This window comes from Cydia strobilella, chromosome Z (assembly GCF_947568885.1).
Source record: "Cydia strobilella chromosome Z, ilCydStro3.1, whole genome shotgun sequence".
Lineage (NCBI taxonomy): Eukaryota > Metazoa > Arthropoda > Insecta > Lepidoptera > Tortricidae > Cydia > Cydia strobilella.
In genome coordinates, this window is record NC_086068.1 from 13,096,121 (window position 1) to 13,225,533 (window position 129,413).

The following is a 129,413-nucleotide window of genomic DNA, read 5'->3' on the forward strand; positions in this document are numbered from 1 at the left end:
GTTTTGAAAAAATAATGATATCTAAGAAGTATTAGATTTAATGTTGGTCAGATTTAGAATAATATAATAGATACCCACTGTCATCGACGTTCGTCTCCTTTGTTATTCGTTTATTTATTTCTCTGTCATATTCTTCGTTTTTTATTCGTCTTCTTCGCTATAGGTACCTACCTAATTCTTAGGTCAAAAGTGTGATTAAGAAAATCCGTTTTACAATGGGATTAAAAAGTCTTCTTCTTCTTCCTGCCCTTATCCCACGTTATGTTAGGTCGGCACAACATGTTGTTCTCTTCCATTCTCCTCTATCTTTCGTCACCTCAGCACTCACTCCTTTCTTTCTCATATCCTCTTTCACACAATCCATCCATCGCTTTTTGGGTCTACCATACGCTCTCCGTCCATCAACATTCATCCCTAACATTCTTTTGCCTATATGGCATTCATCCCTCCTCATCACATACCCATGCCACGCTAACCTACTACTTCTTATCTTCTCCGTTACTGGTGCTACTTTCAAACTTCCCCTAATATACTCATTCTTAATCCGATCCTTTCTCGTCACTCCACACATCCATCTCAACATTCTCATTTCCGCTGCGTGCACTCTTCTTTCATCCGTCACTTTCGTCGCCCAGCATTCTGATCCATACATTACTATTTAATGGGATTAAAAAGTATTTGAACAATTTTTTTGGTTAAATGAAAGACTAAGAACTCCGTTAGAGGCTAAGAAGGCTAAGAAGGCGTTACAATAGGTAGGTAGGTACTTAAATTACCTATTAAAATTCAAGCGAACAAAGTTGCGGACAACAGCTGATTATTTATTGTGCCTAGCGATATGTTTGCTAGATGTTGGCTAGATGTGATATCACAAATAACACTATGGCATGGCAAATAATATGAAATGAAATTTACAGTTTTCCTTTTCGTTTAGTATTATAATATTTTGTTACGGCGATATTGAGGTACTCACATGGGCGTAAAGTCCTGATCCTCTTGATCCCCTTCGAAACAGGACTGTTCGTGATATTCCGCTGTCTAAAAAAATAAAATAGATTTAAGTTTGCAGTGCTCCCATCGAGTCGAGCAAAACAAAGCATTTGTCATATAGGCTATTTTCAACCTCCTGTAATTTAAAGCTAGAAAACCTACAATTTTAACTTGGTTTCATAATTAATTTTTACCACACCAACTCGAGGAAAATACTAACTGTAAAGCATCAAACCAAATCAAACCAATTTAAATCCAATTGAACGTTTTTCTCAAACATGCTTGGAAATGGTCGCCTTTTGTTCGTAAATCGAAAACGCAGTGCCTAATTTTTATCCCAGCGATGACAACGCACGGCCGTCGCGCGCCCGGCGGCGCGGACGCAGCGGGCAAAAATGAAATTCGTGTGATTAATTTTACTCCTAGGACTTGCATCTAGGTACCTCGTCAGAAAATGCTTCTTTTTTTTTATTATTATAAACTGATCGGCGATTGGCCCTAGTCACACCTGATGGAGTGAAGACAGCAGAGGCGTATTTACATATTTGGCGCCCCGGGCCATTGGGCCTCTGCCGCCCCCCATGACCCACGAAACAAACACAAAAGCATAATTTTTTCGCAGTGCCTTTCTGCAGAGCTTGGAATCGAACCTATAGCCATTTGTAAGCGATGCCGACGGCCGAGCTCTGCATAAGGCCGGAGACCCGGAGCGTCCGATAGCGATATGCTGCTGCTGATCAGATAGTGATATGCAAGGTCGAAGACCGAGCTGGAGGCTCTCCTATGCTATGCTATGAGAGCTATTGGAATTGGCTTAGAACTTGGAACCAATGTGATCTCGGCTCTCCTGCTACTCGACCTTTGGCGTTCGCTCAAATTAAAACGAGGCGCGACCAGGGGGGTGTCACTTCGCAGTTTAGGTACATTGGGCCGGCGCGCCTCCCGGGCAGGCGTATGGCAATGGGCTGCCGCTCGACTCGCGCAAAATTAAAAATACATAATGCCTTCGAAACCTAAATCTATAGATATTGTATGTTTACGGATGTCTGAATAAACGGAAGAACAAGGAAGCAGAAATATATTTTTTTAATTCCGGACTATATTGACTATATTTTCAAAGGATGTACTTCTGTGGCATACCTACTTCTGTGAGAATCAGACATACTATCTCCGGATAAAAAAATTATGTTTACAGAATCAACGTTCGTAATTCCTACATATTTATCTTAAAAATAATAAATCAGTAGGTAAAACTTGTCAAGTGACAACCCCGTGCCGACACTCGCAGCTCGGTCATAAAACTGCGGCGCGCAAAGAAGATTCACGGTTCGTGCGCGGTTATAAGTTTCATTTTGCTTGCAGGCGGCGAGTATAGGTATAATTTTATACCTAAATCTGACTTTTATGAAGGAGTGAATTTTCTGTACGGTAATACTATTACCGCGGCGCGACTTGCTGGAAACACAGAATAACTAATAGTGCTGGAAATTCAGGAATGCTTCGGGTCTTCTGGAAAGCGCGACTTTTCAGGGCTCGCAACCTGACCTTTTAGTAAATTCAGGAATGCTTCGGGTCCTCTGGAAAGCGCGACTTTTAAGCTTTTCAGGGCTCGCAACCTGACCTTTTAGTAAATTCAGGAATGCTTCGGGTCTTCTGGAAAGCGCGACTTTTAAGTTTTTCAGGGCTCGCAACCTGACCTTTTAGTAAATTCAGGAATGCTTCGGGTTTTCTGGAAAGCGCGACTTTTAAGCTTTTCAGGGCTCGCAACCTGACCTTTTAGTAAATTCAGGAATGCTTCGGGTCTTCTGGAAAGCGCGACTTTTAAGCTTTTCAGGGCTCGCAACCTGACCTTTTAGTCCGCCATAATTTTTATGAAGGTCTTCGTTTTAAGGCTAGGTCGCAATTCTGATTCTCGTAAAATTTTGTGACCAGATTCTGATTCAGATGTTTTATTGGTAAAAGGCAGTCATTTTACAAGTCAATAAATTACATAATATCTATGCTTAAATAATTTTACATTTTAGGTAGGTACTAATTATTGTTACATATTTATAAATTCTATGATTAAATAGATTTTTTTGTCGATCTAGTTTTAGGAAATTTTTCAAAATGCGGAAATTGGCATAAAGGATTTAAAAGCGCCAAAAGCGTCTATCTATATGGCGCTTAAGACCACTGTGAGTTGACCGTGATAACGACTCAACGAACGAAGTATTTTTCACTTTTACATTTTCTAAGCTTAACGCGAGGTCTGCAGCTCACAGAGCCACTAGTAATAACATTGTAAATTGGGTCGTACCTATAATAGCGGCTCTGCAGCATCTCGGCTTTACGTGGTGCGCTCCCTTCGGCATCTTAGGGTCTTTAGTTCAATACCCTGCTTGCGGTCCGTCTGTTTATTTTTTAACTATACACCTTACGTTTCCCTTCGGGCTCTGCTGTCCAGAATCTCAGACTCCTGCCTTGCGGTTCACCTTTGAAAAAACTAACCATGTCGTGTCGTGTCTGAACTCTAATTTTATTCAATACCACTTGGTAATATAAGTTCTCTTTCAATATGATTTTTGCGTATCAGTGTTTTGTTGAGTAATTAACCACTAAATGAATGATGCGAAATTTAGTACCCACTAAAAGAACGCGCTTTGTTTTTTGTGCTAGGCTCCGACTGACCCGTTCGCCAACTCCCTGGTCGCCTCTGAATTCTATACTCAATAATTACAGTGTTAATAGTGTACGGTTTTCGGTTGACGTCGGCGTCAGCATCTGGACGCCGTGCGCCACAGAGGTACGGACGTCGTACACGATGCCTTTATTTACCGTAGGAAGTATAGCGACTGCTGACGCAATGGCCGGTGTCTAGACGTCGCTCACGGCCTTAATGCCGACGTCAAGCATGCAGCGTTAGGCCCTGCAACAAACGCCGTACGCCGCTGCGGCGTCTGGCGTGTGAGAGAGACCGCTATAGTGCATTTCCATAGTAAGCATTCGTACGTCGCGTACAGCGTCACGCCGGACGCGACCTACGGCGTTTGTTGCAGACCAGGGCCAAAAAGCATTAACGGAAGCCCGCGGCCTTAGGGCGATGTGAAGAGCGACGTCACAGGGCGACATTATGAGAACTCGTCGACAATCCGACGTGGAGGTAGAAGGAAAAGGGGCGCAAACGCGCTGTAAAAGTTTTGATGTGACTACTGGCAATAGACAACGAATAGTTACTTACTTTAAATTAAATTATGTCTAGTACCAGTAACACTACAAAAAAAAAATATTGGGGCGCCACTGAGGCACCCGAAACTGAAAGCCAGCGGCGGCCTGCGCCGCCCCCCGCAGCCTGCCGCCCCGGGCCATGGCCCCCTTGGCCCTAGGGTAAATACGCCCCTGGAAGACAGGGCCTAAGATGGAGCTCACCGGTTCAGTAACAGCCTATTCACTCTTGTTTTAAAGAGACCGAGGTCATATTGATCAGGGAATACAGATGGCGGGAGCGCATTCCATTCCTTAGCCGTCCGTACCAAAAAGGAGGAGGCATTTCCATCCCTCGGCAACAATCTCAACAATGTACTATTAAAAGTCAATGGTACCAGCCGAATTTTCTCGACATATTAAAAAATATCCTAATGTAACAATCCATACTAATATTATAAATGCGAAAGTCTGTGTGTTCCCTCTTCACGCTTAAACCGCTGAATCGATTTAGATGAAATTTGGCATAGAGATAGGTTGAGTCCCTGAGAAGGACATAGGATAGTTTTTATCCCGAAAATCATCCCTTAAGAAAGTATAAAGCGGGGTGGAATTGAGATAATTAATGAAGTGTCTGCTAATTTGTGTGCATAATATGCTCAAATTGAATAATTGCTATAAGACTTTCTCCAGGCGCTATTCTTACTCTAGCTGGGGTTACTAAGTCCACGCAGACGAAGTCGCGGGCAAAACGTCGGCTGCACGCGTCGCATATGTACCTACTGAGGTTGAGTAAGTGCTGATGCAGCACTTGGGGTGGGGTATGTAAGCGACGCGAATTTGGTTTTGTATTTTTTTTCTATATTTTATTAAAAAGAGGGTGCTTGGAAGTCTGAGTAGTATGTGCCGGTTCTAGGACACCGAGGGGAGCGTGCAGGGGAGGGGGGACAAACGGAGGTTTGTCTGTCATTGGCTCCCAGCGGTCAGTCGATCTATACGAGCGCGCGGTATGGTACACGTTTCTCGCTGTCAAAACACCCTTACGTTATTTTGCTTTAAAACTGCATATTATTTCACCACGTCCCTTACAGCTAATAAATATATAGAGGTTGGATTTTTAGTGGCGATAATCGACACGAATCATTGCGCAGCATTTTGGCCGATCTAAAGGCTAAGTAGCTTTTGATAATTTCTCTTATATAGGTACATATACACGGGAACTACTTATATTACGCCCCAGGCGTAAGAGAAGCACAGGTTAGGTACAGCCGAATCGGTGGAAAGTCAGATATGACAAATTGTTTCCCATAATGCATCAAATGTGTTAAATACACTTTTCCTTGCTATAATTTAAAAAAAAATGTCTGTAACAAAAAGGCACTTATAGACCCTTGGTACATGTACACAATGTTAATGTTAATAAAACAATAATGCTCTTACCTCCCTCTCTCCGAACACGGGCACCTGCACATTTGGCATGGAGCCACCAAATAGTGGCCCCAACAAACGATGCACCCGCTGTTCATTGGCCGTCAACCTCAGTTTGGTTGCCGGACCTCCGCCCGTCCCCGTCGCCAAGATTTTAATGTTTCTTATTTTGCTTCTGATGCGATTTTTATACTTGGACCAATGCTAGAAAGTGTAAAAATTAATATTATTATAATGGATATTGTATTCAAGATATATGTAAACGATTGGCAATTATTTAAGTATACATACAGCCCTGTGGACTTTTATGGACACCAGGGAGGCCGTTGAGGAAGGGCGCTACGCGAGACCACCCGTCCATGGTCGACGAGCGACCCGCAAGCCCCGTTGTCACGAACCCCACCGCCAGCTCCCGGTTCGCCTCCGGGAAATCCAAAAGGGTGGTTAATTGGTCGTCCGTCACGTACCGGCCGGTACCTTCCGAACTTTTTGGGGAACGACTGTAATATAATATATATTAACATTTTTACTTATGAAATACTTACTTATAAAATAAATATATGACAAATATAGTAACAATTACTTACGATCCACTCATTGTTACGATGTTGTTACGCGTTGTCGTGTCGTGACGTTGTCAATATTTGAAAACATGCAATTTTTTTGTTTTAGAATAACAGTAACTGAGTATTTATAGACAAAAAAGTTTCTAAGCCCAAATAGTGTAGGAAATGAAGCAAGTTATTGTATGGAGACCCATGCATTAATTTCTCAGTCGATGAAATTTTGCTTGGTTATTGTATACCTAGTATGAGCCGTAACTAACATATAAATATCAAAAAAAACACTCCTAAGTTAGGTATTTATACGTAAAAATACAAATCTGTTTATATATTGAACCGAGTAATTCCTACGTCCAAAATTATTTTACCAAATAGGTTATTTGTATCAATATGTGATATATTAAATATATTAATAACGGGTCACTCACGTGTTTTAAGTCGAAAACGCTCGACATGTTTCACTCCGTACCGAGGAGCGTCATCAGGAGCTTGCGTCGACGGTGACGGACCGGCGCAGACTGCGGGCCCAACACCAAATGTCATGTTGTGTGCAACCCATCATTTGACAATAATGCCGTAAACGAGGGTAGTTTCTCGCCCCCCCTGCCGCCACCGGCGCCCGCGCCGAGTCATCGGGCGCGGAGGGCTGCGGCCCGCAGTCTGCACCGGTCCGTCACCGTCGACGCAAGCTCCTGATGACGCTCCTCGGTACGGAGTGAAACATGTCGAGCGTTTTCGACTTAAAACACGTGAGTGACCCGTTATTAATATATTTAATATGTCTGTGTCTCACGGAAGTTTTGTCAATATGTGATACTAGAAAAAAATCTAAAACTTTTGTCAAACATGAGAATATTTTTCTTATGATAATTCCTTTTTTAGACTCTCATTTTCATTGGAAAATTGCTCTGTCATTATTTTCTTCTTATATGATCTTAGAATATAATTTGGCGTAGTGGATAAGAAAATCCAAAAAAAATGCATACCCAAATTTATGTATTTTAGAACTATTAAAAACTGAGAGTGTAAAATTTCTCAGCCTGATTTCTTTTTAAATATATACTAAGTAGTCACGTATACACTTTAATCGAAAATATCCAAAAGATGTATCACCCAGAACACCGAAATTGTGTAAGCGAACATAATAGTCATACTTGTTATGAACAAAATGCTGCACTTTATGATAAAAGCAAGCCGCTTTGCACAGTGATAGTAGAGACGAAAACTGAGCGATTTGACCCGCAGCAGCGGCAGTTTCACCCCTTAGGAACAGAGATGGCGCCACTTCTTTAAAAAAAATTACAAAAAATTCTACAAGCTAAACCAATGAACCGATTTAAATCATAAACGTGGGGATACCATATTGGTAAAAATTACCCCAATATTTGATATCACGTTGGGGCGATTACCCTGGAGGCAAAGTTAGCTTGTTTGACGGTATTAAAAAATTGTTAAATAAAATGTCAATGGGCCGTTCTTTTTAGGTGTATAAACAATGAAATACCTCCTATAATTCGCGCAGGTGGTACAAAACTAAACATGTTTAGTAAATAAAACGTAAAATAAAATGTATTATGGGTTTTAATTTAAAGAAATCACAAATCGCAATCACACCAATTAATGTACACCACATTTAATCTTCACAACATTTGTTTATTTATTTTTTGGAATTAGAAGTACGAAAAAACTTCGAGGTCAAAATTACCCATAAAATTATGATATTTTCATCTGGTATCCCTAACATGATTGTTATGCAGCTAAATTAAGAAGAAGTTTAAAAATGGCTGACCTCAGACTCCTACCTACCTACGTAATTTGGGCGGATAATTTTACAAATAATGTTTTGTTAATTTGCATAAATAATTGTGATATTTTTATTGAAATCGTTTGATTCTACATTGCTTTGAGTGTAACGTAATTTTACGATGTTATTCTCACATATTGCGTTAAGAGGAAGGTGTAAAATACCGTACTTACGTGTGAAAGGTTATGATCTCATATTTTTGCTCAGAGCGGCTATTACAGCCGATTACAGAACAATTCACCAGTATTTTATCAAAGTTCAAGCATTCAAAACGCTAACCATCACTATATTTCATAAGAGAAAGCACAATTTCATACAAAACAACGATAATTAAACAAGCAACGAACAAACATGACATGTCACGTACTTATTTGTTTGCCACAACCTTGGTTGTGGCAGCGGTGGAAAAGTGAAACTATGACAAGGACAAACAATAACAGCGCTTTCTCTGCTACTCCTACTGAAAGATACATAAGACTATCCCGTTCGGTCATTTTCCCCCACCCCTCATGACCGATCCAGTTATACTAGATTCATGGACTGTACTCATCAATTAAAATGAGACAGTCCTGGGCCAAACTATATAACAAGATCAAAAAAAAAAAAAAAAAGAAATCTGTAAATGTCGATAGGTTATTGATCTGAGGTCGATACATCACTATGCCAAAAATATAACCTTTCATACTTAGCAGAAAAGTTCGAAAATTTATGCAAAAATCTATATAGACCTGAATGCAAGTAATAATTACATAAACAATATATCGATTTCTATGTTTAGGGTCAGGTCCTGTAAATTAATTTCTTCAAAATTGAACAAAACTCGCCGATTAAAGGTTATCGGTTCGTGCGTATTTTCTTTTCTTCCTGTATGCGATTTACAGCCCTCGATCACACAAGACATTATCACAAAGGGAACTTCAAACCATTACAAATAAAAACTCAACACGTTTTCCAACAATCTTTCAGGAATAGCAAGAATATAATTAAAATAAACCAAGATGACCGCTGAAACATCCCGAAATATTTCAACTAAAATAATACGACTATGTCAAGTTGTTACAGTTGACACCTACCTGTGAAATAACGAACTTATATTTTATTTGGCTGGATTATATTATAGAACCACATAGGACCATTTGACATTTCCCTCAGTTCATCTTATGACAATACTGAAAACGACGAAAGAACTTGCGGATTGTTGTCTCACTCACTCATAGACAAAAAGTAATAACGTGTTGTGAATACGATATCTTTTACCAAGCTTTTATTTTTGCCCGGCTTCTTTGCTTTAGTCATTATTCTGAGGATCTAAACTATTATCTGACAAAGTGTCAAGCGGGAGGCGATGACAATTTTTATTTTGCGTGTTTCGCTGGCTGCCATTTCTTACCCACCAACGGAGCGGCAGCTGACGTCCACGAGGGTTCATCATACATAGCCGTTAACCACTATATCGGAGTTATTATGTCAAAAAAATAAATAACTGCAGAGCGCTGATTTGGTTGTGGCGCGCTTGTAATATAATGATATGATATTTCCCACGTAATGTTTGAGAAAACTTCGAACTTCGAAAAATAATACTAGTGTAACACTAATAGGTAGGTAACAATTCCCAAAATTTTATATGTTGGTAGACTAGGTAGTATGTACTTAATTTTATAAGTTAACTATTAATGGCATTATTTATATTTAATTATTACGGATAAAAAAATGACTATAAAATAAACACACTGCACGCCTCAGTTTAGTACATACTAAGCTCTAGCTATAAATCTTAATCTGTCGAATTGACTTGCAGGCAAACCTGCACAGGTAACCTGTGCGGTAGACCGTAACGTGTATGGCCGCCTTTACAGCCATGCCATACGCGTGCTGCTGCTGAACCATAGACATAGTATATAGAAGTAGTTATAGACATGAAACCTATGGATATGAAACCGAGCGACCAGGGGTAAGAGAAAGACATATTCATGTATGGCAGCACCATAGACATAGTATAGTAGTTATAGACATGAAACCGAGCGACCAGTGGAGCGAAATGAAGCGCGAAGCTCAAGACCGAACGGGATGGCGGAGCACTGTGGATGCCCTCTGCCCTCTGCCCCATCTAGGGGATATAGGACCTTAAGTCAAGTAAGTCAAGATGCATCGAAAATTTATAATGCGTTGGCAACGCATAAACATTGGATTAGATATCTTATGTGTATGAGAGGAAGTATTATAACCATGCAAATACAGTTGTTTAATCGAGATGGCCAATTTATAAATGTTTTCCTAGTGTAGTTATGAGTCCTAAGTTTTCGCTAAGAGAATATGCAGAGTAAATAATTAATCTACGAGCAGCGATAAAACTCCCATTCTATTGTTTTTATAAAAGAAGCAAATTTATCATACTTATTGTGTGACAATTTGGGAAAAAAAATTACGTATAATATTAAAATACAGAAATAAATGATTGCGAGGCATGGGAGTTTGAGACAATACTGTACTCACGTCAGGGGTAAGAGAAAGACATATTCATGTATTGACAGGTTAATGTATGGCAGCATAATCCTTTTTCTCTTTCACTCTTATAAATTACGGTATTTCGCCATCGCCTCCTACCTATGCTGCCATAACCCGACCATGAAAAAAAACTCGGTCGGTGATAAGGACAAAGCATGGCACTATTTTCTCTTTCCTTTTATAGGAATCGCAATAAGACTATCTTTCTCTGGCAGCATAATCCTTTTTCTCTTTTACTCTTATAAATTTCGGTATTTCGCCATCGCTTCCTTGCTATGATGTCATAACCCGACCATGAAAAAATGCCCGGTCGGTGATAAAGACAAAGCATAGCACTATTTTCTCTTTCCTCTTATAGGAATCGCAATAAGACTATCTTTCTCTATTAAAGAGTGTCAGGCCCTTCTCTTTTACCCTTTAACTTTTTCGCTATCTCTGACTCCTATTTGGAAAATTAAGCTCTTTTGTAGATTTTATCTACGTTCAGTATAACTTACAGGTGTAAAATTTAATTGTTATTTATATTTTTTGTTGTTGCAAAAAAAAATTATTTCTTTCTCAAACTGTCCCCATAATAATAATGTCATTATTTTAATAATACGCTTTTAATGAAATAACAACAAACAACGTTAATAACAGGGAAGCCAAATTAACGTTTGCGTCAGCTGTATAATAATCTGACACGCTCGAGTATTTCATGATGGCGGTTTTTTTTGCAAATTCGTGACTGCCATTTGGTTACGGATCGCTAAAATCGTCAGATTATTAAAATAGACACTTTTGTAGGGTGCATTTAACAACCCCTTTGAATATCTGACGCGCCCGAGTAAATTATTTTTGTTCCAAATTTTCTACCCTTCGGCATGATCACTAGACCCCGTTATCTTGTCGCACTGATATTACGGGGTCTAAATTGACCACCCTGCCTATGTAAACCGGCAGATTAACATACCCTTGTTATCAGAGACATGTTTGACACTACTTATATCTGACGCGCTCAAGTAACTCCACACGGTGTTCTGTTTACATTTAAAAAAATCTGTAGACGCTTTCCTGCTCGCTACATAAGAAAATACTATGTAACATTTTTTTTTTCTTATCATCTAATCTTTCGATTCCAATAGGTCTCTACGACGCTCGAGTTACTACACATTTAGCATCGTCGCCTCCCCTGCTACTAGGAATTGACAGGACAAGCTATGCTGGCGCCATGTGTAAAACACTTCGACCGGCCAACCCTATTGTATTATTAATATTTCATTTATTCCTTTTATATCTTGGGTTAGGTTATAATATGAATATAAAAGTCATAAGTCATAAGTCAACACATCATAAAAAACCTAACCTAGAGTGCCGCCGGCAGCGGGGCATTAATATTATTATATTTGTACGTTTGACAACATCGTGCAGAAATGTGAAATCCGCAATTATTTTAAAATAAAAAAAATTGTAACGATAGGTATTACAGTTTAAAAATGGCTGCGACATACGGACACAGACACATGATGAAACTATGAGGGTTGCATTTTGTTTGTTATTCGTTGTTAATACAAAAAATACCTTGTAATTAAGTGATAGAAAAAAAAGCAGTCAACATTATTAAAGTAAAAATTAAACATCAATATTATGGTAAGGTATCTTTATTACAAATATTTAAACGATACCTAATATTTACAGATAACAAAAGTGTTACAAATCTGAATCTTTCCTGTCGTTTACTATACCTAATTATTTTTGCCTAAATTAATTAGGGTCTCTATGAATCGCAATCATCAAACATGCAACGCACATAAAAATTAAAAAAACACAATAGGACATTAATTATTAAATTATTCTTTAAACTTTCGTTCGAACTAGTCATTAATTTAAAAAATCTTATTATAAATAATAAATATTTTACCACGCACCTCCGATACTACACAGAGTAATGTTAAATAATTAGGAATGCGTAATCATGAATACAATCACTCAATCAATGGTCTTCACCTTTTCCGAGCCACATCTAGAGACTATAAACTATAATAATATATATTTAAATCCTAGACATTGGGTTGGGTGATCAAACAATTACTTTAATCAAAAACATTCAGAACCAAGCCACTGAGGAATCACTTAAGGTATTTCTAACTGGTAGCCCGCAATGCTAAAGTAAAATTCCGTATTCATATACGGTAGATATGGGATTCATACGTTTATTACTCTTCAAGTTTAATTTGTAAATTACGACGTAGTCCCTTAATATGGCAGGGGGCATATATTTGCCATCATGATTTAGGCTTTATTTAAAAATGATATAGTTAAATTTTGAGTAATTTCTGACTTCTTTCTGCCTTATTAAGGGTTAGTAATATATATTATATACTGTTCTGAGTCACACCAACAAAATAACCAGGAAATCAAATAAAAATAAATATATGATATGCATGAATATATTACCTATTATATTCTTGAGCACTTAAATGCATTCTAAGATGCAAAGAAAACTTATAATGCGTTGGCAACGCATAAACATTGGATTAGATATCTAATGTGTATGAGAGGAAGTTTATTGCTGTACGGATGTGAGACGTGGAAGGTCACTAACAACATCTCGCGTCAGCTCCAAGTCTTCATCAACCGCTGTCTTCGCCGTATCCTCGGTGTATACTGGCCCGAGAGAATATCCAACGTAGATCTGGTAGTAGGTCGATCGGAATCTCACCGCAACGTTCCCAACGTTGCGGTGAGACTCCGATCGACCAGCAGATCAAACGCCGCAAGTGGAACTGGATCGGCCACACGCTCCGAAGGGACCCGGATCACATCCCGAGGCAAGCCCTAGACTGGAATCCCCAAGGAAAGCGGAAACGTGGTCGCCCTAAGCAATCCTGGCGTCGGACGATCATCGCAGAGGCGGCGACCATTGGCAAGACGTGGGCATCCGAGTTAGTGTCAATAAATAAATATGTCAGATTTCTGCAGCAGTTGAATAAGAATTGTCAAAAAGTGCGCTTACAGTGCATACTAAAGCCTTTCTGGGCCAGGCTTCACGTTTTCAAGCAAGCCTGTCGTATTTTTGTCGCCGTTACATAAACACAAATCAATAATTTTTTAATTCGGACAACCAAATTTATAATTTTTGTATAATCATACATTGTACATGAAAAAAATCCTGTAGAAATCATTTGTGAAGAGCAATCTTATTAAAAATGCACTACTTATACTTGGTTATGGATAACCAAGACGTGACAATAGAACATTTATTTTTACCCTCTAGAGTATAATAATAATTATTATTAAAAATCATGGACTGGTACTATACTCTGTATCTTTAGGTAGTTAAATAAATGTAAACAATGTGTTTTTACATTTTCGGATATTCATTCATTTAGTTGTGTAATGTTTTCTTTTTCCCTCAAATAGATAAACATTCGGTCTCGTTTTAGGTTCTTTACTAGGGCGAAGTAATGGCAAATATTACAATACTAAATTACTATTGATTAATCAAATACCGAGATATTCCTATAAACAAAATAGCACGATTATAGCAGCTTCATTGTTACGTTGAGTAAGTAGTTTATCGTAGTCAAACTTATGTAAATTTTGAGACATCCATAAATTTATGCCCAATAATAGTACATTATTGTCGAGGCTCGGAAGTAGCTACTTACTGGCTGAGGATTCGTTTTAAACGGACGACCTTGGGAGTCCGTTTAATTGAATTCGAAGCCAGCAAGTAGCCTTCCAGCCGAGTCATATATAGTGCTTTTCTCAAAAATGGCGCAATAAATGCAAATATAATAGAAATATTTTACAGAAGCAACGTTCTTCACAACAACTACTACAACGTATTTTCACAGAAAAAACTAAAAAGATTTGCTTTGCCGCCGTTTTATTTTTAAATTAAAAATGGAAGTGTATTTTTCTGCTGAAAATACGCCAACCTATTTGAGACACCTAAATAGTCGCGGTACCAACATTAAAACAATAAGTACTGATCATCTGTTTGGCTGTTTAATGGACCTATGCCTTCATTTGATATGACCACTTCAACTTTTAAAAAATTTGGAACTCGACAAATAATGGAATTTGTATGCAACATTGCAGTCCCGAAATCGAGACTGCAATGTTTTTAACTTTTTAATTTTTTGACTGACCATAAACTACGGCACTACGCACTTCGCGACCTACTTTTTAACCGGCAACGTCGACTTTTCCGTCCATTTTTGAGAAAAAGACCTTATTGTGGTTTGTTCACATTTATTTAAATACCTAAAGATACAGACTATATATGTTGAAATATTGTTGTAAAATTTGTTATTATAGTACCTACAACCAAGAAACATGAGTAAGTAGTAACATACCTACTACTTACTGGTTATAGCATAACTGTTTGACTACCTTGAGCCTTTCGTATGCCTTGTCCTTGTTAGACTGCAATTTACAGTCTTAATGTCATTAATTCAGTAGCAAATTTTTGACAAAGGCATACGACGGGTGCAATCGGCACCTTAGACTTAGGAAACTGGTATAAATGAGTTTAGAAATACGACAAGCATAATTTAGATCTCCTTAAATGTAGTGCATATTCACTTTGCGGCATTTACCAGAATACTCGTGTGTCATATACCTTCCCTTAACAAATTAAGATGAGCGATGCAGAACAGTTAAAACTGCGAAGTGAACGGGCACTAACATAATAATAGAACACTTTCCCTCCTCCCCAAATGTGCTCGTCTTCCAAGGGTGCTATAGAATGAATTAAGATATAGAAGGCACTTCGCGTAAACTTAAGTAGTCGTGTGTAGGTAACGTAGCATGGGTCCAGTCTTGTTAAGTACTTAGACACATTAAAGCAAGTCTGTTATCATATTCTAGAGACAATATGAACTTACAAGTATGTCGTTCGTATACATTTTACAAACCTGTAAACATAAATATCGGACGTGACAATAGAACTAAAACGGGATTTATTCGCGTAAATAAGTACAAGTTATCCGTGCCCGTGGTCCCCAAAAGGGGGCTACCGGGAAAATTGTCATTTGAATATCATCTACTCTCTCGGTAGTAGATAGACATGAGATTGGAGATAAAGGAATTTTTCCATTTCTACGTTCGTGAAACGTGCGTCGTGGGTGATACGTACTTATTTTATATACGATTTAATCCCGTTGTAGTTAATAATGTGTGAACTTGGGCAGAAAACAAAACAGACGGATACTGGTATGTCCAAAGTATTAGATACCACCCTCATCAAGAAAATGGTTAAATTGTTCTACTTAATCATTTATTCAACGTAAATATTTTATATTTGAAACAGTTATTTGGTTCGTATCTTCTAGAACTGCAACTTAATTAGTAGCTAAATTGTAATCGCAAGTTACAATAAATAATCATAGTAGGTACAACTTCGATCACTGGGTTTCATTTTGGCCACTGATTCACCGTTAAACCCAAATCGTACAAATACAAACAAGCACGAGAAGCTGAACAAGTGTCATTAGAGAAGTTTCAGATAACTTTATACTATTTGCAAAACTATTGCAATCTTTAACATGTTGGGGGCCTAGACAGGTGACAATCGCTTATAGAAAACGCCAATCGAGAATTAATTTATGGAAATTATCACGTCACGTATACGTTACGTTACGTTACGTTACGTTACGTTACGTTACGTTATATATACGTTATAGGCGTTTGTCGATAAACGATCGTCATCTTGGCTACGACGCCAAATCAGCTAAAAACATTTCGATGCGCATTTTCAAGCCCACTACAAGTCACGGTTTCGGCAATAATATGATGTATTTGTATCTTTATAAATATATATTGAACATAATTAAAACAGTAGGTAACATCCTAAATCCCTTTCAGTAGGTATAAGCCGTTCCAACTAAACTGAAAATCAGGACTTAGGAAGGGTACGAAATCGAAAGTACTTTTGACCACAACCTACATTCACTAAGAAAACTCCCTTCAATATTTAACAGAAAACGATGTTGAATTTTCTGTGTTCGGAATGCCTCCAAAGACGTTCGTTTTCTAGTTATAAATTTATTCGAATTATCAATTGACATGTCCTTTAGTTGGAACGTGTAATACCTACGTAAAAAGGGCTTATGAAAATAGCTCGTGACATTTTGCGACCAGTCAAAGCAAGGAAAGTAACGGAAACGCAATATCTTGTTCTTGGTTCCCTATTGTGTTGCAGAAAGTTTTTTGACATATTTTTGTATTGCATAATGTTACTTGGCAGAAATGTCGTTTGGCAGAATTACCTTTCGCATACTGCTTTTCGCATAATAGTACTTTGCAGAATTTCTTTTTGCATAATTTATTTGGCAGACACCCTAACCTAACCCACTTAGAAAATTCTGCCAAATGAATATTACGCGAAATGACTATTATGGCAAGTATATATTTATGCGAAAGTATCATTCGACTAAAAGTTTTCTGCGATACGTGTTATGCGAAGTGTATTTCTGACAAATAATATTCTGCCAAATGAGGGGAACCCCTTGCTCGTTTTAACTCTAATGAATCTTTAAATATCTAGATGATATCTTAAGACATTTTTGCAAAGATATAAATCGAGCTCCTGTAGCCAGCCAAGCTTAATCGTTAAGCGTACCCCAATGTTTCTAATTGTATTTGTGATTTATACAGTGACTTCAGGACGTAATACAAAACCATTCGTATACTATTTGAACCTTGTTTCGACTAATCTCACGTTGTTAAAATAATCAGAAGTATATTTCATATCTTAGCACTTTCCCGGTCGCCTAAGGTCCTTTATACCCAGTGATTGACCAATACAATCAAATAGGCGTTAAATAAAACAACAAAAATTTTTTTACGTTCTATATATACTACTGAAAAGAAAATAGGGGCCACTAAGCGTTTTGAACGATACGTAAAAAGCACAACGTGAAAACAGCAGCGATTGATAATAAACATAGATGACGAACTATCTCTGCAAAATGACCCCACACATTTTGTGCCACGGTGGGTGGGGCGGAAACATTCTGCCACGGACCTATTTCGCAAATGGCGGCCCGTTGTCACAGTCGTAGTAAGAAGTATTTAGATTATATCTTATATCTTTAATAACAAAATATGCCTTATTATGTGGTAAAATGATAGCCGTTCCAATAAACACTGAAAATATTATTGTATCCTTTCACGTACAATTTAGCCAGGATAATATTATTTCGATTTCTTTTGATCATAACATTCATAACAGATTTTATATGTCGATGTGATATTATTTAGATGCTTTTATTTTAAATTTGTTAAAGTAGTTGTTTTGAAATAGTCCCTTTAATTTAAATTAGTGGTAGTAAAAAATATTAATCGCCATTGTAGGTGGCGCTTTTCTAAATGTGTATTTTAACTATGGCATCTCGCTGCTATTTATAACAATTATAACTTTTCGATAAGTTGGCTAAAACTCGAGAAAGGCTGGACCAATTTGGCTAATTTTGGTATAGGAATATTTGTGAAAGACCAGGGACGGTTAGAATTTAGAGAAAATATGGAAAAATTGCGAGGAAAATATTAAAAAATATATATATTTTCCCACACAAACTGTTCCTACGACATGCCAAATATGAATTTCCGCACATTTGCTCTGATAAGGTGAAAATCGATATCTGAGCATCCGAGCGTTCCGCCCTTTATGAACTGAGGTCGAAATCTCGAAATTGGAAAAGACGTCATTCTCAAATTTAGTTTCTGCATTTTTGGTCTAATTATCATTTAATAATGCAAAACGCGATGGCGAAATAAAGCATAAGATGGCGAGCGATTTCTTCAATTTGACCTCAATTTCATAATAAAGGTCCGCTCGAATCCTCAGATATCGATTTTCATCTTGATCAGAGCCAAAACGCAGAAATCCAAGATAGGTTATAGCAAGTTTTTTAAATTTTGATATATATTGTCTATGATTTCAGGTCGAATTTACATTTATTTCTATCTGACATAATTTTTGTGACACCTAACTTAAAATCGCAGGTGCCTTATAAGGTGAACGATATAATGTACCTATTAATAAGTATTATTATTATTTATTATAATTTTTTACCCGAGCGACGCCGGGTTCTCATCTAGTATGTTTTTATTTTAATAAAAAAAATATTAATAGAAAAATAATAAAATGTACTATTTTATTCTTAAAAGAGATGTCAATATTCACGAAGCCATTGAATGTTACCAATATTACTATAATTATTGTTAAATGAATATAAAAAAATATCTTTTCATGTTCTGGTGAATGAATCATAATTAATATGCGGTAAACTAACTAATTAAGATTGGTTCTTATCTGGTTAGGTACTGTAACAATTTGTTAACTTTCATTAAATTTACATATTAACAAGCACATACAAAAATGCATAGATTAATCATAACTGCTTACTTTCCAATTATTTACAGGTAAGAAAATATTAGTCCGACATCCCAAGTCAAGGTCAATTTACAAAAATTCCTCTCACCACTCTCGTAAGCACTGGTAACAATCTGCGGATTGCGCTGCAGGTCTCTTTCATCTACTCTTCAAAGAGCTCTTTATCCTTCTTCAGAACCAAAAACTGGCCAAGTACAACATAGGCCTTGTCGAAACCTGCTGTTTCGAGCCTCCGCCCTAAGACTCCCCCCACGCCGGCTAGATCTGTAACTGGTTTCTCCCCCATGGGCTCAGCCACGAAGTTGCGATGCTTTTGTCATGTACATACTATACATTGTTAAGTGGTGGCGGTTAGTTAAAAAGAACTGGCTCTAATCTAACCAGTAATTTGAACTGTTTACACACGTAGAACAATAGCACAGTTTTAGCAACCACTTGTGGACACCACACCACAGTTGTGGATAGCAAAGCACGGCGCGCTAAATTTGCGTTACTAGTCGTTCGGAGGCTTAATTGCCCTTAAATACGTGCGACAAGCGAACAAATAAAGTATTTATATCATTATACACAACAAAATAATAACTTATACAAAAATATTGCATATAAAACATGTTCTATATTGCATGAAACCGTCTACTAATAGACAGTTTTCATTGTCATGTATTTTCAAGTGACAGTTTTAAAGCATGGTTACGGCTAATCAGAGCGACTAATTTTATAATAGACCAATAGTATTTCGCTTCGGTGAAATTGACCAATCATAATCTTGGGCAAAGAAAACCCATACGTGAACTTTGACTTTTGTAGCCTCTTGTAGGCCGATATTTTGTTTAGTCTTCCATGCTTCTTTCGTTCGCTGGAAAAGAGGGTGTTTGGTGCCTCGTTTGCCAAAAAAAATGTTGTTTTATTTAACGCCTATTGATTTAATGCATTATTTTTTAACGTATTTATAACGATATTACTAACTTAGTACGTTTCCGGGACTTTAATCCCGGAAAAAAATATCGCAAGGGAGTCTCCACTTAAGTTATGACTTTGTTCTATCAAGTTTAGGTATTTATACTCTGCCTATTCCGATCACTTAAATTATACCCTGTGGGGATAACAGGCTTTATTGGGATTAGTGCAGTTTCCGTACAAACGACATTTCATACATGAGTTGCAATAAGTTTCATTGGACTATATGTCGAACTCATGTCATAGTCTCATGTATTATATGAACTCATGTACGAAAACGGTTTGGACGTAGTAAATTTGTTGGCGTTAACATTTTAAATATTTAGGTCGAGGTCATAATTGTAACGGTAAATCAAACCATACACGGTTTTTCTAGTGTTCAGATAAAATGAACATTAGAGTTTTCAATGATTCACGGTTAGTTTCACTAGACAACAACAAACAAACAAAAGGTAATCGCGGTCTATAGTCTAGTGAAAATGAACATTATCCAGTTTATATAGAAGGTGTATTTGTGGAGCCAGAAGCAAGTGTTTTGTATTTCGTCTATGAAGTCATCCTGTATTTTCTCCCGTAAAAATCTGTCAACTATAAAATCGATATAAATCCGTAACACTGTATATAAAACTAGACAAAAAACATCTCATTAAAACGAGACACATAGTATTTTTTTACTTAATATGTACATATAGATACCGTCAATCAAAGTGCGGACTGGTCTTATAAAGCTCCTTCTATTAACATTTAGAAAAAAGGAATAATTATTTGTGTAAACCAAACTACGGATCCAATATGCTATTGATTTGAAACCGACAAGTAGCAGTTCGTCGTTTGACGACCAGATGCAGATGCAACGGCACCCTTAACATCAACTTATACGAGTACCTACGACCTAGAGAGTGTGAGCTATGTCACAATACGAAGCTGTTGACCCGCAAAACAACTTTCCTTTTTATTAAACTATTCTTTGCTGGACATGGAGAACCCTTTACAGCTGCGCAAACAAAACCGTAAATTCGTTAATTTCGGTGCATTAAGATTATAATATGAGATAAATCGTTCACCTAGCTTTAAAGATGTATTATACAAAAACGAGGCATATAACAAAGCCTCTCACATAGAACACGATGTTGTAACAAAAGATATATTTCAAATCTATCACTTTCGACGATAAACATCCTGAGGTATATTTAGAGCCTACATTGAAAAATGCTCTAAGCGTTTAGTATACATTCCAATTCGTCAAAGGTTTACTAGTGCCACGTTAAATACTTCAATTACTAATGTGCACTTTAGTAACTAACAATCAGAGTTGGGCAAAAATTATCTATTTACGAATAACCGGGAAGATAAGTAAATCATCTTGTATTTGAAATAACTAAATAATCCGTCATTTGTTATTTTGAATTTATCTAGATCAGTTTCATTTTTATCTAGATAAATTAGTTGGGATAAATAAAAGATGAATGTCAGTAGTACAGTATCAGTGTGACGGTTCGACCCGACGTGACATTCTATAAATTTATTATTATAAGCTTATTTCAATAACAAACGAGGCCAGTTATCTTCATCTACATAATTTATCTAAATAAAAAAATTGTCGACGCATTATTTGTGATTTATCTTCGAATAAATTTATTTAAAATGATTTTATTTGAAATAATTATCTAGATAACGCCCAACTCTGCTAACAATGCGTCTTGTCTGCGGCAGTACAACACAACTAACATTAAGCCAAGAAATTCTTAGTCTGTCAAACGGATTGTATAACAGTCGTTCAACATATCATATCACTGGCTCGATAAGCCTAGGCAGTGCAAATTTCCTCAGTACCAAATACAGGAACACATACATACAATAAACACATTGCTACCTACAAGTCGTAGGATCTTCGACTCCTAAAAAGCAAAAAGGTCAAATTACAGCTCGAGATATGCTCTTAATTTATTGCTTTTATGTATCAGTGATCTTATTGTTTTAAGTGACTTTAAATCTAGATAGTTATTTGTAGGTTTTAATTGGAATGTATACTAATGGTTGACTGTTTGTTGGGCGTTGGGCGTCGAGTGCACGTGCAGAGGACGCGGAGGTGGCTGGCTGGTAGGGTGGTGGGGACCTGGTGGCTGGGGGCGACGGCAAGCGGGCGGCGTCCCGGGGCCCGGCCGAGCCTGCAACAAGCGCGCTCAAAGTCAACTCACCTAATGGTACAAATCACACAACAACAGTACAGACACCAACAAAATGAACTGACCAAAGGCAGATATTGTGTCAATAGCGACGTGGGGTTTTCTATTAATAATTTAGTACACCTACATGAATTGTCCATAAAATAGTTTCATAACTCCTGTAACTGATTCTGACATAATTATACAAATAGGCATGATGACAGATATTGAAAAGCTGTCCTATAATGTTAAGAAACATAAATTATTTAGAGTTTTGAATGATTCACGGTTAGTTTCACTAGACTTATATTGACCGGGATATAGACCGTGATTACCTTTTGTATTATTTGTGAGCTCCCGATATTTCGACGCAGTTGTGATTTGTTTGTGTAAAAAACCAGTGATATCCGAATCAAACACGCGTAGTGACACCGTGAGTGTAGTGTGTTTGGACAGACCAACGAGTGTGAACGCGACCGGACCAACAAGTGTGAATGCGACCGTTGGTAACGTTGAAAGTGAACGCAGCCGACGCGCAAGAATGAGGGTAGACAGAGCGCTGTCTACACAACTTTGACACCCACCCGCTATCTTCAGTCACCCGTGAACATGATGCATGTAACTGCGTCGAAATATCGGGAGCTCACAAATAATACAAAAGGTAATCACGGTCTATATCCCGGTCAATATAAGTCTAATAAATTATTTAGTATGAATAACATATTTCTGCATTTAATAAACGTTTGGTAGGAAAAAACTACAGTTTTTCTTTTTAGATTTTAATTTCGCTCCAAAACGCTTGTAAGTGTCATGGCGTCCCTAGTGACGTCAAGGTCAAATAAACAGAACGTACGCTCTTGACGTTCCTTAGGATCTTATTAAATAATTTGTTTATTTCGTATTACTAAATAAGAATACCAAAGTGTATAAATGTTGTGCGGTTCCTCAGTGTAATAACACATCAATAACAACTCCTAATAAGTTATTTGTGCATGTTCCACACAATAAAACAACACGAAACAAGTAGCTTAAACTTGCAAGGCGAGACAACGGCCGTATTGCCTAAGACTCATCTTATTATATATTTAATTTATTTTTTTAGTTTCCATACCTAACAGTATCTATCTTGTTTGAGGCGTAACTTTAATATAAAAGTTGCATGAGACTAGTCTTTTGCGGTTAGGTTTCAAAACATTGCACCAGTGTTGTCTTTAATAGATAATGACAAATTCTAATATATATATATATATCGTATGGCTTTATTCCTGATAAAGATTTACAATTCTAGTCATACAAAAAAAGAAAAAAAAATATATATATGTACATGATTATAATTTTATATCTAAATTGAGTAGCCAGTCCCTTGCTTCCGGTGTGAGTGCTAACAAATTCTAATATTAACCTGCTATGGAATACACATAAAAAGCGATTTTACAGGATTTGGATTTAGTTAATTACTTAAATTAGTAAGATTTTTATATAATTATAAATATTGTTTATTGTACTTACAAGGAACTTTTGACATTTCTAAATTCTACTGAACAAAAGTAAAAACTAAGCATCATCACATCGATTCAAGGCAAATTAGCACTGTTTGCCTTAGTAAATCCTTCTTCCATGGCTCAAGTTAATAGTTAATATTCGGTTTAAACTAAATTAAATCCGTGAATCGTAAATAAAATAGCAGAACCAGTACTTTCAGTACTTTGGATATTTGTTTACATGAACGTGACGTCATTCGCTCTGATTGGTGTTCACCGAATCATGGCGGACTTGCGTATTTTGTAATTTTATTTTAACAAAACATTTACCGATCTCACCATATATAAAAAATAAATGCGTTCTTCGTATAGTACGACTAAAGTTTCATTAAATAAATATAATATTTTAGTGACTTTTAATTTATGTCATCATACCTATTATACACAAGATTCGCATTTGCATAGCATTGCATTTCATTAAACACAGCATAAATAGAGAACATGTTACACTTGCGTTATTTTTAAAATTCTTGTAATTCTTTTTGTTGTCTATATTGTTGGTGGAAAATTAGCTAATGGATTACTATAATAACCTATAGTCCTATACCAACCATAGGGTACATTGTAATCGCGGTGTAGTCCTATTAAAATGTTACTCAAGCGCTAAATACAACTTTTTAACAATTACAGGTTGCTATTAGTTAAATGAATAAGCATTTGTATATCCGATGACAACGCATTGATGAAGTACTGTACTACCGACCAAAATACTTTCACTAATAGTGTACTTTCACAAATCCAATCCAAAGGATTTACGTGATGTGATGACCATACCCCAGATTGTTGGGTGCGGGAATGTTTTACACTACTCAAAAAATAGATTTAAACTGTAATAAAAACAGAAACTATTTTAACATTTCTAAGTAAATTTGGAGCTAACTACCTATTTTAATTCATAGTTGGGTAACTATTTTACAATAAAAAAAGTTATAAATACACAAAATCATTACCGCACCAAATTCCGGGGTATGGTGAGGACTCTAGCTTTGATTCAATAGAGCAGAAGTAAATATTCACTTAAATTCGCTGTGCAAGTGTGCATTAGTAATTAATCATACCAAATAGTCACCTTCTCTGGTACAAACAACATAATTCCTTTCTGCCAATTTCAATAATTTGCTGAACAACTCACCGACTCGCTAGTGCCTAGAAATATTTCCCGTTGTTGTTGCGAACATGTAGGTAAAACAAAAATAGGCTAAGAAAGGGGTCAGTAATCGCCAGTGCAGTGGGGATAAGTTCAGGTTAGTCAGAAAGTGTTGAATCATCACAGATCCCTTTCGTACTTGCTAACAAGTCACAACATAAATATACATATTAGTTTTTGAAAAAGCCGTTCCCGCATCCTATTTATTGATTCTTTAGACTGCCACTTCTTTTTATGTCCATCAAAAAGTAGCTCACACACGCTAACACATCAATTTTACAAGCTAAAATATATACCTTACTTGAAAGCTTGAAAGGATACTAAAGGGGCCCACTGACTATCAGTCCGCCGGACGATATCGGCCTGTCAGTTGTTCGGAACTGTCAAATTTTTATTCTAACTGATAGGCCGATATCGTCCGGCGGACTGATAGTCAGTGGGCCCCTTTAGACAGTGTACACCACATAAAAGTGTTATTGATGCTAGCATAGGCGCACGCTACGGGCACGGGCTAACAAAGCGTTAGATAGAGCATGAAACTAATAAGTTTTTATATTATCTTAACACTGATGACGATAAGTTCAATTAAAATATTATAATCATAGTGCTAACGGATAAATAAGCCCGTCAGATTAAAAGTATACTAGGTTAATCAAAGGTAATCACAAAAATCAACTCTCGCATATGCAGCCACAGCAAAGTAATATAATAGCTGTTACTGTAATGGCTTATATCGGGAGCCCCTTAATACGCCTAACATTCATTGTCAAAATATGAATTCGCATAACAGATTTGGCATCACATAACTATTCATAAGTTCATAACAATGGACAGGCATAATAATAAAAAAGCATAACACTTATTGCGCATAATAATGAATCCGCATAATTGAAATATGCATAACATTATTCAATATAACTTTAACTGTAACAAAATAAATTAGCATAATTTTGTAAGCGAGTAAATAAGATGGATCAACTTGGTTAGGTTAGTTTTTTTTTAACAGCCCAATAATAAATATATTCACATCCTAATTAACTCCTCAGATCTAATTAAATGAATAAAACAATATATACAATCAATATTACATTTGTCAGTACCTATAACTGGTAAATAGAACCTATACCTATTTAAAAAATATTAAGTTTTAGTTATCCTTTTGCATGCCAAATGAGGTTAAACCATGTCAACCTAACGAAGTACCACCGTGTATCTGGTAAAGTTTATTTATTGCAAATTAAATTATCTTTATCTTTATACCTATAAATCGGTAGGGACTAGGGAGGAACAAAACCGCTAGCGTTTTTGGGCTCACCAGTTAGCGTGACTGATGTAGGTCCAGAAAAACGGATCTCAAAATTCTTCCAAGCTTATTTTTATAAAATCAATACGTTCTAAGGTATTTTAACGTCTAAATGTGCCATTTTTTTCAACCTGTTAATTTTGCATATATTTTAGTTGGCATTTCTTTTAAACCACTAACATTTATTGAGCCATATCTATTGTTTACCATGATTATTCAAAGATGGACAAAGATTTACCACAATTATGAATGAGGAGTGAAAATTCCCGATAAAAAAGCTTGAAACCCCCAAAACTTCTATGCATTTGACATTTTGAAAGACCTCCATCTACACTAGTGCCCAGTAGTCCTCCTCATTGATTTCAATTTCCGCTTTTTGGTGACGTAACAATCTTTATGCTTCCTTTTTATATTCATACCATTTAATAATTATGCGAAGTAACATTATGCTTATTTACATTTATCCCAAGTCATCGTTATGACAATTTACGTTATGCGCAACAACATTATGCGTACTCAGTTATGCGAATTAATATAGATCCGCTTATATCAGTTCACGTACAAGGAACATAATAACTGCATTATATTTCAGTTGGAATTTTGCCATGTGCGCAATATGCACGACCATAAAATACCACGTTTTAGGTGTTTAAAAAACCGTCACTGTCTTTGTAATATTAATCTGTTAAAATCTTGCAATTCCTCAACAGGACCTAATGCAAGCCACTTGCAATAGTTCCATTACAAGAATACTTTCTTAGTTAATAACATAATCAATACTTTCGCCAAACAGCTTCATTAATATAAACCTTGATCTAATCCAAACACAATTAAGCAAATATGATCTCAACATTTTAGTAACAATCAAGAAGTTCACCTTTTGTGTCAGTAAATAAATGTCTAGGTAAAATTGAAACCTGAAACGACATTGAACTTAGTCATCGTAATTGAAAACAAAATCCAAGAAGCTCGCCTTCCCCAAAGGCCTTTTACATTATTTATATATGAATGCAACTATTAATTAATCAAAAACTTTTTTTTCGAAAGATATGGTGAAGTTACCTTATTATTTATCGTTCGAGGGCGTGGGGGTGGGGGTGGAGGGCTTGACCGGCTGTGGTATGATGGTTATCTCGTCATTGATCTTGAGCGGCTTGAGTAGCGAGTCATTGGGCTTGGCGGCGGGCGCGGCCGACTTGCTCTTGTCCATCACGCGCTTGGCCACCACGCTGTGCGCCGAGTAAACGTGATTCTCGAACTGTTTGTACATGCCAAAGGTAGCTGTGCACACTGTGCACTTGTATGATAGGTGCGCCGGCTTAAGCGTCAGATTATGGTCTCTAGCTACATGGTTGAGCAACTTCCACTGATATACCTGCAAAGATAACGACGTAAATTAGGACAACATTCAAGGGAGACATAACAGCAGCATATTTGGCACATCCCAGGTTATATGAAAGGAGAATCATATAAACGGATTATTTAGTTTAGTATGACATTCATCGTGGAGTCCATTAATTACATGGTTAATTGTTTATTAGGTTGCATTTAACAGTTTTTCAAGTGAACGCGCGCGAGTCTCGGAATCGATACAAACCCCACGCCCCCACACTCGTACGTGGCTCTCCGGCTCTGCGCAATTGTACATTCTCTTCTGCTTCCTCATTCAAAAAATCTTTAAACTCGCTGACTGTAATCAAACCCAAGTCCTAATTTAATAACCCAATAGAAAAAAGTGTTGACCAAGTGTGTAAACTCACCCTGCCACAGACAGGACACCGGCCGGCGTCCTTGCCCTTGTTGGCCGCCTCCTGCATGGAGCTCGTCACGAGGCCGTGCGACCCCAGCAGATGCCGTTCTAGCCCTTGATCAGTGAAAAATCTGAAAACAACCACATGACTCGTTCTTTAAGATTTTTTTTTTATAGCTTGGTTGTGAATTTTTATTTAAAAATACAAAAAATCCGTTTTCATCATATGATCCGCTTGAAAAGTAACCAACGAGCAATGAACGAACGAACTACAATAATAGGTATATTGACCCTAGTATTATTATAGTAGTATTATTATACTCTTTATTATTATTTGTCTGTCTTACCATATCTCGGGACCATGGGGTCCCCTTTGGGAGGTATGCGTGGGGCCGAAGCCAACAGCACAGAGGCCCTTTAAGACAAATTAATCTAAAAGCAAGGGATACACATTATTATTATTAAGTTGTAATCACCTGAATTGACACTTTTGGCAATTGAGCGGCGGCCTATTGTATATCATTTTGGGGTGTATTTTGACTTTGTGTATCCACTGCATGTGGTTGCGGAGTTGCTCTAGGTCCTTGATGTAGCCGTCGCATATCTCGCAGATGACGAACGTGCTCTTGGTGTGCGAGGGCGCGGGCGCGGGCGCCGGCTGCGGCTGCCGCGGCAGCGGCGTTATCGAGATCGATGGCTGGTGCATCGACTTGCCTAGCATGGCGTTCTTGTTGTTATTCTGAAAGGGCAAGTTACATTTCATTGTGCGCGATTCCCAGTCAATAACTCTGGCTATAATAGTTATATACCTTTTGAAAGAACTACACCGTTATAAGTATATAAAATATATTCGACATAGTCACTGAAAAGGCATTCCGTAACATATATTTTTCCTAAACCTTGTGGGAAATAGTGGTCTTCGTACTTTATTACATTTTACATGTTAGGAGTAAGAAAGTTAAGTTTATTGTACTAATTAATAGTATGAATTAATTAGTACAATAAACTTAACTTTTTTACTCTATGTTTTATAATCGCTGGATAAAACATCCCACAGCTCTGGTGATCACAGCTCCACACTTGGACACAACGTGTTCACATTAATGATTCTGATTCGACATTAATTGTAGTGTCACAAGAAATGTCACAATTACAGACACTAGTGCGCACACATAGACACTCAGTGTATACACTGAGTGTACAGTGTATAGTGTCGAGGTCTAAACTTACCTTAATATATGATGCTATAATTATGACATTACTCTAATAAAAGTGAATACCTATAGAATGAAGATGTATAATCGCTCACTGATTATAATTAAAGTATTTAAAGTTCGGCAGATATAGCTAAGGCACAGATTATATAATAGTTCTTACGAACAGATACTTATCTCTCAAAGAAAACACAAATACCTACCGTTTTTGATACCTACACAAAAATACAATGGAGTGACCTTCAACGCGCCGCTCCCCGCACCACGCGCGCCGACAACGCTAGGGTTGCCGACGCTTCTTTCAAATACTTAGGTATATTAAGTAAATATCTAACTAAAAATGTGTCATAAAAAACATTACCTACATCTTTAAAACAATAGTAGCCTGTAACTATCGTTAAAATAATAACAGTAGGTGTAAAAAGTACCTATATTGAGAATGTCTATTTTCCTCATTTGTCGGAAGAGTAAAAAACGATAATTTATTATTTGGTTTGGTATTCCTGAAACACAACACACACACTACAACAAGCTGACCAAGTTTTTCGTTGTGAGGACATTTCTTTCGTATGATCTCTGGCGTATTCGAGCGCGCGGTGACGTGCGTGCGTTAGCGCCTGTGGCAACCAACTGGCTTGGTACCGTGAAGGGGACACGATTCGTAGGTATAAATTCGAGTGTTCCATAGGACTGGCTAAGGAAACGATAACGTACCAGAGCGGACGTAGGTTGCCGCACCATGACGCCTCGAATCATGGTTGAGCCGAGCATGGTAGGGCGTGGCGGCGTAGCGAGGGGCACGCGGCCCCGCGCCCGGAACGCCGCGCCCGCACCCATCACGTTTGCCACGTTCGGCGCACGAACCATGTTGTTGCCGAGCTGCGGCCGACCGAAACCGCCTTGATACGATCCCAACATGTTATTCCGTGCTCTCGTTATCTGAAACATTTTGAATGCCAAATGGAAACATGATTCTATCAATCTGATTCATATTACGTTTAGCACACAAGATGGTTAGATTTACACAAAGCGCGTATCGGTTAAAACAGTTGATTGTTTTACATGGGAGCAAAGTTGTTATTTAACCCCTCGTGCTAATATTAATACCCAAGCAAGCGAGAGATTTCAAAATTCAACCACAAGCGCAGCCAGTGGTTCGAAAATGGAATTTTGCGAGGGTTTCGAGGCACGGGAGTTAAACAAACTTAGCCACCGAGTGAAACACATTTTTCACCATACCAACGCGAGAAAAATACTAACTGTAAAACGTTACAAATCAAAACCAAATAAGCGCTGTTAAATATCATTGAAAATCATCACTTATAAGTCAATGCCACCAGTCAAAATGAGGAAACTACCCAAATTTTGCATCTAATACTTTGCCACTCTTGTGGATAAAATGCAACTTTTTCATTAGTTTTTGAAATTATCAAGAGATTAGTTTTTGAGATCACGAACTGGTCTGATGAAAAATATTATAAAAGATAAAATGAGATGACGAATGTCTTCGTCACATTTAGGATACAATATCTTGGAGACCGAGCTTTGCTCGGAAAACAATTATTATTATCGTGTAATAAGATAATTATTACAAAGTATGACCAGTACGATATGTAGAAGAACAATAGTAAAAACATAGAAAGTACCTTTGGTATTTTGGCTGGAGGTTCCCACTCGACGGGAGGCGCCAGGTTTATTTCCGGCTTGAATTTCTTAGCACACGGGATGAGATGCCGGGCCAACTTGCCCTTCCCGTTGTCCTCGAAGGGGCAGTTCGCGCACTGGTGGTAAGCTGGCGCTCGCTCTAACTTCCCCCGCGTATTATGCTCCGCTTCCATGTGATAAAGAATATCATGAGGACTTTTAATTTCAAATGCACAGAAATTACATTTATAAACGTTATTTTTCATGTGCGGCGTTTCAAGGTGATGAGACATTACTAACATGGATTCGGCTTTGAAACTACAAAATTCACATTTAATTTGAGGAGATCGGTAAGGTGCATTATTTTCTTTACTAAACTCAAGATTTTTCATGAGGGATGCTATAGAAGACTCGGTAGCCTTTGTGCTGTGGCCGGCTTTCTTTTCCCTGTAAAGTTTCCGGTTTTGCTGCTTCAATAAATCATTTTGTACATATTCCTGCACAAAGTTCAACCCAATGTTTATAAAGAACTTTCCGAGCGAGCAATCAAAATAATTGTCCGATTTGCCAGTGGTAACCTTCTCCGTAATTAGTTCTGTGACGTCTTTAATTTCCTCTATAGAATCAGCTTTATCCTTAATGACAACAGTTTTATCTTCCTCGTCACTATTAATATCATCTTCTGAATCTGTGGAACTTTCACCATCCCACGAGACATCATCTTCTTCTTCATTTTTACGACGTCTCCTTTCTGAAAATTTTAAAAATATAGATTAGTAATAATAGTACATTACGATACAAGTAATGAAAAGTGAGGAATTGGCAGCGAGTCGCAAAAAAAATAAAACCGACTCATTTCGATACGCCGTAGTCAACTATAAAAAAAATACCAATAATGTGCAAGAGGACAAAACAAAACGGTAGCTCAGTACATTACTACAGAGGCCGCGAAGTAAGGGGTTGCCGGCCGACGGCCGAGTATATATAGACGGCCGAGCGTGTAACGAGGCCGTATAGTTTTGAGGTCGGCAACCCCTTTCACGCCGACGTATGTATAGTGCTTTTCTCAAATTATTATTATTGTAAGTCCTAATCTATCACATTAGGACATAAAATAATTTATTATTATATGTTAATTAGTGCATGTGGTATTAATGGGGATCGAGAATTTGATTATTTTTGCGCGACGACGCACGGTTTAGGAGATACAGCCCTATAAAGATTTTCTTTTATTTCACCAGGAAATGTTATTTAGTCATGCAGAAATCTTTATAAGGCTGTACCTCCTAAACCGCTTGTCGTAGCTGAAAAATAAGCAAATTTTCGTTTCCTGTTTGAAAATGTCACATTTATAGCACTTGGGATTTTTACGTTTCCCTTGTAAATGAATAATTATTTAATATACCTTGTTTATTAGATATAATATGCCAGCTGTTTTACAATAATGTTTACTAAAACTCATGGAAGTCGAGGTTTTCGTTTCTATACTAAGTGATCACTGATCACATTTCGCTCGCAGGATTTTCTGCCAAGGAAGTTACATTTTGTAAAGAGCTTAATACACTTTCCTGAATTCAGTAACTCTAGAGGGCCGCCGCGATACGTGAGAGTCTGGTGAGACACGTTGAACATATCTCCATCTTACTTCTACGTATCGCTGATACATCAAGCTCTTTAAAGGGATACTATTTTGCGGAAATGACATTAAGGGATATTTATTTTTACATAAGGAATGGTTAGGTAAGGGAACTTAGGTCCGCAAAGTGTTTCGGAACTGGAAAATAATGCGCTCTAAAGTTGTATAACATATGCCATAATACAAACAAGTTATACAAGTAAGTCAACAACAGTATAGTCCTACCTTTTTTCTCAGCCTTTTTCTTTTTCTTCTCGTCTTCGTCCTCATCCTTGGCGGTGTCCTTGTCCTTCCGCTGTTCGTCCTCGGAGTCTTCCACTTCTTCGCCTCGCTCCCGTTTTTCTTTCTTCTCTTGCTCTCGTTTCTCTTTCTCCAGTTTTTCTTTTTCTAATCTTTCTTGCTCTTCTTTGGCTCTTTGTTCTTCTAATTCTTTACCTAATATGTCTACAAATTCTCTAAATGGCTTTATGGAAGGTTTTTCATAAACGTAAGGTACGATAAACGAGGGTGCTTCTACGACGAACATGTCGTCAGTCAAAGAAGGCAGTATGTTCGGTTGCGCCGTCTGGGTTGCGTTTTGGGAAGTAGCAGTGTTAGTGCTGCTCGCCGTTTTACTACTCACTGGGGTGACGGTCGTGCCACGGGCTACAATACTTTGATATAAATTCTCGGCCGTCATAGAAGTTACGGACGACTTCGGGGGCGCTGGCGTCGAACTCTTCCCAGAAATAATTGAATTTGTGTCTATAATAACAACTGTGGGTTCCTTTTTCTGATTATTGATGGTCAGCTTAGATTGCTTTGCTGCCATCGCAACTAAGGCCTTAGTATCGTTTACGACTATAGGCTTTGATTTACGAGTTAATGGATCTTCCATCTCTACCTCTTCAATATCAGATCCGTCACCCCCATTTTCCATTTCCTCGTCAATGTAAATTTTCCTTTTAATCGCTCTATTGCTGCGCCGCAGCTGTACTCTACTCTCACTAACACTTGAACTGGACTTTTCGTCGTTAGTCATGACACAATCATCATTATCATTATCACTTACAATCTCGTGAACCTCAGCGGCTGCGGAATCGTGGGAGTTGCCATTCTGGTTCTCAGGTCCATTATCGTTTTCTAAGATGATTATTTCGCTGCTGTTATTTCTTTGACTCTCTTGTGACGTGTCGTCGCCGCGATCGGGCTCAGAGTCTGAATTAATACTGACGGTGTCCTCGGCTCTTGGCACGACAGACAGCTCTGACTCTTCATCAGACGAATCTTCTTCAGAGTCAATCTCCTCGTCAGATTCCTTCAAATAAATAAAAACATACAGTGGTTGTTAGTGCATTTAACACGGCAATTTGTAATATTTATTCCGTCATTAGTTGGATGTCGTCATCAAAGATCTATCAAGAGCCCTATGACACTTCGTAAATTTTTAATGAATTGTTGCAGTGTAGCAATAATAACACAATGCATTAAAATTATATGTGGCTTTCCATCACAGAAGAGTCCTTATGATTCAATTACAATAAGGTTGTTTCCATCTGAAATTCCGACAGAAATTCTGATAGAAAGGTCCTTATCTTCTTCTTTTTTAGGGTTCCGTACCCAAAGGGTAAAAACGGGACTCTATTACTAAGACTCCTCTGCCGTCTGTCCGTCCGTCTGTCTGTCTGTCACCAGGCTGTATGTAAAACAAATAATATAAATATTTAAATGGGGCTCCCATACAACAAACGTGGTTTCTTTGCTGTTTTTTTCCGTAATAGTACGGAACCCTTCGTGCGCGAGTCCGACTCGCACTTGGCCGGTTTATTTTATTTTATCTATCTTCTTTTTTTAAACTTATATGTAGATACTCGTACATACTTATATGTATGTAGATGGTTTTTGCAATAAACGTTTTTTTTATTCTTCTTCTTCTTTCTATTCTTCTTATTGCACATGAAGTTAAGGACCCTACTCTGATGGAAAGCCACATATCCAAGAACAGTCCTTTTTGTCAGGTTCAGCATCAGCACACGGTATGAGATAGTTAGTAAGGTATAGTTAATAATGTTTAAATTAGCCTTCTATAATTATTATAATTGTCCAATAAAACAAATATGAATTTTGTTCAATATGTTATTACCCTGCAACCAATTAAATTATTGCCTGTCATTAAGGTCATAATTATCAATTCATGATTAAGCAAATTTCAAATTAACCCCTCAGCTTTCATAGGACGGCAAGCCAAACCCACTTTTAAAAAAAAATCGATTTTATTCTTTACCGAGACTGTGGGAAGCGAGGAGTTAACCCATATGCAAAAAACCCTTACCTTAAAAGTCTTATTATCAATAAGTTTTAACGCTTAAATCATAATATAATTTAGAGGAAAGAGTACGGCCGCTTCTCCATACAAGCGTATTCCTCATTTTCCTCTCTGGATATTGACATTATGACATATTTTGAGATAATTTGATGTATACGAGCCTAAATGCAAAAGAGTTCGTCTAGTCACTTGCATAGCGAAAATTTTTTAACAAATCTTTAATTACCGCTGAAAAATGTTAGTCTTTCAAATATATATTTAGTATATGTCACCAATACAATGTTAACGAACATAGTTTTCGGGCTAATATTGTACATATCCATAATACATAGCATGAGAAGTAATCATTTTTATTTTTACGTCGCACAAGCAAAAAAGTTCGTTTCACACTAATCGGTGCAAAATAGTTCGTCAAGGAAGTAATTAGTGCTTTAAAAATCAATTTAAAAATAAATTTTGTTCGAAAAAAGAATTGTTAGGAGATTTTGGAAATGTCACTGACTATAAAGACAAATTTTCTTAATTTCGTATTATTTACCAAGTTTTCATATTCAATATAGGTCGAGGTAAACCAATTTCGCAAGACGTTCGAAAAGTTATTTAGTTATTTTAAATTTCAAGCAGTAAATCAAGAAAATCTGCGTATAATATTGCTCAAGAAGAGACGGAGACGAACGGAAAAAAGTTGTTCCCAATAAGAGCCTGAAGCCTTTCATAAAAACTGCCTAAAGAGTCAATGTGTCAATTTTCCTGCCTCACTCATGATCTGGGGGTGTATTTCAGCTCAAGGTGTGGGTCGGCTGTAGTTTATAGACGGCACTGTGAATGCTCCCAAGTACCAAGAAAACTTAAAGACGAGCTTATTGCCTTCTATTACCAGTTCACAACATGACAACAAGTATGTTTTCCAACTAGATGCCACACTGCCAAGAGCACGAAGGGTGGTTACATCATAACCACAATATTCCTACACTGCAGAATTGGCCACCTAGCAGCCCAGATTTGTCTCCGATCGAGACGCTGTGGTGGAAGATGAAAAAGAAACTGCGTAAGTAACTGGAAGATTTAAAGAACAAGATAAACGTGTGGGATTCAATTTCCTGAATGGAATTTCAATTTTCTAGAATGTGCGGCGTTAGTTGACACAATGCCACAAATAATTGAAGCCGTCATCAAGAGGAAAGGCAAAGAGGATATAATCGGATAGAGCGGTACTGTCATAGTAAAGTTTGTGCCACAGTAAATTCACTGCCATCTATCGACACATGATTAAAACTAAAAATAAAATTATCAAAAAATTTATTTATATATGGATAAAGGTTTTTTTATTTTCCTTAATTATTTCTATATAATTTTGACCCATGTTTTTTCACTGATATGCGTTAAAATTGTTAAATAACAAACGAAACCGTCAACGCCATCTATACGAGAGTAGGCAAAAGGTAGTGGCGCCATCTGATCGAGAATCAATTTTTCTTGATTTTTGAGACACGTTTTTTCCTTAGACTGTATCCATCTATTATGGAGATCTTTGGGAAAGGCGACACTATCCAGTGGTAGACGAACTATTTTGCACTGTGTTACTAGCAGACGAACTATGTTGCTTCGATAGCTTAAGTAAATAAATGTATTTTCTACAGTAAATAACTGGACAATGTACTGATGTTAATATATAAAACAATTTAACGGTGTTTTTTCATTGCCATAATTATTTACTGAACTCGATATTTCTAGTCTAAAAATCTGTTAATTATAAGAATGTAAATAGACGAACTCTTTTGCATTTAGGCTCGTATTAACCATACCATAGCTATGCCCCTACGTTTGACTTTTTCGGATTTTTTTGATTATTGTAGAAATTAGAAGCGAAAAACAGATTTCATACAAATTTTACATGCTCATAACTCTTAAAAAAATTAAAAAATCGAAAAGAAAACAAACGCAGGGATATAGCTGTGGTTGTGATATCCAACCAAATGTGTCAAAATATTTTCAATAATGAATAATGAATATTATTTTGAATAATGAATTATATCCAGAGAGGAAAATGAGGTCTACGTTTGTATGAAAAGGCGATTTCGCGCGGGTTGTCCACTTTCGTCTTAAGCTTAAAACTTAAATAAATAAGTTTTCGCAAAGCTCGGTTGACACTTATTACAAATGGGTTTTTATCTATACATGGTGTAAGTTTTCTAAACATACTTATTTCTCTATCTATGATATCATCTGTCTGCAAGTATGCCTTTCTAAACTTTAAGTTCGTTAAATGGCCAGCCGTAACATATGAAAATAATTAAAAATACAATCTCAAACACTAAAATAAGGTCACTTCAGTTCAATAGCACCACTACACGAAAAAAATAACAGTAATTTTTACTTCAATCTCATATTTCGTCAATGTTTCAAGTTTGCAATTCATTGTAAATATCAATGTAGAGTGTAGGCATAATGAAGATGCATATTCAAATCACTAATTTCATTTTAATATCAGTGCGTTCCGCTCACTCGCAACATAAACTGGTGCGAGAAGGACGTACGAGAATTAAAATCAAGTTTGTATTATATTTTAAAAATCTGAATGTCCCCCGGAGTCTACGGGTTTTTAATTTCATACTATAGGGCGGGGCGAGAGTGAAGAGTGCAACCGAACAGGCCCGTTAGTCACAACGCTAACCTATCTCTTCACCACAGGAGGGCCAATGTAAAGTGCGGCCTCGATTGCGCATATCTGTCAAGTACTTAGGGAACATATTATATTGGCATATTATATTATTCAAGGTATTATACTTTAAAAACAGACCGCAAGCTCGACTGCTGTCTCGCACAACTAACTATGTAGGTAGGTGGCTTTGGACCGTGCGTATGGTTTACCCGTTTTACGGTGCCGTACCGTTTTATAAGTAATATTGACACATGGATTGGATTTTATGTAGCGATTGTTGCTTTGACGTCCCCGTAGCTATCGTTTTGGATACATCTTGTTTTTATCGTAAGTGGCGTCATGTTTTTTGACTACCTTTATGACACGCGTTACTGTATTTTCGGCTGCCGACAACGCCATCACAGGGCGGACACGCCATACATGAAAACTAGCTTGCGTTTATTTGTGTGAACGGCACGTTTGTACACGCGTCTTTGTGTGCGTAAGCTGCTGAGGGCTGCCACTTAAATGTTTTTGAGTTCACGGAGCGTTGTCGTAATACTCGTATTGTAAATATCTAACTAAGGAATATAAATATTTTTATTCCTTAATTAAAGAAACCATTTTTAAGTTCGCAAAATTTACATTACGCGGTTCTATTCTTTCCATTTATGCCCGTCATATTTATAAGAATACAGCGCAGCGTTCATATTTCCAATCATGGTTTGAGTTTCTCGGATTATTGGCACAAAATATGAAAGAAAAGTACATGTTGTATTTGCAGGACAGGACAATGCTCTTAATTGAAAACTAAAAGTGTAACATTTAATTAATTTATCTATCCTCGTGCGGCGTTGACATACGGCGAAGGCGGAGCCGAACATTCTCGAGGCCTGCCGAAGTGACACGACCGAGCGGGCCGCGGCCGGCCGTGTACACGCAGGATAACCCGACCGAAACGTAAACAAACGAAATTGTATGGGCAAGCAATTGGTCCTTGGTCGGTTTATAATCTTACACTCAACTATATCTACTTTGAAAGCAGAATTATTGTAAATAGGTATTTGCATTATTGTTTTTATTAATTTAAACGATTATATATATACCTAGTTTTTTTTAGATATGATAAAAGTGTAACAAAAAACAAAATATTTACGAAGAAAAAATAACTATGCACCTACCTATAGGTAGTTGAATGTTAGCTAACATTCACAAGTTCAACGAACAGGTTGTTGAAATCGTTAGGTAGGTACTAGGTAGGTACCTATCTAAATATTATCACACCTTTTACACTTTGTTATATTGACGTAATTAAATTAAATGAATGTGATTGTAGAAAACGCGTTATTTGATGTATTATCAGTATTATATAGGTACCTACATGTTAGGTACACTACACGTAGGTATAAGTATTATTAAGTACATATGAATAAATAAAAACTTCTTTATTTATCCAATTTGATAGGCACCCATCACCCATATATCGCACAATACATCGGCATTTTGAACGTTCCGTCATCGCGTGACCGCGTCGCTAACCGAACTGAGCGGCCGGCGAAAAGCCAGCAATCTGGTGTCGCGGGGCGAGGTAACTCGAGTCGGGGCGGGGCGGTGCGTGGCCGTTCTGTATGATAATACTATTACTTATTCTGTGACGCCATGCTGATAATATTGCGCCCTATATCAATGCTAAATGTGACACCATGAAAAAGTGTTCGAAACGTGATCCTCAATCACATATTATAAAACAAAGCTTCAGCTTGTGTAATCACGTTTTCTAAAGGAAACTTTAAAGAATGGTCCAAAATAAGTCAGAAATCATAACACAGTCCGTGAGCAGCAGAAATGAAGTAAGTGGCAATCAGCCTACGGACGATATCAACGTAAGAGGTGTCATTATTTTCGTCTCAATTGTTGCATTATTAAAATATCGAAATGGCGCTAATATGTATATGTTGTTTAAATATAAGTCTTTACCACACAAGTATCCTAGTGGGGTAACAAACTGAATAATTGTAAAAGATGATTACATTAAGTATACACAACTTATTATTGCTTAAATATACATAATTGGGAATGAGAAATAATAAAAACTTATCGATCGGAACTAAACCGCATGCGAAGTTTTTTTTATACCACGTCGGTGGCAAACGACTCGGGAAAACCTCGGCAGGGAATTCCACAGCCGGAACGTCCGCTGTTGGATTTTTGATTAAATTTCTTTATTTCGCCGAAATAACTATTAATAATTTACACTAAATTAAGGCTGTTCATAAGCTCATATCCATAATTTATTCTGTTTATATTTATAAACCGATTACGCAAAGTACAACTATAAAATACATATGAAAATCCGTCGCCAGCCATCGCGAGCCGATGTTGCGCAACCGTAACGTTGGTCAAAGACCCTAAGCCTCAAAACTCACAACCTACTTTCGACATTGGCTTTGGCTAGGTACGGACTCGGAGGTTACTGCACACTGACTGCTCTGTACAAGCGCGCACTGATATTCCGAGTCAGAAAGCCTAATTTGCGAGCGTGTATTATATGGGACTAGCGACCCGCCCCGGCTTCGCACGGGTTACACAAAACCTTAACAAATTACACAACTAAACCTTCCTCAAGAATGATAGGTGAAAACCGCATGAAAATCCGTTCAGTAGGTTTTGAGTTTATCGCGAACATACAATACATACAGACAGACAGACGCGGCGGGGGACTTTGTTTTATAAGGTGTTACACATTAAAAATTTAAAACCATGCTCACTTTATTTCATATGTACTGTACTATAAAAGCGACTTATCACTATCAATTCATGGTATGAAATTATTTAAAAGTTTAAATTAATATTTCTAGTTATAGTTTGTCTAAGGACTGTCTCATTTCAAACAGACAGAGAGAATCATACTATCTTTGTCTTACACTAGTACTAGCACCCAAAAGAACACAAAACTTCGATTCTTGGATGTTCGCGCGCGGCAGCGCTCATGAATTTAAAAAACCGGCCAAGTGCGAGTCGGACTCGCGCACGAAGGGTTCCGCAAAATACGGCAAAACAATCAGGTTTGTGGTATGGGAGCCCCACTTAATTATTTATTTTATTCTGCTTTTAGTATTTGTTGTTATAACGGCAACAGAAAACGGTGACAGACAGACAGACAGACGGACGGACAGCGGAGTCTTAGTAATAGGGTCTCGTTTTTACTCTTTGGGTACGGAACGCTAAAACGGAGTTACGATATCCATGTTGACGAATAATTCTGTGCCACGTTGACCATTTTGAAGTACGGTACTTGCCCTTATACTGGTCAATTATATAATAGAACTGGCCTTTTATTTGAATAAATGTAACACTAAATCTTAATATGTATTAGGAAATAGATCTTTAGTGCTACCTAATCGAGTTCGCCTTTTAACAGCCGGCATAGGTACAGTCACCTGCAACACTGTTAGACGAAAACGAAAAGCCGCAGCCGTCAGAAGGCCGCAAAAAAAGTCATAATAACAAAAATGTAGTCTATTAAAGGTGGAGTACAGGATATGTGTAATACAAAAAAAACCGGCTAAGTGCGAGTCGGACTAGCGCACCGAGGGTTCCGTACTATTTTTTTAATATTCGAGTTGATTGAATGAAAGGTAAATTGCGGTTTACGATTTATGACGTATTAAAAAAAAACTACTTACTAGATCTCGTTCAAACCAATTTTCGGTGGAAGTTTGCATGGTAATGTACATCATATATTTTTTTAGTTTTATCATTTTCTTATTTTAGAAGTTACAGAAGGGGGGGGGGGGGGGGGGGACACACATTTTACCACTTTGGAAGTGTCTCTCGCGCAAACTAATCAGTTTAGAAAAAATATATATTAGAAACCTCAATATAATTTTTGAAGACCTATCCATAGATCTTATAAAAACACGAATCGGTTTGATGAAAAAAAATTTTCGAGTTTATATCTATGGGGAACCCCCAAAATTTATTGTTTCACTGGTGTGACATACGGACGGACGGACAGACAGACAGACATGACGAATCTATAAGGGTTCCGTTTTTTGCCATTTGGCTACGGAACCCTAATTACCATTTTTTGCAGTCCAAACTTTACGAAATATACAAATAAGATCGACAAAATCAGTGCTTTAAGCGCGGTTTTCTAAACGTCCATCAAAAAAAACAAGTCTGTTTTTAAAAAATGTATCTATTAAACGGCAAGATGAGAAGACGTGCTAATAGAAACCAGTACTTGTTATTTCAGTTACGTAACAAAAGGTGTACAATTTCACCGACTAAATATATCAATTTTTCATTTTTGCGACTAAAATCGATACCGGGCTCTTAAGACTTATGAATTTAAATTACTTTGCGCTACCATTGACGGCCCGCGCGTCAACTGCAACTCTGACTAACATTTGGAAACATCAATTCGTTCTCAATAACTTACCTTTTCCAATTTTTTTTAAATGCATAATGCAGTCTGACCGTTTAGCTTTTTTCCGATTATTTTTTGAGATTTGTATACTAGGCCTCGTTTTGCTGTCTATTTATTACGGTCGTTAAGGATTGTTTGCCCTACCCCTGCGGTTTTAGAATAATAAACATATTCATATAATTAATTTTATTTTAAAATATCATTGCTATTACATATAATTGAGTCCTCGACGTTTGTTTGGAAAAATTAGCTCTCATGTTTCCTCTTAAAGTAAAGGTTACCTTTTATTGAAGTTCCATGGAACGGATAGTAAACTTACGAATGCAAATTGTTGTGCAAGTGGCCGGTTGTTGTGAGTGGTTGTGGTATATTCACCGCGACTATATCGATCCGGCGCATATTCGATCCAGTGATACCTAGTCGAGCGAACAATATTTCGACAGAATGACGTTATTATAGACTACAATAATACCTTAGACTTTAGAAGTGTGTACCCCCCCCCCCCCCCCCCCCACTTTAAATCTAATGGCGGTAAAAAGTGTGAAAGAGATAAATAGCATCCTACTGAAAAGGTATCTGCATATGCTTCAGTTATGGTTAGGAAGCCAACATTAGTTGAACCTTTTGGTACTTGTGGCCTTAACTACAAAGATGTCAAGTTACAGCTGGGGACGCGAAGACTTTCTACATAAATATATAAACAACAATATATCACAAAATCTTAAAACCTAACCATTTCTTTCTTATATTTTATTCTACCCCTTATAAGAAAAGCACCTCCAACATAGATAAGAACATGTGGAGAGTTGCACAAAGAGGGCTTGCCTGTTTTAGGCATTTTAAGTAAAACTTACTTTTCTGTTTTTGAATGTCATACACATTTAAAAGCAATTTGTGAAGTACCTATCGCCCGGCTTAGCACAGGAGCGTCGGGACAGCGTGAGATAAGACTACCCATTCTTACATTAAACAAGTGAGTCTAAACCGTAAAATGATTTAATGTTAGTATGTCTCACAACAGTTTAAATTCGTCTACCCATTCTTCTCTAATTAATACAGTTAGAAAAAGACATGTAGCCCATTTCGCTGGCGAGATACTGTCGCGGCGCCCCTGTGCTAAGCCTACTACCTAGTTATGTTTAAATATGCAAGTGTCAAATTTGATACTTAAGGAATTGGACAAATAATGTCTTCTCTGTGTCCAGTTTTTTGAGAATAGATAATTGGGCAAATATTGATAAAATGGGAGATATGAAATTTTTAATAACTCTTCATTAAATGGCATTAGGCAAGGCCCCTTATCTTATAGGCGTAGTTCTATTTGGTATTTGCTGTCAAAGAACCTTCATCAAGTCTCTGAGAAATGGCAATTTTTTGTTTTTTCAGGGACACTAAAGTTATGGTTAAGTGTGGCTGGCTTTCACATTGGGACATGTTTACACAATAATTACTATTTATTGCAAGTTCATACATTAGCCACTAAATGCAAAGAAACAAATGTGATGAACCCCTTACGGTATGATAGGCCACACTCGTTTTTTATTTATTTATTACAAATCTAGAATAAAATATTTCCTAAAATAATTTTGCATAATTAGTATTTTGGTAAAAATCTTAAAATAAGTCACCTTAATACAAAGGCGGGAGGGGTGTGGGGGTGATGGGGGAAAGGGGGAAACCCCCCTCCAACTTTCCCCCCGCGGAGATGCTTGGTTTCTGAATTATTCATGGTTATAAGTTAAGTCTGTCAAGTCAAGGATACAGAGCCTTGAGCATCGCCGTCGAGTCGCTTGCCTATCGGTGTTCTATCGGATACATTTTGGGGAGTGCGCACAGGAACTACACGACCTGATCCCACCTTCCCCTTTCCATCATCGGCCATACAGGCGCGGGGAGTGAATGCACCCGTTCGTGGTCCACATTCCATTCGTTCGGACGAAACGTTTTGCCTCCTCCTTTTTAGTACAGACGGCTAAGGAATGGAATGCGCTCCCGCCATCTGTATTCCCTGATCAATATGACCTCGGTCTCTTTAAAACAAGAGTGAATAGGCTGTTACTCAACCGGTGAGCTCCATCTTAGGCCCTGTCTTCACTTTCCATCAGGTGTGACTAGGGCCAATCGCCGATCAGTTTATAATAAAAAAATAAATAAAAAAAAAGGTTATAACAGTGCTAAAGATTGTAATGCAGAGGGGGGGGAGAATGAGGTGGACTCCGTGGTGGCTCCGGCGATGCGGGAAACGCAGCCCCGCCGCCCTAGCCTAAGAAAGTGCGGCACCAACGATCGCCTCCTCAGCTTCGGCTTCGCCCTCGGTGACCAACCTCAGCCGCTCCGGCTCGCTCAGTGTCTGCACTTTCTTACGGCGGGCGGGGGCTGCCCTCCCGCCGCGCCTCCGGGCTTCTATATATACACTAGGGGAGGGTAGGGAAATTCGGTTCCGTGACAAATTTGAACTTTAAAACAGAAAATATGCTCAGCTCAGGATAGTGGAATGCTCTGATTAGATTTTTGGTATGTATGGTCTACAAAAGTAGCCAAAAAATATTCAATAAAATCAAAAAAATATAAACTTTTTTCCAGCAGCTAAAAATTGCTTTAAATAATTTAAAAACAACCCAAAAAAGCCCCCCACAGCGTCAGTTATCCTCAAACAAGGCGACTTATTTTAAGATCCAACCCATTATTTTTATTAGGTGCATGTCCAATCACTTATTATTTTACCATGAGAACAAATTATATATTCTGTTCTACTATTATATAAATTTAATCAATTAAGTATTGTGCTATTTTTTTACTTCATTGTTAATAGGTAAATAATAAGTATTTTTATTTGTAACAAGTATGATCTTAGAGAACACCTTAACTAATATAGTAGGCTTTTCATAGACTTTAAAATATAGTTTCTGCATACCTAGATGAAAAATACAACTCACCTCATCATTGACGGTCACAGCTGCACTGCAATTGTTTTCTGCCTCACCGTCTTTGCTCTTCTCATCTTCGCAACTTATTATCTTCTGCTCTACAAATATTGTCTTATCCTGATTACTATTTAAGGACTCCGGATATGATTCATTACTATTGCCACAGTTATTTTCCAAAGGATTTTCAATAACACTATTACTATTTTCCTTAGTAGGTGCTAAATCAGAAGTTTGTTCCATACTTTCATCCTGATGATGGCTGTCTCCATCATTGGGCCCTGAGACCTCCTTATCTTCAGGCTCTTTCTCATTATTTTCTAAATGATTATTAATTTCTGTACTCTCACTATCCTCCAATTTATTCTCAAGTTTATAATCTTCAGAGGTAATTTTATTACAGTGTAGTGAGTTCACAGGTGAAGCAGGAGCTATCTCCATAGGCTCTTCCATGGTTCCATTCACTTCTCCATTCATATTGAGCTAAAGCTACATTCCATGTGACAGTACCTGTCAAAACACAAACAATGTATAAGGTTAGGTTTACCATCCTCATGATGTTCAGAACTGATTCCAACTGAATGAGCGTCACATTTTTTTTAGTGTACACTGCCCCCTCCCGCCGCCCCTCTCCCCCCTGGCAAGGCGCTAGCAATCAAAATGGCGGTTCCATGGTACAACTCCGTACAGCTAGCTACGTGTACATAATGTACTAGGATTTCAAAGGTCATAATTTCAAACTAATTCGTAAATATAATAAACAATTTTAACCTTCAGCATGTTGATGCGTTATCAAAATAAATAAGTTACAAATGCGATCGGCGGATTTCGCTCCGAAATCAAATACATACAAAACTTACGCTTTCCGGTTAGCACATCATAAACAGAGAATCGACACTATACCAAAAGAAACGTTTATTAAAAAAATAATCTAAATTGAAAAAAATAATTTAACAATTAGAATAAGAACAAACATTTATTTACGATAACCAAAGTAAACAATCAATGCCGGTAAAGAATTAACTATTAATGACACAAAAAAACGTATTTTTCTAACATTAAACTTATTTATGCATTTTTAAGTAATTTACCTAACACAGCCTTCGGTTCGCTTCTTCGAACCTTTCCTGATACTCGTTCACCACTTGGTTACTTCAATGGTGGAAACCCAGAACAATTTTCTTCTTTGAACTGACCGTTTACTAACAATATCTAATGAAGCGAGATGAATTAAAATGTATTTAAATACGTTTTGAGGTAAATTTCACTGGTACGCTCCACTATTTAATTGTAAAAGATAATTTTTAATAATTAAATATTAGTGACGGCAAAATGCTCTCACCATCGCACTAACGCAATATGGCGGCGGGTGTTGAGTCACGTGACAGCGCCAGTGATGCCCTCTGGGCGGGAATTACTGTTAACTCGAGCCCGCTTCATTCTCCCATTTCACCCGACTTCAAAAAAAACCGGCCAAGTGCGAGTCAAACTCGCTCACGAAGGGTTCCGTATCATTAATACCATTATCTATAAAAACTGCAAAAAAATCACGTTTGTTGTATGGGCTCTCATAAATATTTATTTAATTCTGTTTTTAGGGTTCCGTACCTCAAAAGGAAAAAACTGAACTCTTATATTAGGATCACTCATGCGTCTGTCTGTCCGTCTGTCACAGCCTATTTTCTCCGAAACTACTGGACCAATTAAGTTAAAATTTGGTATACATATGTAAGTTTGTGACCCAAAAATGGACATGTAACGTAAACAAATGAATTTTAAAAATGGGGCCCCCTCCGGGGGGGAAAATGAGAAAATTTAAAAATAAAGTTTATCAAACTATATCGTGTTACATATCAAATGAAAGAGCTCATTGTTTGAATCTCAAATATTTTTTTTTAATAATTTTAGGATAAACTCATCAGGCCATTTTTTGCCCTTTATCTCCGAAACTACTGGGTCTAAAATGTTGAAAAAAATACACGAAATAGATCTTAACCTATAGAATATAAGAAAATCTATTAGAAATGTTCAGTCAAGCGTAAGCCGGACTTAATTACTTAGTTTTTGATCCCGCCCCTACAGGTTTTATAAAGATTCACTCACGTTTCACATAAAAAATACATTGTTTAAATTGTGTAATGTACGGAACCCTTGGAACGCGAGTCCGGCTCGCACTTAGCCGGTTTTTAGTATTGGTTTTTATAGCGGCTACAAAAATATAGTTGGTCAAACCAAATTGTCACTAAATAAGAACAAAAAAAACTATACTCATCCTTTTCTTTTGGATACTAGTATCTGTACGAGTATTATATTCTTTGATTTGTACTGTACCTAGTACTAGTGTAAGACAAGATTGTATGATTCTCTCTGTCTATGTTTAAAATGAGACATTCCTTTAACTATCCTTCATCTGTGAAAATTCCAACTGTCTCTATCACGGTTCATGAGATACAGCCTGGTAAGACGGACAAACGGACAGACAGGTATACAGACAGACGGACGGACGGACGGCGGAGTCTTAGTAATAAGGTCCCGTTTTTCCTTTTGGGTACGGAACCCTAACAAAAGGTGCACGTTGCAATCCCCATACAAAAGTAAAATGAGTCGTAAATGCATGCACTTGGTGGTTGCTGAACGTCAGAGTACAGAGTAGCCTTGAAGCTATATTTTGATATTTTTGTTAGTGTGCACCTTAACCGGTCTAACATATTAATACCATAATTAAATTAGTCAGATACAGTTTTTGGGACAATTAAGCCAATTGACAAGGAACTTAATACCTCCAATATGTATACATATATATATTGTTTGGACATATGTATACCTGTATAAAAATTATGTATGTATTCACTATTTCACTAATGATATTTTATTTATTTATTAATTTTAACGCAGTTCGCGGTAGGCTCTCGCACTGGAACATACTGAAAATGATTGACGTAATTTTTATTCCATCGAGCAAAAGTTCAGACAGCCTACCGTAGAAAGTTACAACTATGCCTTTTCAACATAGCTTTGCTAACCGCATCACATTTCAGTAGAAGCGAAATATCATAAAACTAGTAACAGATACACCTCCCTTTCAATCTGTGGTTTATAGCTAATCATATTGCTGGAAACATTGGCCTATTAGTTGACGTGTGCCTAACTTTAGTCACGCGTGAGCCGGCTTCAACTGAGGATGTGTTTTTTGGCGGGCAAAAAAAGTAAAAAAAAACTTCGGTGGGATATCGGCCCAGGAGAGTCCTACAGGGATGTAGTTTTAACTGTAAATAATATGCAGCTTAGAAACGATGTAGACGAAGTTTCAACACGTTATATGCATTACTTTTGTAATTATGATCGTGGGCAATCTCATGATCGTATTTACGTATCACTTTTCACAACATTGCCCAGCACATTTTTACCGTTAGGGTTGTCACTAGTAGGTATGTTATTATTGACTTGCGAGGAGGCATTTACCATGCAACGTTGTTTAAAGTTATTTTGCTAATTTTAAGAGGAAATATAAGCAACAACCGCTTTATTTATATTACTTTATACTTCCTTTGCAGTTTAAAAAAGTTTCTTGTTATGTTATCGGTAGTTACCTACTTTTAATGCTTAGTAAAAATGGCAGTGCTTTTGAACAATTAATATTTTTGTTAATTTATATATTTTTGTATACTTCCTTTGCAGTTAAAAAAAATATGTTGATTTTTGATTGTTTGTTTATAATTTGGGTAAAAGTGAAAATTGAGAACTCTAGCATATTTAGGATTTTGTATGAAGAATCGCAATTTTTTTTTATGACTGCCCACATAAGTTTGGAGGTGAATTACTGAAGTTAGTGACTTAATACCTATACGACAAAACTATGCCATGTTTATTCTGGATTATAGACTTTGAATCATGACCATAAAGTTGATAATCGTGGAGTTAAGAGACTGTAAGCAAAAGTGGGCAATCTTGAAATTTTTTCATTCTTTTGGCCCGCCTGTTTAAGACCCATTTTCTACAGTACAGAAACTTATTTCGACTATGGTTTGCTCACTCACACAAAGAAGAGTATGTCAATATGTTATTGCCACAGATAAGTAATGCAATATGGACCAATAAACTTGAAAAAAAAAGTAAAAGGCTGCAAAAAGCGGGCAAAGTTGTACAGTTTTACCGTATAGCAAACACCGAAGTTCGCAAATTGCGGACATCTTTCTCTTTCATTCGAATTACGCTTTAATTAGAGTAAAAGAGAAAGATGCTCGCAATTTGCGAAGTTCGATGTTCGCGGTAGACCCTCAGGTTTCGAATTGATGAAGTTACTAGAAAAATTCCATATTTTTACTATTCTATATTTTTGGCAGCCGTAGGTATTATGATCTAAAGAAGTGCTACGATTTTTCAAAAATTCTGCTGGCTGCGGCCATATACTATGTCTATGGGCCATAAGGTATGTTGGGATAAGTGCGATTCGGGTTAAGTGTGGATAATTCAGTTTTCTTTAAATCTAAGCGTTATTTTGGATTGAAAGCCCAAGACCTATAGAATAGTCCAATCAATTTTTGAGATTCAGGTGGTTCGTAAAATTAAAATATTTAAATATAACAGTTTTTACATTTATTATTGTTGATATCGTTGATTAAGTAAAAAGGTCTTTTGTATAAACTGGACTGGACTTACGAATTGTGTCTGTTTTAGGCTGTATATTTTTATTCGTTCAATCCCATTAAAAGTACTAACAAGTGGGGGGTCGATTCTGGTTTCCGAGTTACGGTCAGTTTAGTGGAAACCAAGTGGAAACTGTCAAAATTTACCTAAAATCGGTTTTTGACAAAAACTGTCACATTGCAATTTAAGGACCTTTTTACTTTTTAGGGCCTCGAAAATTAGTGTTAACGGTCCCACTTTGTCAATATATAAAAAACCGACCAAGTGCGTGTCGGATCACGCATTATGGAGGGTTCCATGTCTTCCCGGTACTAACGTCCTTTTAATAAGAGGGATCCGTAGACAGAATGGCAATAACGGATCCCTTATAGTTCCGTCATTGCCGTCTGTCCATTCCGTCCGTCCATCCATGTGTCTGTATGTCACAGCCACTTTGCTCGAAATTTTTTTGCTAAACTGTGGAATGAATGGACATGGCTATTTTGACGTTACGTATAAATTTAACGTTTCCCTCCCCCGCAAAAATTGGCACTTTTTTGTACAGCAAATTATAGACGTGGCGGCTCCGTTTGAATATATCCTCCTAGATCCCAACACACCTAGTTTATTGAAAACTGAAAATACACTCCATGTAAGGCGTACTCGGGTAATTCCGCCTAGGTACTTGAAAATTTCGGCTAATTCTGAAAATCACCCATAATACACCATCATGCATTTTTGGAATAACTCGACATTCGGAACTGAACTTTTCGGAATCACCCGATCAATCAACAAACCAAGAAACAAGATAAATCGATCAAAAATTAATAAAGAAGAAAAAACATAGAATATGATACGGAACTATACTTGCTCGTGATCCTGAAAATGCAGTTGTGTGCAACCCTAAGGTGCATGAAGCCTTGCATTTCGGTTTATCTACCCTTATCTACCTACGTTTGCATTTTGTGTTATAGCCTGTGGCATGACATTTACCCATAGACTAAATACACGTCAATTATTTAATTATCACTGTACAGTACTACACATCACATCACAACTCGCGACGCTATAATATTTGAGGTCGCTTAATTTGTGACTGTAAACGAGATATAAAATACACTACAACAATGTGAAAGTGTTAAAAATGATTAAATTATAGCAGTAGCGCTTTTTATGTTTTACTTCCTTCGTTTCCATATTCGTTATTTCATGTTTTCTTTACAAGTAATTATTAGTCGTATTGTTACTGAAAAAATTGTGTTATGATCATAATAATGGCTTATCGAGTTTTATTAGTTCTTGTTCTTGCAATTATCAGTGTGAGTACTGAAGAAGAAACTTCTGCACCGATGACTAAAGCTGAAAGAATAAGTTTAAGGTAAAACCAATGAAAGTCTAATGGAATGTTATCTAAATAATTTTACGGTTTAGTTAGACACTTGTTTTTAGTTAGTCACTCGCGCGACATGTTTCGGAGAGCCTAGGTCTCCTTTCTCAAGCACTAACAGTGCGAGCAGAGTTCACGACGGCCGTGTATCCGTAGCCGTACTATCCGTATCCGTGTATCTCTCCGAAACATGTCGCGCGAGTGACTAAAACAAGTAGGTCTAAACCGTAAAATTATTTAATATTATTATGTCTCACAACAGTTTCAATTCGAGGGATATTATCTTTTATCATTACACTAAAATTTAATATATTGAATAATGCTCATAGTAGGTAAATAGATGGGGTAAACGTGAAAATCAAAATGTTTAATGTCTAGCAATAGAATAGTATTTTTTGCAACAGGTACATAGTAAGGGTTCATAAAATTCAAGGGCCAAAGTTATAAAACGAAGGGAAGTTGAGTTTTGTAAAGACATGCTCGAAAATTTTAAGACTATTTTTGTATTTTTTCTGAGACAGCGGCAAACACCTAAAATTAGAAATAAAATCAAAGTAAATATTTGTTTGTAGATCTTTGCCTACAAGTCAAATAAAAAAAAAAACAGTTGTATAATATTGTTTGAACATCCCTAAGAACACTGCTGTTAGGATCCTAAGAACACTGTACCGGGGCCCGCCGCGCCGCGCTTCTTTATGAAGTTGTTTTCAATCTCACTGGCAGTCATTTGATTTACAAATAAGAGTGCTGGAGTAGAAAAATGTAAATTACAGATATATAAGCATCAGTTTGGCCTCTTGATTTGTGTTATCATTAAATACTGTGTTAGGGTGGTATTCCACCTTTGCAATTTCTTTGTTTTTTAATGTGTATTTGCATCTCAATAGAATACCAACCTTAACCAAAAGCTGTTGAATAAAATGTGATTAAAGCTATTTAACACTTAGAATTTTCTACCTTTCTATCTTTTTTTATTTTAAGAGTCTCGGGCAAAGTCAGCCAAATTTCACCTTCCCATACAAACGGAATTCTGTTCTCATTTTAAAACTATGTGTTGGATTGTAATAAAACTTTGCACATACAATCAGGGACCGGACAACCCTTTCCGCGATAAAACCCTTTCAATGGGTGACACTTAAACACGGCTAACACATTGAAAGACTTTCCCTTTTGAACTGCAAGCCCATTCATACCCTTACCTTTGACTAACCCTTACCGAAAAGCTAACCAAAAATAAGGCTAGCTCTTAATAAGGGTTACCCTTATCTTTAAGCGCTTTTTATAAAGGTTTCCCTTTGCGTGAAAGAGACCGGATTAGTATATATCTACGGTAGTGTATGAAAAGGAAAGAAAATACGTGCCTAGTCAAAGAACGCCGCCGTCGCCGCCGACGATCGCTCGGATTCGAAGTAATGTATGCTTTACGAACAAGGTAGACGACTTAAATTAGCACGCTTATATGCTAAAAGGGAAGCCCTTTATAAGGCTAACCCTTATAAGCAATATGCAAGGTGTTGGTGAGCGGATGATAAGGGTTTTGTAAGGGTATTTGGGCTACCGATTACTCAAATGTGGTAGCTTTATATAAGGGTTTTTAAAACCAAAACGAAGGGTTTCGTCTGGCAAAGGGTATGGTGAGTTAAGCCTTATGCAATACCCTTATAAAACCCCGATAAGGGATAGCGGGCCGGTCCCTGCATACAATGATATGAGGTATACCTAGGAATTAGTTTGTATAGCTCTAGTATATAAAACAATCGAAATAGAGCAAAAATAAGTTTTGTATGAAAAACTTAAATGTGCTGTATTTTTTTTACTATGGTATCTGAAGCTATAAACTAATTACAGACCTAGATATACCTTATCCTATTGTAAGTACTAAGTTTCAGAGTAATCTAGCTAGTTGTTTTAAAATGAGAGCGTAACTACGTTTGTATGGAGAACCAAGCTTGCTGGGGACTTAAATATGAATATTAGGGGACATCTTACACGGATCAACTTAGCCCCAAACTAAGCGAAGCTTGTACTATGAGTGCTGGGCGACGATATACATACTTATATAGATAAATACATACTTACTTACTGCTAGCCTTTCTCCGCAGACGTCTTGTCTGGTTGCCCTTGGCATAGGCCTCTCCCATATTCCTCCACGAGTCCCTGTCCAGAGCCTGTCTTCTCCAGAAGGCTCCAGCCACCTGCCTGAACTCGGCTTCCCATCTCATTTTTTGTCTTCCATCATCCCTTTTTCCGTCTCTTGGGTACCATGTTGTGATGTCTTTTGACCATTTTTCTCTTTTGTCTCAGAGCATGTGGCCGGTCCACTTCCATTTTAGTTTTTTCATAGTGTGGTTTACGTCGATTATTTTTGTTCTCTTTCTAATGTCCTCCAGTTTTATTCTATCTCTAAGTTTTATATTCAACATGCTTCTTTCCATACTATTTTGGCAGACTTGGAGAGCTTTCCTCTCCTTGACAGTTAGGGCCCAAGTTTGACATCCATATGTAAGGCAGGGAAGGATACAAGTGTTAAATACTTTGGACTTAATGTTTGTTGGTATTTGGTTGTTCTTCACTATTTCCTTTAATGACCAATATCTTTTCCATGAGTTCCCGATTCTAGTGTCTACTTCTTGTTGTGTCAAGTTTTGAGGTGATATCACTTGTCCAAGATATGTGTATTGTTCTACATAGGCAATGAGGTTGTGGTCTATGTATATGTCTTCCTTTACACTGTTGGTCATTATCTTGGTCTTTTCAGTGTTCATAGATAGCCCCACTTCTTTGCTGCGGTCTGCAAGCTGTTGTAGCATTAGGTTTAGGTCCTTCGGGTTGTCACTCAGTAGAATAATGTCGTCGGCAAACCTTAGATTTGTTAGTTTTGCTCCATTTATGTTAAGACCAAAAGATTCTCAGTTAAGTTTTCTAAATACATATTCTAGAACTGCAGAAAACAGTTTTGGTGATAAGGGGTCTCCCTGCTTAACTCCTTTCTGCATGTTAAATAATTGACCATCTCTTTCTGTTCGTATTTTAGCTGTTGAATTTTTATATATTTCTTGGATTATCCTTATTTATTTTGTTGGTATGTTTTGTGTCCTCAACGCTTCCCATATGTACTTATGTTTCAGTGAGTCGAACGCTTTATTGTAATCTATGAAAGCAAAGTAGTAGATTTTGTTGTATTCTTTATGTTTTTCTATCAGCTGTTTGATTGTATGGATATGGTCGACAGTTGAAAATCCACTTCGAAACCCAGCTTGCTCCTTAGGTTGGTTTTCCTCTAATTCCCTGTTTATTCGGTTTAAGGTAACTTTGGAAAATATTTTGTACAAGTTTGTTATTAAGCTGATGGGTCTGTAGTTGTTGACTAGGCTTTTGTCGCCCTTTTTATGAAGTAGTATAATTGTAGAGGTTGTCCATTGTTCTGGTATAGTTTCCGCTATCATAATGTCATTAAATAATTTTGTTGTGGTTCCTAAGATTTGGTCTATACATCCTTTTATTATTTCGTTAGGTATTTTGTCATCACCAGGGGCTTTTCCAATTTTTTGAGATAGGATTGCTTGTCTTACTTCACTTTCCAGAATAGTAGGGACTTCTTCCTCATCTTTTTTATATTCTAGGGGACTGTTGGTGTTCTCTGTATCACTGTATAGTTCTCGATAGAATTCTGTTGCGGTGTCTATGATCAGTGGGCGGGTAGAAACTTTAGTTGCTGTTACTTTGTTGTGTAGGTTGGGTATCCATTCAGTTTTATCCCTTAGTTCTTTTAGTGCCTTTTTTGTTCCTCCTGTTCTCTCTATATGGTGTTGTATCGTCTGCAGTCTGGATCTTGCTGTATGTTTTCTAATTTTGTTGTTGATTTCTTTACTCAATACTGCAATTTCTTTTCTGTTACATACTTACATATACTTATAAACATAGCAAACACCCATGGCCATACCAGCGAAAAGGACACCACCGGTGAAAAATTCATAAACTGTTTTACATTGAAATCACTATCTAGAGGAAAGTTCATGAATCATAGTTTTAGGAATCAATAAGTTTGATTTGAATTTTAATAGTTTTTGCATTTTAATATATTTTGAAAGGGCCTATAGTAGTAGTTTTGATCATGCCGTCACAAGGTGTTGTCCCACCCGTCACAAGCTATGAGAAGTTTTTTTTTATTTATTTAAAAATTGCATAAATTATACATGTAGACTTATATTGACCGGGATATATGTAGACCGTGATTACCTTTTGTATTGTTTATGAGCTCCCGATATTTCGAAGCAGTTACATGCATGCATGTTTTCAATTACGCAAAAAAATCCCGTTTGTTGTATGGGAGCCCCACTCAAATATTTATTTTATTCTGTTTTTAGTATTTGTTGTTATAGCAGCAACAGAAATACATCATCTGTGAAAATTTCAACTGTCTAGCTATCACGGTTCATGAGATACAGCCTGGTGACAGACAGACGCACAGACAGACAGACAGACGGACGTTAGTCTTAGTAATAGGGTCCCATTTTACACTTTGGGTGCGAAACCCTAAAAATGTCCCACCCGTCACTTTGGAATGACCCCCATGACTCAGGAACAAATATTTGTGTTCATCACACAAATAAATGCTATTACCAGGATTCGAACCCAGGACCATTGGCTTTTCAATGAATGTTTGTTCTTAACACATATGATGAAAGTTTGGTGGGTAGGCAGTTCATGCTATTGTTGTGTCCACCATTGTGGCTAATATTGGTATAATTGGGCAAAACCCCATTCTAATATTATTAGAATGATATTCTCAATACACTATTTTTGTAAAACTATGTATAATACATATTGTTCACAAGATGATATCAATTTGAATAACAAAACTTCCGTGAGACATAGACATATTAAATATATTAATAACGGGTCACTCACGTGTTTTAAATCGAAAACACCATTTTAAGTGAAACATGTCGAGCGTTTTCGACTTAAAACACGTGAGTGACCCGTTATTAATATATTTAATATGATATCAATTTGGTTCTGTTTAGATAGTGAAACTGTTTTACAACTTGGTTAAAAGGTTTCATTTAACTTTTCTTCTTGTTTAACGCGTCAACTTCTAGAATATGCCCTCGAAATGTTTTAAATTTGGAGTTAGCTTTTATTCCCTCGTCTGACTTGATAATGATATTGCATTGGTGGGAAGTGAGGGGTGACGTTTGCTTACCTAATTTCTTGTACCTATAGTCAAGTGTGACTATTTACAATAAACACATCATCTTCTTTAACCAAACCTATGTTTAGGACTATGCTCATCTGTGTTAGATTGTCTTTATTTATAGTATAATTCAGCTTAAATACTGTAGGATTATGTAAATTTGTGTACAATATATATCTTTCGACAACCGGTCTGGCCTAGTGGGTAGTGACCCTGCCTGTGAAGCCGATGGTCCTGGGTGCGAATCCCGGTAAGGACATTTATTTTGTGTGATGAGCACAGATATTTGTTCCCGAGTTATGGGTGTTTTCTATGTATTTAAGTATTTATATATTATATATATCGTTGTCTGAGTACCCATAACAAGCCTCCTTGGGCTTACCGTGGGACTTAGTCAATCTGTGTAAGAATGTCCTATAAAATTTATTATAATTTATTTGTTAATTTATTATTATTATTATTTATTTAATTATACCATATGTAGATTTTAATATATCTTTCAACTTTTTGTACAGAGAGGAGGCCCGGAAAATGTTTTACCATGCATACAATGCATATATGGACAATGCATATCCAGCAGATGAGTTGATGCCTCTCAGCTGCAAAGGGAGATGGAAGGGCATCACACCGAGTCGGGGTGACATGGATGACGCTCTTGGAAAGTAAGAAAACTTTTATCTGTTTCTGGCTATCCTATACAGTAGTTTAAATCATTGTTACTGATGCATCCCTTATGCATGTTATTCATTTGAATTCTCATACTTCCATACATTATAGTAATTAATTCTTAGCTATATAGGGTATAAGTCCTGTGAAATCCTATTCATTAATGAACATACATTCCTTTGTTTGTATGGTTTTTTTCCTACCCTATTAAGGTGCGAAACTCTTCCATGGCCATGTGAAACCACGCACTTGACATCTTATTTATGTAATGTACTGTACTGTACTGTACTGTGCTGTGAGGTGGGGGAGTGGCTTCAGTGGTAGAACTTCAGTTAAACACCAGAATAGCTTCGAGGACCCATTTTTATTTATAGGATCACTGCAAAATAAATTCATTACATTGACTTTCTGCCACAGATTTAAATATCGAACACATTCAACACTAGCCAGAACTGTAGAGGTTTATTATACAACCTCTACAGTACCTACATCCCTAAAGAGTGCCTAAGGGATTTTATTAGTAAGCTTATACTGCACGCCATCTGTCTGTCAGAGTTTTTAAAGGTTGTGTCTATGAAACATAATAGCTAACATGATTTGTATTATACATTCAGTTAATTTTTGCTCGAGTAATTGCTACGCCACGTGTATGCCCTCGAAATGTATGTACCTACAACTTACGATAAATGTAGACTAGGTATAGGACATAGGTATCCCTAAGATTGTTTTAGTCCCCTCCTGTTTGCCGGTCCTAAAATGACGTCGGTCATGCGTTATACCAAGCGCAATATTGCGCATGCGGCGCCTCCCGCACGCAACTCGAGTCACGCTGAAATTTATGCAATTGTAGATACAAAAAAATCTACCTGCAATGTAGAAACCAATCGCAAAATTGTAATACTGATAACAATAATTGCTTTCAAGGTCAATCGGTGTGTTTCTAGTTACAGTACCTACGTGTTCATTTTAATTTCACATTCACTGCCAGCGACTCTACGACTACTGTTCGTTTGTAGGCGCTTTTCGCCACAAAGCGCAAAAAAATGCGTTAACGGCTACGATATCGTAGTGTGTATCTCGCAGTGAATGCGTTAAAGAAATTTTCCAAATACCTACTTACTTAAACGGTAGGTACTTTATATGTTTCTGGATAAACACGTGTATTAAGTAGGTAGTAATTTATATTCTTTACTGTATAATATTTTCTATTGTACGCCTGTAATTGCATTGTTCCTGTTGTACATCAAAAATAAAACAACAATAATAACGGTCAAGAGTGATTCAGACTCGCGCACCGAGGGCTCCGTACAAACTTAGATAACTAAGTAACTCTTTTCGGGAAGTTCTCTATAGGTTTTTGAATCCCTCGCGAGCGTCAAAATAGATATGCGCCATATCGTAGGTACGTTGTGAATTCAGTTATATGCGAGAATTATGTCAAAATTTCAACTGCCTATAAATTACGGTTACAAAGACACAGTCTTTTAAAGGTATGACTGACGATGAAGGCGTAGTTATGGGTACTCGTGGGTATCCGTCGGTTACCGCCTAATAGCGAGATTATAGTATAAGGATGATTATGGTTATGATAATATTTGGAATGATTCCAGCTTTTCTCTGACGCTAGTGGACAGCTTGGACACGCTGGTGGTGATGGGAGACTTCTCCGAGTTCAGCAGAGCCATCAAACTTGTCATCAAAGACGTCTCGTTCGACCACGACATCGTAGTGTCCGTGTTCGAAACGAACATCAGAGTGCTGGGGTAAGTGTCTTAGAGTTATTTACTCTCTTCGCGACGTGGCCAGGCACGTTTTCGCGATTCTATGTAACAATTATTAAAAAAAACACTTACATGACCTTATATATGGTCCCTCTATAGCCTGTTGTGTGTCATTGCGTATGATCGCAGGGGCCTGCTGTCCGCGCACGTGCTGGCAACGGCGCTAAAGCCGGAGGTGCCCGTGCTGCAGTGGTACGGCGGCGAGCTGCTGGCGCTAGCCGAAGACCTCGGACGCCGCTTACTGCCCGCCTTCAACACGTCCACGGGGATCCCGCACGGAAGGGTACGTACCGTGCTGGCAACGGCGCTCAAGTCTTACAACGATCGTACCTTTTGCCAACCTACGTTAGGCCCTTCGCCCTTAGGAGTGAAGAACAAATTCCATACAAATTTGTAAATACTTCAACTCTTATAATAATTAAGAGGCCGGTGTCGATTTTAGTCGCAAAAATGTAAAATTGATAGATTTCGTCGATGAAATTGTACACCTTTTGTTACCAAATTGAAATAACAAGTACTGGTTTCTATTAGCACGTCTTCTTACCTTGCCTTTTATCAGATCAATTTTTTGAAAACAGACTCACTAAATTAGTAATGTTTTTTTTTTCTGAAGGACGTTTAGGTAAACGCGCGTAAAGCACTGATTTTGTCGCTCTTATTTGTAAATTTCGTAAAGTTTGGACTGCTAAAAATGGTAAATTTATATTACACATATTCTGTACTTGACCTTTATCAGATTACATTTTTGTTATATGACTTAGAGTCCGAGGAAATGAAAGTTAAACGAATTCAATTTTCTCCAGAAATTACTTTAAAACAAGTTAGAATTTCAACTGCCTATAAATAAAAATATTAATTTCAACGTAATTTGGATACTTGAACAATCTACAACATTTGGTAAAACTATTCTTATACATCAATTTGTATAATTTACCACCATAATTTTTTGATGAATTTTTAAAAACTGCCCCTTCTCTTCATATATTACCGGTGACGCACGCTCGCGACCTCATTATTAAAAGGCAAGATGAGAAAACGTGCTAATAGAAACCAATACTTGTTATTTAGATATTACGTAACAAAACGTGTATAATTTCAACGACTAAATCTATCAACTTAAAATTTTTGCTCCAAAACCGACTACGGCCTCTTAAGTTTCGAAATCAAACGAAGGGGCATAGCTGTGGTTGATATACATCAAATTGTGTCAAAATATTTTTAATAATGTTGATATCCAGAAAGGAAAATGGGGACAACTTTTGTATGGAAAGGCGGCTTCGTGGCGGTCGTCCATTTTCGTCTTAATAAGTTCAATAATAGTAAGCATTTTCATGAGTCGCATATCAGGTGATGTGCTAAATTAGCCCAAAAATTTACATTTACATCATTGAATTTCTCACCAAATTTGTACATAGGCAGTACCTATGCGTGTTAACTAGTTGGGTAGGTAATTGAATATACCTTTGAAGGTTCATTGCACCTAAAATATTTCAGCGGATCTAATTACTGCTATTCGTGCAAAGAAAACGCAGCCCGCAATTACGTGCCTGTTTCTTTAGGCATATTTTGTTGACAATACTACCGCGCTAGAAGTGAGAGCTTAGTGACAAACTTAATGTGTTTTACTTACAAAATATTTCAATTTTACAGCCCCTGTTATCAATAAAATTGTAAAAAAGACCTAGTCAAAATATTTTGAACCATTTAATTGTCATTTTTTGTTGCCAAGTTTGTATTTTCATTCGATGAAACCATAGAGTAACTTATACTAGAGCGGTACTGTCATATTAAATTTTGTAACCCCAGTAAATTCACTGCCATCTGTCGACACACTTTAACCCTTAAATGCATGATTTTTTGTATAACTTTTTAATAAATTGAAATAGATGTGTCATGCTGTATAAAAGTAATAAATGTGATTTTGGATAGCTGCATATTGAGCCACGGACCATCAAATATACGATGCATATATACATCATTATGCATTTAAGGGTTAAAACTAAAAATAAATATTTTAAAAATACGATAAAATGTATTTAAATATGGATAAATGATTTTTTTATTTGCATTAATTATTTTTATATGATTTTGACCCATGTTCTTTCACTGGTATGCGTTAAAATTATAAATAACAAACGAAACAGTCAACGCCCTCTATACGAGTGTAGGCCAAAACTAGTGGCGCCATCTGATCGAGAATCAAATTTTCTTGATTTTCGAGGCACGTTTTTTCCTTAGACTGTATCCATCTATTACGGAGTTATATCTATCTTTGATGAAACTAAGCTTTTTACGTGTTTCAAGGAGCTTTTAAGGCATTCATTACCTTATCAAAAATTAATTTGAAAAAAAAAAAACAGTATGTTTCATACAATAACAAAGTTATTATCATTGTCAAAATACTTTTGGTCGCTATTCAAATTGATGTACTTCTCTTATTTTTTTATATATCTTTTTAATTATTTTTGAACATTATATATGTCGATGATATTCACAGTCACTTGTTATAGTTGGTATGTATTTTGGAATAATCCATTCAGTAGTTTTCAATCTAGAGCAGTTCAAAATCAACTCTGCATTGTGAAATTTTTGTTTTCTTTTATTTGTTAGACCAAGTAGATAGTACGTTACATATTTGTAATCTACTCACAAAGCCCTTTCATTTGGTACCCCACATGGTATGTTTAAAAGAAAAAAAGTGAACACCTTTGTGCTGCAAAATTTATGATGTCACAGTAACTACCCCTACCATTTCCGCGCTTGTGATATTATGTATTCGTGTTCAGGATTTCATACTGAATGCTTTGATACTAAATATACCTATATCCGTGAAGACATAAGCGAAAACCGATTTTTAGAAGACTTCTAGACAAAATACCGACTCACTATATCGCTTGCAGGTGAACCTGCGGCACGGAGTGCGCTACCTACAGGAGTCGCGTGAGACGTGCACGGCGTGCGCGGGCACCATGATCCTGGAGATGGCGGCGCTGTCGCGGCTTACCGGCCGCCCCGTCTACGAGCAGAAGGCCCACAAGGCCATGGACAGGCTGTGGAAGATCAGGCACAGGTAAATAAATCACTGACACAACCCCCCCCCTTGTCTGGTTATTTATGCAAGTAGTATGGGGCCTAAAACGGGTAAGCTAATGGAGAACGTCTATAACTTTTAGTTTATATTAGATTTTACAAACGGATTTAATTCCATTCGATAGAAGAATTATTGTACTTTAATATAAGACAAAAAGACTGTGTCATTTTGTACCTAAAAATTATTTATAAAAAAAAAACAAAAACTCCAAAAACCCGCTCAAAAGCTAGGCCCTATCACCTAGCTAGCGTAAAGCGGGTAATCACTATAAACGAGGAGAATTTAATCACAAAACTAATTTTGATACTTCATTTGTGTTTTATACTTATACGAATTAGTTATTTACGATAATATATATAATAATAACTCCACGGCCGACTTCGGCCACGGCGACTGCTGTCAACCCCGTTGCTGTCGCTGGTGTGCTTGCAGGTGGCTGATGTAGCCGATCTTGTTACTAAAAGTTCGCGAACATTGCGGGCATGTGAGTTAACATTAACAAAGTTATAGGGTATTGCCGCGGGTGGTCTGGCTTTTATTTGCTCTACGCAGCACTTCTGTATTCCGAACACGATCAGACCATCGGATGGCGAAACGAGTGGCGATAAATTAAAACACGACCGCAGGGAGTGTTTTAAATCGACACGAGTTCCGAATTACCTATCCGCACGTGTATCGTACAACGTTTTACAGTTCATATGGCCCTTTAAACTTTCGACATATGCACGAAAAGTGTTATCAGGTTGTAGCAAATTAAGAATATTTTTATGGAAACTGACAATAACGTCTCAATCAAGACTGTTTTCCGTTTTTTTCTTATATTTGTTTATTATTCGATAAGACTGTATGAAAAAATAAGTATAGAATTGTATCAAAGCCGAACAAGTACTTACCCGTTGAGCCCTAGAGCACGATTTTTAGTTAAACAATAAAAAACGGAAAGAACAGCGCTTGAACTGGATGGTGTTTAGCAAAAATGTGTCACCCCACATACATTTTTCAATAAAATGTCAACTTTAAGCGTCAATTTCTTGAGTATCTATTGCGTATTAGCATCCCTGTTGTCTTCTTTTGGGGTTAGGTTAAATAGTAACAATTAATATCAACTTTATGGTACATTAAGTACTTAATAGTTTTAGAATTATCCGATGACACATTTCTTTAATAGTTTTAACAAACTCATCAATTTCTTTATTTTGCATTTAGTTACATCTAGGGACTCGTGTCTTAGGGGTCTGCAGACTTATTGGTATCTGTGTATTGTGTCTGTATCTGGAATTAAACCTCACGAATTTAGTGATTTGATAGTGAAAGTTTTATAATGATTAAATTATTCGTTCTGGAGTTTGCACTCTAACAAATCGATATAAGGTCGATTCTTCAATGACTCTCATATAGCGATATGGCTAGTAGATAGTCACGGCATCATTCGGCAGCTCGCTTAATGGCTAGCTGGACCAGCGGTATGAGGACCCGACATGAGTGCAAGAGGTCGGGCGTTCGATCCCCGCCTCCCGGTATCTTTTTCCATTTATTTATTTTTAAGTTAGCATTTCATATTGCAGTTTCGTTTAAATAACAACCGCGTCAGTTCGAGAGTTCATTCCCGCTCATCTCTTAGATGTGTTCACACCGATGTAAAGACGGTGGTGGCAATGTGTTAAGTTTACCCTCCAAAATGGAGATTGAATTGCAATTGTATAAATGACATGCAATTTCGAACATAATGAAATGTAAAACGCAGTGCAGTAGTTTATAGACATTTTTGCTATTTGTGAGTGTTTTGTACGGCGAAGGGGTAAGTGTTAGTTTTAAGCTAAAATCAGAACTTGTAATTAAGCACTACGCCATACAGTAGATTAAATTAGTGTAATTGTTTTAGCTTCTGGACATGCCCTTCAAGTTCCGGGTTATTGTTTGATGGCATTTAGCGATCGCAGGGAGAACCTACGAGATAATAAATTACGTCGCTAGCCGGTGGCAATTGGATAGGCAGGGTTCCAGCTGTTGAGAAAATCCCTCCTGGCGCCTAACAACACTTAGTTTAAGATTATTAGATTTAAGTTCTTCATTCACCTTTTGCATTCTAGTACATTAGTGGTTATCTTATTAAATTCATTAAAACGCATCAATTGGTTGTCTTTTATACCTCAACAACCCGTAACAAATTGGCGCCTAACGAAAAAAACAAGACACGGGTTGAGGTGGCGTTAGTGTTAAAAGTTAGTGTTAAATTTTACACCTGTATTTGTATTTATAATAGTTCTTAAAAGCTTTCTAACATATATATATATTGTTTAATGTGTTTTTGGTTGCAAATAACATATGTGAAGAGGTGTTCAATTAAAATTACGTTTTAGTATAGGATTTATGGTATTATAAGCATAGTAAAATTGGAGAACTGTGACGCTTAGTACGGTAACGTTTTTGGTGTATCGGGTTATAGTTTTTTTTGCTAGTGTTATTATTTAGGCGATAACGAAGAGTTGTAGTTTGTAGAAATAAATATTTTGTAAATAATAATAATAATAATAATTAGTGAACATGGATCCCAACTTTTTATTAAAAGATGAGCTGGAATTCGAACTTGCGAGCCGTGGTGTTACCATTAAAAGCACAGTACCAGTATTGAAGAAGCTTCTAAAAGAACTTATGTTAAGTGATACATCGGTAGTGTCGGGGTCGGCTAGTAAGCCAGTGTTAGGGGTCAGTGATACATTAAGCACAGAGTTACATACATGTGCTTCGAAATTAACTGTTTTGAGCAATTATATAGCAGAAGTCGTGGGTAAGCCTGACCGAAATTTATTTAAAAGGTTGGTATCAAGATTATACCACGTTATTAATAGGTTAAGTCTCGTATCGACTGGTACAGAAGCTGAAAATGCTCTTCAGGCAGAATTAACGCAAAAAGCATACGACCTCATAGGTAAGTTGGAGGAGCAGGACGACTTGTCAGAAAATGAAGACTTAACTGAGGAGGACAAGAAAGTACTACAGGAGACATTAGGAAATTTAGGTCAGCAGATTATAGGGAAGTTAGACAGCGATAGAGATGACACGTCAAGGCCCAGGGATGTAGGAACATCTAAACAAAAGAAAGATGAACCTTGTGGTACTAGGAGTAACGACATTAGGGTAGGTCAGTCGGGAAAAGTAGGGGGTAATAAAGATAGACTCACACGAACGTCTACAGTGGATGATGACTTCTCCACGCGTAAGCTTGTACTAATCGTTAAATGGGGAATAAAATTTTCAGGGGGCAATACTTCGAGCGTTAATGCCTTTATTGAGCGGGTCACTGAACTTAAGGAAGCAAGAAATGCGTCTGATGAGGATCTATGGAGGTGTGCGATAGACTTTTTCGAAGGCGACGCGTTGATATGGTATAGGGCCAACAAGGAGTATGCCACTTGTTGGGAAGAATTAGTGATCCTCCTTAAGCGTACATTCCAGCCACCGTTCTATCAGGAGGAGTTGTTGACGGAAATTAAAGCGAGAACTCAGGGTAGGGATGAATCGGTAGTTATTTACATTTCAATAATGCAAAATATGTTTAACAGGCTACCAACAAAGATAACAGAAAAAGAAAAAATTATGATAATACTACGTAACATTCAACCATACTATCAAAGAGGTGTATGTAGGGATGAATTTTCGTCGCTTATGGATTTGTTTAATGTGTTGCGGGTGGTAGAGCGGACAAAAATAAATTGCGACAATTTTAAGGAACCGCAGACAGTTAAAAACTTGCTTGAGCCAGACTTAGCTTATAAGCTACCACAGGTTGCTTCGGGGGCTACGGAGATCAGTGAACTGGTTCATATGACAGAAACAAAGAAGGAACCGGTGTCTCAAAGGAGGTGTTGGAACTGCCGTGAGGCGGGGCATTTGTTTAGAGATTGCACTATACCAAGACAGCGCTTATTTTGTTACCGTTGTGGGCGTTTTGGAACCACATCAAAGGATTGTAAGTGCACTAAGGGAAACGCTCCGGGGGAAGTTTCAAAACCTGCCCAGTAAGCTTACCCCATGATAAAGATACAGAGTGGCAGGAATGGTTGGTAGTGGTCAGAATTTTTTTCTCGCGGGGAGATAATGAACTGTGTCCAGTGTTAGTCAATAAGGATAATGATAACAGGACGTACGTATATGTGGATGTCTTGCAAGTGCAATTGATTGGCTTGTTAGATGGTGGTGCAACTCGTACAGTAGTTAACGAGATTTATGCAGAAATTTTAAGTTCTCTAGGACTAAGACCCATTAAGGTTACAAGTATGCAGGCTTCCGCAGCAGGTGGAGAGAATCATGAAATCACTCAGATATTTCATGTTCCATGCAAGTTTGATAATCAGTACAAAGTCATTCCGATTTTAGTTATGCCTACTTTGAAACAAAATCTGATACTAGGTAGAGATTTTTTCATTCAATTTGGTATCGCAATAAAATTTAGAAGTGAACTGAGGACAGATCAGACTGCTATAGACACTTTGACTCTAAGGGATAGTGCGGTGATTTCCAGAGAATGCTTGGAAGAACATCAGCAAGCACAATTGGCGGATATCATAGATGAGATGAAACGTACAATCGGGACGGGTAATCTGGGAAGGACGGATATGTTAAGCCACACAATAGACACTGGCGAAGCAAAGCCAATCCACCAAAAGCAGTACAATTTTTCTCCGGTAATAAAAAAAGAAATTGAAAGGGAGTTGGATGATATGCTCTCTAAGGACGTAGTCGAGCCGTCGGTCAGTGCATGGTGTTCGCCTGTGCTAATTGTTAAAAAACCTAACGGGGAGAACAGGTTATGCTTAGATAGCAGGCAATTAAACAAGGTGACAAAGAGGGATACATATCCGCTGCCACGAGTAACTAATATCCTAGATAGCCTTCGGAATGCGAAGTATCTAAGTACTATCGATTTGAAGTCAGCCTTCTGGCAAATACCTCTGTCAGAAGAAAGTAAGGAGAAAACTGCATTCGCCATAGCCGGGAGGGGCCTATTCCAATTCAAAGTAATGCCATTTGGCCTGGTGAATGCTTCTCAAACTCAACAACGACTTATGGATATTCTTTTTTGCTCTAATGAAGATAAAGTGTGGTCTTACTTGGACGACATAGTGGTGTGCTGAGCAGACTTTGAGGAACATTTAACTCTGTTGAGGAAGGTAATGACCACCTTACAAAGGGCCAAGTTAACAATTAACGTTGAAAAATGTAAGTTTGCTCGGTCTAGTTTACGATTCCTAGGCTATGTGATAGACAAGGATGGATTGAGGACAGATCCTGATAAGGTCTCGGCAATATTGAACTTCCAAAGGCCAAAAACTTTTAGAGAACTAAAGCGATTTATTGGCCTAGCGAGTTGGTACAGACGGTTTGTACAGGACTTTTCGACGATAGCAGCGCCGCTTCACGACTTAACAAAAGGCAATAAGAGAAAGCTCCTAGATTGGAATGATGAGGCCGACTCAGCATTCGTCAAGTTGAAAACATTACTTACGACAACGCCAGTAATGACATGCCCGGACTATTCTAAGCCATTTATTATACAGTGTGACGCCTCAAACACGGGCGTTGGAGCGATATTGTGTCAAAAAGACGGAGAAGTAGAACAACCTGTAGCGTATTTGAGCAGAAAGCTTTCGGACCAAGAATGTCGGTACTCTACGTCTGAGAGAGAGTTATTGAGTGTGGTGTATGCAGTCGACAAGTTCAGGCCATATATCGACGGCACACATTTTACGGTCGTAACTGATCATAGTGCATTGCAGTGGTTGCACAAAATGAAAGACCCTCACGGTAGGCTAGCGAGATGGGCCATGAAGCTACAACAGTTTAGTTTTGACATCATTCACAGGCCAGGTAAGAGTCACACTGTTCCAGATGCGTTATCACGATCCAAGGTAATATCGGAAATAAATAATATACAGATACTTGATAATCATAAAGATCAATGGTATAGAGATAAAGTGAAAGAGGTTACTGACAAGACGGAAGCATCAGATTGGAAAGTAGCTGAGGGGCGATTATTTAAGAAAATGAGTTTAAAGTTGTACCCAAAGTCAAGTGCGTGGAAACTTGTGGTGCCAGAAGCCTTACGGAAAGAAGTATTTCACGAATGTCATGACAAGCCTACAGCGGGTCATCTTGGAGTTCGTAAAACATACTTTAAAATCAAACAAAAATACTTCTGGCCGAATATGTTACAAGATGTCAAAACCTATGTAGGTAACTGTGAGACTTGCGCAAAATATAAAGTATCCCAACAGGTACCCTATGGTTTAATGGGCCAGCACAGAGACGCTACAGAGCCTTGGCAAATAGTCTCTTTAGATCTGATGGGTCCATTTCCAAAAAGTAAGAGATGTAACACAATGCTACTTGTTCTCACGTGCTGGTTCAGCAAATTTACACTTCTCTTTCCTTTGAGAACCGGAAAGGTTGAAAAAATATGTGAGATCCTGGAGGATCAGTTTCTGTTATTTGGAGCACCTCAAGCTCTAATCTGTGATAATGGCAAGCAATTTGTTTCTCATTTATTTAAAGATCTGGCAGTTAAATATAATTCAAGGATATGGTATACCCCTAACTATCATCCCCAAGCAAATCCCACAGAACGCGTGAATAGAGTCATAGGGACTATGATTGCATCATTTACTACAGCAAAAAAGCACAACGAGTGGGATGTACATTTACAGGAATTCGGCAATGCCATTAGGACGGCTAGGCATGAAACTACGACATACACTCCCTCTTACCTATTCTACGGCCGCGAAACGGCAGTTCCCAACCCCTACACAGTTGACTTAGGAAATGAATCAGACACAGACAATATGCCACCACACCCAGATGTAACGAATTACATAAATGAACTGGAACACAGGCACAGAGTATTCGTAGAAGTGCGGGAACGGTTAAAAAAGGCACATGAAAGCAGTACAGGTCATTACAACAAAACTAGAAGGCGGAGTGAGTTTAAGGTGGGAGATGTTGTATTACGTAGGACAAAGTTTCTGTCGAGCGCTCAGAAAAAGTTCAAGGCAAAGCTAGCTCCTAAATTTGAAAGGGGCGTTATTACTGCAAAGTTATCAGAGAACGTGTATCGTCTAAATAATGCATATGGTAAAGATATAGGAGTGTGGCATGCGAAAGACTTCAAAACGTAAAAAAAAAAAAAAGTTTTTTTTTAAAGAGGGAGAGGGCATATATAATGATTAAATTATTCGTTCTGGAGTTTGCACTCTAACAAATCGATATAAGGTCGATTCTTCAATGACTCTCATATAGCTATATGGCTAGTAGATAGTCACGGCATTGTTCGGCAGCTCGCTTAATGGCTAGCTGGACCAGCGGTATGAGGACCCGACATGAGTGCAAGAGGTCGGGCGTTCGATCCCCGCCTCCCGGTATCTTTTTCCATTTATTTATTTTTAAGTTAGCATTTCATATTGCAGTTTCGTTTAAATAACAACCGCGTCAGTTCGAGAGTTCATTCCCGCTCATCTCTTAGATGTGTTCACACCGATGTAAAGACGGTGGTGGCAATGTGTTAAGTTTACCCTCCAAAATGGAGATTGAATTGCAATTGTATAAATGACATGCAATTTCGAGCATAATGAAATGTAAAACGCAGTGCAGTAGTTTATAGACATTTTTGCTATTTGTGAGTGTTTTGTACGGCGAAGGGGTAAGTGTTAGTTTTAAGCTAAAATCAGAACTTGTAATTAAGCACTACGCCATACAGTAGATTAAATTAGTGTAATTGTTTTAGCTTCTGGACATGCCCTTCAAGTTCCGGGTTATTGTTTGATGGCATTTAGCGATCGCAGGGAGAACCTACGAGATAATAAATTACGTCGCTAGCCGGTGGCAATTGGATAGGCAGGGTTCCAGCTGTTGAGAAAATCCCTCCTGGCGCCTAACAACACTTAGTTTAAGATTATTAGATTTAAGTTCTTCATTCACCCTTTGCATTCTAGTACATTAGTGGTTATCTTATTAAATTCATTAAAACGCATCAATTGGTTGTCTTTTATACCTCAACAACCCGTAACAGTTTCGCTAAAGTCGTGATTCAGTAAAATCGTTCAACCGTTGAAAACTCCCTTTCCTACCGTTTTTACAATTTGACTTAACATCTGTTATGCTGTAGGACTTCCGACCTAATGGGCACGGTGATAAACATTCACTCCGGCGACTGGGTCCGCAAGGACTCCGGCGTGGGCGCCGGCATCGACTCGTACTACGAGTACTGCCTCAAGGCATACATCCTGCTCGGCGACGAGAAGTACTTGGCCAGGTTCAACCGCCACTACAACGCCGTCATGAAGTACATCAGCAGGGGGCCCGTCATGTTGGCCGTCCATATGCACAGGTAAGCAAAAATTATTTAACTATTAAGTTAAGAGTTAAATAATAATCATATTTTCAAAAATATATATTTAAAACCTGATTCTTTCAAATATGGACATTCTTCGGCTCATTCTACTCAGAATCGACAGTATTCTCCATCCTGCTATTAAAAAAAGATATCCCAAAATGTCCATTTCATTACGTCACGTTTTAGTGTGAAGAACCTTTGCACTTGTATGTGCGTAACATAGTGGAACGTAAAATTTTCATACAAATTTTTCCACCTACTTTGCAACCATACTTTGCATGACTTTGTGTGAAATTCAGTAAACGTTTTAATGTGGCATCTGTGGGGGGGGGGGGGGGGGGGGGTGTAAGGCGTCCGGCGTCTAGTCAACTACGGCTAGTCGGCTACGGCTCGACGCAACGTTGACGCAGCGACGCCATTTTCCATAGCGCTGACTAGACGCCGACGATCGGGAGACGCTATAGGGTATTCAGATTCAGATAATTATTAATAAAATTTAGTATTTTACACGTCATTTTCAGTATAATAAATAGTTATATTAAATTATCACTAATTAATTTACATTTTTAGTATACATTTTACAAATATAGGTACTTAACTTACGTATCTATTTTTATGTGGTTGGGTTGGCTGCCCTACTGACAAAGAGATATTTGACAACATTAAAAATATATAACGAATTGCTGTCATCCATAAACTAATAAAGTATATTTCACTATATTTGAATGTAAATTATGTTTAGTTTTTGGAATATAAACGAAAGAAAATTTAATATTTTTCGAAATTTCATCAGGGACGTGAACGCTCTGTGATTGGTCAACGCTCGGGTGACGTCACACGCGCGTAAACATTCTTGATTGCCTTGAGTGTTTTAACTGTTTTATTTGTATTTAGTTAATTTTAGTTATTGTTCCACAGTTTTCTGATATATTCCGATTTATCCGTATATCTAGTAGCACAATATTCATAAGAATCTCAAAATGGAGCCGAAATATGTGAAAGCTGATAGCGGCAACCTATCAGACATAGACGCATCAATGGTTGCACTTTACTTTAAAGATAATGCTGCGGAACTAAGAAATGTACAAACAGCTATGTGAGTATACGTAGAAATTGTTTATTTACGAACATTTCGATTTCGATGATACGAATACGACGACGATATATATATATATAGAATACGATGACGAGAATAGTATCTCCATACTGCACTTTAGTTTGAAAGAAAAAGTATGCTACTAACTACCTACTAATGCTGAAAGAGCTATGTTATGAGGTTATGTAGTAATACATTAAATACCTAGATCTTGTTTCGTTAAATACAACAAAATCCGCTGCTTTAACTACCATATTTATTTACAGTTAAATATTACTTACATCGAAGAGGTCTTCACACATAAAAAGATTTGTATGCGCTAAAATGCTCTTTGGGTCTCTTCGCGCTAGTTTCAACCACATTTTTCTTTTTTTGGGATTCGTTGGAACGGAAACAAACAATTTATCTGGATTTTTTATAGTCGTACTTGAACATTGCGGCACTATACACCATTTATATACCATTTTACAGTGAAATAATCAATTCAATGCACATAAACCATAAGATTTACTAAGGTCATTGACTGAGTTTACTCGCGTGTGACGTCACACGTGTCACGTGATTAGCCCCTTTGCAAAAACAGCGTTTAAGGCGCGTTCAAAATAAATAAACTTTAACATTGATTTTTTATATTTAATACAGGAAATTTCACGGAAATATCAATGTAGTGTAATTATTAAGTCTTAAACAATCAATTAAAACCATTTTCAAATATTAGTCAAATAGCCTATTGTGGGGTGGCCTTGGTGGAGGGGTTGAATTGTATTGTGATCGGCGGGACATTTCCAGGCCGCACCTCCAATCCCGCAACTTCATGGACGCACTGCTGGCGTTCTGGCCGGGGCTGCAGGTGCTGCTGGGCGACGTGCGGCCCGCCGTCGAGACGCACGAGATGCTCTACCAGGTCATGCAGCGCCATACCTTCATACCAGAAGCCTTCACCACCGACTTCCAGGTACACTGGACTTTCAGGCAGATGGGACTCCACTGAGTGTCCCGGTTCCATTGATCCTACATTTCATTGCTTAAGTATCACTGTCAACCGGATATAATTGAGATTGCGGTCTGTGTGCTAGCAAAAAAAAAAACAAGAGGGCGCGCCCAGCAATCGCAGCTTCGCAACCCACCATTGCACCGTTGTACCACCTTGATCGTCTCTGGTTGATGTTAATCTTAACGGAACTAAAATAATTACAATACGTCGGCTAAAGTCGCAAACCTCGTAACTCAACCTGACTAAATTTTACTGGAGGCACAAAAAACGTCTACCAAAAATGTTGTATTTTTTTTTTTAAACAGGTTTACATGTCAAATACAGTATTTCATATTTAAAACTATTTACATCTAAGTTACATAGCAAAACACATCAGTATGAATATAATATTAGGTATAAGATAATTATGTCGGGTAGGTACAATTATTATTTAAAATTTATTATTTATAGGTTTAAATGATTACAGTAAGTTCATATAAGTATATCATATCACATAATTATGGTTAGTTAAATTCTTATTTTATATTTCTATAGCTTGGGATTGTGAACCAGTTCAAGAGTGCACGCCGTCAAAAAATTCGTCAACAAAGTAGTACGCTTCAGACATAAGTTTAGCCTTAAGTTTATTCACGAAACCTCTTTTACCAGTAGCACTTTTAATCTCTAAGGGTATGTGGTTATATATCTTAGGGCCTATTGAGTGGAGACACTTTTTAGACTCACGCGTACGTGGTGGACGCAGTTCGCCTCTTCGCCTAGTATTATAGTTGTGGGCGTCACCGCGCGTCGGGAACTGTTCAAGGTTACCTCTCACATACTTGGCTACGTCGAGAATATATAGGCACGGGAGGGTGAGGATTTTGGTATCCTTGAACAGTTCACGAGCGGGGTGATCCCAGGGGACTCCACGCATGCAACGAACTGCCCGCTTTTGAAGTCTAAATATTCTGTCGCGGTTGGCTGAAGTTGCCCATAGTTCTGTACCATAGGTTAGTAAAGCGTGGAAGTAGCCGAAATAGGCTTTTCTTACGTTGGTAGGATGTAGACTAGGGCGTAGCCTTCTGAGCGCGAAACAGGCAGAAGACAAACGGTCGCATAGTGAGTCAGTATGGGGATTCCATGTTAATCCAGAATCTATTATGAGACCTAGGTATTTTACTTCGTCCACCTGGGGAACATTCGTTATTGCAGTAAATATTTAAGTTGTGTTCTTTTTTTCCACGTAAGCAGAACTGGATGATATTTGTTTTTTCTACGTTCAGTATCATTCCATTCACTGAGAACCATGATGCGACGTCGTTCATTACCTTGGTAAGTTTAGATCTAAGTTCCTGGTGGTTTAAAGCTGAGACGATCACACAACCGTCATCGGCGAACATGACAAATTCTGCGTCATCGGTGGCGGTTGTGAAATCGTTCATAAGTATTAAGAACAGGTTGTTGCCCATAACGGAGCCTTGAGGTACGGCCCAGTCACCAAGTTCCAACAGGTCAGATCTAGCTCCGTGGACAGAGGTTAGTTGCCTGCGACCATCTAAAAAGGAAGCAATTATATTTAGGTAATTTCCCTTAACGCCGTAGTGATCTAACTTCGCCAGAATCAGAGGATGGGCGACCAGCTCGAAGGCGCGCGACAGGTCACAGAATATGGCGGCCACCTGTCGCCCGGCGTCGAGATGGTCGGTCACTCTGGTTACCACGTCCCGCGCGGCATCGATCGTCGACCTGCCCGGTTGGTAGGCATATTGTTGCCTATTTATTATTTAAGTTAAAATGAGACATTAGTTTGTCACTTAAAAGGTTTTCAAAAACTTTGGAAAACAGTGGTATTAGGGATATTGGTCTGTAGTTTTTTAATCTATTTAATTCTCCTTTACCTTTGTAGATCGGTTGTACTTTAATATTTTTTAAGTTGCTATGATAAGTGCCTGTTTCGATACATCTATTAAAGTCTGTAGTTTTTTAATCTATTTAATTCTCCTTTACCTTTGTAGATCGGTTGTACTTTAATATTTTTTAAGTTGCTAGGATAAGTGCCTGTTTCGATACATCTATTAAATAAATTACAAAGTATACTAATAACAAATTTAGGTATTAGGTCAAGTGAGCGCGTGGACATATCATTTTTTACATAATGTTAACTTAAATGTAGCCGTCAGATTGTTCACATTTATTCAATTAAAATCTAATCTGAACCCAGAAAATATGGAGTTTCGAGTTTTTTTAAAGAAAATAGTAAAGCTATTGTTTAGAAAAAATGGGAGTTTTGTTATAAAAATAGACGAAAATCTTTTAATCCGAACAGGTTATTGTAGACTTGTAAAATAATAAAAATACTTCAAATTTGTCATTAAATTTACACTCGGACCTCGGTTTCAGTGTTCCTTATTTCCGCTTTGCTTTTACTATAAATCCATACATCACCTTCCTTTTTTTCCCCTAGTATTGACCCTTTTCCCGCAATTGTTTTAGTTTATTATTTTCCCAATCACTTTATTTTTGATCTCTTTCGTCGTGGAATATCTTTTAAATCCTTATTTTCTTCTATACTTATCTTTCTGTAATAGTTCTTAAACGACTTGGTAGCGAGTTTAAAATATTTATGTATACTGCGAGTGAAAGAACAATGAGAAGCAAACCTCGTATGTCCAAACGCCATCGCCAACTCAAGGAAGTGAGCGGGGGGAGATACGTGATTTTACTTTACCAAAATGGCGGTCGGGAGTTGCAAGGTTTTCTATTTTGCTTTATAAATGTAAACGGTTTTTTCTTGGTATTTAAGTTTTGCCATTAGATGCGTTTAGAATAGTGCTATCGAAAAGAGTCAAAACATGATTTAAAAAAATAATGGAGTTATACGTATATCTCACGACTTTAGCCGACGAATATTTGTCACCTGTCGTGTAGTTACACTAGTTCCATGATATATCCCGATGCGTATCTTTGTATCAGGTGATGTCAAGAAGAAATGCATTTTCTATTTATGCAACCAATCCAGCGCAGTATTCATGGAAGGCCGTATATTTACCTTATTATATGTTTAACACAGGTACACTGGGGGCAGCATCCCCTCCGACCCGAGTTCCTCGAGTCCACATACTTCCTCCACCGGGCCACCGAGGACGACCACTACCTACACGTGGGCAAGATGGCCCTCAAAGCTTTACAGCAATACACCAAAGTGCCTTGTGGCTACGCCGCAGTCAACGACGTCAGGACCCGAGTCCACGAGGACAGAATGGACTCGTTCGTCCTAGCGGAGACCTTCAAGTATCTATACATGCTGTTCGGTGATGATAAACATATGCCGGTCAAGATGGAAGACTATGTGCTAACGACGGAAGCGCATTTCCTGCCGCTCTCCCTGGCCCATGCGGGGAAAAACACTTCGTACTACAGCTTGAAAATCGATGACGAAGACGAGGACAAGTACAGAAAGTAAGTCTTTTAGATCACGTTCGTTTACTTGTTTTTTTTTAAATATCAATAAAAATCTCCCTCGTCCGATAATCATTTATTTTATTTTCAATTTCTTTTTATTCTACGTACAGTGATTCTTAACCCGCAGAAAAGATTGGTTTTAATGATCCCCTGACATGGGTTAGGTCAGACTTCTTCCAACATCTTTACCATTCTTTGCATCATGTACTTTCTTGTCTACTAATATTTTACTGTAAGTTTACTACAATAACTATTATTTACTTAATACCTAGTTTTTCCTTATAATTATAGTTAATTATAGTTAATCCTCTATATACAAGTGACAACATATTTTCGTTTGCTTGTTGAAGAAACGCAACTATTTTCTTTGAGAATATTTTTAACAGTAGCTGCGGAGAAACGTGTAGTCAAGTACGTTCATTTTCTTTTGCGTCACCATCTTTTATTGTTTGTAACGTATTAGGCGCTTAGCACACTGGATACGATTCGCACGTCGTTCCGAAGTGAGAGCGGGATGCCTATATAATACGTGCATAGCGTTGTCTCGTTCAAACATCGGAGCGACGTGCGAATCGTATCCAGTGTGCTAAGCGCCAGAGTTAAAAAAAACCTGTTAAACAGAGTTAAGATGTTTGTTCTATTTCTACATAAAGCCTGACCAGGAATATGATCACGCGCCATGTTGCGGAATTTCACTGGAACTAATTTTTTCATACTATACTGAACTGTCACATTATACATGAGAATGAACAGCGCCCTCTTGACAATGATCATATATTACTGGTCAGGCTTTACTTACTTAGGGCCAGTTGCACCAACCACACTTAACTGACTGATCAACATCAATCAGCAGAAAACTTTGAAAATTCCCATACAATAAAATTTTGCGAGCACTTTAACGGTGACAGACGGTTTGGTGCAACCGACCCTTAATGTTATATTGTTATAAAGCATCAAAATTCATTTTTTTTTGGCTGGGGCCTATTTCTCGAAGGATATTAGTCTAATGTGTTGACTGTGTTGTCATGGCAACCCATACGATACGAAAGTTCGTGGAGAAATGAATGAATGAATAAATATCAGATTTCGTTTAAAGGCAAGCGCATTCGCAATAAGTAGACTTTGCCAAAGGACTGTCTCATTTCAAATATAGACAGAGAGAATCATACTATATTTGTCTCACACTAGTACTAGCACCCAAAAGATAAGGATGAGTATAGTTTTTTGTTGTTGTTGTTTTGTCACTGGAGTCTTTGGACGCGATGTCGGGATAGTGATATTAGCTCGCCGCGGTATTCGGATCTAAACGCGGGAATGTTTTATGATAAGTCCAGATAATAAATTTTTAATACAGTTGCTCAAAAAGTGCTACTTAACGCAGCTGTTAAGCGTTCTCAAAGTTGGTTTCTGCGAACTAGTGCTTTTTACTTTTCCAGCTTTTTTAAATTTATTTCTGACTGTAATCCATACGTCCACACCAAAGAGTTTGGATGTTCAAAAACTATAGGTATATTTTTTTATTTCGCCATTACACGTTTATTACGTTTCTTCACGTTTATTATCCAAAAAAATTATTACACGATATAAATAATAGTACATTTCGATGCTAGTGCGGAAAGTATGTCATTGCCTCACGAGTACCGAGATATGGCAAAACTCGGGACGAGTGAAGAATGACATTTCCGCACGTGTATCGAACGACGTTTTTTTAATACAGTTGCGAAAAAATAAGAAAAACAACAAGTAAGAAATTCGAAACTTTTATATTATTAATTCTGTGACATCCTTGACATTATGACGAGGTGCTGTTTTAATTCTGTGACATCATTGACATTATGAAGAGGTGTTGTTTTAGCTGGGTGTTATTATTATTGGACCCACTTAAATGAATTTTTTTTTTAAATGCATGTCCTATAAGACAGAAACAATTGTAAATATAAAACATTGTACTATTATTACCCAAATATCTTTAACTACTTTGTTAATTACGATTATTTGTGTATCGTACATTTATAAAAACAACATCGAATGTTGCCTTTGGAAACTCTGAGCAGAAAGAAAAAACGCCTCTTCTTTGACAGGCGTTCCGTTCCACTCAGACAACTTATTAAGAACGGTTTTTCAATATTCAATATAAAAAAAAATAGACGTGTTATAATGATGAAGAGGTAAGTAATAAAATATAAAATATGTATATTTTTCGTATTCTTACATTAATAGTAGGTTTTTATGTTGATTACGACGTTTAAAGGAAACAGGACGTTTAAACAGCTACGTAAAGTAGCACTTTTTGAGCAACTGTATAAAAAAATATTTATTGTTATTATATAAATAAAATGTTTTATAATACGATATTTGACTGAAACATTTTATTATTATTGGCTAAATGAAACTATAAAAATGAAAAATTAAAAAGTAAAACCGGCGCCCGCTATTTTTATTTTCAGTATTTTCACTTAAAATTTAAGGTTTACTTACAAAATAATTAAACTTAAATTGCATCGGTGAGTATTTTTGTACGAAATGAGTTGTTGTGATTAATTTTTGCAATGTAAATCATCGCTGAACCACAGATTATATAATACTATGCTGAACGTAGTGTATAGTGCTGTAAGGTCTGTAAGTGTAACCAATATTTGTTTTATTGTAATTTTTTGCAAATGTATTAGAAAACGTCGTCCAATGTACGTGTGCAAGTGTCACTATTTACTTGTAGAAGAACTAGTAGAATAATGACATACTTTGCAAACTTGCAGGTACCTACTATTATCTTGCTTGTACTCAGGACGTGTCCGAACACGGCTTCGCTGGTGGCGGAGAAGGTGCGGCAGCCGATGCGGCAGTTGCTGGGCGCGTCTGCGGCGCGGCCGCCCGCGCGCCTGCGCCCGCTCAACGACCCGCGCCAGGTCCACGCGCTCGCCGACATGGGCATCTCCGTGCTCACGCTGCCCGATGGCAGGGTGCAACTGCTCTACACGACCAATACGGTAACTACCTATAGCCAAACGTTGTTGTTGTGTCTCCTATGCCTACTTAGCGCAAAAATCGAAACTTCCATGCATTTTTGTCGTTCGCAATATAGTTTTCCCTGAGTATATCGATGTAGGTCATTGTTTCATTGATCTTACCTTATTGATAAATGATTTAATTTAATTTAAATAATATTTCTTATAGGCCAAGTCATCAAAAGATGCAGCAGAAGGACTGACGTTTATGCGCGAGATGTCCAAGTGGAACTCCATGAGCGATGTAGAGAATGGTGTGACACCAGTGGGTGTGGAAGTTCGCGGACGCGTGTTTCCTGCGGGCCCGGGTCACTTCGGGCGCGAGGTGCGCGACGCGCGCCTCTCCGGCACGCCCGCCCGCGCCTACCCGCTGGACGCCTGTACGCCGCTCGACAACGCCGCCAACCTTCAGGGCAAGTTTGCCGTCGCGCAACGGGGACACTGCACATTCGCTCAGAAAGTCAGAAATATACAAAACGCGGGCGCCAAGCTCGCCATTGTCGTGGACAACGTGCCCGACTCCACGCACACGGTCACCGCCATGTTCGCTATGTCCGGCGACGGCAAGGACGACATCCAAATACCGGCCGTGTTCCTCTTCACTCGGGAGGGCGACTACCTGTTGGACGCCATGAGAGAGGACCCCGATTTGATCGTTACCGTTGGCGAGCTCAAGTCGCTCAAAAGACAGTACGAGAACACCTGCGAAGACGACAATTGCGAGGCCGTTTTGGAAACATCGAGCGGGCCGGCTGAGTCGGAATCGTTTGATCACCTCAAAAAAGTACTCAGCCAATTAGTGGCGCAGTTTGAACTGTCTTTATCGCACGATGAGAGCGGCGGTACACAGGGGCAGCGCTGCGGCAACGAGGTGTTGGACCAGCCATTTCAAAACGATAAAGTGATCAGTAACGAAGACCCTCCGGCTGTTCCTGTCGACAGAGAAAGAACAACCGACACGCCCGACACCGCCTCCGACGATACGTTAAAAATAAACACGGTCGCTACGCATGTACATAAACCTGACGATCTTTGATGGAGTCAATAATTATATCAATTTGTATAAAGTGATGTAAAAATATTGTATATACTATTTGTAAGATTTAACATAACGTCGACACAATGATCCGTTGACGTACAGTCACCTGCAATAATATTATGTTACTCTTCGAAGGCCGCAAAAATATGTGACACGCTCTTATGGCTCTACGAATAAGATCGTGTCAGATATTTTTGCGGCCTTCGTTGTGTAACATATTATTGCAGTGACTGTACCCCAAACATAGTTTAAAGAATAAAACAAATATGGTGGCGAATATGATTTTAGTTCAATGCAAATATGGGGAGGCAGTTTCTGTATACCTACAAATGTATCCCGCTCGCTCGACTAATCCGTTGCTTGAACGCATCGGCATTCCTTATAATCCCTCCTGGATATCTGAACACTCTTGTTTATTTGTCAATGAAAGGACGCAGAATAAAGGTACATATGCAGTGTCTTATTTGTTGATTTTTATTGGTACTGTGTTATCTCTTTTCGTTTTTAACCTTAGAGAAGTAAGTGTGCCAACTCCATACGGAGCTAAGATTTAAGCGAGTTTTAAACTTACTAATACATAATACGTTTTATAATTTTATTATTATTAAATAAGGAAGCTGATGTATGGAGTTAGCACTGGTGAGCACTAAGCTGACTTATTTCTCTATAGTTTAACTCCGTATTTCCTCCATGGGCAGCTTAAGATCGCTTTACACCTGACGTTAGCATTCGTTCCTAACTACCAAGTATGCAGGATGCTACACAATAGAAGCTACTAGAAGGAAGAATGCTACACGTAGGACATACTTATGTTAGTGGTCGTGCTAACTAGTCTGAGCGGTGTAAAATTAGCGTAAAATGTTTCTCCTGAACTTGATATATTTAACAATGTTTTATTTAATTGTACAATAAAACCTTGTTCTTCTCGTCTGATGTTATATGCTGTTTTCATTTTAATATAACAAAACGAAACAGTTTAATTTTAACTAACAATACTAAGATTAAATTACTTTCAATATTTTTGACTAAATATTTAAAATTATTGACTTTGTGTATCGTACATATACGAACGTTTGTGTATCGTACGTTGTCTGAATGTTACTCGCTTCCTAAACATTTGCATTTATTCGAGAGGCAATCACTACACCTTATAAAACAAAGTCCCCCGCCGCCGTGTCTGTCTGTTTGTGTGTATGTATGTTCTCGATAAACTCAAAAACTACTGAACGGATTTGCATGTGATTTTCACCCATCAATAGAGTGATTATTGAGGAAGGTTTAGGTATATATATTTTATTTACATAGGAGCGAAGTGAACGGCATGTGAACCGAAAGGTCCGAAAGTCTACCAAACGTTAGTCGACCAAATGTTACATCTCCAAATTAATCACTGCGAAACAATGTTCGGCGAAACGTTTTGCCAAATCGATAATTTGCTAAAAAAATCGTAGCGTTCCGTTCACTTCGCTCCTATATATGTAAATTAGCACGACAATTATTGTAAGTATTTCATTTGGCAATTTTGCTTCGCAGGTGTGATAAAAAACATTGTATGTTACTCCGGGGGTAAGAATTTTGCAAACTCGTGTCTTTAATTCACTCCAGCGTGCGACTGTCGTGAACACCCTCGTTTGCAAACTTTCACTTACCCCCCTCGTTGCAGAATGCACCTACCTACTATTAATTATTGAACCTGCTCACAAAATTTCACGAGAATCGGTTGAGGTTGAGAATCGCAGAGAACATCCGGACATACGAAAGCATATTTGCCCAAGTTCAAACGGAGATGTCAATTAATGAGTTTTCGCAAAGCTCGCCGCTGAGCTGACCTACGGTCGTAGCGCTACGTCGCGTCGTAGCCGATAACATGGGTTTCCCGGTATGTAGCGGAAATGCTTCGTAGGCAAAACGACGTGTGATTAGCGCTGAATATTTGGCAAGCCATTTCTGTCAGTAGAAAAAGGCGGAAAATTTTAAAAATATAGGCGCGAGTGGTTGCAATTTGTATTTCGCGCCTTTTTCTACTGACATAATGGGTTTGCCAGAGTATACCTACATACTACCTATTAAAAACGAAACAATTTTTTTTTCGTAAGAACAACAAAATATTTATTAAAACTTATACAAATAATTTCAGCTAAAAATCCAAACAAATATCCACTATGTTAGTGGGTTTGGTCAACAGTAAGTATAGGTACCTACTGTTGACCAAAACCACCTATATAGGTACTATAGTATAGTATATCTACTAGTGGCGTTATTCATAAACGAGTTACTGGCCTGTCATTTTGATGGATGTATTTGTTGGAAAGGGATAAAACATAATTTAACTAAATTAGGCCCGTAAAATTTTATGAATAAGGCTGTAGGCATCTGATGGTAACAGTAGGCTGACTATACTTTAGCGTTGTCATAATAATTCGTATTATAGGTACCTACAGTGGACGTTAAAGATTAAACTTTTGTACGCTATCGTCGTCTGTAGGTACTACTAACGCTAGTTAATTAGTACCTAATTGTTTAATGAAACAACAAACAGGTAGGCATTGTGCTCATTTTAATATAGGTACTAGGTACATGACGAATGAGAGTTAGTTGCAAGAAGTTCAACGGCTACGCAACGCAATGTCTATATATAGTTCGGTTTTAAGGCCGATTTAAGCCGGCGGGCTGGCGGGCTGTAGTCGGGCGCCGGGACCGGCGGCGCGGGCGGCCAGGGGTCGTGCCGCCACTGCTCGCCCGCGGCGGGGCTCGCTCGCAGCCGCCGGGGCTCCTCCATGTACGAGAATGGCATCGGCGCTGGAGTGTGTTGCCAAGAATTGGAGCGGTCATAATCTCGCCTGCTAAACAATAGTACATTTCGATGCTAGTGCGGAAAGTATGTCATTACTTCACGAGTACCGAGATATCGGGACGAGTTAAGAATAACATTTCCGCACGTGTATCGAACGACGTTTTTAATACAGTTGCGAAAAAAAAAACAAGTAAGGAATAAAAACTGAAAACATGCTTGCAGTAAGAAAAAACGTCTGACAGGTATTTCGGCAGCTATTCCTACCTCTACCTTCCATAGCTATTCCGTTCCATTCAGACAACTTATTAAGAACGGTTTTTCAATATTTGACGGTTGAAAAGGGGTTGAAAGTTTGTATGGGGTTCAAATTTTATTTTAAGCTAGGATCTTGAAACTTCGTTAAAAGGTATCATATAAAAAAAAGAAAACTAATTTCAGCGTTTTTGAAAATTCTTCCCCCAAGGTGGTGAAAAAGGGGTTGAAAGTTTGTATGGAGACAAACATTTTTTTGAGTGCGGGACTTAAATCTTTTTATAAAAGCATATTATTAATATACAAGAAAAGTAATTTCAGCATATTTAAAAAAAACATCCCCTACAAGGGTTAAAGAGGGGTTGAAAGTTTGAATCCATTATTAATGCTTTAAAACTTCGTAGAAAGGCATAAGTAATATAAGATTACAAAAAAAGTTATTTCAACGTTCTTGATAGTTTAACCCCTAATCCCTATCAACCCCCTTAGTCCACTATTTAAAAAAATATATAGGCTCCCGATGCAAACTTTCAACCCATTTTAACTCCCTTAGGGAATAAATTTCTAAAACGCTGATATCACTTGTCTTGTTTTCTATTATTGTGTCTTTTTACGACATTTCAAGTTCACTATTTACAAGAATTTTCGTTCCCGATGCAAAGTTTCAACCCTTTTTTCACCAATTGATAGGGGTTGATAGGGATTATATCGACATTTTTTTTTCAGTTCGGGGCTTGAAACTGTAGGTTGTGACAGACAAATCTCATGCATTGTATAATTATTAACAAATAATTAACTGTCCCTACCGCTATCTTACTGCATAATGTTCTATGCTCATGTAGAGTATACATATAACCACCAACATACAAATCCACGCGTACGAAGTCGCGGGCAACCGCTAGTATATCTATATTTATTGTATGCCACGCCGTTAAGTACACTAACATGCTCATTGTTCGGTATTCCATGCCCGTGCGGTTTCAATTGTCTATAACAGGTACCTACTTATAAGGAGGAAGGAGGAGGGGGAAGGTTTTGGATTGTATACGTCAGTAATTTTTAAGCAAGGACCTGCTGGGTGTAATCTAAGTAGGTACCGTAAAATGCGGTGACTAGGAAAATTTGGGGTAACTTTGATAGTTTCAAAATTATCATTATTTACTCGAACCGTTCGTGTGACTTGTAAGTTTTTGGTTGGGGACTGAAAATCAGCGGTCTCGCTGAGTCTCATCCATTTAACTGCACAAATATTTGTTATTCTATCTGAATTTTTTATTGTACTCGCAATTCATTTTTTTGTGTTAGTAAATAAATACCTTTTTATTTTTATTTATTTATTTTCTATGAATTCATGTTCACCTACTAAGTACCGAAAATGCCGCATAAAATATAAATATATATATACCTATGGCTTAAAAATTGAAACTTCAAAGTCGCCCCTGCTATAGTAGCCTATATTTCTTATAAATGGGTAACAATCTAACAATGCTTATAACGCTCGCCTGTGATTGCAGGATTACTTAATCCGAAGGCGTCTCCGAAGCTTTGAAGACCCTAACTTCTCCACGCTATGGGTACTGGTGGATACAGGCATAGAGAAGATTCTCTATGCCTGTGTTTACCGGTCGCACAGCGGAGATCGGGAGACGACCAGGCTCACAGAGTATCTAAGTGAGGCGGCGGAAGCCGCTCAACTCAACACAAATACCCAACTGCCCAACTAGTCTTGCTGGGGGATTTTAATACCCACCACCAAGAGTGGCTATTCCCATACCAACACACTGACCATGCTGAGAGAGAGATGCGAAAACTCGCTCTGGCATTAAACCTCACTCAGCTGGTCCAAGGAGCGACGAGGGTTCCAGATGTTGACGGCCAAACAGCTAATTGCTTGGACCTTCTGCTGACTACCAACCCGGATCACTACGCAGTGTCAGTGTCGTCCCCTTTAGGTAGCTCTGACCACTGTCTAGTGAAATCTGTGTCGGTATATTCCCCACCCGACCTTAGCCCCACAGGCACTAGGCGGATATGGCGATATAAGTCGGCAGACTGGGATGGGATGCGCTCGCTTTTTGCATCCTATCCTTGGCGGCCCTTGTGCTTCTCTTCGGGTGATCCCTCAGTATGTGCGGAGGCTATAACAGGATGTGCTGCGCCGGGGTATGGAATACTTTATTCCTTTTTCCGACGCAAGCACATCTAGCAAAGCACAGCCCTGGTTTGGAGCTGAGTGTCGACGTGCTGGAGCACTGAAACAGGAGGCCTTCCTTGCCTGGGCTGATGCTCGAAACCGCAAAGCTAGTGACACACCAGATAAGAAGAGAGCCTACAATATGGCAACCAAGTCCAGTAAAAAGGCTCTACGGAAAGCTCGATTTGACCACATACGCCGGACTGGAAAAAAACTCGCTGCGCACCCTACAGGTAGTAAAGCGTTTTGGACCCTTGCGAAAGCAGTCGAATCGAACTTCTGCCGCCCCTCACTACCCCCACTGCTGAAACCGGACGGGTCACTTGCCCACACTGCTGAAGAGAAAGCGAATTTATTTGCTTCTATCTCCGCTGAATCTTCACGTCTAGACGTAACTGGCACCAAACTAGGACTGGGACTAGGAGCCACTAGTTTGCGAGACTTCTATGTCGGACATACGCATACGCCGTCAGACGGAGGTTCGCAAAGTGCTGCAAAACCTGGACGTGAACAAAGCAAGTGGTCCTGACGGAATTTCAGCCATAGTTCTTAAAACCTGTGCACCTGAGCTATGTCCCATATTGACGCGCCTCTTCCGCCTCTCTATGGATACCGGCCAGGTTCCGAAGTCTTGGAAGCTTGCTAATGTTCAACCAGCCTGCCTGCCTGCCAACTATAGACCGATTTCGGTCACGTCCATACTCTTACAGAGTATGGAACGTGTACTGAACAACCGACTCCTGGCATACCTAGAAGCGAACGACCTGCTTAGTGACCGGCAGTATGGGTTCCGCCGAGGCCGGTCTACTGGAGATCTTTTAGCGTATGCCACGCACATTTGGAGTGAGGCCATCGAGAAGAATGGAGAGGCTTTAGCTGTCTCTCTAGATGTATCGAAGGCCTTCGACAGGGTTTAGCACGAGGGCCTTATTAGCAAGCTACCGTCCTTCGGTCTACCCACTAGTCTTTGTGACTGGGTATCAGACTTTTTGAGGGATCGATCGATTCGGGTTGTCATTAATGGCTGCTCGTCCGATCAGATGGCAATCAATGCCGGAGTCCCTCAAGGGTCCGTGCTTTCAGCGACCCTTTTCCTGCTCCACATAAACGACCTGCTGCAGCCAGGTACGTTCGGATATGCAGATAGATGACACTACGGTTGTTGAAAGCTACATACCCAATTCACGAGCTAGTGGAGCCCAAATTCAGGCGCTCAGGGAGGCAATGGTCGAACGCATGAACGTGTCACTGAAGGCAGTCTCCGATTGGGGTGAAGCCAATCTGGTTGCGTTCAATGCTAGTAATACTCAGGCGTGTCTTATCTCCGCTAAACCGAGTCCATTCCATCTCACTCCTACTTTCCGAGATGTATCCCTTCCGTTAACCGACCATACTGTACTACATAACGTAGAATACTGTTCTCATCTGTGGGATAGCTCTGCAAAGTACCAGCTTGAGGCGCTCGAGTCAGTTGAAAGGAGGGCCAAGAGAATCATCAATGACAACAATCTGACGAATGCTCGACTCCAAAGTCTGGAGCATCGTCGCAAGGTTGCCAGCCTATTGATCTTTTATAGGATACATTTCGGAGAGTGTGCCGAGGAACTGCACAACCTTATTCCTCCGTCCCATTTTTACCATCGGACCACAAGACAAACGGCACTCCGGCATCGCTTCATGGTAGGAAATCCAAAAATACGCACGAAGCGTTTTGCTTCCACATTTCTTATGCGAACTGCCAAGGAGTGGAACGCCCTGCCCGAGTCTGTGTTTCCGCATGAGTACAATTTGGGGCTCTTCAAGGCAAGAGTTAATAGGTATCTCATAGGTAAGCGTGCTCCACCGTAGACCGCATCATCACTTACCATCAGGTGGGATCGTGGTCAAACGCCTGCCTATTCATCATAAAAAATAAAAATAAAAGTCTGAAAAGGCTTAATCCTGCAATCACAGGCGAATAACTATGTATGTCTTAATCCGTATTATATTCAATTTGTGAAGTTGATGTCCCTATAGTAGGTATCTATTCTTTTTCACAAGCGTGAGTAGTGTGACTGACGTTTGCTCCGTTTTTAATTTGTTACTATACATAGGTACTACGTGATGTGATCATAACGAATTAACAATAACATTGGTGTATCATGCACCTACTTGGAATAGTCCGTCAGCGGAGTGTTCGGTGGCATTGGCAGAGTGTTCGCCTGTGACGGGGCGGCCCTCAGCGGGCTGCGAGGGTGGCTGCGCGGCTCCTCTTCCACGAAACCACGGTTAACATGTTGGCTAATAAAATAAGACTCAGTAAGTAACTATTTTAAAGTGCGTGGCGTAGCTTTAATACGAGTATGTAGGGTAAGACAATCATTTTAATGCGCACTTCATGTTTACAGAACGTAGTTGTGAACATCAAGTGTGATATCACATTGAAAGTAGCAAAGATAGATATAACTCCGTAATAGATGGATACGTCTAAGAAAAGAACGTGCCTCGAAAAATCAAGAAAATTTGATTCTCGATCAGATGGCGCCACTACCTTTGGCCTCCTCTCGGATAGATGGCGTTGACGGTTTCGTTTGTTATTTAACAATTTTAATGCATATCAGTTAAAGAGCATGAGTCAAAATCATATAAAGATATTTAATGCAAATAAAAAAAACATTTATCCATATATAAATACATTTTATGGTATTTTTATACATCTTCATTTTTAGTTTTAGTCGTGTGTCGACAGATGGCAGTGAATTTACTGTGGCTACAAAATTTACTATGGCAGTACTGCTCTATCCTATTATATCCTCTTTGAAAGTAGGTACAGCCAGAATTCCAGGTACCTAATATTTAATTTCGTCCAATTCGGTTTCGAATTTGATGACAGTATGCGGAGCTTATTAATGTTTTGAATACGGTATATTTTGATGTTTCGTGGCTCATTTGCGATGCAAGAACGCTACGCCCATGCTACGCCGTAGCGTTTTCTGTGGAGATCACGTGGAGATGTAGCCGTGCCGCTGCTGTTCAAAACAACATTATTTTCGTTTAATTATTAATACCACGTTTTATTAATATTTTCGTCTACGGCTCATAAAAGATATCTCGGGACTCGTTCATAATGACATACTTTGCACACTTGCAATTATATGTACTATTTACTTACTCAAATGCGTAAATCGCTCCCACTTTGTGTATGGAATGCTGCAATTAAAATAAAACAGTCGATGTAAAATTCATTATCGCCATTTAATTTCTGATCTGAATCGACACAAAGGCCATGCCAGGATAAGCTAAGTGATTCTGCCCCCAGCGAGTTTTGGCTTGTAATTTTTTTTATTGATGTGTCTTTTTATTAGTATCGAGTATGCCAAATTTCAGCTCCCCAAACTTTATAGTTAAATAATAAATAAATAAACGAAATATGATCTTTCTTCAATTTTTTTTTCTAGCCAGCCGATTTTGACGTGCGTCACGTATATTGTGAATGTAATAAGGAAAATTACATGATATTAATTTTGTGACATATTGCCATACAAAAACTAATCAGTAATCACTTACAAATTACAAACTGTCGTGCACGTTCGTCATGAACACTGATAATTGTGTTTATGACGAACGTGCACGAGAGTTTGTAATTTGTAAGTGGTTACTGATTAGTTTTAACAAGCGGTTATTCGAGTAAATGTATAGTGATGTATTCAATAAAAAAAAACAACTTGTTATACCACAGATAAAATAAAGTAATTATATTCATTTGATAGCTTATTAAAGAGGCCTACTTTGTTGAAAAATTTGGAAGAGTCGCTGGCGTGATAATACTAAAAAAAAAAATTAAAAAAAAATTATAATTTAATATTGTCTTCGGTTACCGCGATAGTTACTCATGAAATAAAACTATGAAAACGGATTATATCGCGTATATTGAATTTATAATACATCCCGACGTTTCGAACTCGACGTTTCGGGATGTATTATAAATTCAATATACGCGATATAATCCGTTTTCATAGTTTTATTTCAAAATTATAATTTTTTTTAAAGTTTTTGTATGGCAATATGTCACAAAATTAATATCATGTAATTGTGCTTACTACATGCACAATATACGTGACGCACATCAAAATCGGCTGGCTAGAAAAAAAAATATTGAAGAAAGATATTTCGTTTTTTTTATTTATTATTTAACTATAAAGTTTGGGGAGCTGAAATTTGGCATACTCGATACTAATAGAAAGACAAATCAATAAAAAAAATACAAGCCAAAACTCGCTGGGGGCAGACTCACTTAGCTTATCCTGGCATGGCCTTTAAACTATTATTTGTGTCGCTAACAAATGAACTAAACTAATTGAAAATTTGTATGCGTGTGTAATTTGTTAGAGTTAGAGCGTTTTCGCATTGTTCGATCCCATATCGGATGTAGGATCCTACATTCGCGTAGTCAAGCCGCGGGGGCGTGTCCGGGCGCCTGCTTTAGCGGTCACGCACACAGTCTACAAATGTTATCGGTCCGATAGCTGACGGGGGGCTCCGACATGGCTGAATTTATCGGAAGCGCCTTTCCGATATCGGATGTCGGGAGGCGCCTATGACAAAAACAGCTGCAGGAGAGTGCCATTGGCATTAAGTCCGCCTTTTTTCCGTTATTTATAATTTTTAGTTATAATGATTTATTAAATGCGTAAATAAATACAGAGAAACACATATAACTTACATTTTACTTCGTACAATCGTCGGATCGGACAATGTGAAAACGCTCTTAAGCCAATACTTTATGAAAAACACTATGATACACCTATGTATATATAGCCGGTCAAACATGTTTGTCAGTAACAAAAGGCGCGAAACTAAAATTTCTACTGACGGAAATGGATTGACAGACTATTATATCTTGTACAGTAAACTTCAAATGATGTTTACACTTTTGCATGTTACTCCTTTGTGATAAGGCGAAAAATGTGAACATATCTTCCACGTAGACTGTACGTCTGTACCTACTGCAAACAAAAAAAAACCGACCAAGTGCGATTCGGACTCGCGCACGAAGGGTTCCGTATCATTAGGCAAAAAACGCCAAAAAAATCACGTTTGTTGTGTGGAAGCCCCACTTAAATATTTATTTTATTCTGTTTTTAGTATTTGTTGTTATAGCGGCAACAGAAATACATCATCTGTGAAAATTTCAACTGTCTAGCTATCACTGTTCATAAGATATACGAGATTATTTAAAACAGTGATTGATATGATTTAAAAGGACTCACCTCTTCGGTTTGAAGTTTATTTCTGTAGTTAGAAGTATATATCCCTAACAATATAAGTAGAACAATATTTATTACAGGAGCGAGGAATCCCTTCAGAGCAATTGTCATGAAAAGCAAAGAGCCAAGTCGGAGAACATCAATCAAATAATTACTTGCGATTCCTGGAAAATGGATTTCCTAAAACAAACAAGTTAATACAATTCCGGAAAAATCACAAATCAGACAACTGCCCCACCACGCATAACATGCGTAAGCACAAACTAATTCACATGTTGCCGTCCGTATTCTCGCATCGTATTTTCCAAATAGGGGATATTACTGCAATGTTCTGCCACCAGAGTGCACCACTAGCCTTTTTAGTAAACCATAGAGTAACTTATACATACTGTACCTTTAACAGGTTTTTGACAAGTTTTCAGAGATAATAAAATATGACATTGATGCATCAAGGCGGTTTGTTTATAGAGGACCTACCGGGAAACGCGAATCCGAAATTTCGCTATCTGCCTCTTTATCGCTCGAATATGCAAGAGTGACAGTGATGTTAGATAACGAAATTTCGATTTTCTTGTTTCGCGATAGACCCTCAGATTGTCGTAGTGGCGCCCCCTTCGCAGAGTTTCGCGTAATATTTCCTATTCGTGCTGGTTTTCCGATGGCAGTAGGCCGAGCACATGATTGGCGCGACAGTATCTCGCCGCGAGATAGACTACCCGTCTTTTACTAACTGTATGAATTAAAGAGGGACGGGTAGTCTATGTCGCGGCGAGATACTCTCGCGCCAATCATGTGCTAGCCCGGCTGTTGTTACGCTTGTCTCAAGGGCTCATGAGACAGAAAAGCAGTTCCATAGGCGTAAGGCTACGTTACAATAAAAATATGTTTTTTTAGAACTGGTGTTAACTCTGAAACGAGGTCAATTCCAGAAAAGTTTATATAGTTGGTGAAGCAAATCTTGTCAGTAGAAAAAGGCGCGAAATTCAAATTTTCAATCGGACGATAAACCTTCGCGCCTAATTTTTTTGCCGCCTTTTTCTACTGACAAGATTTTCATGACCACCCGTGAATAGACAATTAATTCATTATTTTTGATATATTTATTAAATATGAGATATAAGGTGACAATAAAAACCAAATCGCTATGTCAATTCAAAATTTAAATTTAACTAACATAGATAGCTACATAACATAACATAACATAACATGGATAGCTAGTGACTAATAAAGTAATAAATACCATTCATACTTCTTTCTAACACTCCACTCTACTTACCATTGTGTAACTCATTTCCGCATAATCTTTTCCAAAGAAAACAGCGTATGTTATATCGACCACTAATGACGCAACACATATACAAATATATGTCCATATGGTGCCAAATACGAGCTCACTTTTGTTATTAACAGCAACCACTGAAACATGAGATGTACCTATAAATATGTCGAGTAAAATAAGGTTTAACTGCTAGTGAACTATGTGATTAAGGCGTAAGGTGAAATATATACCTACCTACCTCAGAAGCACCCACCTATGTTTTTTTTAAAGAAGTCAACCAAAGCCCAAAACCTGGATCTGTCTTATATTATATAATTACCTATCATTATTTTCCAATATTAAGTATAGGGTATGATTAAATCGATCACCAAACAAATGTACTTTCTATGACCTAATTAATATGATTGGTCACTAAAATAATAGATGTGTATGGCCAAACCAATAATTTTAAAACGGTTACTTGAAAAATAAGTAGGGGAAGGCCGAGTAATCACGAACGCTGGGTAATCGCGAAATTCGCGAACGCAGCTGTTTCACAATGTTAGAGAGAGCTAACATGATTTCAGTCATCGCCATCTAAGAAATCACGCCATCACTACTGCCAAGTGACTAGTAGAGCATTACAGGATCCAAGTTAAAACTAATTCAAATACTTGCTTACTTCTGTTGCAATTTTCCCATAAATTAAACGCATTGTAACTTATAAAGTAACTAGCGACCCGCCCCGGCTTCGCACGGGCTACACAAAACCTTTACAAATAATACACTTGAACCTTCCTCAAGAATTACTCTATTGATAGGTGAAGACCGCATCAAAATCCGCTGCGTAGTTTTAATGATCTAAGCATACATAGGGACAGACAGACAGCGGAAAGCGACTTTGTTTTATACTATGTAGTCATAATAGTTCTAACCCGACATTTATTTTTATAAATAATTAGTAGTTGAGGATATAATTACAAGTACTACATACGGCGAGGCCAAACATAAACTACAAAATTGTTTTCTTACCTTGGTGGGTATAGGCGCACGAATTGAGTGGGTCAGTTACTACGAACGTTCGTCATTGTCCCATGTAGAACAAAAACCGGCTTTTTAATTTGTTAGTTAAAATTAAAAGTAATTCTCTATTTGACTTCAATTCTCCAGATGAAAAAGTAACTTTCCATTTTACATTTGTTTAAAATGGATCTATAGAAAGTGTACCTACAGACGGCCAATCGTCTTCACTTCACTTGGCTAACGTTGTTATTTTTGCCGGATGTGCAGTATGTACGCTTTTAATCTTTAATTTTAATCCTGACCAATCTGTCGTACATGATCTCATTTTTAGGCTAATCTATAGTCTGTTCTTTTATTCCGTAGACTAAAATGACATATTATAGACGTAAAAAACTAGCAACACATGAAATGTCATTTTAGTCTACGGAATAAAAAAACAGACTATAGGTCAATAATTGTGAACGATGTTAACTGTCCCATTATGTGATGGTGATTGCCCCGGCCCCGATTGCCCGACCAGTGTCGGGTAAACACAAAAACTAAGAGGTTTTGTTTTTGTTATACACAGTGATTGGAATAGGCAGACTATAAATACCTAAACTTGGTAGAACAGTCATAAAGTGACTGCCTTGCGATAATATTTTTTTCCGGAACTAAAGTCCCGGAAACGTACGAAGTTAGTAATATTGTTATAAATACGGTAAAAAACAATGCATTCCTCGTTTTTGTCCAATACAACCAATAGGCGTAAAATAAACCAACCAATTGGTTTTTAACTTTGTTCTACCAAGTTTACGTATTTATACTCTACCTAATCCGATCACTGGTTATAAAAGTTGGTTAAATAAAGAGAAATTAATACTGTTGATCGTAGTAGTTTAAAGTACGATTACGATAATTTACTTTTCAGAAGAAGCTATTACAGTCAACCTACAGATACTATCTTTTGATTTATTCCAAAACTCCCTTAAGTGTTCGTAATTACCCCGCCTTCCTCTACTCCGGCAATATAAAACAACAATGAATTGTATTAGGTTATAAAGTACTTAGATATGTCACCAAAATCTAGTCATCAAACAAAATTACAATGATTAAGTAAGTACCTAAATATTAGTGCTGGACGCAATTAATTACATGTGTGGTTTAATTAGGTAGGCCGATCAACTATTTTTTATATACCTACCTGTATGTTCATTTGGAAAATATTAACTTCTTTCAGTCAGTATCGCCAGAAACAAAACATCTATTTAAGCTCTACTGCATATCTTGGCCTTTCTGATGCCGGGCAAAGACGGACAAAGGGCCGGCTGATGGTTATTTAAATAGGGCAGCAGATGAGCTTTGAGATTGAGAAAATTAATATTTTTAGTTCAAATTATGCTAGGTAAGTATAGTCGTGTCTCTTGAGTCACACGTTTTGTGTTCTAGCTGACAATGTTGCCCCCTTCATTTGTAACAGTTTACTGACTTTAAAATATGTAATAAGAAGGTTAATATTAAAACAAATACTATTTCACTTCTATCTCTAACACACCATTACTGTTTTTATTCCCTAATATTAAGCGTTTATCGAATTATGTAAAAATCCATTCACTTCAGGCTGATGGATATTTAAATAGGGCAGCAGATGAGCTTTGAGATTGAGAAAATTTATATTTTTAGTTCAAATTATGCTAGGTAAGTATAGTCGTGTCTCTTGAGTCACACGTTTTGTCTCCTAGCTGACAATGTTGTACAAATGATGGGGTCATTTGTAACAGTTTACTGACTTTAAAATATGTAATAAGAAGGTTAATATTAAAAACAAATTCTATTTCACTTCTATCTCTAACACACCATTACTGTTTTTTTCCCTAATATTAAGCGTTTATCGAATTATGTAAAAAAACATTCACTTCAAACTGCTCATGTGACTCGGAGACAATATCCACATAAGTATTACGAAATTGAGGCTAATTTTATTTCCTTTTCTAATGCCATTGTGTTAATTTTGGATTAATTTAATATATAAAACATTTTTTCTTGAATTAAAAGTTGTTTTCTATACAAAATTCTCAAACTCGAGTCCGTGGTCCGTGACCCAGTAGATGTTTTACGTGAGTTTGTTATGAAATTCATGTTTATAAGCCAGTAACACGTGAAATCGAGCGATGCACTGGATATATTTGTAATCTATAAGAAAGCTATCCATATTCAATGAAATTGTTATCAAAAATCGACATCCATTTCTTTGTAAAAAAAGTTGATTGGATACCTACAAGAAATAGTTGATTCGCCCAGGTACTCATTAAATTACATGTAAATCCAATTACACGCAATTCTATTTGCTATGTAATTTGTAATTACAATTACGCCAATTGGTAATATAATTACTCTAGCCAGACGGGATGTCTTTGATTCCGTGGAAGATGGGACGTGTGCTCGTGTGGGACGCAACTTGTGTTGACACGCTAGCGCCGTCCCACCTCCACGGTACTACACACAAAGCCGGCGGGGCAGCGGAGGCGGAAGCGCAAATACGGGAGTCTCGACACCAACTACAACTTTGTTGCATTTGGAGTCGAGACTCATGGTGCGTGGGGCCCCGCAGCACAGGGCCTATACCGGCAATTGGCGAAACGGCTGGTGGATGGGACCGGAGATAAGAGAGCTGGCAGCTTCCTCGCCCAACGCTTGAGCATAGCGATCCAGCGAGGAAATGCTGCCAGCATCCTCGGCATCATGCCACGGAGGCCCATTTTAGATTTAGATTTTTAGTTTTATTAGTTTAATTTTTACTTTAAGGCTTCATTTATTGTTACTATTAATAAATTAAGTGTAATTACTCAATTACGTTATGTTAACTTTTTAGGGTTCCGTACCCAAAGGGTAAAAACGGACCCTATTACTAAGACACCGCTGTCCGTCTGTCTGTCTGTCACCAGGCTGTATCTCATGAACCGTGATAGCTAGACAGTTGAAAGTTTCACAGATGATTGTATGTATTTCTGTTGCCGCTATAAGATAGATAAATGATTTATTTGTACAGCTGCAATTACACACAATATTAATTTACAAACACATCAGAAGAAAAAAAAAATACTTATTACTACTTACACTAACAAATAAATAAAATTATAACGAAAATACCCTAATAAAAATGAAACAGAAATGGTGTAAAATTATGTGCAAACTGTGTGCGTTGCAGCAGGACAAAAGGGTCACGGCTCAGTGATACGCTTCGCTCTTTGGAGCAAAGCACTGATTTTCTGCCGGAACCCAGGTCACAACAGATAATATATATACGACAAATACTAAAAAGTAGGGAACCCTCGGTGGGCGAGTCCGACTCGCACTTGGCCAGTTTTTCTTATTTACAAAGATGAACAAATTTACTTGAGTAATTATAAAGGAAAACTTTTTTTATTTGATTATGGTATGTATAAGGTTAGGTTATACAATATTTTTTATCCCGGGAATCGTACCTTAAGTGGGCAAAAGGTGGGAAAATACATAAAAATAGGAAGTGGGGGAGGGAGAGTATTGATCTTGCATCTACAGTACTGTACGATACCTGGCTAGATATTCCGCCCGTAGAGTTATAATAATACTTAGCTGAAAAACTGTGGAATGATGAATGCAATCAGAAGTTGTAGTATCTAACATAGTTGGAAGTTGTAGTCTAATCTAATCTATCGACAGAGGCAGTGTTGGCCGGAACGTTAATGCAATTAACTATTAACCGGTACAAATTGAACCGTAAACTGTAACCGTCCATTATGGTGTACGGTTCAATTTGTACTGGTTAATGGTTAATTGCAATTAACGTTCGGCCAACACTGGACAGAGGTAACGTGGGAAAACTTTTAACAAATTTGATAGAGATGCGACGAGCCTTTTATCCAATAATCCGGGTGTTGATATGTTTCAGCTAATTGATGGATGCAGCCTCTAAAAGCGCATTTATGTGGCTAAACTAACCAACCTACATTGAAAATTTACATTAAACACTCTACCTACATTAAAAACGATGATGTTTGTAAACATAATGCGTATCTTATTATAGTAAAACCATCATATGGGGCATTTTCCATGAAAAGGTACCTTATTGTTGATGGCGCTTATTACGCCGCACAGCGTCGCGCGGCATTGTATTTATATCGGAGCATCGTTAATAATGACGTAAGCGCCACCGACAATAAAGTCACTTTTTATAGAAAATACCACATATATTATTAAGTGTATCACATATTTTTATTGTTGCCAGAAGACTAATATTATAACAAACAGGCGAAAAAATATTTCAATAATAATTATGTCTTATTATGTATACTCTTAGAGCGTTTTCACATTGTCCAATCCGATATCGGATGTAATATCCTACATCCCCGTAGCACAGAATAAATAATATTACTACCGTACAGAAAGGAAACTTCCTACAAAACAGAAGTTTGACCGCGGTTCAGAGTAGAATCATACTGTCCCTTTCTAATGTATGGCACTATCCCTTTCGGCTATTTAGGGTTGTCAAAATTCAAATCATTATCTTATCTGTGGTCGTGCACGCAAAGGGACGTCACGCTGTGCCAACCCTAGCTAATAATTGCTCGGAGCATTGCTGAGCCGAACGGAGCCGAGTTTGGCCGAAGCGAGGAGTTTCGCACCCCCGCCCGTAGTCAGGCCGCGGTCACGCACACTACAATAAACATTATGCCTACACATACGCACACAAACAAATATTATCGGTCCGACAGCTGACGGGGGGCTCCGACATGGCTGAATTTATCGGAAGCGCCTTCGGATATCCGATGTCGGAAGGCGCCTATGAGAAAAACAGCTGCAGGAGAGTGCCATATGGCATCAAGTCCGCCTTTTTTTGCATTATTTATCGTTTTTAGTGATAACTATTTATTACATGAATAAATAAATACAGAAAGACACATGTCTCACATTTTACTTTTATCCGACATCCGATCCAATGTCCATCGGGCAATGTGAAACGCTCTGATATTACGGTAAGTTATTTTATACGTTAACTAAAACGTGATGGTATAAAAATCCAACATTGAAATCCTTGGATTTCCCATACATAAAACTGTTTTTTTATTAATTATTTCCCCTTGTACGACAATTTGCAAAAATACTCATTTACAATATTTTTTATAAAAAAAGTCAAACACTAAGGTTAATCAAATTTAAAGCTCATTAATAATTTTATAAAGAACTAGCTTTTGCCCGCGACTTCGTCTGTGTGGACTTAGTAACCCCAGCTAGAGTAAGAATAGCGCCTGGAGAAAGTCTTATAGCAATTATTCAATTTGAGCATATTATGCACACAAATTAGCAGACACTTCGTTAATTATCTCAATTCCACCCCGCTTTTTACTTTCTTAAGGGATGATTTTCGGGATAAAAACTATCCTATGTCCTTCTCAGGGACTCGACCTATCTGTATGCCAAATTTCATCTAAATCGATTCAGCGGTTTAAGCGTGAAGAGGGAACACACAGACAGACAGACAGACAGACTTTCGCATTTATAATATTAGTATGGACAGGACTACATCGCGGGGCGTTTGGGTGGGGATGTCCCGAGTGTTGGTGTCGGTGATGGTGCAGCCTAAGTACTTATATACCTAAATTTGGCCACCCCTTTATATATGCTATCTCCATCATGTAATTATAAACAATACAATTTATATGGTAAATTTTTGTAACACAATGGGATCAAATTACTTAAGACTGACTAAACAGGTCCTTTATTGCACAATTAAAAACAAGTACTAATGGCGGACTTAATGCCTCAAGGCATTCTCTCCCAGTCAACCATGGGGCAAAACAGAAATTCTCGAATGTGGGTGCAGTGTGAATAATAATTTGGAAAACATAACAACTATACTCGTACTAATACTAAGCTATTTAGATAATAATTAATTACCAATAAGTGTGATGGCAGCTGCACAACTTAAAACGGTGGCAGTCAAATTAGCAATAACGAAAACAAAAACTGCGTTTGGTGTCGTTAGTATAACACCTGCTGGTGGCGACGAATCCGGGTTTCCGCATGTGTCCGCTAAAAAATCAGCAATGGAAATAAATATCGGCATCGAGATACAGACAAATTTATATCAGGTAGGGTTAATAAAATGCAAAGTTTTTATTTTATTTTATATCACGACGGTGGCAAACAAGCATACGGCCCGCCTGATGGTAAGCAGTCACGCATAGGCCTAGGCTACGGCCTATGGACGCCTGCAACACCAGAGATATTACAAAATTGAATTGAATTGAATTCTTAGATTTCGGCGTCGTCGACATAGCCCAGCGGATTAGCAAGCTGAAGTGGCAAGTGGGCCGGTCATATTAGCCGTAGAACCGATAACCGATAGGGGTAGACGAGTTCTCGAGTGGAGACCGCGTATCGGCAAACGTAGCGTAGGACGCCCGCAAACTAGATGGAGCGATGACCCTCGTAAGGTGGCTGGCAAGAGCTGGATCAGAGTTGCTGCAAATCGTGCTCAATGGCGTGCAATAGGAGAGGCCTATGTGCAGCAGTGGACGAGAGTATGCTGATGATGCTATTGATGATGATGATGATACCGAAATTGCGTGTACGAAACGCCATTGCAAACGTTCCATAACTAGCAGGAAATCAATGTTACGGTATGGCGTAGCATGGGCGTAGCCAATTCGAACGTACAATTGAAATCAAAACGATATCAAAATCATGTCAGTTTGTTATCATCCGCGCGTTCATTTCGCTCGGATTTGTCCGTACATTTATGATGTCGATGACTATGATGAATGATAACTAACTGACATCATTTTGATATCGTTTTGATGTCAAGGGTACATACGTTCGAATTGACCTCTTGTCTACGGTACAACATTGCACGTGACTACTACCACATAACAGATATAATAAATGTAATAGGTACCAAGAAATAGTCATCATTATGTCAGGAGCAAACATATTAATCGTGTTGTTAAAAATATTCAAGTCAACGCATCTGGCCAATGGATTCCAATGTAGCATGGATTCGATTGATGGTATGGATATTTCCATTATTAGTTTATAATAGGTATGGCTAAGATGTTACAAATATTTAGTACCTTGTATGTATATTGTATAGAGTGTGTAGATGAAGTAGCTGTCCCCAGTAGCACCGGACAGCATTCCCGAGTCGCATCTGTAGCGGTAAACTAAAGCGAGGATACATAACACGATGTATATTGGTGATATTACCTGAAAATAAATATGATTAGGAATAGGCTCATTGCGCTAGTTTTCAGCCTGCTCAAGGATCGTCCACTTGACGAAATTTGAATATAAACCTACATTTCTGCACAGACTTGGACTTAATGCAATCTTTAATGTCAAAGAATATATCTATCTACATAAAAAATATACTTCGCAAGTAGCAAATTCAAAATGAAATATATTATCCGCTAATCCTCGCTAATAAGTGGATGAAAACTAGAGCATGGACGGAAACTAGCGCAATGATCCTATTTCTGAGAACGTATTGACGATGGCGTTAAAATGAAACCAAGCGCATTTTTTCGGTTAATCATTATTTGCTCCGAAGAATTTATTATTTAGCAGAAATTTCATTTTCAGAATATACGGTCATATATTATTATTATTAGGTATCTCATTTGTGTTAGGTTTGGTTTATGTTATAATTAAAATTAAATACAAAAGTTAACGAGTCCAACAAAAATAAAATAAAATACTGCCTGCCTACTGGATGATGAAATTCTACAGGACGAAATTAAAGAAACGGAACAAATTTGAAGAAAAGAGTATCGCATGGCACGTTACTTGCCAACTTTTTAGGGTTCCGTAGTCAACTAGGAACCATTATAGTTTCGCCTTGTACGTCCGTCTGTCTGTCTGTCTGAGGCTTTGCTATCGTTAGTGCTAGAAAGCTGCAATTTTGCATGGATATACGGGGTGGCTAAAAAAATTGTGCATTTCCGTTGCCAGGGAGGTTTTGGGATTATACTGAGCAACTTTTACTATGGGACCAACTACGAAATCGCGAAAAAAAATGTACCCTCTCATAGAAAATGGACCAGCCTATTTTTTTTTTCGTGATTTCAGGGTTGGACGTTGGACGAAGGTGTAGATTTCACTGTCCCAGTAATGCATCTCATGGTGACATTGAGCTTATTTTTTTTTAAATATACCATAAATGAAAGGGCTTTGTGAGTAGATCACAAATAATGATATAACATACTGTAACATTTTCACTACTTGGTCTAACAAATTATTACAAAACATTTATAAATGTCACAATCCACAGATGGTTTTGAATTGCTCTAAATTGAAAATGACTGAAAGTATTATTCCAAAATACGAGTACATACCAAGTGACTGTGAATAAGTATGTTCTATGTTATATTATATCCTTATATTTTTTCAACTTGATGTACTTTTCTTATATTTTGATATACCTATCTGATTAATTATTTTTTAACATTATATAAGAGGATATTCACAGTCACTTGGTATGTATTTTGGAATAATCTATTCAGTAGTTTTCAATTTAAAGCAGTTGAAAACTAACTGTGGATTGTGAACGCTGTAAAGTGTTCGAAATGTCTGGATGTATTATAAATTCAATATTTCAGAAGACTTTCAGAATTTTGTGGAACGAACTGGATAATCACGGAAGCTGGTGCCGATACTGCATGCGGCGTTTCAAAGTTTAGTCTAAACGGAAATTTGTACTTGCAGGTGACTTACCACGTTAGTCCGTAATCCTCGTCTATATTTCTAAAACTTAATATTTAAAGCGGATATTTAATTTTGTTGTTAGAGCGGCGGGCGGAGATATTTGACTTTAGCGGGCTATAATTGATATTCAATATGCGAAATTGATTATAATTAATGTCCGTAAATAATATGGATATCAACATCTATAATATGGATATATATATGGATGGTGTCATATATATCAACCAGATATCAACTTCTGACTATCGAAATTCGAAACAATAAGTTTATGGGAAACAAACGGATCCCCCGTAAGAAACTAGCAATTCTAGGATTTCCTCTTTTACCGGGTCCAGGTGGATCAGGCACCGTGGAACATGTTACCACGTAACCTGCCGGTTTTCGCAACCATACCAGGGAAATTGACACTGTTGCTTGAACATAAGGGATGCCTTGCATTCACGGCAGTTATTTTTATTTTTATTAAGTGGTCAATTCGCGTTACACCTAATTACTTAGTTTAGCAATATCTTACTTAAGTATACCTGACTTCAAGAACAGAATATCTAATAATTATAAGTCCAAGAAATTTACTTAGAAATAAAAGTTTGTTGCCTCAAATAACTGACTTCCAGTTAATATCCTCCATATTCGGAAATATAATGTAGTCTAAAAAATGAAATCGGAAAGCTAAAGCTAGTTTATAAAAGCTTGAAGAAAAATCCTTTTCGTCTTGTTCGGCGATTACCTCCCATAGATTCTGTATCATTAAGTATAATATATATGAAAATTAAACTGGTCATCTTGAACTTTTTCTCATTTTTCCCTGACCACTAAAAATTTCATGACTTTCCCTGACTTCTCCTGACCATCATTTGTTTCCCTGCTTTTCCATGACTTTCCCTGACTTTCCAGAAAGCGGACACCTTGCTTATTACATTTGACAAAGTGATTGGTGTGTTGTGTTCCCGTGTAATATACCTGGACGTTTTCTTTTCTTTCTATCGGTCGCAATAAACATGATCAATATGTACTAATACTATAGGTATAGAGGTATAAGAGAACATACCTATACAATTATTATAGAAAAGTGTACCTACGACATTTTAAAATATAATAACTTGTGGGGTCTCCCCCATTGTAAATTGTATTCGCTATGCATGCATAGGCGTTAGGCATTACTTATATGTAGGTATGTGGGTAGGTAGGTATTTAGATTAAGTTTTGCGTGACGCACACCTATTTTTTTAACAATAATATTATAATGGAATGTAACTTTATTTTGATTAAAATAATGTTTGCAGGTTCCAAACGAATACTAGAAACCGTATAAGTGCCTGAATAAACATATAGGTACCTATTTTTATTTGCATGTATGTTGTTGTTGTCCTATGGCACCCCAGAGGTGCAAAGGGCTTTCACAAGCTCGCGCCACGCTTTCCTAATATCTTCAGCGACGACCCCTCTGGCCTCGCTCCAGCTCAACCCGACCGTCCGTAGCTCACTCATGACGCATTTGCATGTATGGAAACTGTCAAATATGTTGCAAAGTTCGTACATAGTTAGTTTCCAATGTTTGTACTTACTGTCTGTAGTTACTTTACTGACGATGCAATACTTACAAGAGTTAATCCCGCCGACAGTAACGCAGTCAGAGAGAGTTCCGCAGGAATATTCTGTTTATCGCTCCTTATATTCATATTGCGTAAGAAACAGTCACATTACATTCACTTGCAAAAATACACGTCGCACCGAGTTGGGTATTATTTCACGAAGGGATTAAACACGCTGGAGAAGCATTAATCGTATCGCGATAATTGTTATCGATATTAATAATGCGCAGGCCGCTATCTGCGACGAGTTCCTGAGATATGACCGAGAGTGTGACGTGTTCGAGCAAGGTTTCCCTTCCATTGTACTTACCCTGTCGTTAATTTACAAAAGGATCACCACGCGTTATTGATACCAACTGACGTCTAGAAATAATGTTCTTCAAACTGTTACTACGTGCTGCAGGGAGATAAACGTATTTTTAATATTTTTTGGTTTTAAAAATCCGTTTGTAATTAAATTTAAGGTGGTTCGACAAGGCAAAGAGGATATAATAAGATAGAGCGGTACTGTCATAGTAAATTGTGTAACCACTGTAAATTCACTGCCATCTATCGACATACTTTAAAACTAAAAATGAAGATTTATAGAAATACGTTAAAATGTATTTAAATATGGATAAATGATTTTTTTATTTGCATTCATTATTTTTATATGATTTTGACCCATGTTCTTTCACTGATATGCGTTAAAATTATAAATAACAAAGGAAACCGTCAACGCCCTCTATACGAGAGTAGGCCAAAGCTAGTGGCGCCATCTGATTGAGAATCAAATTTTCGTGATTTTCGAGGTACGTTTTTTCCTTAGACTGTATCCATCTATTACGGAGTTATATCTATCTTTGGACTCAAAGCTTAAACCCAGTTAGAAATGGCCCCACTTTCGCAAATTTTAAGGTTTAATTTTTTTGTGGAATAGTCTTGGTATCTGCATACTTAAAAGTATGTTTAGCGCACTCTTTACATAAATATTGAACTATTATAATAAACATTGAATACTTCATTGTGCAAAAACCACCCCTTAAAGTCGACAGAGTGTTTCTGTCATGCTATTTCCTACTATTACTCACACATGCAAACAGTGTTTCCGTGATGCTTGTAGTACACAATTTCATGCAATGTAAGTATGCTGAAATGGCGCTGCGGTATTTTCGTGGAAATACGTGCAAGAGGATTCGGGTTCAAGGCTGATACGACTCGGGTACTTTATTTTTGTCTTTTTTGTGTTTGTTATCTTACTTTTCTTATACCTTTAAACGAGCAATTCTTGTCCGATTCGGAAACGGCTCAACGATTTCGATGAAATTTGCTGTAAGGTATTCGATCTAGCTAGGTCTTATCTCTGGCAGAACAAGCATTTTTGAGTTTTTACTTATATGTTTTCCGAGCAAAGCTCGGTCTCCCAGATATTCAGTATTATTAATAAATTAGTTTATGAACGTTTTATAAAAATATGTGACGTTTTGAACTAAAAGGTACCACATTGTCGGTTGTCGATTAGGTTGATTTAATTTTGAAGCTTTATGGAAATAGCGTCTTATTGACAACTGACAATAAACTGTACCCGTTTGGCTGAAAACGCCACATATATTGTAAACCTGACTTTCACAGATCTCACCTTTTTGGGTTCTTCCATCTCAGAATAACTAGCATATTCATATTGAATCCTGATGCTAATATATAAAACATGTCCCAAATATTTTTGTATAGAAGTTTTACTTTGTACTACTACGTCACGCAGACTGGGAAAATTTGTTGATACTAAAACATGACGTGATGGAATCGATATTTTAGGATATCTTTTTATGTTAGGATTAGGATGGAGAATACTGACGATTCTTAGTAGCACTAGCCCAAGGAAGTCCAGGTTTGTAAGTGTCAGGTATCAGTTTTTTTCAAAGCGCTAAATATAGTTCTACAAGTAAAGCAATCCCTTACTGCCCAGCCTCTATAGTATTTTTCAAACTGCTCATCTCCATACAATTTATAACCTAAAAATGCCAAATGTTGCAAAATTATATTGAATTGACATCTATCATCGTACCCTTCCAGTTTGAAATAATTATTTACGATAAAAATGCGGAAAAGAGGAAATTCGAAACGAGTGGCGATAAATTAAAACACGACCGCAGGGAGTGTTTTAAATTTAAATCGACACGACTTGCGAATCACCTATTTGCACGTGTATCGTAAAACGTTTTACAGTAAATATGGCCCTTTAAACTTTCGACATATTTATTGCAGTGAGGATGTCCTGATTTTTTCTAGCTAATAAGGGAAAACATTTTATTTCCAAGATTGCCTCTTCCTTTTACACAATACCTAAAAAAACCTAGAGTTAGTGACACATTGACTATTCGGCAACCAAAACAGTAATAATTACATTATATAGGTATTGTTCGCTGCTTATTATCCTAGCATTATGGAAGAAGTGAGAATTATTTTCTAATAAGATCGGCACGCGAAAATCACAATGTACAATGAAGGAGTGAAACTGTACCTTACGACACTTCACCATCATGAATTTCTCTTCAATTGAGCGTGAATTTTCCTGCATTTTCGCGAGCCAGAATACCGATGATTTTTGTAACTTGATTTAGACGTTGCTATCATTTTCAATCCACAATCGAATTGACAAGTCACAATAAACATAACCCCATGTGTCGGTGTCAACAAAAAATGCACTAAACATGACGGCACTGCAACTCGCGTCAATGGTCGGCGCCGTCGGCGGAACGTTGCGTGCGACGTTGCCACTCCAGGCACTTCATGGAGTGCCTGGAGTGGCAACGTCGCACGCAACGTATTTGTACACGACATTTTTGACACACACATACGTAAAATTGATGAAAAGATAAAGTTGATTTATGCATGATTTCTGTATGAAACAAAGTTATTCTATTAATTTAGCGCAAACGAATATTCGAAAGTAGATAAATGCAAAAATATTTAAATCGAACCACCTTAAGTGTAACGTATTTATAAACTGAAATAGATGTCATATACAAGTGACGACGTCACTTTTTCTTTAATATATGACATCTATTTCAGTTTATAATTTATACGGTATATATAGTAGTATGACTATGTTGCAGCATAGAGTAACTGATACTAGAGCGTTACTGTCATAGTAAATTTTGTAACCCCAGTAAATTCACTGCCATCTGTCGACACACTTTAAAACTAAAAATGAAGATTTATAAAAATACGATAGAATGTATTTAAATATAGATAAATGTTTTTTTTTTATTTGCATTAATTATTTTTATGATTTTGACCCATGTTCTTTCACTGATATGTGTTAAAATTGTTAAATAACAAACGAAACCGTCAACGCCATCTATACGACTGTAGGCCAAAACTAGTAGCGCCCTCTGAACGAGAATCAAATTTTCTTGATTTTCGAGGAACGTTTTTTCCTTAGATTGTATCCATCTATTACGGAGTTATATCTATCTTTGGTTGCAGTATTTATCGATAAATAAACAGCTATCATGTTTAGCGACTTTTGGCTGTGTCGTTAAAGGGAGAACGGGTAATGTATCGTGATATTGAAATATGGTTTTAAGAGGAATGATCATATTAATTAAAATAAAATCAATTATAAACCTACAAAGAACTCTATATTAAAACTAAATATATAAACATCATCAATTGCCAACAGATATGTACCTAATGACTGTTTATAAAATATAAGTTTGTTTTAAGTTGTTCGTACGAGGGTGGTATGATAAGTAGTGAGCCTACCCACAAAATATATATATATTTTTCAACGTAGTCCCCTTTCAAATTTATGCACTTATCCCAAGGCGTCTCTAACTTCTTTAAGCCTTGGGAAACTCTGCAAAATACTTGTCCGTGGCCTCTATGACCTCTTCATTTGACATGAAGCGTTTGCCTCCGAGCCAATATTTCATATTTGGGAACAAGAAGAAATCGCACGGGGCCAAATCCGAGGAATAAGGAGCGTGCGGCAGTATTTTGTAACTCAATTGATCCAGTTTGGCCTTGACGATGTGAGATGAATGGGCCGGAGCGCCTGGAGCATTATCCTGGTGAAACAGCATCTTTTGCGGGCTAAACGGGGCCGTTTTTTCTTAAATTCTTCATCAAATCCAGACAATAAATCTGAATAATATTGCCCCATGATCGTTCTTCCCTTCGCTAAATAGTCTATGTGGATAACTCCTTGAGAATCCCAAAAAACGGTCGCTATCACTTTCCCGGCCGACGGAACCGTTTTTACTTTTTTTGGAGCACTTTCGCCGGGCCATTTACAATTTAGAGCAGTTCAAAATCAACTCAGGATTGTGAAATTTTTGAGCGTTTTCTAATAATTTGTTAGACCAAGTAGTAAAAATGTTAGACTGTGTTATATATTTGTAATCTACTCACAAAGCCCTTTCATTTGGTACCCCACATGGTATGTTTAAAAGAAAAAGTTAAAAACTTTGTACTGCCGATTTTGTGACGTCACAGTTATCCCCCCCACTAGCGAGAAACTACCCTCGTTTACGGCATTATTGTCAAATGATGGGTTGCACACAACACTCGCTACGTCATTCGCTAATGGTTCGTCCACACTGTCCACCGACGTAGTACCGAAAACAGTTTTCCAGCTCGGAGGCACTGACCAACCACAATCACGGTTAAAATTCTGATGACGACAAATTTCGATAGCCTATAGATATCACAGAAATAAATGCAATTCGGGAAATTGTTAGTAGGTACACAAAAAACTTTTTATGCTTAATCTTTTTAATTTTATGACTAGATCGTTAAAAGATATACAACAACAACATTCATTACTTACATTACAACACATTTGAATTAAACGTCTATTTAAACTTAATCGATTTCCATACCTTTAACAATATAATTAATGATCTGAATCAAGTTAACTACGGCACTACTTTACATAACATCATGACACGATATTAACACATATTATCAATGAAATGTCTCGTTAATCGATATCTATAACATCAACAATAAAAATACATCTGAATTAAGCGAACTACGGCACTACTTTACATTAATAACACCATACTATTTATAACACAATATTTAAAACAAACTAGATTACTAACTATAACATTATGTCAATTGTCTTTGGCGTTTTCATCTGTTATCCTGTCCTGCCAAATTGCAGTCAGGTGAAACCGAATAGCTGACCTAAGGGATCTATAATTTTATCTAAATGGTGGTAGTTACGCAATGTATAATTTCCATAAACAAAAAATATGCAATAAAAGAACTACCTGTGTCATCTCGTTCCCACAAATTACAACATGCTGAAGTTAACAGCTTTCGGGTGGTTTACTAATATGCGGCCGAATTTTTTTTCGCATGTTATTACTTCCCAAATTTTTTTTCCAATATTTCATTTTGGCGAATCATCAAATGGCATAAAGTCATTTCCCATAAGTCTCTTTCCCATATTTTTGTTTGGCAAACTAACCTAACCTATGCCAAATGATAATTCGCCCAAATGAAAATATGCAAAATATGATTTTGGCAAACGTTGGTTTGCCAACTAAACATTATGCGACACGTTGTTTGGGAAATGAAATTATGCGAAAAAAATATCGGCGAGATGGCAGTACACCATCATACCTAATTAAGTAGGTACCTACTTTAACACTACCTACACAACTTACTGTTAACGATAAAGACACTGAGAACATTTTATTCTTAGCAATAATTTCAGAAGCGTCGCGAATAGAGTTGTGCCGTTCCCGGTAACATTCCCCATTTTGTATGGGGAAATTTCTCGCTCTCGGGAACGGCACAACTCTAGTCGCGAATAGGTTATACACAGATTTAGTGCTCACATGTGTCTTTTCTGTTCTCGAAAGGAACATTATTTACCTAAAGGGTGTACCGAAAAAAAAGCTGATGCAATTGATAATAAACTATGTATTTTAGGATTGCTACCTTAAAAAGCTGCTTTTAATTTAGATAACTATCAGTTTTTTAATTACTAAATTTTCTGTAGGAGTGATAGGCAGCTTCCAAGCTTTTTATTTTACGGGGCTCTTTTTCATATTTGCCTGCACCAACCCAACACCTGCTGGAGTTGTTAAAGTTTTTTGGCTGTTTTATATATCCTTCCCTTTTAAAACACTCTTGATTTGAGCCTATTAATAGTCGAGAGAACGGCACTGCAGGACGTATGGTGGTCATACTTAGCTCTTCGTCAATTACCAAATGCAACTTTTTGTACGAAGGAAGTTGTATGATTTTCTATTTGGCCTAGAAATTAATAACGCAAATTTTCGGTTACTATAGCTATCCTAACTTTTGTACGAATCTATATATGTTTTTTTATAATTCGTTTCACTTTAGCCGCATATGTACCCCAATTTTTCACGATAAATATGACGGGCATGCGGGGGCGGGCATAAATTCTATCTTTCTGATGGGCTTCTTCGAACCTCTGTGCAAGGGACAACGTTCTAAATTAGTTATTTATTATGAAATGCACGAAACTTCGAGGTACCGTAAAATGGTCCTACTTTGCTCCCCGGTGGGTAACTCCATGCTCCAATTCAAAAAAAGGACAACGTCTAATATATTCAAACACAATATTATTATTTATAAATAAATAAATAAAGATAAATAAAGATCATTTATTTTTCAGCTAAAGGTTACAGACATTCCAGGGGTCTTCCGCACTAGGCAGTGCCTGTATCGCGGGGAACCAATTACAGTTTAAATATCAGATTTTTTACAATTGAAAATTATCACTCCATGTCGATAACTGGCGGGAGATGGCACAGGATCGAGACGACTGGCTTACACTCGTGTCGGAGGCCAACTCATTTTTGGCCGCTGCGCCATTAAGTAGTAGTAGTAGCAGTAAAAACCGGCCAAGTGCGAGTCGGACTCGCGCACCGAGGGTTCCGTACTTTTTAGTATTTGTTGTTATAGCGGCAACAGAAATGCATCATCTGTGAAAATTTCAACTGTCTAGCTATTACGGTTCATGAGATACAGCCTGGTGACAGACAGACAGACAGACAGACGTACAGACGGACAGACGGACAGCGGATTCTTAGTAATAGGGTCCCGTTTTTACCCTTTGGGTACGGAACCCTAAAAACTATCACTTAGTAAAAGACTATTAACTACAAACTAAGGCTCAATCTAGACACAATATTGAAACTAAATTTTGTTAAATATGGCATCCCATTAACCCGGGGTTAACCTATTAAACCGTTAACCCAGTGTCAAATTATACTGGTAACCATGGTAACTCCAGGTTTAATCGGTTAACCCCGGGTTAGTGGAATGGTGCAAGTGGCGCTTAAAGGGAACAGAAATAACAAATTGGAACGTAAATCTGTGCATTGCTGAACTTCGTGCAGTAACGTTTAAAACTATCTCACACTTAATGAGATCGTTAAACGTAATTTGCATTAGTGTATTGAGTTAACACTCCCTTGCTTTTCCTCACTAAATATCACTTATTATTATTGATAAGCAAAATTAGTCCAAATAATTTATAGAATTTAATGAATTTGTACGAGACGAGTACTGTTACAAAAGGTCTAAACCTTACTTAATTTATAGAATTAGTAATTATTAAGTAAGGAATCCTAAAATTGATGTACTTATATGTATGATCCACACAAAACAAATAGGTAAGTAAGTGTCATATGTCTATCTCTGAACACCTGTAGGTAGGTATTTACATAACAAAACATGCATAGGTACATATACTATCTTAGATAATAGACGCTTCAAAAGTTTAATAACGTGAAGTTATTATAAAGACAAAATAAATATTCAAAATCTTAAAATAAAGTCCCAGGTTACATAATTTAAAACTCATTAACACAAGAGTTTTATGCAATGGGACTTTAACTTTTTACACTGTCGCATTTCTAAATATGTTCAACGGTACTGTAAGGTGGTGGTGGTGGTCTTAAAGCGGTTAAAATGTATTCAATGAAAAATTTACGTTAAAAAGCTGAGTTTAAAAGGTTCAGAATCTTACGAGGACTCGACAGCGATATTTTGTTCTATTTGCTCATTTTTTATAAACACTTATACCGGTTTAAAACCGACTCATTCATGAATTTGGACCCGGGTATGTCCTTAAACTACGTCCAAAAGAGAGGTATGGGCACTGTGAATGACGTCTCGCTTTGTGTGGTAGGGCACAGGACAGCTGATGTCATTCCAGATCTAGAGCAGAGCCCAACTGGGGAGGTACCTCCACCTTACAGAAAACCGCAGCCAAATAACACTAGACCCTACTAATAGTGTTGTGTTCCTGCCGGTGAGTAAGGTTGCCAGAGCTCGAGGGAGAGGAGTGTTAGGGTCGGCAACGCGCATGTAACTCCTCTGGAGTTCCAGGCGTACATAGGCTACGGAGACTGCTTAACATAAGGCGGGCCGTATGCTTGTTTGCCACCGACGTAGTTTAAAAAAAAAGAATATTCGTAAACTAATAATTTACCAGTGTAGCTTCGAGAAACAATATTAGCTCTTGGTCTAATATTTTTAGATTAATACGTTTTGAGAATTAGGGCCCATGTCACACACATGTGACGTCGGTCGAGAAATCAGGTGATGGTTGAAGACTACCTTGATTTACTTCTCCATCAATATTCGATTCGGGTTGCTGCTTTCCTCTCTAGTACAACACATCAACTTGTGCTGACCCGGCTGCTGGCACAACAAAGCATTTTAGTGCTGGTCACGTGCATGATACATTAACGGATTGTCATTTAATAAACACTATACTCACGATGAGAGGATTTGGACTTAGTGTAGTCCTTCTTTTGTGTCAATGAACTTAGGCTCGATGCTGCCCGATGCACGGCTGTAACAAACATCCAACTGAACGAGCTTACGAGTAGGTACCATTGAAAATGTTTGTTTTTCAATAAGCGCTTTTAATGTCGTCTGTCGTCTTCTTATATTGGAGGGATCCTGTTCTTTGCCCGATTTTCAGATTTGTAGGTGGTTGGATCATGAAGAAGCAGGGTCTTAAGGGTGATTAAGTCCCGTCGTTGTGAATAATAAAGGTTTAATGTTGCTATACAGGATGGCTTAAAAATAAGTGCATTCCCGTTGCCAGGGAGGTTTTAGGATTATACTAAGCAACTTTTGCAAAAAATAATTACCTTCTCATAGAAAATGGACCAGCCAAAATGTATGACACAGCCAAATTTTTTTTCGCGATTTTGGGGTTGGTCGAATAGTTAAAGTTTCTCAGTATAATCCCTATATTAATACTATTAGGAGCGAAGTTGGGTATCTGGTAGATAGGTTTTCATTTTCCTATTGACTGCTATTATATTGCACACAACTGTACTGTACATGTACAGGGTGGCTAAAATCGAGAGTGAATAGACATCTTTTAGGTAAGCATGATCCATCCTAGGCCACATCGGCACTTACCATCAGGTGAGATTGCGGTCAAATGCTTGCCTTTTTGTAATAAAAAAAAAAAGGTTAGACGGAGCCGGGGGCAAGGGTAGTATAATAACACCATGCTTTATTAGGTAACTTGCCTATTTTATACATAATGTGGTATTTTCTATAAAAAGGGACCTTATTGTCGATGGCGCTTACGCCATTATTAACGATGCTCCGATATAAATATAATGCTGCGCGACGCTGTGCGGCGTAAGCGCCATCGACAATAAGGTCCCTTTTCATAGAAAATGCCCCAGCGTCTATGTCGCAGTAAACTACCGTTACTGCGCAACACTAAAAGTGGACATTTACCACATTACATCCCAAAACCTCCCTGGCAACGGGACTGCACTTATTTTTTAGCCACCCTGTATATGTACAGTACAGTTGTGTGCAATATAATAGCAGTCAATAGGAAAATGAAAATTAGGGGACAACTATAACTTTAGATCATTTATATTGGATCTTATTTTATAATTCTTCTGCATTACTTGACATTGTTTCAAAACTAACTGTAACCTTTACTTTACTTTACCCATATAATTGATCTGAAGTTATAGTTTTCCCCTAGTTTTTATTTTCCTATTGATTGCTATTATATTGCACACCATTGTATGTATCTAGGTATCTACCCATTTTACTATATTTAATTTAAGTAATTTCGGGAACAGAAATAACAAATTGGAACGTAAATTTGTGCATTGCCGAACTGCATGCAGTAACGTTAAATGTGGTATTTTCTACAAAAAGGGACCTTATTGTCGATGGCGCTTACGCCATTATTAACGATGCTCCGATATAAATACAATGCCGCGCGACGCTGTGCGGCGTAAGCGCCATCGACAATAAGGTCCCTTTTCATAGAAAATGCCCCAAATATTATCTTATAGCCGCTTTAAGTAAATCGTATGATTTCCCTCACAGGACAGGCTTTGCCTAGTGTGGGGGTCAGTATAAATTGTAAATGCTCTAATATTTTTCTGGAAATAAACTATTTGTATTTGTTGTATTTGTATCTCACACTAAATGAGATCGCTAAATGTAAGTAATTTGCATTTGTGTTAACACTCCCTTGCTTTTCCTAAATGTTACTTATTATTGATAAGCTAATTTAGTCTAAGGAATTGATAGAATTTCATAAATTTGTACGAGACGAGTGCTGTTGCTAAAGGTCTTAAGCTCATTTAATTTATAGAAGTGGTAACTAAGGCACAGTTGAAGGCAAATATATACATCTGGATACACATATTCACATATTATTTGTCTGGACAAATGACTCAAAAATATGTGAACATGACTTTATTGTCTAAGGTGTAAGAGCGTAGGTACCATAAATATTTTTGAAACTGGGAATGTATATATATTTATGCCCTTGGCTGTAATCAAGATTAGATACTCACATGCTTTCCTGTGAGATTGAAACGCAGTGTAGTCGGGCAGTGGGACAGGGGGGAGGTCCTCGTCTGGAGGCAGCTGGTCTCTCATGCGGTTGGCCGGGGCTCCCGCGATGTATGCCCACGGCATCTGGCCCGGTAGTTGCCCGGCTGTGCTGCGCCCACTAGATACGTCAACCATCAGGTCATCTTCAGTTTTGTACGAGATCTCAATCGAGTATGACAGGACGGTAAATACTTCATTTCAGATTTTTAACAAATAAACCACACCAGAATGTGCCGAAAGAAGTGTAGGTAAGTCAAAAGTAACTTAACTATAATAAACAAAATCTTAAATCAAATCTGTTTATATAATCAAATGATTTTCTATAATGAAGTCAAAAAGTACACACCATGGATCTTTGATTATTATTCGACCTCACAAATTGGCGACATGAAATTTTATAAAAGACAAGATATAACTAGAACAAAAACCTTAATAAATAAAAGCTTAAAGTTGCTTTTATTGTTTTAAACGGGCATAGAAAAAGCGTCCACCAAACTGTCGAACCGAAACTGGCAAACAGCCATGCCACAAAAAGGTTTCACGTTTCAAGTTTAAAGGTCTGGATCTGAATCCATCAAAATTTGAGGAGTTCCCCTAATTTTTCATGAAATCCATGATCAGAACTGAACCGTGACAAAAATATTCCTTAATAACTTACTTGCGTAACAAACTTAACGAAAATAACTAATCGCCAAACTTGAAATACAAGTCGTTGAAAAGTTCCGTTCTAGTCTTCATCAAATGTCACTTTTTAGGGTTTCGTACGCAAAGGGTAAAAACGGGACCCTATTACTAAGACTCTGCTGTCCGTCTGTCCGTCTGTCTGTCTGTCACCAGGCTGTATCTCATGAACTGTGTTAGCTAGACAGTTGAAATTTTCACAGATGATGCATTTCTGTTGCCGCTATAACAACAAACACTAAAAAGTACGGAACCCTCGGTGGGCGAGTCCGACTCGCACTTGGCCGGTTTTTTTAATGCTCATGCTTGGTTTGTTAATGAAAATACAAGAATCGCTATTACGTATGCCTATAAGATTTCAGGAGTTCCCTCAGTTTCTCATATTAAGTAATCCAATCATCAGAACTAAATTTTGAAAAAATGGGACCAAAAAACATATTTAACCGTTTTGCAACACCGTAGGTAACTTATCTCCCACTTGCCCCTGGACCAGTTTTGTATGACGCCCTAACAAATATTATCCTAAATTGGTTCACAAGTGTCGGAATTCTGAGATAACAAAATATGCAAAAAAAACTGCCTAATTGATAACCTCATTTTTGAAGTGGGTTAAATGCGAACTTTACCCGCGGGACGTTTCTTGCATATTGGTGGTAGTCAGGTGAGGAAGACTGGTCGCGGTTTGCATAGAGCCACGGCGGCCGGCGGTGTCGACCGTGGCCCCGCGCAGGCGCCGCTGCTGCTCCGCGATGAGGTTCTCGAAGCTGTGCGGGGGCTGGATGGGATTGGAGGTAGACACCTCGCCCATGAAGTTCACGCGGTGTTTGCTCCTAGAAAATAAAAACTCTTCAACTACTGTTCAATTTATTTATGCAGTTTGGGTTGCGTTACATGTTGCGCAAGTAAAGTTATCCCCTTAGGATCTCTTGCATGAAATCGCCTGTTACTACTAATAATAAAAGGGCGAATTCAAGTTTTCGCCTTTTATATTACGTCTCTCCTAACACTTTTTGGACAGCGTCTCCTGAGAGTAATGAGGTTTGTCTTTTGTTCAATATTTAACTTTTGTGATTTGACTTTACTGTGGTAGCTACATGCGATTTCTACTTTTGTATATTTGCCATTTTTACAGAAATTTGTCTCCCACAGAAAAACCTCTGTCAGAGGTTAGATTGAAGAGACTTCCTTACTACCCAAGATAAAATCCATTTAATTGGTATATGGTAAACAACTTGTGAAAATGGAATTGTGGTATTGTGGAAAACGGCAAGTCAAGATAGTCAAATTGCGTTGTTCAAAAGTTTTCTAAGTACATTGCAATAAAAATGAGAGAAATCAAACAATCTCGTATTTTTCAATGATTTTATTTTTATTTTATAATATATATATATATATGTATAGATTACAAAAAAAAACTGCTTCTTAATTAGCCAAAGATAAAATATACGGGTTATTCCCACTAGTTACCACCAAGTTGTTACCAGTGGTAACTACTGGGAATTTTTTTCCCACCTTTTATCACTGGTAAAAGGGGGGATTTATTTAAAAAAAAACAGCATAAAAAGTATAGTATAAATATAGTGCTTTAATAAATAACTATAAGTCGATTAGTGTTTCAGTAAACTGTGCCTTGAAAGCGATCAAAAATATTAAAACAGTTTAACCGGTACCTACAAGTGCAAAAACTAAATATATGTAAGGATAAATTTAATCATCCATTTAGATTACTTTTCAAGTATATTTTATTAGGTCATTAAACAGACTCATGTTTTAGAATTTTTTATCATTTTATAATAATTTACAACACTACTCAATTTATAATAATTTGTTACGGCAAAATTTAATTTAAAAAAAATTGGCTGTGACATACATTTTGGCGGGTCTGATGTTGATATTTGTATGGGTTGTTGATTTTTCGCGATTTCGGTATTGGTATCATGGTAAACGTTGTTTAGTATGACCTACATATTCACCCCGTAAATTACGTTAAATTAATAAAAAAACAGCCTGTAATTATACTGTTTTTGTTGTCGAGAGGTGTACGCCGCTTTCTACCCAGTGGCTGATAACAGCCACTGTGCCAACTCGCGTCTTATGCATGTTTGTTTCACTTCCACCCCTGAAGCATATAGCATTATTATGATTGTATTATAATATCAATAAATGTTACCTGTTCTCTAACGAGTTCATAGAAGCCGATCTACGGAAAAGCATGTCCTTCATAGAGCGGAAAGACCGAGTGAGGCCAGGGCGCGGGATGTTCGTCACCAGCACCGGTTCGCTCGGCTCGCTCAACGTGGGCTCGTCGCTGCCCTCCTCCGCCTTGCTGCTGGCCTCCGGGCTCGTGGTCAAGTTACCAGTTCGCTCTATCTCCTAAAAGTAGGTGAAACAGAGCAACAAAAGCCCGCACACAATAAAGTTAACGTTAGTATTGTTAGCTCCCCCTTTAATTTTTGGCCCCTTCATTCTTTTTTTAAGGAAGCGGTGGTGACGTTTCTACAAAATTAAGGGCTAATAATTCGGTACTTTACCCAACATAAGTAGATATGTAGGTATTTTTTTAAGTAATTTCGATGTTTTGCAATAAACTATTTGTGTCTTTAATTTAAACAGAATCATTTAGTGTAGAAAAAACTCGTACGACCCTAAAAATTCAAAGTAATCTTCGACAACACAACACCCACGTACACACACACAACCAACTGACCTACCGTTTAACTGACAGCCTTCGCTTCATAAGAATATACATAAATAAGGGTTAATACATAGGTCAAATAATATTCTATGCTTTTGTCTGTTTTTGTTTCATAGCATAAATATTAGCGGAAACAATGAAACACCAGTACAACATTTAAAAGAGAGGACATATGTACATTACATATACAAGCAGTTATTAGCAGGGTAAGTGTTAACATAACAGCGACATCGGTTGCGTTTTTGACATTTGGTGCACAGTTCGTTCGTCGTCGTCTGGGAGATAACGATGTCGAACGACGAAGGCAGCTGACATATAAACTCGTATGAGCATTATGAGATTTTGACAAATTCGGCTTTGGTGAATATACTTGTACAATCACTGATCGAGGCAGTAGAAAGATTTAAAACGAACTGACGACACAGACCAGTAATAAGACCATCCCTTCTAACTTACTGAAGACGTGACTGATGTCCGGTACCGGGAGCAATCCAGTATTGTAAAAATAATGAGCCCTAGATTGATGAGTAAGCAGATGCCGAATCGTCCATGAAGGAGAGCCATGGTTCTCGACGCCCATTTTGTGCTGGGGTTATTGTTGCCGAAACCGCTGCCTATTCCATTTATGAATTCTAATGAATCCCTCAACGTCTGTTACAACAAAAAATATTATTTTAATAGAGGGGACATATTTTTATCGGTTATTTTACTTCAAGAAGTAAAATGAATCATACAAATTTCAGTTTTGTCCGCTGCGTCCGCGCCAGGGGCGCGGGGACCCGCGTTGTCGACGCTAGTATAAAAATTAGGCACTTTGCGTCTTCGATTTACGATCAAACGCGATCATATCCGAGCATGTAGTACTTGTGTATATATTTATAATGAAAACTTTTTATACATTCTAGGAGATTTACTTACTTCTGTATGAAAAGAATCATTGATGTAGCATAATATGCCGACTATGTCCTCTAGGCCAACAAGAAAAGAAACTGCAACCCACGGCCAGTGTACGTGGTTCGAATGGTGCTTCCTCCATCCTCCTTCTGCAAAATTACGTTTCTATATATCTATATACACTTAGTTTTACAGAATTCTTCAGTGAGAGGATGGCTTCTTTGAGATCATTCCCTTAGAAATTAGAATGTCATTATTGTCATTAACTTGACTAGGTTAGTTAATATTTTTAAAATCTTTAAATATATTGCAAAGCCTATTTTTGGTCTTATACGAATAAATAGTAAGCCAAGTTAGCTGCGGAAAGTGCTAGCTTGGCTTACTATTTAATTGTATCGGACGAAAAATAGGCTTCCCAACATATTTAAAGATTTAAAAAATATTAAGTAACCTACTATTAAAAATTAAATGAGTTGTAACTTTAGGTACTTATTGCACATGGGTAAATAGGTAGGTATGTAATCATTATTTGTATAAATATGCATTCGATTACATACTGATTAGTACAATGCTTCCAGCCGCCCAAAGCACGCTTAATCCGATGCTAATGCAGCTGAATATAAATGCCCTGGTAGTGACGAAAGACATGGAGGCTTGGTAGACGTAGGCTTCGTTGGCTACGTCCTCCAGGCTTTCCCCGATGTTAATATCGGTCCCACAACTACTTGGGTCTGAAAGACGAGGTATTTATTAACAGTTATAATATAATATATATTAATATTCTTATAATTTAATTTAAAGTTATTCAACGAGCAAACTATTAAAGAGTGAAAACCTTAGTAAAGCCAAAGCCCCTCTTGTATGTAGTAAGTAGTAGCGAAGTGTTCGGAAAGTTGTTAATATCAAATACATTATTATAACAGTTTTGTAAACTGCACTTTATGTTTTGAATTCAGAACTATGAGACGGTTCTTGAGGTGAATGCGCGTGGGTCTTTTAGTAGATTAGATTAGGGTATATTAGTTTATGACTTAGTCTATTTGAAATAATTAATTTAGTAATGTATGATAATGCTAATCAGTTGCACGCAACAAACCTTTGATCACGCCGTCATCACATCTTGAAAACTGTATCAGCTAAGCAGGCATACTACAAGTTTAACAAAGTAACATTGAAAATAACTTACTATGAAAATATAACATCCGGATGTAAATCAAGAGCGGATACCCTCTGAGAAAGTTTATTACACAGTAATGCTGTGCGATTGCTATAAGTGAAATAATGAATTGAATCAGCGCCTGCACCTGAAACAAGTTACTGACTAAAGTTAAAAACACGAAAAAATTAAACACAAATAGTAACTAAATGTTATTAAGTCCTGTACCGAATAGACATTTTGTAACTAAAGTAGTATTAACAGATTAAACATTGTTGTAGCCTGTAGGCGTCAGAAAATGCAATTCGTCAATTAGTGTGCGTTTGACAACGAGAAGTGCAGTGCAGTGCAGCCCATCATCGCGGGCCGCGGCTTTGCCAATTGCCAATAGGTATCTATCTATTTATATTATACTAATTGCTAGTCTTCCCAAATGAAACAACATATTATTTTAAACAACTTAACAAGGCTTGTGTCGTATTGTAATTATACATATATTATAAATTAATAAATACTAAAATAATAGAAAACATCCATAATCCGGTAAGGGCAGTTTATTTGTGTGATGAGCGCGAGTTCCTGCTCATTAATGCGCTTACCGGAATTCGTCCCAGCACCCAGCATGTAGTGCCAGGCCCTCCAGCTTCTTGGAAAGATTATTGTTAGGGGAAACTGTTGTACCTTGAACCTAGTTTTACCTTGGACAGTTGGCAATATTTCCACATTGCCACGGTTATTGAAATATTTCATTTATATAATTTGAAACGTTATTATTAATTATTAAAATCAAGCTATCAACGAAACTTTAGAACAGCCGGTATCTCAAGAAAAAAAAATATATATATTGTGTTATGAAATGTCAGTATTTCGAACTATATCAAGGATGATTATTTCATGTTTTGCTAATAGATTAAAAAACTTAATGGTACGATCATTTTAGCCTAATCTCAATTGGAAGTGCAATAGAAAGCTTACCTACTTGTAAAAAAGTTGCTTTGTTGTATTTCTGATATCGAAAATACGTTGTACCTTGGCCCGTACTTGCTACTACTGTAATTTTTTTACATAACGTTAATATTTACCGTATTTCTAATTATTGGTTATCTGCGTTGTAAGTTCCCAAGTACCTTAAAATGGGGGGAGTAGAGTTCGCAGGGAGAGTTGGGTTATGAATGGGGACAGAAGGGATGAAAGGGGGATGAGATGGGATTTTAAGGCTACTGCTACAAAAATAATGTATTCCAATTTAAAATGGAGCTGCAGTAATACTCATAATAAAAAAAAAACGATCGAACAATCTTCCAAAATCACCTTTGTATGAATTCCCATCTCACCCCAGAACGAGGGACTACAGGGTGAGGTGGGATTTCCTGTTTATCGTCAAAATTATGAAATGGAACTATAACATTTAAAACTTTCGCGTTTTGAACACATACCCGACGAAAAGACCTTGTGTTTTGTGTGACCTTTATATACACTTTTCGTCGGGTAGTCACACAAATCTCTGTTTTGACATTATGTTGGGACATCAGTTAGCCACGACCACGACCAGTGAAACCTGTGTCGGAACGTCGGTAAATAAAGGTAACAAAAAAAATTCGCTATAGACCCGTTTTTAAACGTGATTTGATATTATGAAATGGAACTACCCAAAATAAAATAAAAACTAAAATACAAACGTCCGGAACACTTATTATATACACCATTCAGTTTGCATATGTAAAAATACAATGTTATCGAGGTTTGAATGTCAGTTTTGTCCCTACTCACCCCATTTTACGGTAATCGATCTTAGAAAGGATTACTAAAATGTTTTAGGCAAAAATAAAATATGACCAGTTGCTATAGTTATTTATGATACAAGTGCGGAAAAGAGGAAATTCGAAACGAGTGGCGATAAATTAAAACACGATCGCAAGGAGTGTTTTAAATCGACACGAGTTGCGAATAACCTATCCGCACGTGTATCGTACAACGTTTTACAGTACATATGGCCCTTTAAACTTTCGACATATGCACGAAAAGTGCTCTTTTACGCACTAGTGCGAGAAAGTAGCACCATATGTACTGTAAAGTATATTTTTAACCGTCTTCCAAATCTTAAAAGGAGGAGGTTATCAATTCAGTTATATGTTTTTTTTATTTTGTTTGTTATTCCATATCTCCGTCATTTCTGGCCCGATTATGAAATAGTACATTTCGATGCTAGTGCGGAAAGTATGTCATCACTTCACGAGTACCGAGATATCGAGATACCGATTAGACTCGGGATGAGTGAAGAATGACATATCCGCACGTGTATCGAACGACGTTTTTTAATACAGTTGCGAAAAAATAAGAAAAGCAACAAGTAAGGAATGGAATTCGAAACTTTTATATTATTAATTCTGTGACACTGACATCATTGACATTGACATTACGAAGAGGTGTTTTTCTAGCTTTTATTCGACTAGAATAGGTTTTGTTATTATTATTCAACCCACTTTAATAAAAAAAAATTTAATGCATGTTTCTATAAGACAGAAACAATTGTAAATATTAAAACATTGTACTATTATTACCTAAATACCGTTATTTACGATTATTTTGTGTATCGTATATTTATAAAAACAATATCGAATGTTGCCTTTGGAAACTTAAAACATTCTTGCAGTAAGAAAATACGCCTCTTCTTTGACAGGCGTTCCGTTCCATTCAGACAACTTATTAAGAACGGTTTTTCGACATTAAAAAATAAACGTGTTAATACTTATAATGATGAAGAGGTAAGTAATAAAATATGAAATATGCATATTTTTCGTATTCTTACATTAACAGTAGGTTTTTATGTTGATTACGACGTTTAAAGGAAACTAATATTAACACTCATCAATAAGTAGTCATGAATTGGAACAAGTAAAAATTAAAAAAAAATTGGAAAAGTAAAAAGCACTAGTTCGCGAAAACCAACTTTCCGCACGCTAAACAGCCACGAAAAGTAGCACTTTTTGAGCAACTGTATTAAAAATTCTTTTTTTGATTGCAAATATATATATACATACAGATTAGTCCCGTATTTGACACAGTTCTGATGATGGGATTAATGAGGAATCGAGGGAACTCCTCAAATTTTAAAGGCATACATATAGCGATTTTAGTATTTTCATCAAGAAATCAAGCATTTACATTTAAAAAAGTGACATTTGATGAATAATTGAGTCATTATATGTTTTCACACAAACAAATTAAATAAAGTTTTCAAACCTGTGTGACATGATACATCTAGGTGTACTCTTTAAAATTCACCACTCTTCCCCACCCTCCACCTGACGCTCGACCCCCCCCCCCCACCTTGAAATGTGTCCCCGTTGGTGGTGTTTTGACATTCTCACGAAAACTATAATAGATATCAAAAAAGTGTCAAGGACAGAATTAATCCTCATTAAATTTGGAACAAAAAAGGCTTTATGTGTTTTTGTACAAGTTGGATGGTATTCAAGCTATAAGTACTTGTATAACCTTAAAAAACAAAATAACCATACTCGTTTGACGGCGTGCATTATATTTTCAAAACTGCTAGACGGATTTTAATGAAATATACGTCGTCGAGCGTCAGGTGGAGGTAGATATACATCTAGGTGTAATCTTTAAAATTCATCACTGGACCCGGAACTGGAAATGGTCCTGGATCTGAACCTGAACCTGGACCCGGACTTAGACCCGGACCTGGTCCAGGACGCGGACCCAGACCCGCAAATGCTTAGGTTTGAACTGCGATCCTCACAGAACCGAACCGCTATCAAATCGGGTTAGGTTAGAACTACGATCCTCACAGAAACGAAATGCTAGGTACTAGAAAAGTGGGTGGGTTTCACCTCCTTTTCTACATAATTAGGCAAAAGATGCTCTCTTATCATTTCATTGTATGGAATCGTGCACCATCAACAATAAGCATTCACCGGCATCGGCATCCCACATGAGTTGGTTTTTTTCTTAAAAATTATTCCAAGGTAATTTGTACTAGAAAAGTCTATTGAATGGCGAAAATATCCTAAACATATCTGTGATTTCATACATAAATATTAATTCGGATAAACAACAATTCTGCAGCATTTATTTTTTTTCCAAAAAATCATAAAAGAAAAAACTGTCCGAGGTGGCACAGTTTCCATATAATTGGGGCTAAATCCCCATCAAGCTGTTGTAACGCTTCCATTGAACGCCAATTATTATCATTAAATAAATAATGGCGTAACTCATGAGCAGCATGCACCACATAGACCAGGTACTCGTACATGAAATTGTCCCACAAAATGTGACGAGAAAGTCGATAAGAGATAATACCTGAGTATCGGCACTTATCTGTTATCTTACGTAGGTACATGTGAATTTGGCAGGTTCGGTAGTGATCCATAGTAACTCGAGATCCAGATGTCGGGGAACCCGAACACCAATTAGAAAGAATGTCAATGAATTTTCTGCAAATTTTGGAGTTAACATATATTATGTAAATAATAAGAAACCTATGAGTTACTTTTACTAGTTTTTAAATGATGTGCCATAATTTTATTCTTTGCTACATATAACTACTAAGGCTCCGTAGGTTCATGCTCTTCTCTCACTCTCACTGAGCGTAAGCCTGAGCGAGATGGATGTGCGTGCTCGGGACCTTTATGAATACTAATTTTCGTCACACTCGCTCAGTAAATGTGGAATTGCACGCAGGCTTAGCAGGTACTATAGAAAAAGCGTTTTCCCTAGAGAGTTATGGAGTTTCTAGTATTATAATTAACAGTTTTTTGTCTTTGTACTACTTTTTTTACCGCAAGTGTGATGAAAAACGTGTGTAACTCGGGGCGTAATAATATTGCAAACTAGAGTCTATAAATCGCTCCGGCAAGCCGTCGCGATATAACTATACCTACTTTCGTTTGCAATATTTAACTTACAGGGCGTAAGTTAAACATTATTTAAATATCCACTTAATGTACTTATTAGTAATGTCTACACTGTTATTGTTATTGTAAACAGTATTAGTTCCTGTTATAATTAATGCCTGCATTATTATTGTATACGGTATGTTACGTAGATGCAGTTTTCTTAGGTATTAGTAAGGAAAGGGTTGGATAAATTTTGCACCAACATTTGCACATGACGAAAGTTAGTGCGCGTTGGGTGTCGAAAATGTTGACGGCTTTAAATAAAGAGCGTCGTCTTCAAACTTGTCAAGCATTTAAAGAATAGTGCGAAGATGGTTTAAATGAAGTTCGTTCTCGTATAGTTACTATTGATGAAACATCAGACAGTATGACCCGGAGTCTAACTGAATCTATGCAATGGATCGAAAAGGGTGAAAGGCCGCCGAAGAAATTTAAAGTTCAAAGATCGGCGTCTAAGCTAGCTCATGGCTACGGTGTTTTGAGACTGCGATGGCATTATTTTAATAGATTATTTGGCAAAAGGCTCTACAATAAATGCAGTTGATTATGCCGAGCTATTTAAAAAAGGTGCGATAAGCTATAATTGAGAAACGAAGGGGTAAACTAAGCAAAGGCATTTTGTTTTTGCAAGGGGCCTGGCCCTGGGATATTCTGGGCCGAAGAAGTTTTGCGAAACCTTTGCACCCATGACCCAATCAAATAAACACTCGGTCCATTACTTACACGTGTTTTGTAATGTGAACAAAATTGTCAGTGCAATAAAATAACTAAACAATCGTTGGCTTTAAAAAATGCTTCAATAGGGATTATTACGCGAAACTCTGCGTAGGGGGCGCCAGGGCGCCACCACCACAATCTGAGGGTCTATCGTGAAACAAGAAACTTTCTTTATCCAACATCTCTGTCACTCTTGCATATTCGAGCGATAAAGAGGCAGATAGCGAATTTTCGGATTCGCGTTTCCCGTAAGGTCCTCTGTAAGCAAACCGCCTTGATGCATCAATGTCATATTTTATTATCTCTGAAAACTTGTCAAAACCTGTTAAAGGTACAGTGTGTATAAATTACTCTATGGTTTACTAAAAAGGCTAGTGGTGCACTCTGGTGGCAGAACATTGCAGTAATATCCCCTATTGCGTAAGCACGCTGAGATTCTGATCACGGAGACAAAATGAAAAGAAAATCCGCAAAATTGAATTTTCTAATGCCATCAAATATCAAAATGTATGTTTTTTTTAAATTGTAAATTGACCTTGACACTAGAAATCTGCCACCGGACACCCTGTATACAGGTTGATCAATCCAAATGGGTCAGTATGGTGAAGTCAGAAACTATGAGAGAAAGCGAAATCTGTTCTTAGGAACCATCTCGTCGATTTTAGATTTAATAATAATGACATTCAAACTTTTTTTTAAACCTATACATAACAATTCTCTCATTATAATTCTAAATGTCATATATGTAGGTATATATAGTTAGTTCCTACTTGTATAATAATACTGCTGTAATTTAAGCTTGTACCTACTACTGTATTTTACTGTTTTTTTTTGTATACTTACTGCGACAATAAATGACTTTTTATTTTATTTATTTATAACCGGGAATCGAACCTGGTCAATATTCTTTATGTAATCGCGTGTAGTATTTGTTTGTATAATTGATCCTGTGTCCCCTCTGGGTATGAAGGTCAGATGGCAGTCGCTTTTGTAAAAACTAGTGCCCACGTCAATTCTTGGGATTGGTTGCCAAGCGGACCCCAGGCTCCCATGAACCGTGGTAAAATGCCGAGACAACGCGAGAAAGATGATGATGGCATTCAATTTTTTCAATTTTTTTATTCAAATTTCAGGATCAATAATTCAAATAAATACTCACGCGATTACAATAAAGAATATTGACCAGGTTCGATTCCCGGTTATGTATGAGAGTTTAAAAAAAGTTTAAATAAATTTAAAATCGACGCCATGGTTACTAAGAACAGATTTCGGTATCTCATAGTTTCTGACTTCTCCCTACTGACCTATTTGGATTGATCAACCTGTATTGTATAGTGCACTTAGCGTTTCAGGTCCTTCTGCCAGGCCTTTCTGAGTAATGCAATTTTGTCTATGCACTCTATGAAGGTAAGGGTTACAATTCGTACGTAATTGGACCCATTACTCTTCTTCAGATACTTGCGCAATGCGTTGCATTTGCTCAATGATATTACTCAATGCATTGCAGAGAACACAAATAGATACGAGGAACTTCTTTGATAAACTTATTATTCCTAGTCCCTCTAAGTCAAAGTTTGTGCGCCATGGAAATATGGTATGTTATATTATATATATGTTAAACCCGAGGCGCTTTAAGAAATCTTGTAGTGGACATTTCAGTTTGGGGTTACAATTGTGCATAGTGCGTTTGCGTCACTTATTTATTTCGATTGTCATACAATAAGCTCACGAATCTTGTTGGTTTTTGTTTTCGCGAATGAGTCCCTGATGTGGATGGTTCAACCAAGAGGTAGCCAATTTTCCTAACATGTTTTTCTCTAATACTAGGAGTCTTGCCATTTTCACTACCTAATCGGTAAATGTAGTGCAGAGAGATAACAACTCGATCCCACATCTGCCGCCATATCATTAGCGTGGTATTCGGCAGAGTACGTTATCTATGACAAGAAACTCTTCAAAGCGATAAAAAATATAATCTATACGCGTCAAATATTTTACTAAAGATTTCCGTGAGATTTATTAACATGTCAATTTACACGTGAAACATTAAATATAAGTAACACAATTCACGACTCGTAACATATTAATTCCCAACATGCTTAAATATTTGAATAAATAAACACTTAAACATTGAATTTAATATAGGTAGCAGGGTACCGACCGACTTTCTGAAATATATTCATTAGTAAGCGAAATGCAAATTAGAAACGGTAGAAAATAATACTGACTTATGTACTTGCAAGTCTTGCTAAACATTAAAAATAAAATAATAACAAAATCAAATTAATATTTTTCGCGTTGCTAGCGTGCACCAATAAAATACACCTTATTATTATAGAGTCCAAAATTAAAGACTGAAGGTACATATTTGGCAATTTACTTAGATTTATAAGCATACTTACTTACATAACTAATCGTAGTTATTCTTTGAAAAGGCACAATGTCCGTTTTTAAAATGAGACAAACCCCCGAGTACACCCATCTAGTTTTGGTATTGCAAATTAAAAAGTTATTAAACAGTTGCCTGGCTGGAAGCTTCCCGCAGACAGCGTACAGCCCGAAAATTAAAGATTTGACTACAAATTTAATTATGTTAGCATATAATGTACGTTTTATTGTTGCGTTGTGTTTCAATTTAATTTATACAACTTAATCATACAATGTATTGTGATGAACTACCCCTTTTCAAATTTTTCAATACAATACAAAAGGTAAGTAAGTAACCAATGGATTGAAGATACAAAGTATGATTATTTCTACAAATAAAAACTAGATAAGTAATTAAGTTTAGAAGAAACGGACGAGTGCGAGTCGGACTCGCCCACCGAGGGTTCCATACTTTTTAGTATTTTTTTGTTGTTATAGCGGCAACAGAAATACATCATCTGTGAAAATTTCAACTGTCTAATAGCTATCACGGTTCATGAGATACTGAGCCTGGTGACAGACAGACGGACAGCGGAGTCTTAGTAAAAGGGTCCCGTTTTTACCCTTTGGTTACGAAACCCTAAAAAGTATCAAATACTTAATAAATTTGACAACTTAATTTTGTTAAAATAATGTCTTATCACTTCCTTTACTTACATACTTTTTTAAACGAATGTAATTATAAAAAAATTGTTTTAAGATTTCAATGTTTTCCCAGCTTACTGCAAAATAATCATTGTCTTACTCTTAATTATTCGCGTAGCAGTATTGTTTTAAAATATTAAATACAGTCACATACCAGTGTATAAGTGCCGGTAAACACCAAGAAGTAGTAGGTAGGCATGTCTCGGCGTGGTCGTCAACAACAGAACAACCGGCGGTGCGGGCACACGCCTGCTGTACAAGTCGGCACGTCACCGGTGACGGCGGGGCGGCATACGCGTGATCAAATGATTTGATGCGTCCGAGGCGACGGCTCCGCGCGCTCTGGCTGCTGCACCCACCTGCAGCCCAGCCTCGTAGTCGCTGCTCTCTACCAGCTGTTATCCGCAATAGATAAAATAAACTCAAGTAGATCCGAAACTCGGTCGGTATTTCAAGCATATTATTATATGTATATTACATCTTATTACAATCATTTAATAACTTCACTGTGGGCGTGGGCGTAGGTACCTATATGACATCAATGACAACGCATCGCGCTCACAGTTGTATAGGTACCTAACTATAGTTCGTTTTTTTAGCATTAGAAAAAAGTTAAACAATATTGACGCAGCGTTGAATGCATGTGTTAACGAAATGTATGAAAAAATGACTATATAGTGTCATTAGATTATCTAATGTAAAATGTAATTTTTCCTACATTCCGTTGATCGCATGCGTTCAACATTGCTTTTATCGCATAAAACAACCGCGGGCTTTATATGTCATATTGCCATTTGTTTGCATTTTTAAGCTAATACCTAGTTATAATTTCACGTGTACCTGCTCTGCGGCCTCTGCGTCGCAATATGTGTTTTCGAAACGGAATACGCGTCGCAGAACGCATTGTCAGCCCAATTCGAACAATGCTTCTAAAGATCACTGCGGTACGATACGATACCGATCTGTCAGTGTCAAAAGTGACATTTTTGTTGAAGAAATGTTACTTTTGACAGTTTTGACACTAACAGGTCGTTATCGTATCGTACCACAGTGATCTCTCAGAAGCATTGTTCGAATACGGCCATATATAACTTATTATTTACTTAAGTATCTAATACAATACCCGACGAAACAATAATAATTATATACAATAAACACGTATTTTTTGACGAACAAATCCTTGTTAACACGAAATAAAAGGCTAACCTTCCCTTAGAAGCCTAAATAGAACCTCCATAACTCAAAATATTTACCCATTAAGACGAAGTAGCCTACGATTTCCATTACGGTTATCCGATGCATTTTTTTACTTACATGAATTGAAAAGAAAACCAATATGACAGCGTGATTAACGAATACAAACGCTTAATTGTATAGGGGAAGGCCGGGTAATCACGAACGCTGGGTAATCGCGAAAGCAGCTGTTTCATTATGTTAGAGAGAGATAACATGATTTCACTCATCGCCATCTTAGAAATCACGCCATCACTACTGCCAAGCGACTAAATAGCAGAGCGTTACGGGTGCACACAGGATGCAAGTTAAAACTAATTCAAATATTTGCTTACTTTCGTTGCAATTTTAGTATAAATAAAACACATTGTAACTTATAAGTAACTAGCTGTGCCCGCGGCTTCGCCTGCGTGGAATTCGGTCTGTGTCATGGCGAAGCAGATGCTCACGGGGACCTGTAGGCGCTTGAAGCGGAACGGGAAGTTGCTCGGGATGAGGGGGATGCGCGGGATGAACACGGCTTCGCCGGCGCCACACTCCGTCAGGATCTACGCCTACATATGTATTCAATTCAATTCAATATTTTTATTTCGAATAAAAAATCCATATTATTGTTAGTACAAGGCACAGCAAAACTTATAAATCTATGTTAGTGATAAAAATAAAATAAAAACAAACAAAACAAACATATAAGCTACTTAATTTAAAAGCGGCGTGGTGCGGCTTGCGGCGGTGCGTGCAGCCGCACCCAGCGCGCGCACAATGGCGAGTATTGCGTACGATATTGTATTTGGGATCACAATCGAGACTCGCGCTGGCTTGCCGTTTCAGCCAAAATCGAAGCGACCTCCCTGGCTAAAGCGCCAC

General features: G+C 37.6%; 4 protein-coding genes and 1 pseudogene across 4 annotated transcripts; 1 reads left to right on the forward strand and 4 right to left on the reverse strand.

The window, feature by feature from the left end:
- Positions 1–12,097: 12,097 nt before the first annotated feature.
- On the reverse strand, positions 12,098–24,612 carry LOC134754697 (barrier-to-autointegration factor-like; annotated as a pseudogene).
- On the reverse strand, positions 12,098–45,884 carry LOC134753929 (MOG interacting and ectopic P-granules protein 1-like). Its single transcript, XM_063689905.1, has 9 exons — positions 45,610–45,884; positions 44,531–45,028; positions 32,442–33,513; positions 30,583–31,331; positions 29,651–29,875; positions 28,199–28,461; positions 27,733–27,853; positions 27,035–27,347; positions 12,098–21,984 (listed from the first exon to the last, which is right to left on the reverse strand). Exons 2-8 carry the CDS (start codon positions 44,993–44,995, stop codon positions 27,039–27,041), a joined length of 3,204 nt encoding a protein of 1,067 aa, XP_063545975.1. The 5' UTR covers positions 44,996–45,028; positions 45,610–45,884; the 3' UTR covers positions 12,098–21,984; positions 27,035–27,038.
- A 4,295-nt stretch (positions 45,885–50,179) lies between these two features.
- On the forward strand, positions 50,180–80,165 carry LOC134754197 (ER degradation-enhancing alpha-mannosidase-like protein 3). The gene is made up of 10 exons (XM_063690343.1): positions 50,180–50,522; positions 56,244–56,390; positions 58,005–58,157; positions 58,305–58,458; positions 61,076–61,245; positions 69,425–69,646; positions 71,538–71,703; positions 74,792–75,180; positions 77,969–78,170; positions 78,358–80,165. Exons 1-10 carry the CDS (start codon positions 50,407–50,409, stop codon positions 79,222–79,224), a joined length of 2,586 nt encoding a protein of 861 aa, XP_063546413.1. The 5' UTR covers positions 50,180–50,406; the 3' UTR covers positions 79,225–80,165.
- Positions 80,166–81,826: 1,661 nt separating this feature from the next.
- LOC134753846 (uncharacterized) lies at positions 81,827–102,536 on the reverse strand. The gene is made up of 8 exons (XM_063689789.1): positions 102,317–102,536; positions 99,086–99,218; positions 97,911–98,045; positions 90,990–91,129; positions 89,717–89,893; positions 87,619–87,656; positions 86,619–86,747; positions 81,827–82,070 (listed from the first exon to the last, which is right to left on the reverse strand). The coding sequence occupies exons 1-8, from the start codon at positions 102,392–102,394 to the stop codon at positions 81,857–81,859; spliced, it is 1,044 nt and encodes a 347-aa protein (XP_063545859.1). The 5' UTR covers positions 102,395–102,536; the 3' UTR covers positions 81,827–81,856.
- A 5,598-nt stretch (positions 102,537–108,134) lies between these two features.
- On the reverse strand, positions 108,135–127,636 carry LOC134754701 (uncharacterized). Its single transcript, XM_063691036.1, has 10 exons — positions 127,468–127,636; positions 118,636–118,753; positions 118,007–118,180; positions 117,454–117,598; positions 117,012–117,141; positions 116,031–116,233; positions 114,487–114,690; positions 113,140–113,297; positions 111,066–111,140; positions 108,135–110,983 (listed from the first exon to the last, which is right to left on the reverse strand). Exons 1-10 carry the CDS (start codon positions 127,510–127,512, stop codon positions 110,952–110,954), a joined length of 1,284 nt encoding a protein of 427 aa, XP_063547106.1. The 5' UTR covers positions 127,513–127,636; the 3' UTR covers positions 108,135–110,951.
- Positions 127,637–129,413: the final 1,777 nt, after the last annotated feature.

What these genes read in the sequence shown, in the direction of transcription:
- LOC134753929 (XM_063689905.1), bottom strand. Translation starts at nt 44,995, where the DNA reads ATGAATGGAGAAGTGAATGGAACCATGGAAGAGCCTATGGAGATAGCT. An exon ending in TGCCAAAAGTGTCAATTCAG is followed by an intron (nt 27,854 to 28,198) that starts GTGATTACAACT and finishes GGTTGTTTTCAG; the next exon opens with ATTTTTCACTGATCAAGGGC. An exon ending in GGTGTCCTGTCTGTGGCAGG is followed by an intron (nt 27,348 to 27,732) that starts GTGAGTTTACAC and finishes TTATCTTTGCAG; the next exon opens with GTATATCAGTGGAAGTTGCT.
- LOC134754197 (XM_063690343.1), top strand. Translation starts at nt 50,407, where the DNA reads ATGATCATAATAATGGCTTATCGAGTTTTATTAGTTCTTGTTCTTGCA. An exon ending in ACGAACATCAGAGTGCTGGG is followed by an intron (nt 58,158 to 58,304) that starts GTAAGTGTCTTA and finishes GTATGATCGCAG; the next exon opens with GGGCCTGCTGTCCGCGCACG. An exon ending in CTGTGGAAGATCAGGCACAG is followed by an intron (nt 61,246 to 69,424) that starts GTAAATAAATCA and finishes GTTATGCTGTAG; the next exon opens with GACTTCCGACCTAATGGGCA.
- LOC134753846 (XM_063689789.1), bottom strand. Translation starts at nt 102,394, where the DNA reads ATGAATATAAGGAGCGATAAACAGAATATTCCTGCGGAACTCTCTCTG. An exon ending in CTATACAATATACATACAAG is followed by an intron (nt 98,046 to 99,085) that starts GTACTAAATATT and finishes CTGATTTTTTAG; the next exon opens with CGGACACATGCGGAAACCCG. An exon ending in AGCTGCCATCACACTTATTG is followed by an intron (nt 91,130 to 97,910) that starts GTAATTAATTAT and finishes CTCATGTTTCAG; the next exon opens with TGGTTGCTGTTAATAACAAA.
- LOC134754701 (XM_063691036.1), bottom strand. Translation starts at nt 127,512, where the DNA reads ATGCCTACCTACTACTTCTTGGTGTTTACCGGCACTTATACACTG. An exon ending in ATGAACTCGTTAGAGAACAG is followed by an intron (nt 114,691 to 116,030) that starts GTAACATTTATT and finishes TTTATTTTCTAG; the next exon opens with GAGCAAACACCGCGTGAACT. An exon ending in TCAATCTCACAGGAAAGCAT is followed by an intron (nt 111,141 to 113,139) that starts GTGAGTATCTAA and finishes TGTTTGTTACAG; the next exon opens with CCGTGCATCGGGCAGCATCG.